General features: G+C 39.0%; 2 protein-coding genes across 4 annotated transcripts in view; both read right to left on the bottom strand.

Annotated features, from left to right (window-relative positions):
- Positions 1 to 5,684, bottom strand: part of phactr2 (phosphatase and actin regulator 2) — a 292,417-nt gene extending 286,733 nt beyond the window's left edge. For 2 of the 3 annotated variants that reach the window (XM_039748231.1, XM_039748235.1), the window contains exon 1: positions 5,470 to 5,683. In XM_039748231.1, coding sequence (XP_039604165.1) covers positions 5,470 to 5,650 — 181 coding nt within the window. In that variant the 5' untranslated portion in view covers positions 5,651 to 5,683. Of the gene's footprint in view, positions 1 to 5,469 lie in introns of all 3 variants that reach the window. The other variant, XM_039748237.1, reaches the window with a different exon arrangement.
- A 46,437-nt stretch (positions 5,685 to 52,121) lies between these two features.
- On the bottom strand, positions 52,122 to 137,633 carry capn9 (calpain 9). The gene is made up of 20 exons (XM_039748230.1): positions 137,316 to 137,633; positions 115,412 to 115,481; positions 109,764 to 109,882; positions 106,611 to 106,744; positions 102,612 to 102,780; positions 98,460 to 98,543; positions 98,029 to 98,114; positions 97,635 to 97,712; positions 96,338 to 96,498; positions 92,107 to 92,264; positions 89,983 to 90,191; positions 80,404 to 80,440; positions 78,428 to 78,508; positions 70,356 to 70,413; positions 68,547 to 68,611; positions 60,845 to 60,913; positions 60,648 to 60,726; positions 58,483 to 58,599; positions 55,984 to 56,042; positions 52,122 to 52,596 (listed from the first exon to the last, which is right to left on the bottom strand). The coding sequence occupies exons 1-20, from the start codon at positions 137,526 to 137,528 to the stop codon at positions 52,570 to 52,572; spliced, it is 2,073 nt and encodes a 690-aa protein (XP_039604164.1). The 5' UTR covers positions 137,529 to 137,633; the 3' UTR covers positions 52,122 to 52,569.
- Between the last annotated feature and the right edge of the window lie 6,546 nt (positions 137,634 to 144,179).

Here is a 144,179-nt window from a genome sequence, read left to right as displayed (position 1 = left end):
GAGATTCACACTGAGTGACAACACAGATAAAACCATACAAAATAGTATCATTATATTTTATACGAATAGCAATCAATTCCCAAGTTCATGGGCATAACAAGTGCAAATCTGGCACTGTAAAGAAGGAATGACAACTCTGCGCTACTTGTAGAGGCCTATCATAAAAGAAGCTCCATAAGCAGCACTGACAGCTACGAGTGCAACCTTGTTTGGAGGCTCTATTAGCTGTACCTTGCACAACAGATTACTAGTAGAGTTTGCATGTCTGGTAGAAAAACTGAAACCGAGCTCCTGATGTGCAGCTGCCCATGAGGAGCCGGGGGAAAGAATGACATATGGATTGCCTGTGGCACTATGTGAGTGTAAGGAGGCAGGAGTACATACAGTACCACCATATGGTGGAAGCTGCCACTGAATAATGAAATAAGCTTCCATGTAGTGAAAGAATAGAAGCAATCATAAGTGTGCCTTTTTCAGTTATTATTGCCTAGATGTCTACAGAACAGAGACATAAATTCACATCTGGGAATCAACATTTACTGTAGTTTCAATAACTGTGCTTGCTGAGGACATTCCAAGGTGAATCCACACCAGTGGCCCTGAAACTATTATAAAAGTAAAGTTGAATAAATCTGACTCTGCAGCTGCATGAATAAAAAGGTATAGTACCACTTTCGGTTAACAGAAATAGCCCAAATAATGATAGAAATCTACACTATGTACCTAATACTTGTATGCAAAATTTGGTTGACCCAAGTGAAAGCGTATTCAAGTTTTTGTGTTTACATACACACACACACACAAAGTTAAAATTACAAAAAAACTGTATTTTCTGACTCAGAGGTCTAAAACATCGAAATTCATCAAAATCTTGACATCAGATCTTTGGACGATTACAATACTTTCCCTATACTTCATATATGAGAACATAAGGTTAACAGCTTTTAATTCCGTCAAGTGTCTATTTACAAACCATATTCAAATTACCCTGTACATCTGGTTTAGAATTAAAATATTAGAGTAAAGCCTGTGGCCATTCAAACCCAATGTTGGCCAACCCTAAGCCATAAAAACAAAATCCTATAGTCTGAAAACAGAGTAGACTTTAGCTTAGGAATAATATTATACATCTATTAAATTTATTAAAAAAATAAGTTCACAAAACCGCAAAGGCCAATTAACAATTTGATTGGAGCAGCTGCCTCACAGCCTCAATTGCCTGTGTTGAATTGGAAATCCATGTTGGCATTTGCATGTTCTAAACATATCCACATAGTACTTCACTAAATCCTATGGTTTTCGCCCATAGCATAAAGACAGCAACTGAAATTAGGAGTTGGCCATTTTAAGAATTGGGAATGGATAATGCACATATTGCTCATCAAATTTGGAAATAAACAAAATTAGATTATTTTACCTGCAAGTTTGCAGTCTTTTCTTATACAAGATGCCACCAAACTTGTAGGAGATAAAAAAAATTACTTGACCCTTTAAATATACATATGATTCACAGAGAGGCTACAGAACTGTGCATAGCAGAATTAGTCTCAATAAATTACCTGATTTAAGAAAATGCATATTTGACAAAGTCTTTATCAACATGAACAGTGAAATAAGTCACCAGTTACAACAGAAATCAGAAGGGTATTTTATTATGAACTACATAGTAAGTAAATTGTGGTCACAACAAAAATGACTATGGAATCAGAATTAAATCACTCTAACTTTGTATACTAGATTAATCAAAAACAGTTATTTTGCAAATTGCAATCATGTACTGAAGATAAAAAGTAATATCCCCCAATATGGAACTGCAAAAAATCATATCTTAGAAATTTTGAATTGCTTTTGATAATGTCATGTTTGATGAGTAACGAACAACCATGGGTTTAGTAACACAAAAAATTTCCAGTCATTATAGGTTTCTGAATGCATATCTTTCTATTATAAAAAAAAAATCCTGGAAAGGAAAAGCAAAGCGACGAGACGTGATCTTCTTGGAAGACACTTAAAAGACCCGCAAGACGCAAACAATATCAAATAAGAGCATGGCCAGCAAAACACTCAGTTGTGTAAAGGCATGTAGCACACACAGATCCTGTGCTTTCAGCACATATAAAGCATACAAGGACAATACGTTCTAGATGAAACATCAACGACTAAGCAAAGAAGAAAGAGCAGCACAGAGAAAAGAGACCCAAAAGTGTTGGTGAGAAAAAAAGGCATATAAGAGATTATGAAAGCAGTGGAATTCAAAAGGCTCAAACAAACAATGGTGCGGATACACATTCAGAGAAAAGTACAGAATATGAAAGCAGTAAAATTCAAAAATATTGTAACGTCCCAGCCAGGTTGAAGGCTTTTTTTTTTTAAGTATTTGTTAGGTCCGATTGAGGGAGGGCGGGGGATAGCACGGAAGACTAACAGGGGCTAACGGGGACTAACGGGGTACTGATTGATGCGGTAAGGGGGGGGCGAGACCCGGGGAATGAGGGGTTGGAGAGGGTGCTAGAAAGTTGTGTTGGGGGTTACGAAACAATTCCAAAGAAAAGAAAAGCTTTTAAAATTATATATCTGATTACCCGCAAGAGATACTTGCTCCCAGCTCTTAAAACATTGACAAGCAAAACACGCAGCTTGCAGCAAATGATCCGACCACTTCTCCTTGCGTGTGTTCAGCCACATAAACCCCCCCTCTTGACAATGCGAGCAGCAGAGACACGAAGTGGCAAAATGGACAGCTGCTGTACAGGCCTTAAAATGATCGACAGGCAGCGCGACAGAAGCTGCCCCCCCTTCAAAACGCAAACAGTGTTATACATCCTGCGAGAACGAGATGTAACCACACCCAGGGCCAGAAATAAAGGACAAGTATTATTTTTACAAAAGTTTTTAAAGTAAAAGTGAAAATAATGCATATGTAACAATTCCCATGAAAATAAAAATCTCTTTAAATTGTATATCTGGTAAACCAAACATGGCGGTGGGTGAGCGAAGCGAGCAGGGAGCAGAGCCCCCTAGTTTAAAAATAAAAACAGAAACTCAAAATGCCCATACCAAACCTTAAAAATAATCTATATGCTGGCTGTTTGTTAAACAAGTATTACATTTCAGCCATGTATCACTATTTTTATTTTTAAACTCTTTGCAGGTTTGCTCATGAACTATGTAACTTAGTTAAGCTCAATTCAGTCCTGTGAAAGAAATTTACAAAAGACAAAATGTAATGCACTTCAGTGTTTTGTAAGAAAAATATTACATTTTAAATATTCCACAAAACTGAATCTAAGGATTGGAGTTGTCAACAAAATCAAACTTTTCATGAGTCAGTTTCACTTTAAGTAAATATTCAAAATACAATGAGCATTAGCATTCAGACAATTTCTTTAAATGTATCGTATCATGTTTTGTTAGTTTTCTTAATGATATAATGAATACTTTAAAAACAGTTATAAGGTTTGGGAAGGCATTGTATACACAACCATATGTAGAAGAATCAAATAACAGAAATAACGTGTTTACTTCATAACCAGTATGAAATAGAACCATTGGCAATTGATGTAATAACTCTCTGTGAACATAACAGGATTTTTTCCTTACCATAGATTACTTGGAAAATTGACATTCACTTTGTTCCATACTATAAGTTAAAAAAAAACAACTTTTCATTAACCATCTACAGTACTGTACCTCCAAAAAAGTGTTAACTATGCCTTACAATTACTTTAACATGTGTATTATATCAATGTCATCATATTTTCTAAAGCACAAACATAATGAAAAGCTGCATCTTGAAAAATTCAGAAACAATATGCTACTTTAGCAAAATTAAATGTGTTTAGCATACTACAGCAAATGTCTTATTCATTGGCTTATTTTTCTAAAGTAAATCTGAGCAATTTACTTGATCTAATGAGAGTTCTTGTTATTACAGTATAGACAGGCAACATATTAGAAGTAGTCCTAAATTAAAATTTGCAAACAGTCCTGGAAAGCCACAAGTTTAACCTGCATCCAGTTATAAAACAACTTGGATTAAAGCATTTTTACACTGTTCTGTTCTTAAGATGTGGTAAAAATGCAAACCAACATTAACAGAAAGAGTCATTAAAAACCAGCATATTTAAAACCAAAATATTAAAATACAGGGAAGAGTTCTCATTGAACACTTTCAATAGTGTTCACTCTATCCCATCTATCAACATATTTATTCCGCATAAACAAACATAATCCAGTTTTAATGATTTTGAGCATACAGATACATATTTAAAGCGCCGCATGTATATATTTAACCACCTTTTAAAAAGCTTTACAACACACTTGAATCGTTAAAGACTGCTTTTTAAGTGTTTTAATAGGGGCTTGCTCATACTTGAATGAGTTGCAATACTCCGGACATCATGAAACCCACTATACATTCAATTTAACGTAATCAGGGCCAGAACTTATCCTGGACAAGGCACAAATTCATTACAGTAACACAGACTCACATGGGGTCAGCCTGGAAATGCGATTTAACCTAGCTTCATGTAATTAGTAATTGGATTAATGATTTCTTCACAAATCCCAGTCATTATAAACTTTATTTCTGTTAAGAAAAATTACTTAGCACATGGTGAATTTCATGGCAACAGCAATGCTAATGTAGTTTACTAACATATAATAACATTTGTGTGCAGTTATGCATATCCAATTTTAGCGGGTTCCTCGGAGTTATACACTATAGTAAAAACCCGAGGCCTTACCGATTGAAGCATGAGCACTTTGCCACACTTCATTCGTACTCCAAACAGGTCATGCTCACTCTTACAGCGCTGGCTGATCTGTTGCGATACAACCCCGTAAAATCAAAAACAGTATAACAACTGTCAAAATGAGAAAACATCTACACCAGGTACTTTCTGCAAGAGCGGAGCACCTGCACAGACATCATGGGAAACTATATTGCAAAAAAAAAGTACGTTCAGCTGTCACTGCGCAAGTTGCTTAATTTAAGATCCAGCCTTTATTGTAATGGGCGTTAGGATAATTATACGATTTTTTTCTGTAGCCGTAAAAGAAAGACGCTTACAGCAAACTAGAAAAACTGTACTTTAGCAGGTGTACCGCGCAAAAGTCGTAAAGCAAAGTCATGAAGGGAAATGATATTTAATAAGCATTTGAATTATTGATGAAACAATATATGCATGGTTGAAGATCAAGAAACTTTCATTTTACAGCATCAGAATTAATTTTACTGTGGGCATTTCCGCGCGTATGTTCAAGGAAAGGATATTTAAATGATACCAAAATTGATCGATTATATATATATATATATATATATATATATATATATATATATATATATATAAGATATATATATATATATTATATAAGATAAACAAAAGTGCAAGTAAGGATGATACAGTCATAGTTGCTCTTTACACGACATATTTGCTCCACAGCTTGCAAGAGTTCCGTTGCACGTACCTGATGTTGCGGCACTGAGTGCAAACACCCTTGTTCTAATGAAGTCTGAAGTATCGCTTTTAGAGCGAACCCTTTGCAGCGGGCATAGAGCAAATCCTTCTGCTTTTTGATCGTGTTTTGAATCTGCAGCCGCCATACCTTTCGCGAAGTTACTCATACACTTAAAAGCACAAAGGCACATACAAAAAAAAAGTATGAAAGAATAAAGCGCTCACTAGACTCGCCGGTGTGCTTAATCAGCAAGTAGGAAAAAGTGGGCGACACCTGATGGGGGCGGGACCTGGGCGGATCCAATGCTGACAGAATATACAGTATTGCTGAAACGTTCTCGAGTTGATTAGCATGTGGAAAATGTCGCCCATAGCACATTGGCGCTTTCATTTGAAAACTCCTTATTTAAAATTGCATGCACAAGTGCAAGACTTGGGTTTAATTCGTGCTTGATTCCGGATTCAGAAAGTAGACAAAAGCTGTTAAGTTCTATGATTCTTCAGGTATGTTTGGTATAGAATATTAACTCAGAATATTATTTAGCGTTTTCTATTAAACTATCCGTTAAATGCATTAGTTCGGTAAATAGGCATACGCTACTGAAGCTGCAGAACAAATATAATTAATGAGGCAGGCTTCGTGGTAAACACTATTTTTTCCTTTAAATTACAACCTACTTATAAAATGGGTTAATGCTGAGGTATCGGATCTCCGGGATGTCTGTGACGAAAACGACAGGAACTTGTGTTTTTCTCTTATCATCTCTAAATTGCCCTGTTGTCTGTGTTCTGAATTGGCGTCCCGTCTGGAGATGGTCCAAACGCGATATAAGAAAATGGATGGAGCATACAGCATTGTACAGGTCAGGTGCCAAAAATCGCATTTCTTTTTATTTAATATGTAAGGGGGACATTTATTTTACAGGAAGTCATATTTACAAAATTCACGAAAATAGTTTTTTTTATATGTGTACAGTATTTTGAAATCTAGTTTTGGATATGTTCATTGTCACTGTAGTGAAGGAGTTCTGTATAATGCCATACAACACATTTCATCCAGAAGAATTTTAACATTTTATTGTTGTGAGAAACATTGCGCATTAATGTATTGCAAAAATTAAGTTTTGCTTACATGATTACCCCCAGTGTAGAAGCCAGAGCAACTAACACTTTTCATATGTCATCATCTTGTAGTTTTTTTTTTTTTAAGTTGGTTTCATTCCACTGAGAAATGGTTTTCATTTTATAAAATCACCTTAAAAATGTGAATTTTAACTTTTTCATTACAGTGAGTAATAATATTATCTGTTCCATATTATTGAGCAATTCTAGGTAAAACTGGAAATACTAGACAGGATTTTGAACTTGTTAATTATAAATACACTTGGAAAGAGCCCACTGTAAATAAACATGACTTTTGAAAACTCTAAACCAGAAGTAATTTCACCTTGTGAATACTTGATAGTTATTATGTTATTATTTTAAAGGTACCTTTAACTCGGATATACAGTATATCTGGAAAGTATTCACAGCGCATCACTTTTTCAACATTTTGTTATGTTACAGCCTTATTGCAAAACGGATTAAATTAATTTGTTTCCTCAGAATTCTACAAACAACACCCCATAATGACAACGTGAAAAAAGTTTACTTGAGGTTTTTGCAAATTTATTAAAAATAAAAAAACTGAGAAATCACATGTACATAAGTATTCACAGCATTTGCTTAATACTTTGTCGATGCACCTTTGGCAGCAATTACAGCCTCACGTCTTTTTGAATATGATGCCACAAGCTTGCCACACTTATCCTTGGCCAGTTTGCCCATTCCTCTTTGCAGCACCTCTCAAGCTCCATCAGGATGGATAGGAAGCGTCGGTGCACAGCCATTTTAAGATCTCTCCAGAGATGTTCAATTGGATTCAAGTCTGGGCTCTGGCTGGGCCACTCAAGGACATTCACAGAGTTGTCCTGAAGCCACTCCTTTGATATCTTGGCTGTGTGCTTAGGGTCATTGTCCTGCTGAAAGATGAACTGTCGCCCCAGTCTGAGGTCAAGAGCACTCTGGAGCAGGTTTTCATACAGGATGTTTCTGTACATTGCTGCAGTCATCTTTCCCTTTATCTTGATTAGTCTCCCAGTTCCTGCGGCTGAAAAACATCCCCACAGAATGATGCTGCCACCACCATGCTTTACTGTAGGGATGGTAATGGCCTGGTGATGAGCGGTGCCTGGTTTCCTCCAAACGTGATGCCTGGCATTCACACCAAAGAGTTCAATCTTTGTCTCATCAGACCCGAGAATTTTGTTTCTCATGGTCTGGGAGTCCTTCAGGCGCCTTTTGGCAAACTCCAGGCAGGCTGCCATATGCCTTTTACTAAGGAGTGGCTTCCATATGGCCACTCTACCATACAGGCCTGATTGGTGGATTGCTGCAGAGATGGTTGTCCTTCTGGAAGGTTCTCCTCTCTCCACAAAGGACCTCTGGAGCTCTGACAGAGTGACCATCGGGTTCTTGGTCACCTCCCAGACTAAGGCCCTTCTCACCCGATCACTCAGTTTAGATGGCTGGTCAGCTCTAGGAAGAGTCCTGGTGGTTTCGAACTTCTTCCACTTACGGTTGATGGAGGCCACTGTGCTCATTGGGACCTTCAAAGAAGCAGAAATTTTTCTGTAACCTTGCCCAGATTTCTGCCTCTAGACATTCCTGTCTCAGAGGTCTACAGACAATTCCTTTGACTCCATGCTTGGTTTGTGCTCTGACATGAACTGTCAACTGCGGGACCTTATATAGACAGGTGTGTGCCTTTCCAAATCATGTCCAATCAACTGAATTTACCACACATGGACTCCAATTAAGCTGCAGAAACATCTCAAGGATAATCGGGGGAAACAGGATACACCTGAGCTGAATTTTGAGCTTCATGGCAAAGGCTGTGAATACTTATGTTCATGTGCTTTCTCAGTTTTTTTATTTTTAATAAATTTGCAAAAACCTCAAGTAAACTTTTTTCATGTTGTCATTATGTGGTGCTGTGTGTAGAATTCTGAGGAAAAAAATGAATTTAATTCATTCTGGAATAAGGCAGTAACATAACAAAATGTGGAAAAAGTGATGTGCAATGAATACTTTCCGGATGCACTGTAGCTGTTTATCAATTACTTTATTTTCTGATTGATTTTAGAGTATGTCCAGATTGGCATTCTACCAGGCCATGTTCCAGTTCAATTGGGCCTTGATCATGAAAACTGACACACTGGAACAGTGTTTATCACTTTCAATACCATTTTGGATTTGTGCCCTGTAAAATAAATAGACATTGACACCAAAAGTAGCTTTGGGGCGGCCACCCATATACTTGAATAAGGCTGCAATATCGAATATTTGGCAACACAGAAGAGTACAGGCTGAGTCCAATCACAGAACTGAATACAGTTTGGCAGCAGTGACATCATCTGGGGGTCCAGAACCGGAAGTGGCCTTCTCATCAGAATCAGGCAGAATTTCCCATGCCTGGTCTGCAGAGATAAAAGAGAAAGTTTTACTGCACCCTGGCCTGGCATGAAATTATCTTCTTTTGGTCCTTCTAGCTGGCTCTCATGCACACGTGTGTGACAGCCACTCAAACTGAGATCGTAATGGTAAATGAATAACCAAGTTGACATCCCATAGGTTGGCCCTACTTTAGTGGCCATTCAGTGTATAGTATGTTTTTTATAGTGCTTACTAGTTGCATGTGGTCTTCGGGACAAAACCAACCCAAAGTCTCCCTAGCAGTTTTAATACATTGGTGATCTTGCAGAGGCGTCAGCTAAGTGGCCAGGACAGGTTGTATCTTGTCCAAGATGGACATGTAGTCGAGTGCAGCTGTGGCACAAGTTAAGCAGGACAGGCTAGAAACTGTTTCAGGCAAATGTATGGTAGCTCATTATGTGAACGTATAATGTGCATGTACCGCAAAGCTGAGTTGGTCTGCTTGGGTTGAAGGAGAATTGAGGTGCATGCAAGCACTGAATGATTAAAAAGTACATGCATGTGCTATATCACCAAGTGCAAGTCACAATTGTATAAGCATCTACATCTTGAATAGAATTCACACAAACTCCCGTGGCTATCGTTGAACATGAGCAGAGCAGACTGCTCCACACACACACACACACACAGGTCTTTCATTTATATATGTCTAATGCATATGTGATATTTCCAACACCTGCATGTAAGACATTGACGCATTTGGCAACCCTTCCAGTTTGAAGACTTACAGTACACATACTCAAGTAACCTTTGCATGATAAATTGTAAACTAATGGAGTAAGTAAAGGACTGTGCCAGCATGCATTTGCAAAAGATAAATATTTTAAATTAGGACTCCTGAGGCTAAGAAATAAATGGTGTTGCTCTGTCATTGTTGTTTACCAATAGTTTCAGTTATATGAAACCTTGCCAAAATATTTGAGAAAGGAAAAATCAGTTTTAAAGGTCTAGTCTAAAAATCCATCAATCGTGCCCATATGATCCAATTCAGGGTCATGGACAAAGCCCAATGTTGAGTGGAAAATAAAATTTTTATGTTTCATGAGAAATTTAGAAGCATGCGAACAGGATATTCAGCTCAATAAGTCTTCTTATTCTTCTAATTTCTCCAAAATAACATTAAGCTGAATTTTGAAAGTAACCTAAAGTGCTACTGTTTACCTACACTACTTGGTTAGTTTATTCCATGTGTTGTCTCTGTGAAGAAATACTCTAACATATGGAGAAATAATTGCCCTTAACAACTTTCCTCTGTGTTGACATGTTCCTGCTGAAAAAATCATTTTAAACAACTGGACCCACTGTACTAATTTCCTTCATAATTTTAAACAATTTAGTTTATCCCCTCTTAATTTCTGTTTCCTTAAAATTGTAAAGGTTCTCAGTACTGGAAGCAGCCTAGTCACACTTTTCTTTTTTTCTCTTTCTGACTTTTACTGCTGTTTTGTCTTTTTCTATAATATGGAGGGCAAAACTGTTCAAAATATTCCAGGTGAAACTTCACAAGTATGTAATCTTCCATGGCTTGTAGTCTACACCAATTAGCCTTCTTATACACTGGATGTACAACTACAGGTCTTTCACATAATCATTCTCATATGTCATTCCAAGTTTCAAACTTCCCAATATGTATACAAATCAAAGGTTTTTACTTCCTACTGCAATACTTTACATTTCCATTAAATTTAATCAGCCACAAATCTCCCTACTCCTGTCCTCTATTCTGTCCATATATCCCTTTGCAATGATTGACCCAATTCTATTTTAAATGCCATTCCAGCCACTTTAGTACCATCTGCAAGTTTAACCAGTGTAACAAAGGTGCTATATAGGCGCCTGACCCGACACAGATGAACACGAAGGCACGTATAAAAACACAAAGACTTTATTTTTCTTCACCCGTGGGCGCACGTCTTCCCCGTGACCCACAGGCAATACACAGTCCCACAAAACACCAGTCCAACACACAGCAACACCACCTTTCTTCTTTTACCACCACTCTATCCCAAGCTTCGTCTCCTTCCTCCTTCCACCCTCCTCGAGTGGTGGTGGCTGGCCCTTTTTATAACCCACCCGGAAGTGTTCCAAGTGCTTGACCACCTGGTCCTAATTGCACCTCTGGGTGGGGCTGAAGATTCGTCCAGCCAGGCTGCTGAGTCCATGCAGCTCCCCCTAGCGGTCATCCGAGCCCCCAACCAGGCTGTGGAGGACTTCATCTCCCATGGAGCCCTGCGGGTGGTTAGGGAATCACCGTCAGCCATGGATGCTGCCACCAAGCATCCCGGGGGGAGTTACTGGACTGCCCATGGTGGCTCCCCCGGAACATAAGCAGCAGGGGCGTCCCTGCCGGGCATGGGACCCGGCTGTCCTTCACACCAGGTTATTATTATTTATATTCTTATCCAGATCACACATGTATGTGTTAAAAAGAACAGAACACCCTGCACAGATCCATGAGGGGCACCATTTTTAATATCAGCTAACTCTGAGAAAGTTCCACTATTAATAAGCCTTTGTTCTAAGTGTTCAAGCCAAATTTATATCATCCTATCCACTGTGCCTTGAATTTTTTTCTAGTTTGATCTCTAGCCTCTCATGTGGGACCTTATCAAAAAGTTTCTGAAAATGAAAGTATTGTTTATATGGGCATGGTGAAGAATTTATGTATTCTATTTGCAAACTGAATTTCTGTCCTTTATATAGCAAGCACAAATGGTACATCTGGCACTTGGCCATTGTAGAAATTTTGACACACCTTTAGATGGAAACAAAGATAAATATATAAAATTGGTTTTGGCAATTTACTTTAAAGGATAAGTTCAGTATTTTTAAAGTCAAGCTATTTCTTCACAATCATGGAATATATTAATTTGGCACATGAAAGTGTGTTCTTAAATTAAATTAAAAAAATACCAGCATGTTCTTGCATTTTAAAATTGTAGTCATGGGACAAGAGTCCAGACAACATTAAACCATATTATTTTCTTATGCCTTGTTTAGTCAAATTATTTTTTTTCAAATGCCAGTTAAGCCAGGCACACATACTGAATCATATACAGACACAGTTAAGTAATGATAAATGTACATTCAAATCATGTGATTTTTTTTTCTCTAAACACCATCTGCTTTTCACTTGCTGTATTTTGTCTTATTTTAAATATTCTACAGAGCAAGATTTATGCCAAGTGGCTGTACAGTGCATGATCGTGAAGCATGCACAGAAGAGTATAATTGTACTTTGTACATATAACAAATCTGAACTGAACATTGTGATCAAAAAAGGCCAGACACAAGATCATGTACACAGTCAAGAGTTCAAATAAAGTGAATTTTATTGCACAAAAATATATTTTCCAGGTTCTTTCTTCAAAGCAAGATTCCAATAACAATTCACCTCTACCCTCCTCCAGGCAAGCTTTGTATCTAATTCCCAACTCCAACTGTCTGAAAGAGGTGAGATGCATCCTTTTATCTTAGATCCAGGAGTACTTCCAGTGCCACTACATTACCACACAGAAGCATTTCCAGGACATACAGAAGAACTTCTGGGACATTTCTGGGAAAGTCTGATGAAACACTGAAGTCCTCTTCTGGCAGCGCCCGCTGGCAGCACCCAAGGACCCCAACGGGTTGTTTTGAACTATAAATCTCATGTGACCTTGTGGTGTCCAAACTGTAGCTACTCTTGAGTAACACTGCCACCTTTCATGCTGGGGGATGAATTGTCCTTTAAATTCCGACTTTCCTAGACCATCAATTATTCCTGCTCCATGACTGGGATTAGGGCTGGAAACCAACCTAGCCTAGCTGAACCTCCATCCACATGATTCCTGCATAATGGCCTCCCAGCCGGGTAAGACCCCACACTGCATCCTTTGCAGAATTCCTGTCTATCTGTTACGGCACTTACAACATTCAGCATTATGTACTTTCTGTGGCGTGTTGTGTGTACAAAGTGCGAAAATGAAAAAGCAAAACCAATTACCAAATAACTATAGCACATGCATAGGATGTAGTGATTGTCTTCTAGTTGTCTATAGAGCAAAGACAGCAATTCACATATGGGCATTAATGTTCAATAACATCCATAACAGCACTTGAAGACAACATTTTCAAAGTTAAACAACGCTTTGGTCCATGAAGGGTGCCATGGAGGGACACGAGCAGTGAAGCCAAACACACAGCTGATCTCTTCTTAAATGGATTTTTTCCCTTCCTAAAATGACATGCATGTGTGAAATCTCTAGACACATATTCATATTTGATAACACTCTTGGTTTGAAAATGAACATATTTGGCATTGGCATATTTGTTCAAGGCTTTTGTTTTCATACTTGGGCCCCTGTCTCTTAACTTCCATTTTAATATGCAAGAACATGCTAGGTGTTTTAAATGTATAAAATAATTCATTTTAGAAACAAATTAATATATAACATGACTGTGAAAAAATAACTGACTTGAAAAATGCTAGACTTGTCCATTAATGATCCAACCATTCATTTTCTCAACCTGGTTTTTTTCTTTTGTCTTTTTTATTATTAAGGAAAGTCTATGATTGTCGAAATACCTGTTTAATGAAGGTATCATTCACATTGGGTAATTTTACATGTAATATTTGAGCTGTGGATGGACCTAGCGCCTAGCATACCCAGGAAATAAGTGCACACATACTATATATGGGGAAAATATGACTTCCACTCTAAAGTTTATAGGATAGGAATCAAATCTAACACTGAAATGCAGGATCTGTAAACACTAGGACACCCTCCCACACTTTCAGGTCCATTTTAAAATTCTTTTCCGTGCTTATGTCACAATTTAGTGAACATTTGAACCTTTTATACTGCAATATTTAAACAGTTTAGGAGACCCGGGTTCACTTCCTGGGTCCACCCTGCGTGAATTTCCTCTGGGCACTCCGATTTCCTCCCATAGTCCAAAGACATGCAGGTTAGGTGCATTGGTGATCCTAAATTGTCCCTAGTGTGTGCTTAATATGTGGGTGTGTGGGTGTGTGTGTGTGCACCCTGTGGTGGGCTGGCGCCCCACCAGGGGTTTGTTTCCTGCCTTGTGCCCTGTGTTGGCTGGGATTGGCTCCAGCAGACTCCCATGACCCTGTAGTTAGGCTATAGAAGGTTGAATAATGGATGGATGAATGAATTTGTTACAGTATACGGGGCCCAAAAACCCCAAACCTTTATGAGTTTGTTCTTGTCTTTATTACAATGCATTTTGGTAAAATAATATTAATGCTTATTTCTGTCCATTTGAACTGAAGATCTGCCTCTCTCCCCCAACTCATTGGTCAGAAATTTTGCTTTCATTCAAGGATTGTTTTGACCTGGAGACAAGTGCTTCAAAGTGCCATTTCATTAAGTGAAGTGAATCCCACGTGGGGAATAAATAAATGCTTTATGTTTTGTCTTGGGAAGAAGAGGATGACCACAGTTTCATAATAGAAATATGAATACTGCTTTTGTCCATCCTTGGTTGTTGCCTAGGCTCAAGATTTTTTTTTTTTGGTCCTTTTGTTTAATTTTTTTCTGCAAGTTTTCGTATTCTGCTATTAGTTCTGTTTTTAGTTTTATTTTGTTTTTTTGTTTATATGTAATGTTATGACGTTTATTAAGATGGAATTGTCTTAATTATTTTATTTCAATTTTATATTATACCAGTGTCGGTGCACTGCATGATAACGTGCAGTGAATACACTTGACTTGAGCATTCATAGTTTTCATACTCTTTCTCTATACGTTTAGCATTCATTTGCTCAGAGGTTGATTCGCTTGCTGCTTCCTGAGCAGCTCTTCTTTTCTGCACCCTAGTGGCCTGCTTCTTGTCTTCTTTCGTTGGTTTTACATGTTAAAACTGATTAAGTCAGTGTTTGTGTTATTACACAAGTAAACACAAAATACTTTGTGTGACGCCCCTTTTCTTTGGGCACCCTTAACTTCAATCAAGCATTTGCGAAGCTGGTCACTCTGGAAGTCTTCAATCTGCCTCAAGAATGATTTAAAATATGAAGAGGTAGGGTAAGTGACAGCAAAGTTGGTAGGGATAAGAGTCGAGAGTCAATTCTACAATAAAATAAAAAGAGGAATAACCTTGGAGGTCAATCATCACCCTGAAAGCGGATAGTAGTTATCACATAGTATATGTGTACCAAATTTCAGGTCAATAGGTCAAACGGTTTGCAAGCTACACATGATTTAAAATTCTGGACAGATAAACAAACAGCCACGGTAGTGTATTATATATAACGATTAACAATACAATATATATTAGTGTTATTTATCTTCTGTCTTGACCCCTGAACATTGAGTTTCATGGAGGTGGGCACCTGGTTAGGCAGCTGGAGGATTGCCATAGCTATAAAAAAAAGAAGTGGCAGTTGTAACTAGCTTTAGCATTTTTGGTTTTCACTATTGATTTTTAATTGATGATTCTTGTTTGGAATTCCTGGTTTTGACCCATAGAGAGCAAGTATCATCAAAAATCTATGGCTGTATAATAAAGGACAGATGAAGAATCTTTATAAAAATAAAAGGTCTCTCAAATTCCAAAATGCTGAGACAAGCCCAAAAGGCACAAATGGATATGCCCAGAGGTAATCCAATAGCAAACAAAGTCACAAAAAAAAAAATCAAATAATAAGTCAAAAACAGAGCAATGGTCACAAATCCAGCAAACCATATAAACAGTAATTTTCTAAAACACAACAGAATTCACCAACACTAGACAGCCAACCAACTAACAGATGAAATGAACTGCATTTGACTTATGATGGTTCTCAGCGTTTAAAGGACTGGATGTGCTTCCACACACAGACAGGGAGGTGGTCATTCCTCCTGGGGAACAAAGCACAAGGACAATGGAGAATTCATGACAAAACATATAAACTAAACTGTATACTAACAAAATAATATAAACAGGCATAAATAAACACAATTGTCATGTGAAACATTTTAAATTACACAAAGAAGACATAAAATGGAACTTAAACTGTGAAAAAAGGATGCAATCAAACAGAAACAGGATAATTCTATACTTAGCATCTTGCTTGTTAGATTTGTTTGCTTTTGATTCTTGCCTTTATGGGAAAACCTATTTTAGATTTTTGTTTCTGGATTTTCTTTTGTGTTCTGTTTTTTCAAAAATGTCAGCATTTTTATTTGTGGTGAATATAATAACAAATGTTTCTTTTTTTCTTTTCACAAATGTAATTCTGAATGATTTGGAAAAGCAAAGCTAAACATTACAATAGTCTGCACCTGCTTCATGAAAAACATTTACAAATAATTTCTCTGCTGGATATAAGTGCTATTAAATACAAACATGAATTAACTGAGTATAATTAAATTTCATTCCGATCACAGTTTATTTTCCATTTTTTACCAGCTCTCTACAATCCTATAACGGAGAACATTTTTATATTATAGATGGACTGAGCATGATTAAGTATAGGATATCATATTTTGAAACTGAGTACAATAAAATCTGTATCCTCTGTGCCTATCCTGGAAAAAGCATTTCACAATCTTGTCATAATGAAATTACATGCAAACCTTTGTGCTTTTATTAGAACGTCTTAAGGGTGTCCGAGAAGTCATCCCTTAAAGATGACTGTCTTGCATGAGGTCTTTTAAAGGATCAATTTACAAAGTGCATTATTCTGCATATTGGAAAAGTACATTTAGGCAGTAAAAAGCCTTATGAACAGGAATTTACTCCTATAAAACTATATTTCCATCCATTGATTTTTTCAGAACCTGTTCATCATGTCAATGTCAATTTATTTATATAGCACATTTAAAACAACATAGGAATGCTGTGGCCAAAGTGCTTTACAACAATAGAATAAAATAAAACAAACAAATAACATAAATAGAAATAAAATATATGAACATAAATAAAATAAATAATAAATAGAAGTAATGTTATATAATCACAATGAGGAAACCATCAGTATTACTGAAGGTCACGGAAGGCAAGTGAATAGAAATGAGTGTTTAATCTTGTTTTGAACAGTTCAATTGTAGACGATTCCTTTATGTGATGAGGTAAAGAGTTCCACAGGCAAGGAGCAGCAGCACTTAGTTTTACACTTGGTACGAGGGACAACAAGAAACAACTGACCAGAAGATCTAAGCACTCTAGATGGCTGGTGTAAAGCACACAATTCAGATAAATAGGCAGGAGCAAGCCCATGTAAAGATTTAAAAACCAGCAACAAGATTTTAAAATCAATTCAAAAACTGACATGCAGCCAGTGTAAAGAAGCTAAAATTGGAGAAACAGAGTCATACTTTCTTGCCCCAACCAGAAAGCGAGCGGCAGCGTTCTGGACCAACTGTAACCTGTGTACCAGGGATTTTCCAATCCCAGAATACAGTGAGTTGCAGTAATCAAGGGAGAGAAAAAATAAAAGCATGAGTAGCTTTCTAGAAGATAAAAAAGGCTTGATCTTACCTAATAGACGAAGCTGGAAAAAGCAACTCTTGACTTCAGAATTAACTTGTTTCTCAAAAGAGAGGTTACTGTTGTGACAGATAGGGGGCAGTATTGCTCCCTTGAACCCTTGTCTATGACTCCAAACACCAGATAAAAGCCCAAATGTTGACTTTATTAATTCGCCACAGTACACAAAACACTCTCTCCTCCACTATACTCATAAACACACCAATAATCAATAACAATAAACAATCCTCCACTCCCAGAAGCATTGCCACCCTTCCACCTAGCTCAGCTCGCCGTCTGGGAGCTCCCAGAGTCCTTTTATAGTCCTTGACCCGGAAGTGTTTCAATCCCCAGTCCATGTGATCCTTTATCACTTCCGAGTCAGATAAAAAGTCCTTTTCTTCACCCCAGAAGCACGTCATTCCCCTTGTCCATGTGACTGGACGCATTCCGGGCATAGGGTAAATAACCGTTGTTCCTCCCTGCAGCGTCACCTAGTGGCCCCCATGGCATCCAGCAGGGCTGTGTATAAAAACTGCAATGTCCATGATGCCCTGCTGGTCTTCAGGGAACCTTCATACTGCAGGGAGGGCTCCAACTGGCAGCTTGGGGGTATTGGCCAGGATAAACGGCCAGCCATACACCACAGTACTCCTTTCCCAGCGACGAATTATAATTCGGAGTGGCCTGCCCCGAGAGGGAAGTCTTTCTTCAAGAGGACGTTCCGGTCGAGCCTTGACTAATCCTCATATCTTGTTCCCTGGAGAATCTAGGAGGAATATTAGTCCAATTCGACAGCTAGTCCCCCTCTCTCCAAGGACAGTTTCAACCAAATGTGACCCAACCTTCGGCATCCATAGCACCTCCTCTGTCCTCCTGTTATCCTCCCCCTGCGGGACTGACAACAATTAGGAAACGTTAAGTCCGCCCCTTTTCTTGCCGGGAAATAAACCCCCGCTCCCTCTAACGGTTCTCTCTCGCTTTTTTCTTTCTGGTCAGGAGACCCCCGTTTTATTTTCGGAATCTCCAGTTTGCTTTGCCGGTTTTCCACAGTCTGAGTCTCTATTTAATAATACGAGACCCTTTCCTGTCTGCACCCCTCTAGACTTAATTTTTAACTGGTTCGGGGTCTTTAGGACCGACTCACACTGAAAGCCAGCACCATTCAGCTGCTCCGGATTGATCGGCCTCTCCCCTGACCACTCTGTTACCGTTTCGGCCTCTCTTGTAGGGCACGCTGTGTATTGGCACCCACTATTCATTAAAAGCGGACCCGGATCACACTGCGTCCCTATTTCATTATTTACGGTACCAGCTTGGCTCACCTGTACTGCCACCTCATGTAATACGGGAGGCTCCTGTCCAATTTTCTGTAAATACGTCATTACCATCCGGATGGGCGCCTCAGCCGTTTCTTCCAGATCCCGGACGATCTTCTCAATGGCCGCCAGCATCTGGAAAATACTGTACCTCGCACGGGCTCGATTAATTCTTCGAGTTCTCGTACGTCAACAGATTTAATTAATTTAGCCGGAGGTATACTTACTTCCTCGTTCGTCATACCTGCCGGCCGGGAGCCAATGAGCCCGTCTGCTGACGGCACGTGCTACGACGGGTCTTGCAGCAGCTTCTGGGTATTGTAGTTCTTTTTGGCCGAGGGCAGGGTCGCCTCCTTCGGGGAACTGCAGTCTGTCTTTAATAATTTTCTGACATCTCGATCAGCCATTTTCTGACCCTCTACCTTCTCACGGGGTGAGCGGTGCTTCGCTCGCCTCCCCCTTCCCCTTCGGAAAGTCCAAGTCCGTTTCTTCGGCTACGAAGCCGCAAACAGCGGGACTCAGACCTCCTCCTTCTTAGAAAGCACCGGGGTTGATGCCGCGTCCCTCGCTGGCCACCAACATGCGGAATTCTTCTTCCATGCCCTCTGGCTCGAACAGGAGCGTGCCAACGTCTTCAGGACAGTCTCCTTTTTCCCACAGAGCCTCCAGGTGATTATCTCCGAGGTACATGCACAGGACAAAGTGAGTTATTTTAAATGGATTGTCAATAACGTTCCTGGTACGTACCTCAGAGCGATCGTTGGTCCCTGGATGCTTCTCCGGACTTGTAAGGCCGCTCCGTGACTCCTCCTGAGCGTCGGCCATTGCGAGCATGGCTCTCCCGCTGGCGATGCTGTTCTGCTTGCCCTTCTTCCTTCCCATTCCGGACTTGGTGAAGGTAAGTTCTGGTGTTGTTGCTGTGTGTCCGAACGATGTCTTTTCAGGGTTCTCTGCCCACAGAAATTTTTTAAACAGGTCCTCTGCCAAAAGGACGGCCAGAGAATCCTGCCGGCTGCGCCAGTGTGACAGATAGGGGGCACTATCGCACCTTGGAACCCTTGTCCACGACTCCAGACACCAGATAAAAGTCCAAATGTTGACTTTATTCAATACAGTGTACAAAGCACCCTCTCCTCCACTATACTCATAAACACACCAATAATCAATAACAATTAACAATCCTCCACTCCCAGACGCGTTGCCACCCTTCTACCCAGCTCAGCTCGCCGTCTGGGAGCTCCCAGAGTCCTTTTATAGTCCCTGACCCGGAAGTGTTTCTATCTCCAGTCCATGTGATCCTTTATCACTTCCGGGTCAGATAAAAAGTCCTTTTCTTCACCTCAGAAGCACGTCATTCCCCTTGTCCATGTGACTCAGACGTACTTCCAGGGCATAGGGTAAAAAACTGTTGTTCCTCCCTGCAGCGTCACCTAGTGGCCCCCATGGCATCCAGCAGGGCTGTGTATAAAAACTGCAATGTCCATGATGCCCTGCTGGTCTTCAGGGAACCTCCATACTACAGGGAGGGCTCCACCTGGTGGCTTGGGGGTATTGGCCGGGATAAACGGCCGGCCATACACCACACTGTCAAAGATAACACCAAGATTGCAAACTTGAGGTTTGCATAAGAGAGAGAAAGAGCCGAGAAGCGTAAGACCAATTTGGGCTTTAGCTGATGGACCCACTATAAGCACCTCCGTTTTATTTTGATTCAGATCAAGAAAATTATCAAGATCATGCATTATTGCTTTCAAAAAAAACATCAATCTGACATTATGTATTTTTTTTTTCATCAAGATCCCTTTGAGATTAAGTTGTAATATGAATGAACAGATTGACAGGTACGTGCTATAATATAGACATACAAGAAGTCAATTACAAAACAAATTCAGAATGATGCTGTTAATATAATAAACAGATATAATGTTAAGGTTCCTTCTTGTTCACAGTATTTTTATGAAGGTTATCCATTAACTCACCATTGTGTACACCTTCCACACTGGTGTTTTGTCTCTGGCCAAACTTTTGTTTACAATGTGATGGATTGCCAGGGATCTTGCCTGCATAGGACGCCCTTTTGAAGAGAAGACTGGGAGAATGAACATATTACCAGCAGTACCTCCCCCAGGACAAGAGAGGACAGCCTCCTTGGTTTACATCGGGGCCACAGAATTGTAGCCTAGAAGCTTAACCTGGCGGGAGTCCGTGGCCACCACCAGGGGGCGTCTGGACAGCTCCGGAGTCTGAGCATGCAACACTTCCGCTACACCCGGAAATGCTGCCAGAAGAGGAGCTGAGCTGAGTTTGTTTTGTGTTTTTGTTTTTTTAGGTTTATTTATTTTTTATAGATGTGATGCTTATGACTCAACTTATGACTCAATCACTCAACTATTTTTCTCTTTGAAATATAGGTTCTTTAGCAATTAATCCTAGGGGAACAATCAAAAATTCAATTTAGAATTACAGTGTTTTAAGAACAAATCTGAATTAACAATGAGAGTTGATGTACTAATTGCTTTTAATTTGGAGAATGAGTAATTGAAAACCTTACATTAGCACAGAAAATAGATAAAATAAATGATGAGAATCTGCTGAACTGATTATGTAATATGTTTACTAATGGGGAAAAAACCCTTGTGGACACTAGGAGAGAATGTAGACCTGAAACTAACAGTGACTACATAGGGATTTGCACACAGGCCTCTGGACTGTCCCCTTACTGCAGAAATGTTACAATTAATTACAAATGTTGAAAATGGTTATTTTTTGAATTAATTAAAATGATTCATTGTACTTTCCATAATAACATAGAAATACTGTATGTAATGAACTATACTTGATCTAAAATCAAGTTTCTATATTTTCTATTAGTGGTGCAACGGATCACTGTTGATCCGTGATCCGATACGATTCCTGTCCACGTTTCGGTATGCACTTGATCCAAAGATCCGAGAAAAAAAAAGTTCCACTGTATTGTGCACGTGTCTCTCGCGCACTAACTCTGTTTCTCTCACGCACTCTCTCTCTCGCGCACTAACTCGGTAGCTCTCGTGCAGTAACTCTGTCTCTCTTGCGCACTAATTCAACCTCTCGCGAACTAACTCAACCTCTCTCGTTCATTTTCACTCAACTTTTGTCCGATTTGCCGCTACATACGCGTGGTCATGGCCAGCGGTAGAAGTTCAAGCAGAGGAGCTCGACAAACCTCCAGCATCATTTAAGTCTCATGTGTGGGAGCATTTTGGCTTCCCTGTTAAATATGTTGATGGGAAAAGGGTGGTGGATAAAACCACCACAGTTTGTCAACTGTGTGGCACGAGGAAGCCCTATGAGATTGGCAACACTTTCGGGCATGGCCCTTCATTTAAAACGACACCACCCTGATGTGACAGGACCCAAGACAATGACTGCGCAACAACCAAAGATATCCGCGGCATTTAAGCAGCCCTTTGCTTCCCAATCAGACTGGGCTAATGCTATTACAAAAGTTATTGGGGTGTTTATTGCTGCAGACATGAGGCCATATTCCGTTGTGCAAAACAAGGGGTTTAAACATATGATACACGTGCTTGAGCCACACTATGATATTCCGTCGCGCACTCACTTCAGTGACAATATCATCCCAAGTATGTATGAGCAGGAAAAGTCAAAAGTTATGGCTGAACTGTCCCAGGCATCTTCTGTGGCCCTAACTACAGACGGGTGGACCTCCAGGGCAACAGAAAGCTATGTGACCGTAACCACTCATTACATCTCAGCGGAGTTGGAGATACGAAGCCCTGTACTGCAGACATGCCCCCTTTATGAGAGTCACACTGGCACAAACCTGGCACATGTATTGATGGAAGCAGTGACAGACTGGAGGATTGAGAGGCCCAATACTAATATCCCAGTCACAACAGATAATGCCAAAAACCAAATAAATGCAGTGAATGAAGCAGGACTGGGCCCACAGATAGTGTGCTTTGCACATGCAGATAGTGTGTTTCCTTCAATTATTTTAAAATCAAGTAATGCACCCTTCATTAAAAAAATCTCTCACTTGTAATCTGTGAGCATATTTACTGTACAAAACTTGTCTGTGAACTATGAAGGCAAAAAAATGAATAAAATAATCGTTCATTAATCGTAATCGAGTTAAAATGTTCAATTAATCGAGATTTTGATTTTAGGCCAAATCGCCCAGCCCTAATACATACATACATACAGATAAATATACATATACATACACACATACACATACATACACATACTGTATACAGTGGTGTGAAAAACTATTTGCCCCCTTCCTGATTCCTTCTTCTTTTGCATGTTTGTCACACAAAATGTTTCTGATCATCAAACACATTTAACCATTAGTCAAATATAACACAAGTAAACACAAAATTCAGTTTTTAAATGATGGTTTTTATTATTTAGGGAGAAAAAAAATCCAAACCTATATGGCCCTGTGTGAAAAAGTAATTGCCCCCTTGTTAAAAATAACCTAACTGTGGTGTATCACACCTGAGTTCAATTTCCGTAGCCACCCCCAGGCCTGATTACTGCCACACCTGTTTCAATCAAGATATCACTTAAATAGGAGCTGCCTGACACAGAGAAGTAGACCAAAAGCACCTCAAAAGCTAGACATCATGCCAAGATCCAAAGAAATTCAGGAACAAATGAGAACAGAAGTAATTGAGATCTATCAGTCTGGTAAAGGTTATAAAGCCATTTCTAAAGCTTTGGGACTCCAGCGAACCACAGTGAGAGCCATTACCCACAAATGGCAAAAACATGGAACAGTGATGAACCTTCCCAGGAGTGGCCGGCCGACCAAAATTACCCCAAGAGCGCAGAGACGACTCATCCGAGAGGTCACAAAGACCCCAGGACAACGTCTAAAGAACTGCAGGCCTCACTTGCCTCAATTAAGGTCAGTGTTCACGACTCCACCATAAGAAAGAGACTGGACAAAAACGGCCTGCATGGCAGATTTCCAAGACGCAAACCACTGTTAAGCAAAAAGAACATTAGGGCTCGTCTCAATTTTGCTAAGAAACATCTCAATGATTGCCAAGACTTTTGGGAAAATACCTTGTGGACTGATGAGACAAAAGTTGAACTTTTTGAAAGGCAAATGTCCCGTTACATCTTGCGTAAAAGGAACACAGCATTTCAGAAAAAGAACATCATACCAACAGTATAATATGGTGGTGGTAGTGTGATGGTCTGGGGTTGTTTTGCTGCTTCAGGACCTGGAAGGCTTGCTGTGATAGATGGAACCATGAATTCTACTGTCTACCAAAAAATCCTGTAGGAGAATGTCTGGCCATCTGTTCGTCAACTCAAGCTGAAGCGATCTTGGGTGCTGCAACAGGACAATGACCCAAAACACACCAGCAAATCCACCTCTGAATGGCTGAAGAAAAACAAAATGAAGACTTTGGAGTGGCCTAGTCAAAGTCCTGACCTGAATCCAATTGAGATGCTATGGCATGACCTTAAAAAGGTGGTTCATGCTAGAAAACCCTCAAATAAAGCTGAATTAAAACAATTCTGCAAAGATGAGTGGGCCAAAATTCCTCCAGAGCGCTGTAAAGACTCATTGCAAGTTATCGCAAACGCTTGATTGCATGTAGGTTTGGATTTTTTTTTTTCTCCCTAAATAATAAAAACCATCATTTAAAAACTGCATTTTGTGTTTACTTGTGTTATATTTGAGTAATGGTTAAATGTGTTTGATGATCAGAAACATTTTGTGTGACAAACATGCAAAAGAATAAGAAATCAGGAAGGGGCAAATAGTTTTTCACACCACTGTATGTATATATATATATATATATATATATGGCCCCGGCGTGGGGAGCCGGCCGGGGCAGGAGGGCGTGAGGAGGGCTTGTGCCTCCTCCAGACCGCGAGGCGTCCGTCCTGGTTCTGTTGGGGCCACGGGTTGAGGGCATGGAAGCCCTTCCCTGTAGGGCCCGTGGTCACCGCCAGGCGCGCCGATGCCGGTTTATCCCGTCGCGTTGCGGTTGGGGCTGGAGCCCGGCGGGGCGCTTGGAGGACGGAGGAGGCGAGTGCCTCCTCCAGGCAGTGGGGCGTCCGTCCTGGTTAGGCAGGGGCCTCGGGTACAGGGCTTTGAAGCCCAGCCCTGTAGGGACCAGTGGCCACCGCCAGGCGGCGCCCGGTGCCTAATTATCCCGGGAATTATCCTGGTGTGGTGGAAGTGCGGGGAAGACTTTGTGTGGCGCCGGAGAGCTGCCAGGAAGGCAGCGGCACTTCCGCCACGCTATATATATATATATATATATATATATATATATATATATATATAGCAAAATACCCGCGCTTTGCAGCAGAGAAGTAGTGTGTTAAAGAAGTAATGAAAAAGAAAAGGAAACATTTTGAAAATAACGTAACATGATTGTCAATGTAATCAATGTAATTGTTTTGTCACTGTTATCTCTATATATATATATATCTATATCTTTATCTTGTGGCATCCGGCCGGGGCTGGAGCCTGGTCGGGACACCCAGGAGGACCGGAGGAGGGCTTGTACCTCCTCCAGACCGTGAGGGGGCGACCACCCTGGTTATGTTGGGGGCCACAGGTAGAGGGCTTGGAAGCCCAGCCCTGCAGGGGCCCATGGCCACCACCAGGCGGCGCCCCGGTGCCTGCAGAAGTCTGGAGGTCAGCACTTCTGCCACACCAGGAAGTGCTGGGGGGAAGAAGACAGGGCTTCCGGGTGCACAGCCGGCACTTCCGCCACACTGGGGCGTGTCTGCGGAGCAATGCCGGGAAGCAGCTGGAGCCCATCCGGGTTCCTATTTAAGGGGCCGCCTCCCTTCAGTCAAGAGCGGAAGTCGGGTGGAAGAGAGACGAAGCTGGAGAGAGGACTGGAGGCGGACAGAAAGGCTGAAAGACTGTGTGACCTGGACATTGGGGGAGCGGTGCTGGAGGCACTGGGAAGTGCACTAACTGTAAATATTATAAATAAACGTGTGTGTTGGGTGAAACAACGATGTCCGTCTGTCTGTGTCCGGGTTCAAGTTCACAATCTATATCTATATACATCTCCTTTGGGGTGCGAGCAGCTGTTGCTGGGGGTGCCAGAATCCATCGAGGAAGAAAAATGAAAAACATTATTTGTACAAAATCTTAATAATTAAATGGGCAGGCTATTTCGTATCAGTGCAATATGCTGCTTGTTAAAACGGATGACTCCTGCTCTTACGTGCACTTAGAGCTGCATGGTTATTATGAACTATCGTATCTGTTCAAGTTCTATTTAAATTTTAAATATAAGTAATTTTTATTTAGTCGACAGAAATATGTTTGGTAGGAATGTAAGTTAAATTTAGTCATCATTGCATAAATTTTTCTTAACATAGAAATTTAAAGACTAAATTCAACTTACATTCCTACCAAAGATTTTTCTGTCAACTAAATAGAACCTACTTATATCTAAATTCGAGCTATTGAGCTGTCGCCTGCCTGCCTGGATAAGTCACCCTGGCTTCGCTTTTACTTTTTTACCGTTTATTTAATCATGGCTAGTAGCAACAAAATTAGAACATGGAAGGAGTATTACAGTGAGTTTGGCTTTACCAAAACAATTATTGATGCCGAATAAAGTATCCATTATTCATAAAGCTTCAATTGATGATCTGTTTTTCTGCGTTAACCTCATATTTTTTCAGTTCTCAAACCAAGGGGGGGCGAGGGTAAAATGAATCGGGAAGTGCTGATATATATATATATATATATTGAATATATTGAAATAGTTTTACTGTCAAATAATGCAAACAGTACACGGCACGTGTTTTGCCCTAATTCTGGGCTCATCAGGCATACACACGCACAGCACCCCCTTTCGGGAATCGAACCTCAGATGTCAGTGCTAGAGGCAAAGCCTCTTGTGTTGCGCCACGGCGTGTGGTTCATTTATTTGACAGTATATAGATCGGGGAGTATATATATATACTCCTGTAGCCACAATAAATGCCTTTATTTTATAGACAAACCAGGGATGAACAAGTTCCTTTCTACTGCAGCCACAGCCGCGACACACATAAAAAACATCAATAATAACTCATAAACTTGCAATATTATTTAGAATAATCGCAACATTTTACTCACTAAAAATTCGGATTATTTGTAAACAAAATCCATCATCCTCTTTTTCCTCAAAAAAGGTTCAATTACTCTGTCATACAGATTATCCGTGCGCTTCAGTTCCATCAAAACCTCACTTTCTATCGCCATCAAAGCTAATGCTGAAAGGTGAACCTGCCCTATGGTATTTCTGGCATAAGTTTGATTTCGCTTTAGGGCTGAAAATGTCCGCTTGACAGAAGCAGTTTACACAGGAACGCTCACCGCCAAATATACCAATGTGAACAGCTGCGCCATGCTCTCATTCAGATTTTTCTGATGAAGGAAGTCAAGGAGATCAGTGGGAGATTCTCCTGCAAAATCATCCATGGCATACATTACAGTCAGTTCTGTTTTTAGCCGAGACAGATCAAAAAGCGCTCCGTGGCTGTTGTGTTAAAGTGGAGAAGGCTGCATGCGTGAAATTTTTCTTGTATTCCCAAAACTTCTGGGGCTCAAGGAACGTGACAAACATCAGGTTTTCATGGTCTTGAAATCTGGTCTGTGTCTGTCAAATAATATTGTCCAGAATCCTGCCATGGAGTTGGCCGTAGTGCACGCGACAATCTTTCACTCGGAGCGTTTGCGTTGTGTTTAATGGCCTCGTAGAGTTCCTCATATCGGCTTCTATCCAATCAATGGGTCTGAATACGGTGACGTTGCCGTACGCCTGCTAAAGGGCCCTACTGACACCAACTCAAAATCTGATTGGTTAAAGCAACAGGTTAATCGACATTTATTCTGTGTTGGAGTGCCTCCACAACAGATTGTGAAAGCCTCTCTGCCTGGCAACAAATGACGGCTGAAATGTGATTGGTTAAATATTTTAATATGAAACTCCGCCTCCCACGGCTATCGAGCTGCATTCTTTTACAGTATATATGACAGTTATGACTATTACGCGTAGAATTTCGAAATGAAACCTACCCAACTTTTGTAAGTAAGCTGTAAGGAATGAACCTGCCAAATTTCAGCCTTCTACCTACACAGGAAGTTGGAGAATTAGTGATGAGTGAGTCAGTCAGTGAGTGAGTCAGTGAGGGCTTTGCCTTTTATTAGTATAGATACCTATGTTGCTGTTTTTTTGTCAGTGCAGCTTTGACATCAAGGGCCTTAAGGCGATTACTAATTCAGCATAAAATTGAATAAAAAAAAATCAAGTGACAATGAGATACGAATACGGCATAAGATTCTCCAGCATTAGTGTGTCAGCTTTTATCCATCCAAATCAGAGAATTTCCAGTTCAATTTTTTCAAAACACCACTCATATCTACAGTTATTCCCAGTTTCAGATAAAAAGTAACAGCATCAGATCCCTGGGGGGGTGGTAGTATGTATAGTGATCGTGACTGAGAGAATGAAATTGAAAAAAAAATATGGTATCTTTTGCAAGTACTATACATTTATTACAGTGGCTGTTACAGACGCAAATCAAATGTATGTGTTTATTGTATAATATTAACAATAAGAGGAAATCACTACTCAAAACAGTAAATATACGAGGCAGTCAGGATTGAACCAGGGGACTCTTGATTATAAGTCAGCAATTCCTACCGCTGCACCACGAAGCTGTTGTATCATTCTTGAACCTTTTGTGAAAATGTTTATTTGATCTTTGTACTTCAGGCTTTACACATTATATAGTTTATGTCTACATTTTGTCATTTATTACTAAAATATGAAAAAGTTTCAGTTTTAATGATGTATTTTTTGGTTAAGATAGTCACAGTAATATTAAAACATCTGATTATTTTCAAATTCATATGTTTCACTGGTTATTTTAATTTGATTATTATTAATTTTAATAATGTTAATGCAGAGACATAGGGATGACATTCTCAGGTTGACAGACGTGAGCAGATGAGGTGAGACATGCACTGGAGCCCAGAACAGGATGTGCAACCACAGGTCGCAGGCAACAAAATAGTCAGGCATGAAATAATCGTGACTAATCGGCTAACTGAAAAATAAATTGAATGATTAGTCGACTACCAAAATAATCATTAGTTGCGTCCCTAGCAGTTAGGCAGCCTGGCTTTCCTATGGGTGTTGAAAGACTTTAGCAGAGAAACCTTGCCAAACTGGTTTAAGGCACATCCCCCAAATCCTGTCGTAAAATTCAAAGAAACCCATTCCTGGTTGGGGGGTAGATAATTGTAAAAATGAATGCTTCTCACTAATGTAACATTGCTTTGCCTACAGTAAATTACAAATAAAGACATACAAAGTATTTATCAACTTATATGCAAAATCTTACATCACAACACTCCACCCTGATAAATCGTTTGTATGATGTCTTTATAAACAGTCTTAATTGTTTAAAGAGTCTGTTGAATAACTTTGCGCTTTGATTTTCAGTATTTCCTCTCCCGGTGTTAAAAGTTGTGCATGACCATTTGTCCATTACATATCCTCTTTATTTCAAAGACAGTCAGAAGATCATGGATCTGTTCCTGATGACTTGTATCTGCTCCAGCTTGCTTCAACTGTTTGTTGAGCTTTCTGCAGTCTTCATATGTCATCAGATCTGGTGGTTCAAAATGAGACAAGTCCACACCTTCCCCTAAACTGGGCCACTGAAATTTAAGTCTATTATGTGAATTCCTATAACTGACCTTTGTTCGTTACTGGTTTTGTGTCTAACTGCTAATTAGACTCCTGTCCCAAACTATCTATTTAAGCATATACAGCTGTACAGTTAACATCATAATTTGAAAGGTAACATACCACCAGTACAACCACTTCTGCCCAAGTGGGAGCACATGTGCCATTGCATAAACTGTTCACAAACCAACATCTGTGGCCCCTCTTCACACATTTGGGGTTGATTTAGTTGCCTTTTGTGCTTTTCTACCCATGGTGTAACCTTTGACTGCCATCAGCCTTTACCAGTATAGGCTGGTATCACCACCATGAGACATCACAGCTATGCAGCCCTCATCATTCCCCATGTAGGCCACCAGTAGAGTTGCTTGCCCACATATGCATACTCGCTGTGCTAAACACCTCAGTTCAGAATTGGCCCACTGGTCCTGTGCCTGTACCACAGCTGACAACCACAGCAGGAGTTCCATATTTTCCCAATAAAACTATACTTAAACATCGGAGCCCATATGACTTGCAAATGTACCAGATGCACCTGCTCTTCCTGAAAAGTTCACCAGTTTGCTCTGTATACCTCTCTTTAATAATAGTATTAATTATATTAATTATCCCACTTAATTAATACCCAGAATGTATACTTTATGAACCCAAAATTAATCACCTTATTTTCTCATTCCTAACTGGTTTGTTCAGTTTCCACCCCTTGGAATATAAATTTGCTGCAGTAATGAACAAACCTTACCTTTTAAACTATTAACTATTGTGACTAGCCCTATTAATGCATGACTTGTGGACTTGTTAGTCGCTTAAACCCCAGTAAGTGTCTTTTCCTTGCTGTCTCTTCAGTTATTTGCCATGTCTTAGTCTTTGCCTTTGGTCTTTTCCACTTTCTTTGTTCGTTCTGCTATGTAGGCAGGTCTGCAAACGGAAGGTGACAAAGCAATTTCTGTCCATCTCAGCTTCTTGGTTGTCGACCTGGTGCCAACACTCAAACTTTGCTTCTAGGCATTCATTGGAACAGCTTAGCCATTAGTGCCACTCCACTCCAATGTGCTAGTTGTAACCCAGTCTCCTGCATGGATTTTACTCAGCTAATTCCCTTCACTGTTTATTACCTGCACCAACACAAAGTTCATAAACCCTCGCAATGGAAGTAGCATTGTTGCAAAAGATCAGGAAATTGAAACAAAAATAACTATTTTCCCTTTCCTGTCTTCCTGCGCTACCCTTCTATTTTTTTGTCATTGCCTGTGTGTCCTTTTTTTTATTTTATGGTAACTGCTACCTGAAAGTGTGGGCTAAAACCTCTCCAAAATCCAAGTGCTAAATCCATCATCTCTCCTAAAACTGACCTATGTTCTTTACTGAAGACCAGCTCACTTTTCTCCATTTTATTGCAATAACGGAAACCTGGCTAAATAACAAAGATGGGGATGAGTGTAACATATAGGGATACACATTTTTTAGGAAGGATAGACAGAACAGAAAAGGAGGTTGGGTTGCTGTTTATGCCAAACAGGGTTTAAATGTAAGTTATCTTCAGTTGGATGATGAGCCCCATCTTATTGAGGACATGTGGCTTCGCCTGTAAAATATTAGGGAAAGAGGTCTTATTTTAGGAGTGTGTTATAGACCACCCAATTCAGACAGTAATTTCAACACACATCTTTTTAGTAATATCAAAAAGGCAAGTTTACAGGGAGATATTATAGTCATGGGGGACTTTAATTATCCAAATATTAACTGGGATAACCTTACAGATGGAGGAGCACAAGAGCAGGAGTTTTTAGAAGTAATCAGCGACTGTTTTTTAACACAGCATGTTAAAGCACCAACAAGGGGTGAAGCCTGTCTGGATTTAGTATTCTGTAATAATCAGGATAGAATTGAGGGTGTAGAGGTGATTGAACCACTAGTGTCAAGTGACCATAATATAATACAATTCTCAGTATTTTGTAAGAGTACAGATGCAAAGACTAAAATTGTTAAGTTGAACATTGGTAGGGCTAATTTTGAGCAGATGCGACAAAGTCTAAGTAGGATAGACTGGGATAAGCTTTTAAATGTGGAGTCAGTCGAGGAGCAGTGGAACAGGTTTAAAAATGTTTTACATGTAATGCAGGACAGATACATACCTAAATTTGGAATTAATAGGAAACTAAAAAAAACTCCACGATGGATTAATAAAGATTTAAAAAAGAAGTTGCAAAGGAAAAAACTGCTTTATAAGGTATATAAGACTAATGACTGCAAAGAGAATTGTAGCACGTATGAGAACATGAGGGCAACCATTAAGAAGGATATAAGAGAGGCTAAAAGACAGTTGGAGAGTAATATAGCAGATAAGGCGAAAGAAGACCCCAAGAGATTCTTTCAGTATTTTAATAGTAAAAGAGCAGTTAAGGAGGAGCTCAAGTTCATCAGGAATAGTAAAGGGGAATTAAAAGATACAGACAGTGAAATAGCGGATGCCCTAAACTTACATTTTTCTGAGGTGTTTACAAGTGAGCAAGTGGATAACCTCCCAGAGGTAAACACGACTACTAAGGTGGTACTGAGGGATTTGAAAATTGTAGAGGGAGAAGCGCTACTCAGATTAAATAAGATGAAATCGAACAAATCACCAGGCCCAGATAATATTTATCCTCGTGTTCTTAAGGAGGCTAGTGAGTACATATATAAACCCTTGACACGTATTTTTAGGAAGTCACTGTGCACAGGAGAGATTCCAAAGGACTGGAAAATGGCAAATATCGTCCCATTATATAAAAAGGGTGACAGGGCTGATCCAAGCAACTATAGGCCAGTAAGCTTAACATGTATCACAGAAAAATTAATGGAAGGAATTATTAAGGATAAGATTGAGCAACACATGTCAAGGACAGGAGTTATTCTGAACAGTCAGCATGGGTTTAGAAGAGGGAGGTCGTGTTTTACTAACATGTTGGAATTCTATGAGGTTGCAACAAAAGCATACGATCAAAGTGGAGCTTATGATATTATTTATCTGGACTTTCAGAAAGCATTTGATAAAGTGCCACATGAGAGGTTGGGCATCAAGTTAAAAGAAGTGGGAGTTCAGGGTGATGTTTTTAGATGGGTGCTGTGGACTTGAACCCGGACACAGACAGACGGACATCTTAAGTTCACCACACACATGTTTATTTTACAATATTTACAGTGCACTGCCCAGTGCCTCTTGCACCGTTCCCCCAATGTCCAGGCCTAACAGTCCTTTGTGCCTTTCCTTCTCCTGGCCGACTCCAGTCCTCTCTCCAGCTCCGTCTCTCTTCCACCCGACTTTCGCTCTCGACTGAAGGGAGGCGGCCCCTTAAATTGGAACCCGGATGGGCTCCAGCTGCTTCCCTGCGCACCCGGAATCCCTCCAGGTGTCCCCTGTCTTCTTCCCCCCAGCACTTCCTGGTTTGGCGGAAGTGCTAGGCTCCAGGGTAGTTCAGGCACCGGGGCGCCGCCTGGCGGTGGCCACGGGTCCCTACAGGGCTGGGCTTCCAAGCCCTTTACCCGTGGCCCCCAACATAACCAGGGCGGTCGCCCCCTCGCGGTCTGGAGGAGGTACAAGCCCTCCTCCGGTCTTCCTGGGCATCCCGGCCGGGCTCCAGCCCCAGCCGGATGCCACAGTGCCCCACCGCCAGCGAAGACATGTCAGTCCGAGCGGCACTTCCCGAGAGGACAGCACGTCCTCAGAGAGGGTCCTACTATGTCCCCAGGGTCCAACACGGCACCCTGGGACATCTCATTTCGCACCCCCTCCGACACCAATGCGCCCCTCTGGTCTGCGCCGCTCTCGCCTCCACCATCCCCGCCAGCCAGGGCACCATCCGCTCTTCCGGTGGGGAGTCCTCCCGCGGAGCGGTCCGTTCCAGGAGGGCAGGTTCCTAACGGTGTCGGTCCCAGCGCTCGTCGGGGCTTCGGTCCGGTGGATAGACAAAAGGGAGGGCCAGAAGCACTGCCTGGACACTCGCACCGAGCGTCCCACCGGTTTCTGTACCGGCAGCGCTCTACCCCCCTACCGACAGCCCACGACTTGCCTGTCTAGCTCCTCCGCCGCAGGTTCCATGCCCGTCCGTTCATCACTGGCGGGACCGCTCTCGCAGGCGGCTCCTCCACCCACCCAGGGGTTTCCCTCTGCCTCCGCAGAGGACGGCCCTTCACCGGACACACGCACCCAGCGACACGTCCCATCCTATTGGAGGAACCGGCATTCACCCCTTGGTTCCTCCTTTTCCTCTTGGACGCCCTGACGGTCTGGGTCTGAGCATGGTGAAACCTCAAATCAGCCCCGTCTGCGTCCCTGCAGAGCAACAGGAGACTGCTGCGGGTTTGGTCTTGCCAGCCCGTGCGGACTCGCTCCCTCACTCTGCAGGCAGTCTGCACCGTCGCGTCCGCTGTTGGGGAATTGCCTACTTGTTGCCGGTCCTCCTTATTAAAGTCACGGCCATTTTCGGCGAATCCCCCCTTATGCTGTATGGGGACGGCAAGACCTACCTTCCCCGCAGTACTCTGTCCATCAGCCGCACTCGTTGTCCTTCTGGCCCAATCGGGTCTCTTCCCGGCATGAGACTGGCATTCCTTGGTCCCGCCTCTGTACCATCATTGGCGGGCGCACAAGACACACCGGCCAATCCCGTGCCTGTCAACAGGCGGGACATCCGGCCCGCGGCCATCTTGTCTCCCCTTCTCTGGGTGCGGTGGCGTGCCTCCTGGCAGCCTCTCGGCTCCGATTTCGCAGCCTCCTCCGCTGCCACCCTCGCTGTCGACAGCCCGTGGCCCGCCGTGCTCCTGCCACGGACGCGGATCCGGATCATCCCTCCCTGTGGGAAATAAGGTAAGTGCAACCCCGATGGGCCGATTACTGCAGGGCAGGGCACTCACCTCCCGGATCCCGTCTCTCCGAGGCCCCTGCCTCGGTGTGGCCTTCTTTGTCACCACGCTGGCTGGGCCGTCCTTCGCGACAGCGCGACTCTCGGAGCCCGCTGCACTCTGGCGACGCCTGTTCTCCTTCCTCTGCACCCGGGGATCACGGTCATACTGCGGTCCGATGGCGGCCCGTGGGGTAAACCGCTCCCATGGGGTTGTGCACGTGCCGCTCCAGCAGCGAGTGTGTGGGGTCCACTGCTGCGTCTGACCGTCCACAGAACAATTTGTTTTAAGAACAGGTCCCCACCTCCCCACGCAGGTTTGAATCCTGCCGACTACGCCACTGTGGACTTCAACCCAGACACAGACAGACGGACATCTTAAGTTCACCACACACATGTTTATTTTACAATATTTACAGTGCATTCCCCAGTGCCTCTTGCACCGTTCCCCCAATGTCCAGGCCTCACAGTCCTTTGTGCCTTTCCTTCTCCTGGCCGCCTCCTGTCCTCTCTCCAGCTCCATCTCTCTTCCACCCGACTTCTGCCCTCGACTGAAGGGAGGCGGCCCCTTAAATAGAAACCCGGATGGGCTCCAGCTGCTTCCCGGCACTCCTCCGCAGACACGCCCCACTCTTGCAGAAGTGCCGGCTGCGCACCCGGAAGCCCTCCAGGTGTCCCCTGTCTTCTTCCCCCCAGCACTTCCTGGTGTGGCGAAAGTGCTGGGCTCCAGGGTTGTTCAGGCACCAGGCGCCTCCTGGCGGTGGCCACGGGTCCCTACAGGGCCCCCAACATAACCAGGGCGGTCGCCCCCTCGCGGTCTAGAGGAGGTACAAGCCCTCCTCCGGTCCTCCTGGGTGTCCCAGCTGGTCTCCAGAACGGGCCGGATGCCACAGTGCAGAATTGGCTAAGACACAGGAAGCAGAGGGTGATGGTGCGAAGAACCTCATCAGAACTGGCCGATGTTAAGAGTGGTGTTCCACAGGGGTCAGTGCTAGGGCCGTTGCTATTTTTAATATATATAAATGATTTAGATAGGAATACAGTTATCCCTCGCTATATCGCGCTTTGACTTTCGCGGCTTCACTCTATCGCGGATTTTATATGAAAGCACAACTAAATATACTGCCTGTACATGCTTCCTCAGTTGGTTTGCCCAGTTGATTTCATACAAGGGACGCTATTGGCAGATGACTGAGAAGCTATCCAATCAGAGCACGCAGTTAAGTTCTCCTGACTGAGAAGCTAACCAATCAGAGCATGTAGTTAAGTTCCTGCATGCTGAATGCAGTGTTAACCAGGAAGTCTCGTCTCGCTCATTCAGCATCAACGTGTTTCGCTGTGTTAAGAGTTGTGCTCTTTTGTGTTCATCTTTGTGCATAGTCAAGCCCTTGATTATGGCTCCAAAACGATCTGCTACTGCTTCAGGGGCCGTGACCAAGCGCAAACTGAAGATGTTAATGATTGCCGAAAAGGTAAACGTTTTGGATTTGTTGAAGGCTACGATTCTTTTTATTTAAAAAGTAGGAAAGGAATATAAGATCTACGGCCGCAGTGTCCTTTTAGCCAGGGTGCAAAACGAGTTGTAATTGGATGTAATAAGGCAGTAGTCTGGATGGAATCTGCTTTAGGGATTTGGATTGAAGACTGCCAGAAGAAGAACAACGGCAGTGCTACACAATCGCCTGAAGTGGCTCCTTTGGAAGAGCTGTAACGCTCTCCTTTGTTGTGCAGTAAAATTAAACTCATTGTTATCGGACAAGTCATCGTGTCATTGTTGGTGAGTAACCATAATTAATTTTCTACTTACAGTACATGTACGTATGTTTAGTGTCACTGTACACAAATTTACTGTATACTATTTTTCTTGCATTGAACGTATTTATTGCTGGTGGCCTGTCTATCGTAATGGCTGTAACATATGTGATATCGGAGACACTCAATATCTTTAAAATAATATTTAAGTTTTACTGTATATAAACAGTGTGTTTATATACATAATTTCAATGAATCTTACCTAATATCTAAGAGAATACAAAGGATTATGCTGTATAACTTTTGCGGGGAATATTTATAAACAGTGTGGGAGTGTTTATAAGGGCTTAAAATGTATAAAAATAACCATACAAACATATGGTTTCTACTTTGCGGATTTTCACCTATCGCGGGGGAGTCTGAAACGCAACCCCCGCGATCGAGGAGGGATTACTGTATATGTAACAAGCTGGTTAAGTTTGCAGATGATACCAAGATAGGTGGATTAGCAGATAATTTGGAATCCGTTATATCATTACAGAAGGACTTGGATAGCATACAGGCTTGGACAGATTTGTGGCAGATGAAATTTAATGTCAGTAAATGTAAAGTATTACACATAGGAAGTAAAAATATTAGGTTTAAATACACAATGGGCGGTCGGAAAAATCGAGAGTACACCTTATGAGAAGGATTTAGGAGTCATAGTGGACTCTATGCTATCAACTTCCCAACAGTGTTCAGAAGCCATTAAGAAAGCTAACATAATGTTAGGTTATATAGCACAATCTGTGGAGTACAAGTCCAAGGAGGTTAAGCTCAACCTTTATAATGCACTGGTGAGGCCTCATCTTGAGTACTGTGTGCAGTTTTGGTCTCCAGGCTACAAAAAGGACATAGCAGCACTAGAAAAGGTCCAGAGAAGAGCGACTAGGCTGATTCCAGGTCTACAGGGGTTGAATTATGAGGAAAGATTAAAAGAGCTGAGCCTTTACAGTTTAAGCAAAAGAAGATTAAGAGGTGACATGATTGTAGTGTTTAAATTTATAAAGGGAATTAGTACAGTGGATCGAGACTTGTATTTTAAAATAAGTTGATCAAGAACACAGGGGCACAGTTGGAAACTTATTAAATTAAAGTAAATTTCGCACAAACATTAGGAAGTTTTTCTTTACACAAAGAACGATAGACACTTGGAATAAGCTACCAAGTAGTGTGGTAGACAGTAAGACGTTAGGGACTTTCAAAACTCAACTTGATGTTTTCTTGGAGGAAACAACCGGATAGGACTGGTGAGCTTTATTGGGCTGAATGGCCTGTTCTCATCTAGATTGTTCTAATATTGCATGGAGATTCATAGGCTGTCTTTGTAAACAACTGGTCAGTCAGGTTTCAAATTACTGAACCTAAGTGTGTGTGCTTTTTAATTACTGCTTGGCATAGCAGAGCTGTTAGGACTTTCACACCCCTGTGCATTCCTGACTTGCTGCCTGAGCTTGTAAACCTTCCTGGTGTACCATCCCCATCCTTTGTTCTTTGGCTTGTCCTGTTTCATTCAAACCAAATCCTAAACTGGTGCACTTTCTTCCCAACTGAGTCATTCTTGCACTAGCATTTTCAGACCTTTCACACACAAGCACTTGAATTCCCTTTATTTCCATTGTTCCTTCTTTTCATTCTACACTTTCTTCACTCAGTATCCTTATTCTTTTATCAAGTTCATGCCCTTCAGTCAACAATTGCCATTCAAACTTACCAGCTCCTCTGCCTTCTATCTGATTTCTTTTTCCTAAATGAAATTACAATGCAGCACTGGTTACCTTTCCTAACAGTGGTGAAATATCTATCGGTTTAGCATGTTCTTTAAATACTGGACAGACCTCAGAATTACCTGGAGATTGTGATGAAATAGAGAATAATGGAACGAAACACCCTTGCTGTTTTCCCTTCCTTTCATCCCTCTCCTCACACTCACATTCCCACTCTTTTTCTGAGCACTCGTCTGTGTCAGGTACGTCACCCACTCATGTTTTAGGGTTCCAGTCAGATCCCGTTACTATTGCCCTAACTTTCACCATAGGTGGTTTTCTCTTCTTGTTTCCCCTTGTAATCAGGACGCTTTATAGTGCCCAACCCAGCACAGACTGACGCAGAGGCACGTACAAGATTAACAAAGGCTTTATTATTCTTCAGCTGTGGGACACATCTTCCCTGTGCCACGCAGCCCAACACAGTCCGAAAGCACAATTACAACACCACCAAAACACTCTTCTCCTTTAGCACCACTCCTCCTCTAGCTTAGTCCTCCTCCTGCCGACTCTGGCTCTCGAGTGGTGGTGGCTGGCCCTTTTTATAGCCCACCCGGAAGCATTCCAGGTGCTTGACCACCTGGTCCTAATTGCACTTCCAGGTGGGGCTGAAGACTCATCCAGTTGGGCTGTTCACTCCATGCAGCTCCCCCTATCGGCCATCCGAGCTCCCAACCAGGCTATGGAAGACTCCATCTCCCATGGAGCCATGCAAAAGGTTGAGGGATTACCATCGGCCAGGGAGGCTGCCACCAAGCGTCCTGGGGGAGGTATTGAGCTGCCCATTGTTGCTCCCCCGAAACAGATGCTGCAGGGGTGTCCCTTCCACTTCAGCAGTGGGTGTTCTACATGCTAGCATGTCACAATTTTCACACCAACTGTTATGTCTTTCAAAACTTTCACACAACATTCCACAGCTTTCACTTTCATCTGCTTTGCTATTTTCTTTCTCATACTGATCTTCCTTATTACCAATATTACAAGATAGTAAACCTCTTATAACAGCAGCTGTCTTCTTTATACCAGATTGATTTTTTCCTGCGTTTAATCCATCCAGCTCCCTTCAATTTTGTGGCATGCTCAGCTGAGCTTCTGCTTTCTCTACCTGCAATACAGGTTTCGATTTCCTAGCTTTAGCCTGTTTGCTTCTGCCACTCCACTGGAAGATGGCTGACTTTAATATAAATTTAGGCATTTCTGAGTCTACAATACCACGCTAATACAATTTGCCAATTTCATTATGGGTTGGCTTACTTTTGCCCCTGGAAGCAAACATACACATACATACACAAAGATCCTAAACGAAGTGCCGTATGACTGACGCATGCATGTCCCACCACTCCCTAGCACTTTAACCACTTTAGTGCCGTATGAATGGCACATCCATGTCCCATCACTCCCTAGCCCTTTAACCACTTTAGTGCCGTATGAATGGCACATCCATGTCCCATCACTCTCTAGCACTTTAACAACTTAACACTTGTAAAAATACAAATTTTTTTCAAATACTGCACGGGAAAAAAAAACAAAAAACTATAGCATTTGTAAACAACTTCTGTCAAAGATAGCACAGAGATACACTAAAACCCAAACCTTTAACATTTTTAAACAAATTACTAACTTCACATTTGGTCCAATATTGCACAAAGATATCAGAAAAAATAAAACAATTATAAAATTTTACTGAGGAAACTTCACGTTGTGCAACAGAAACACCAGTTTGTCCACAGCATTATACAATACAATACAATACAGTTTATTTTTGTATAGCCCAAAATCACACAGGAAGTGCCGCAATGGGCTTTAACAGGCCCTGCCTTTTGACAGCCCCCCAGCCTTGACTCTCTGAGAAGACAAGGAAAACTCCCAATAAAACCTTGTAGGAAAATGGAAGAAACCTCGGAAAGGCAGTTCAAAGAAAGACCCCTTTCCATGTAGGTTGGGCGTGCAGTGGGTGTCAAAAGTAGGGGTCAATACAATACAATATACACAACAGAACAATTCCTTAAGACAGCATAATAATAAAAAATTTTAGAATTACGGTTAACAGTAGATGATATGACATAATTAGGTTTCGATATTTTTAGAGTCCTGGAGACCTCATCCATCTAGCTGCCTCCCCATTTGGCCATGCCACGGCTGAAACGTTGCTCGATGAAAGGACCCTCTTTCCCATGATTCCTGTGATCCTCCATCAGGGATGACTTTACCATAGGCAGGCAAACAGCTTGGCAGGTGGGCCGTGGCACCAATGGCCACATTTGGGTACCGAGAAAAGAAACAGAATAGGTGAGGGTTAGTATTCAAATATAATTATCATGTTACTTATGTTATAGTGCTAATGACTAACAACAGAGATGCAGTATGTACAGTTAATCAGCAGCTCTAGTCAGGATATGCTAAACTGAAGTAGTGAGTCTTCAGCCGGGATTTAAAGGCTGAGACCGAGGGGGCATCTCTTATGGAAGCAGGAAGACCATTCCACAGTTTAGGGGCCCTGTAACTAAAAGCTCGACCTCCCACTGTTATTTTATTAATCCTTGGAATCCTAAGCAGACCGGCATCTTGAGATCTTAATGTGCTCAGGTTTGTAAGTCATGATAAGTTCAGACAAGTAAGCGGACCTTGGCCATTTAATGCTTTATATGTTAAAAGGAGGATTTTGAAATCTGCCCTAAATTTAACTGGGAGCCAGTGTAAAGATTTAAGAACTGGGGTTATGTGTTCATATTTTCTTGTTCTTGTAATAATTCTTGCAGCGCATTTTGGATTAACTGGAGGCTGTATAGAGAACAGTTTGAACAGCCAGTGAACACCGCATTGCAGTAGTCAATCCTACTAGAGATAAATGCATGAATTAATTTCTCACAATCCTGTTTATTTAGAAAGCCTTTAATTTCCTAATATTTTTAAGATGGAAAAACATGTTTTGGACGACTTTGTAATATGCTTTAAATGACATGCTAGAGTCAAAGATAACTCCTAGATTGCGGGCTGATTCAGTAAAATTAATTGGGATTCCAACTGAGTTAAATGACGACAAAATATTGCTGTGATCAGCGTCATTCCCTCCAACAATTAACATCTCTGTTTTATCTGTATTTAAAGACAAGTAGTTCTCATTCATCCATTCCTTTAATTCACTAACACAACTAATTAAAGACAACATCGGAGAAACTTCATTTGATTTAAATGAAAGGTATAACTGGGTGTCATCTGCATACGAGTGAAAATTAACATTATGTTTCCTAATGAGAGATCCCAGTGGAAGCATGTAAAGTGAAAACAGTAAAGGTCCCAGTACTGAGCCCTGCGGACACCATATTGAACTTCTGTGTATAATGATGGAGTACTGTCAGCACATTTCTGTACATACTGGAATCGATTTGATAAATAAGAACTGAACCAAGCGAGCACGGGCCTGTAAGCCCAACATCATTTTCTAGCCTGTGCAGTAAAATAGAATGGTCAATGGTGTCAAATGCTGCACTTAAGTCCAACAACATAATTACAGTGGAATTTCCTTCATCAGAGGATATCAGAATGTCATTTACAACCCGTGTTAGTGCGTTTCTGTACTATGACCAGTGCGAAAGCCAGACTGGAATTTCTCAAATAAATTGTAATGCGTAAGGTGTGACTGAAGCTGACTGGCGACTACTTTCTCTAGTATTTTAGAGAGAAATGGTAAATTTGAAATAGGCCTATAGTTATTTAGTATGTGTGGGTCTAGGTCTGACTTTTTAAGTAAAGGTTTAATGACTGACACTTTTAGTGCATCAGGTACTGTGCCATGCAGTAATGAACTATTGATAATGGTTAGAATAGGCTGCAAGAACATCCATTGCACTTTTTATTAGTTTTGTTGGCACTGGATCTAGGGAACAAGTAGTGGGCTTCATTTTAGTAATTAAAGTTAAGACTTCCTGGTGAGTTACAGGATTAAAATTATTAAAGTGCTGAATGCAATGTGACAGGGTCTGCTAAGCTAGTATTTGGTTTGTACTGTGATGCTGAGATCTGGGATCTTATATTTTTAATTTTCTCATTGAAGAAGTTCATAAAGTCTGTACTGCTAATATCTGTTGGTATTTTGCACTGTTGATCTGAATTCCCATTTGTTAATTTAGCCACTGCTCTAAAAAGTACCCTAGGATTTTTATTATTGCTATCTATTAATGTAGAATAGTATTCTGAGCGAGCTTTAAAGAGGGCCTTTTTATATTTATTTACACTCTCTGTCCATGCATTTTGAAATACATGTAGCTTTGTTGTGAGTATTTTCATTAAACCAGGGAGAGTTTCTATGTGCTTTAATCACTTTTGTTTTAAGGGGAGCCACTGTGTCCAGAGCATCTCTCAAGGTCACATTATAATGTGATGTTAGCTGATCTAAATTGTTTTCCACGTTTACATTTGATGTTAACTGATCTAAATGGTTTTCCACAATTACACTCGACTTACTCAAGGTATCTATAAATTTTGAAGCAGAATTACAATCTAGATGTCGACTGTCTTTGTTTTAATCTGCGAGTGCTGGCATGGGCAGAACTAAATCAAACGTAATTAAGAAGTGATCGGAAATAACTACATTTAATGGAGTAATATTTAAATTTTGAATTTCAACTTTGTAAGTTATAATTAAATCTAATGTATGGTTATGATTATGAGTTGGACCTTTGACAATCTGACAAAATCCTACTGAATTTAACAAATAAGTAAAACATTTGCTAAAAGTGTCAGTTTCCACATCAATGTGTACATTAAAATCCCCATCAGAACTACGTGATCATAATTTATAGCCAAATCAGACAGAAGGTTGCTAAATTCAGTCATGAACAATGAATATGGCCCTGGTGGTCTGTAGACTAGCACTATAATTGTGTTGGAATCTGTTTTAATATTTAAAATGAATGCCTCAAAGGATGTAAAGTTGCCTAAATTTTTAGGAGTGATTTGCATTTTGTTACAATGAATTATTCCAAGGCCTCCTCCTCGACCAGAATCTCTAGACTTATGAAGGAACGAGTATCCATCTGGTGACGCCTCAGCTAGGGAAACAGTGTCATATTTACTAAGCCAGGTTTCAGTAAGAAGACACAGATCAGATTTTGTACTTAATATATATCATTTACCAAAACAGCTTTAGTGCCAAGAGAGCGAATGTTCAATAAACAGCATTTAAAACTGCATGGTTCTTTCTGAACTGCTGATATATTTTTGTTTTAATTTGAATTAAATTTCTATTACAGATGCCCCTGGTGGAGTGTCTGGTTTTATCCCTTGGTCTAATTATACACCTTATTTTTGGTTATTAATTAATTTATGGTTTGTTTCAAGACTAAATTTACTGGATGCCCCACAACAGGGATTATGGGTAACAGCTTCAGGAAAATAACAGGTGGGATAAACAACAGCCTGTGATTTAAGATCACATGACTGCGGCCTGGATGGTGCTCTAATCAGTCAACCAGGCAGTTTTGCTGCCATATTTTGGGATAATACATAAGATCCCTCCAGTTAGGATGAAGACCATCTCTTCTGAAAAATCCAGGCCTTTCCCAAAAATCATCCCAATTGTTCACAAATGCTATGCTTTTATTTGCACACCAGGTTTCTAGCCAGCAGTGAAAGGAATGCAATCTGCTATAAATCACATCCCTCTATATAATCTTGGTAAGGGACCAGATACAATTAAATTCGACATTTTGTTTTAGCTTTGGTGCATAGAGAGATGAAGTTCGCTTTAATACCTCAGATTGCTGTAAATAAATATCATTAGTGCCGACATGCAGCAATAAGGTAGATACTTCATCGTCGGCAACACGGTCCAATGCGGCCTTTATGCCAGAAATCTTGGCCCCTGCAAGGCACTTAACATTAACTGCTGGTTTAACATAGTTTGGAATTCTAACATTCCGCACTATGGAATCGCCAATTATGAGCACTTTATTATTCTCAGTTTCCACAGGCGCGCTGCGGAGAGCTGAGAACCTGTTCTGGGTCCGAATTGGTGACCTGGGTGCTGGGGGACTAAATTTTGGATTCTTAGACCCCCGTCTTACTGTTACCCACTCGCCCTGTGGCTGAATTGGTGCTGCTGATTTCGGCCTCGCACTGACTACAGTGGGACCTGGAGAGACTGAAGCCGAATCAGATGTAGCCGAATTGTCTAAACAAACCGAGTCGATCCAATTTTCGGTTTGCCTAATCGCTATCAGATTCCTAACGCGGTCCTCCAATTCGCGTATTTTCCCGACCAACTCTAAATTAACTAAACATTTTTGGCAGGTGAAGCTATCTGCACTGTCGGCCGGAAAACCTGAGCTGTACATACTGCAGGACACACAACATATAAACGTGCCCTCGATGGGCAGAGAGCAGATAGAACTTACATTAAATGTTGAAGTCATCTTTGCCGTTTTTATAGGTGCTTCTGCGCTTTCCGTGTTGAGCTGAATCACCGTCGCTTTAAGTTTCCACCACCCGCTAAGCGATCGACTTTATGGCTTCAGAGCAGCATGATTACCTGTTAAAACATTTCCTCCAGTGCTGAAAGCCCTCTCACAAAGGCTCCTTGAAGCAGGGGTGCATAGTTACTTTCTTCCATGTTTCACCACTCTGAGGAAATTTACTTCTTGTCTTTTCCACCACTCAAGTGGATTTACATCACTATCCACCTCAGGTATCATCAAGTAGCTCTTGATCTATTTTTCAGTGGTAGTGCACAGAGACCCACCTTCGCTGATCCTGTGATTTTTTTAGAAATAGCTGTCAAGACTTTCTTTTTTTTTTTTTGCTCCCTCCCTTGTGTCATCACCTGCTCCAACATCTGCAGCCATGGAGTGGTATGGAGTGTTGCGAGGAGGCAGGGATCTCTGCAGCTGTTTGAAGCAAAGAAAAAAAAAAAATTTGCTTTGCAATCAAGGACCCCCAACCAAGACAGTTTGCGACCAATAGGCATATGCTTCTTACAGAAATAAGCATAATCCTTTCAAAAGAATTATTCAATTTGTTTGAATGAATTAATGATTTGTCCAGATTTTTATTTTGTTTTTGGTCTGACACCTATAGGGCTTTGTAGTTTTCAGATTGCCGTCTTTTAAGCAACATCAGTCTTTTCAAAGCCACCTCCATTTCTTCTATTAACAGGAGAGAATACCAGAGTAGTGTATGGATACACTGTAATTGTATGGGTAATTGTACTGTAAATGTTGTTGCCAGAATCCGTGAGTGCAGATACTCTGTGCCCATTTACCACCACCACCTCAACAGAGGATTAGCAAAAATACAGTACTTCTCTCCTAACACCCAACTGCTGTCCATAGGCTTGCCAAAGTGGGGGCAGTTAGAGATGGTATGTCCCAGCTCCCCGCACTTGATGCAATGGGGAGGAGTCATCTACCTTTCCTTTGGCTATACCACCAATTCTGTAGCGGGGGATAAGATTACCGACATGTCCCTGATGTGACTTGTGGCAATCAGTAGACTGTTCCAAATGCTTGGTGGTGCTCAAGGGCTGCTATCAATGAATCAAGATTTTTATGTTCCTGTGCCCGGACTGGCCAGGCAAGGTTTTCAGAGATGGCATTCACCAGAAGGTCACAAGTGACCATTTCTGTGATAATCTTTGCTGAGTTAATTTCTGGCTTTAGCCATCACCCAGCTGTGCCCAAACAGTTCATATGCCTGTGAATGGGAAGGCACGCCCCTGTCAAATACGCATTCATTTTATGCTCTCGCCTACAAGTATACAGTTCATAACTGAAAAAGCTCCTTCAATTAATATGTTAAATCTTTACATACACATTCATAGATTTCCAAGTCCACTTAATCCTGTTCAGAGTTGTGGAAACCCACGCCTACCCTGACAGCATTCCTAACACGTCCATTTATCGCAGGCCCCACTCACCTGTACAGCAACCTTGTGCTAAAATCATTTCAATAATTTTCTTCCCTACATCAAGCAACGTTAATCATCAGAATGACAAAGAGAAAATAGGTTTTTAGAATTATTTTGCAAATTTATTTAAAAAAATATAACTATTCCATTGGCACAAGCATTCAGACCCCTTGCTATTATCACTGAGATGCTTCTACCACTTGTAGTCCACCTGTAGTCAATTCAGTTGAGTCACATAGTTAGGAAAGGCACACACCTGTCAGATGGCAATGTATATCAGAGCAAAAACCAAGCTATGAGGTCAAAGGAAACACAAGTGTGTTGAGGCACAGATCTGGGGAAGGCTGCAAAAATATCAGCACAACAGAAGGTTCCCAAGAGCAAAGTTGCCTTCATAATTCTTAAATAGAAGAAGGGTGGAACAACCATGACTCTTCCTAGAGTTGACCATCTTGCCAAATTGAGCAATCATGGGAGAAAGGCCATGGCAAGGGAACTGACTATGAAACCAGTGGTCACTGGAATGGAAACTGTCTGTAAAGGCCATGTACATGTATAGTCTGAGCATTTATGTCATGGCATGTCAATTAGACCAAAAGTGCTTTGAGAACATGACTAGTGACTCGATCATGCACTGTGAGTTGTTTGCTTGCCCACAAGTTCTGAATATTGCACAGTGTATGCCCAGAATAATTGCTGTGACACACTCTGCTTTTTATTTTACTCTTTCCTCTTCTCTGTCACAGCATTTTGCCATTGTCAAACAATAAAATTATATTATAATCAAATTTTATTTGTCACATGCAATTATATACACAGTGCAACATGTAGTGAAATGTCTAGTTACTAAAATCCAAGAATGATATAAAAGACAATAAACATTAAAAAAATCAATATGTACAATGACAGCATTCGTAGTAAATAACAAGAACAGTTTATTTTTTGTATAACCCAAAATCACACAAAGAATGCCTCAATGGGCTTTAACAGGCAATGTTTAATTGACAGCCCCTAGTACCTTGAATCTCTAAGAAACCATGGAAAGAACTCTTAAAAATCCTTGCAGGAAAAATGAAGAATGCAGTGGATGTCAAAAATACGGTAAATACAGTACACAAAACAGAACACAAGTGGTCTTCTTCTCAGAGCTAGATAGACAATCTACCATTGCCACCTCAGAAAGGTAATATAATAATACAATATAATTTCTTCTTGCACACAGCTCTTCACAAAGTGCAGGTGCAGAGTACCATGACAAGAATAGATTATACCAATCACTAAATGCAGAACTAGCACAGATATAGATACAGATTTGTTAAAATACACAGAGAACAAGGTAGACACTGATTAACGTAAATGGAAACCAACAATATCTGTTGTGAAGGAAGGCCTGTGTCCATACATGGCCAGGATGCCCTTGGAATGGGAGTACTGGGGAAGAGAACAAAAATGGGGCATAATCTCCCCAAGAGTGCAAGATGGCAGTGAGCTCAGGCTTGAATCTTTGCATGGGTGCCCATGAGGCATGCTGGGAATTGTAGTTTAGCTGGGTTCCCTGGGAGCTGCAAGATTTGGGAGTCCTTACTACGTCACCTGGAAGTGCTTTGGAGTGGCAGCGTCATGTCACCAGAAGCAATCCTGGGGATTAAAAGGAGGATAAAAGGAGCTGCCTGCCTCACAATGGCAAGCCAAAGGCAGGAAGAAGGTGGGTGAAGTTTGAGAGGAGGAGTGGATAAGGCAGTGGAAGGGTGACCAAGAGAACGAAGACACGAAGTGTGTATTATAATAGTGCTTTATTGTTATTGTAGCTGTGGTGGTGGGAAATGGTTGTTGTGAAGAGTTTTCCCACAATAAAAGGCTCTTTGTGCTTTTAACTTCTGTCCGTGCCTGCTTAAGTTGGGTGTTTGGGAAGCTGGAGCACCACCTTGTATTCACACTGTCCATTAGTTAAGTGTAGAACTTATGGTCAGTTCACAATGGAAAAGTTGAAATTGCAAGAAAGACAGTCAAAAACAAAGTCAGACACAGTCAGAATCCTGGAGTCCTAGGCCATTTAGATGCATGTCCCCTCCTGGGCATTCTATAGCAGAGCCAGGACTGGGCCATCCAATTTGATGAAAGAATTCTTCTACCTGATGATTCTAATACTCCTTTATCTGAGGTGACTTTACCACATGCAGAAAAATAACTTGGCCATAGAGCAGTGGTACCAACATAAGAGGAATAGCAATAGGGCATCACATAGCTCAAAGCAATGTCATCATTTAAGATGTAGATGGACCAAGGATAGAGGTTCCTCTTCAGTCTCTGTGAACTGGTCTTCAGGCAGCTGTAGCATTTCCTGACCATAGCACAGAGATGATGCCATTGTTGGGATTGTTTATTATTTATTACTAATAATTTTCTTTGCACTGGTCTGACAAGGCTTGGTATACTGTAGATATCCTGGAAATTGGAGAGTGCACATCCAGTGATGCAGAGCCTTGCAATTCTGCTGCATGCTGTTTCCAAACCAGGCAGTAATACTTTCTGTCAGGGTGCTTTCAATAATGGATATGTAGACATATTTTAGTATCAGGAAGGGTAGCCTAAAATCCCAATGGTATCTGAGGTGCTTTTTTTCTCCAAGGTGTCAGGTCCTCTGTGATGTACACACTTAGGTACTTGAAACTGTCTACCCTCTCCACTGAAGAACTGTTGATTCTGAGGGGTGATATGACCTCTGTTGTTTTCTCCCAAAGTCTACAATCAGCTCCTTTGTCTTGCTGACATTCAGGAGAAGACTGTAGTCCTGACACCTGTATGACAGATTCTCCATTTCATCCAGGTAAGCCTGCTCATTCCTGTTAGAGATCAGGCCCACAGCAAATGTGACCATGATGTTAGAGTCATGACCAGCCATGCAGTCATACATATAGAAGGAGTATAACAGAGGACTCAGAATATAGCCCTGTGGAGCGTCTTTGTTAAGAATGAGGTATGATAAAGTGAGGCCACCCACTCATACCACCTGGGGTCTACCTGTTAAGCAGTTAAACAGTTGTGCAGCCACGTGTTAAGACACAGCGGTTAAAGGCCGTATAATAGTCTATAAACAGCATTCACACATTATTCCTTCTCCTATTGCCCAGGTTTGGCCAGTACTGCATGTAGAATCAAGTTGCTGGTATCATCCATGGATCTATGGGAACGATATGCAAATTGTAATGGATCTAGTTCTTTGTGCAGTGAAGAGCATATGTAATAAGATCTGTTATTGGTAAGGATTAGTTTCTAATTAGGCACTAAGGTTGGAACAAAAACCTGCAGCCTCTACAAACCCTCCAGGAGCAACTTGCTGTAGTCAACCGTTTTGTGCCTAATCCTCTCAATACTTTATGGGGTGTTGACAGATCTTGCTGTTAATGCCAGCCCATGCCTTGAACATCCAGGCTTTGCCTCCTTACCATAATTATTTTGTTGCAGGGGTTGCCACAAAAATACTCCTTACTCCTAAGCCAAGGGAGCTTTGTGCTAAACTAAAAGGTTTTACTTAACCCATTAATAGAATTAACTGAACTTGAATGTCAGAAGATTTGTGGTAAAGCGGGTCCACAGCTAATGTCAAAGGGCCAGTTTTAAACAAATAATCACAGCACTCGCAGCTTGGGAATGGTGGTTGTGTGGCTGAAGCGGTTCCCGGGATGATTCATAATGTGGGCGTTTCTCACCTAAGTGCACAGGTGAAAAATCGTCCACATCCATGATTGTACTCGGGACTGCTGATTTGCCACAGCTGCCACATCCTCTTCATAAATAGAAGCACAAGGCGGCTAAGAGGAAGAGAAGAAGTGGAAGAGGAAGAAAAAAAAAAGAGAGAGAGAGAGAGAGAGAGAGACGAAGGTTGCAGGAAGCAGGAGGAAGAAGCCGGTGCAGGAGAACGAGTGAGCGAGCGCAGGCTCGTATGCTGCTGAGTAGGGAGCCTGGGTTTGTGGCCGACACCCGAGGTGCAGTTGTAGTGGTCGCTCCTGCTGAGTTTATTCTGAAGAGCGGGAGTGACCGGAAGGCGGATGAGCAAGGGTGGCTCCCCTGGTACATAGCCAGGAGGGAGAAACAGGGTAGTCACCAGCAGTAAGAATGCACCAGTCTTTGCTTTAAAAGGACAGCTTCCAGGCATTATTTTAACCTCGTTGTTTTAATGATTTTTTCTAATGGATTTTAACCTCCACTTTTCACCTCTTTTTAATGGATTATTTATTTATTGAAGATTTGAAACACTGCACTATTTATTTGGACACTTTGGTTTTGTTTGCTATTTTTAAATAAAAGCACTTTGCACTTTTGCACCATCCCATTGCTCCATTGTTGTATCTCACTGCCAAGCTCATCGGTAACATTCTGACGGTGACGGGTTCAGGGCTTCCTGAACGCAAGATGGGAGCATGGAGCAAACCTGCATCGTCACAAGCTTCTTCAGTAACTACGAGCAAAGTGTACTTTGTCTGCAGTGAATATTCTCTGCCAAAGGTTAATTTATAGTGTCTTTTAACAGTGAAACTTGCCTGACGCAATTCTAGTGAAAAAGCTATTTATCTGAAGAAATAATTGCATTAATTTCCTTTTTTCTCTTTTGATGCGTGGTATATATACAAGTTATTAATGTGTTGAGTATTCAGGTTTATATTTTAAGCAAATAATACTGTTGAATATTAAAAACACAATTATAAGAAACAATTGAAAGAACCTTTTTAAAATACTTTATTTTTTCTCTCCTGATTACATGAACTATTTTTTATCAAAACTCTATTGTCAAGTGAAGATTTCTAATTAAAAACCCATAGTTTCACATGTAAAATATTTAAGAAGATAATAGAAAAGTAGATGTGAGGTAAATCTTGAGAAAGAAAATTGCATATTGATGGCATTGTTATATAAATACTAAATTTGAAAAGCATATATAAAAAGATCTTGTGAGTGAAGAATTCGGCATGATCCAAATGGAAGAATGAAAGTTTATTTTATGGACAGTAATAAAACTGTGAGGTGGATATAATGAATGATTCTAGGTAATGATTACAAAACTACAACTTCTACTTTCTCCTTCCTATTAGCCTTGTTTTAAACCACATTGAATTTATTTCAAGAGGGTCCTTTGGCTGTTCTAATACTTCTTGGGTTTATGGCAGTAAGAAAAGAAAGGCACAGTCCCAAGTTCCTGAAACTGACACCGTCTTAATTCACAGTGATTCTAAACACAAATACATTAGACTTTACATTCACTGGGCACATTGGGATGACCACAGTATGTACTTTTCAAATAGACATGCTGAATTTGTCTTTGGTCATTGGAACTTCCATAATAAAAGGGAACTCTTTACCTCACAGTTTAGGAAGATCAACTTAAAGAGGGAGGATTAAAGGATTTAATTTTAAATCAAATCAGGCTTCAGATTAGGTCTATATAGTCCTTATTGGTATCTGCCTGACAACCATTATGTGCTTGTTTGTTTTGTTTTTTTAGCTCTGAATTTTTAACAGCTACATGAGGGATCTCAGACTCCAGTCCTGTAGGGCCACAGTGGCTGCAGTATTTCATTCTAACTCTTTTCTTAATTAGGGACCTGTTTTTGCTGCTAATTACCTTCTGTTGAATTAATTTTAATTGACTTGCTCTTGAAGACTCAGACCCAATAATTGTTTCTTTTTCCTTAATTAGCAGCCAAACAATAATAAGATACAAAATGAACCAAAACATGACCAGCAAACTGTGACCATCATACAATATCTTAAAAAAAAAAAGGGTGGACGTCTCAGGAATGTTGATTTGCTCAGGTCCCCAAAACATTGTAACAATGCTCTTAGAAAAGTAAAGAAAAAAATCAGCAATTTAGAAAATGTGTGCTTTTGCACAATGAGAGCAGCAACAGGCCATGGAATTAAAGAATGGGTTTAATTAACAACAAGACCTGGCACCTGATTAAGCAACTGGTTGGAGTAAAAATTGTTGGAGTTTGAGGACCTGATTTAGCTGGTCTTCTGCTGGCTCACTCACTTCACATTTTATTTCTGATTAAGGAAAGAAATGAAGCAATTCAGAGGGACGATGAAGAAATTTCAGGGAACAAATCTTAATAAACAAGTCAATTAAAATTAATTCAAAAGAAGTTAGTTAGCTGCAAAAACAGTGCACTAATTAAGAAAAGGGTTAGAATGAAAACCTGCAGCCACTGCAGCCCTCTAGGACTGGAGTTTGAGATCCCTGATCTACAAGAAAGATGAAACAAATGGAGGCAATGTAGTTTAATAACATCATAGTTTCAATAAGTATATTCTATTGATTACATTTTAAAAAATGATTATGTCCATTAACCTTATCCAAGCATCTTTTGGGCCATACCATATTTCCCTAGAAATATATTTTAGTAATAGTAGTTTTGTAAAGCTTTGAAAAGTTTGCAGTATCATGTTAAAACAATCGTTTTTGTTCTCAGACTTTTGAAACATTGTCTTTAGCATTATAAATGCAGAACATAAAAATATACTTGCACAAGGACAGTCAAGCACAATACACATGTTTTTGGTCAAGACTGCCTTAAGTAATTTAATGTTCTGTATTGGAAGTTTAATACAGTTTCTTTACCAAAACAAGAAAATAAAGCAATATTTGTGTCCTCTTTCCCAATATTTAGAAATCTTGCTGAATGCAGAAATTTCTTCATGTCATCATCTTTTATTAGGCATTCATGGTTAAAGCCAGGAACTGTTGAAGAAAGAAAATAAATTGAAAAAAAGATGTCTAAGACAAGCAATGTATTTATGGCAATTATAAAAGAATATGCCTATCTGCTTCTTCATTGTTGGACTAGAGTAGATCAAAGATTTAAGTTAATGTCCGACCTTGAATGGGGTCTATTTAATAGAGTTCACATATGCCCCTTCCACATTCTCCATTCAGGTCAGAATTTCTTCAACCATTTAGCATGGCCTGAATAATTTAAGTACCCTTCCTGAATCATTGACAACTTCACCGGAACCTTGTGAGGCCCCTCATAAACCACCCTTTGAGGTTTTACTAACTTTCTGCCATTTGTGGGCCCTCACATCAGCCATTACAATAGTTACTTCTTTCTATGCTCAGAGAAGCCACTCACTTATTTAAACTAATTTCCTTCACTTTTGCTTTTCACCATTGGGCCTAATGGTTTTGTCAATGATGAGCATATCAATCTCTAAAATTACTTGTGAATGGGCACCAGTTGTTTCTGGCAGCATCATGTATTCTCTGGGTTAGGGAGCTCATTATATAGTTTCTTCCAGCTCTTTCCAAGTCTGGCTGCCATTGTATCTTAGTTAGTACACATTGCATAAATTATATGAAAGTTCTGCTTTATTTTGACCAATCTCCTTTAGAGCCTTACAAGTCCTAAAAGGTGTCAGTCCAACAGAAAGCAATTGCCTTTTGGCCATTTCTAACTACAGCTGTCTTTGTTATTAAGGTTCTGAACAAAGTTCAATCAGACTCCATCTAGTTTTTAGTCTCAAGTGTTTTGACACTTATGTCTATTATGGATATCAGTGTTAGAATGTGTGATGTGAACGCCCTTTTCGCTAAATTTGAATGTGATGATCCGACAAGTAAACTTACTTCCCATTAGCCAGCAAGGAGATCATTTTCCACCTTTCTCTTTTTACTTCCATCTAGAGATTTTAGCCATGTAAGAAATATTGTTGAAAAGGACTTGAAAAAGCCTTGTCAACTTTCTTAAGCCAGTAGACTAACACTTTCAGCTAACCCCTTTTTATATTTAATGTTAGATGACTCAGTATTGAAAGATGTCAGTATGTTGTAATTTAATACATCAGATAATCTTATAAATTGACCATATTTGACCTTTAGGTTTTCTTAGTGACAATTTTTCTTTGTGCTGTTTCAAATGGTTTTTCATGCTTATTGTTTATGTAATTCATAAGGCATGTGTGAAAGACAGATACTATAAATCATTGACGAAGAACAAGGAGCCACATACACTTCAGATTAACCTTAAAGTATTGTGAAATGGGAAATGTTATGCTATTAAGGTTAACAATATTCTGACTGAATGTATACATCCATCCATCCATCCATTTTTTAACCCGCTGAATCCGAACACAGGGTCACGGGGTTCTGCTGGAGCCAATCCCATCCAACAACAGGGCACAAGGCAGGAACCAATCCTGGGCAGGGTGCCAACCCACCGCAGGAATGTATACATAGTCACTATAAATTCAAAAGGAGCTATTAAATTTCTGCTTTGAAACATATGAACATACAGAGTTAGTTGTGGTTTTAAGATTAATTTTCACATTGTTAGTCAAAAAATGTATTTAATTACATCACGGTTATGTTGTGTATTCTATACAGGAGCAGGTGCTTTCACATAGTCATGTTCCACTGACAAAGTGCTTGTTGTGCTGTTTTGCATGCAGACTGTCACACATTAACTATGTAATGAGAATCTAAACCTTTCAAAACCCGACTCGTGTCAATAGGACACCAATGTTGTTACAGCTAAAAAGACTTGACATAGCACAATTTTTAAGGTGTTGCACTGACTACCAACCTATGTGCTGCCATTGTGTATTACTAAATTTGTCCCTTTGTCGTTTTGATGGTTTGGATTCATTTTATTCTCTGTGTATCATCCGAGGCAAAGCTAAGGAGCTCAGGAAAATATATTTTTGTTTAGAATTTGAACACAGAGGGAAACAACAAAAGCCCTTATTTCACGGTTCAAACTTTTTTTTTTATGTCAGATAGACAAAAAAGTGTTTACGGTTTGACCATCAACTCCTGGCACAAAAAAGTGTTGTATTGTTAAAAAGACCTATTGAGAAAATAATCTTTACATTCATATCAGTGGTCAGATTCTCTACTGGTAAAGTAAGCCTTGTTTTCTAGAAGAAAGGGGTAGGACATCTGTTTCAGATAGAACTGATTTAGTTTATTAACTCAGGATTTTTTTTATTTTTTTCAGTTAGAGTAAACGAATTGTGACTGTGCCCAGTGGATTAGTGATAATTACGTCCTTAGATGACTGATATCACTCTACATCCAGATTCCTATCTATGGTCACCTGCTTTATGTACTGATGAGATGAAGAATAGAATTAGTTCAAATTATAATTCTCAACAAAGCTGTGTGCCTGGCCCTCTTTGACAGGGTTAGAACTATCTAGGAGGATGTCATGGTAGAGCTGCTGTCTAGATGGAAACAAACCAGTTAAAACAGATTACACACCAAGACTAGGCTGTACAGAAAACCATGTGAAAATAAAAAGTAGCAAAGAAGGGTATATTTCAGCTTAAGCAATTTCAAATAGCATATCTTTGTTCGGCAAAATTATTTAAGAAGTTAAAGTAGCAAGGGTAAGTCTGTAGCAAGCCAAGAAGATCCTATTATTCAGGAGTCTAAAAGCTGGCATGCTTGCACAATAATTTTAATCAGTGTTATTTTTTGGAAGAAATTTATTACATTTAGGGTGAAAGTAAGTTCAGGTTACACTAAGTAAGTAAGTCTGCAAGTCTTACTTTTTTTGTTGTTTCACTGATCATTTTTAATCATTTTTTGTAATGATTACATTTATTATTCTGATGGTTTACTGTATCTTTTTTTTTCTTTTTTCTGAGTTTTGCTTTACTTTTGACTATGGTACAGTATCTCCCATTTTGTGACTATACTTACATGGCTGGAGCCATGTTATTTATTGTTGCTAAATCGGTTGCCTGTCATTGCTGAAATGACTCCACACAACTACGTACATCCAAGCTTTTAGATTCAGTTCTGGACAGCAACTACTTGTAGTCAGAGGGATGGCTAAGGATTTTGAGCTTAACTTAAGAACTTTTAGCAACATATATTTAGACTGCAACTTTGGGAATACATTTCTCTCCAGTCTCTCTTATGTTAGTTGTTAACCAGCTTTCTAGCTCTTGACTGTCTTTTTTCCTGTTAATTTTATCATTTTTCATCTCTTGGGTTTTCCCACTTCTAATCTGTCTAGACATGCTTGTTTTCAAGGTGTACATACCTCTTTGTTTTGAATACTATATTATGTTTTCATTCATAGAACCTTTTTATTCACTTAGGATTTTATTTTCATATACCTACCTGGGCCATATTGAGTGATATCTCTCCAGTTTGTCTTTTGTCCAATGCTTGAAATACTCCTGTGGATGAGAAAATATGTTTACATATATCTTTATTCAATACTTTAAAATATTGCTTATGTGTATATTATATATTATGGGCTAATATAACTCATGTTTAAAATGGAGTGTTGTATTTTTAATTGTTGCTGTTCATGATTTCTGTTTAAATAGTTTATAATCCATTTGTTGATCAGTAAGCAATATGGATGATCATAAAGCATCATAGCAGCATACTTCAATTACCCGGTGGCCCATTCAGGGTTGCCACCTCCGAAAAAAAGGCTTTTGCTCTTTATGACTCTGACCAGGACATTGAAGACATTGAAAATAGATGTACAAATGAGTGTTTTTAATAAATGTTTTACTTATGCTAGTAGTGTTTTTTCATCATTCCAATGTTTTATTTATGGTTGGTTCCTGCCTTGCGCCAAATGTCTCTGATATAGGCTCCATCTTACTGTGACACTTAATTGGAATATTCAGGTTCATAAGAAGGAGGGATGGTCTATATTTTTTTTTTCAAAAAGCAATTATTCTAAATGAATATGGTGTTAGGAAGTTATTTACAGTGCACCATTTAACTGAGATTCACATCTGACTGTTTATGTTGAGATATTCATATCACAACTAGCAATACACAGAGATCACATGATAAATATTAGGATCATCTGCTCACTTGTCTTGATGACTACACCTCACCTTTAAACTATGTTTTAAGGTTGGCCTGCTTTTCTCCATAACAGTAAGCCATTGATATTCTCACCTCTCATCTTAAGCCCAAAACACATCCAACAGGTACAACCCATTATAGTCTTATCCAGGAACCATTTTAAAATGATCAAAAGCTACTGGGTTTAAGGCAATTGTCAGCATGTGACAGCCCTTTTATCGTTTTTCATCCTATAAATGTAGCGTGGTCAGTTTCTCAGGCCTACTCATTCATTTTAGAACTGACAAATTTAGTCTTTTGATGTTAGCTGTGTTATGTTTAAAAAACTTTATCCAACTGTGCCAATCATTTTTGTCTCTTTGTTCCCATTTAAAGTTACTTAGTGTAGGCAAGTGTGCAACACCCTGGACATACTGGAAGCTATTGTGGAAAAGAGGATGATGGCATAAATTAGATGCCATCATGGAAAATCCCTTCCGTCCACTCCAGGAGGTGCTCTCTTAGAGAACTTTTAGCCACAGGCTCATTCCACCACATTGTGCTAAGAAGCGCCTCTGGGGATCTTTTCTGCCCACTGCAATTAGCCAATTCAGTACTTCCACCAGAAGTTAGTTAGTTAATTTATCTATCTATCTATCTATCTATCTATCTATCTATCTATCTATCTATCTATCTATCTATTGGATGTATTATCTGACCCATGAGTGTGTATTCTTGTTTTTTATGTTCTGCTACTGTATGCATTTGAATTTCCCCATAGGATTAATAAAGTTTATCAAATCTATTCTAACATCCATCCATCCATTTTCCTACCCACTGAATCCGAACACAGGGTCACGGGGGTCTGCTGGAGCCAATCCCAGCCAACACAGGGCACAAGGCAGGAACCAATCCCAGGCAGGGTGCCAACCCACCGCAGATCTATTCTAACACTAGCTGCTTATTGCTTGATGGGTAAGGCAAACTCTTGTAAATTCAGTTAGGCCTTTAAGATTAACTAAGCTCTTCCTGTTTTTGATAGGGTATTGTGATGATTCTTAGTCTCATCATAATGGAGTATATTACTACTTAACCTTGTTATTGGATGTGGTAATGATTCATTAGTGCCTGCAACCCTGGCTTTTTAAAATAGACTTTGAAGGAGGAAAGGCAAGGGTTGAATAACTGCTGGTATCTGATGTTGGGGGGAAGTATTTCCATGTTGTTGGTACCCATGCTGTGGTACAGCTGTCAGGGCTTTTATTACCATCTTCTGTTTTCTTTGTCTTCCTGTAACTGGTAAAACCTTTGAAGGGATGTTTTATGTGTATTATTTATTTTTACATTTTTTCTAGGTCTAGCCACAGGTAATGCTGCCAAAGAGCTACAGATTACACTGTACCCCTCAATCTCTTTCTAGTCTCCATATCCTGTTTTAGTACTCTGTGTCTACTAAAGTTTAATCTAATGTAATCTAATCTAATATAAAACATTAAGTCTGTGATCTCTGTTGATAGGAGAGTGAACATTCTCTTGAGTTCTATATAACATTGCTAATCTAACATAATCTAAAAGGGAATGGAATCTCATGGTGCAGCCTGTTTCACCATATCCCTTTGAAGTTCAGTGAAGATAAGCACATTATCGTCATATAACAGTAATGCAAAATACATAGTACATATTAAATGAGAGATGCTTAGCTGTGAAAATCCAAGTCTAGAAATGATTTAGCTGTTCAATACAACAATTGGATTTAGCACTTTAAGAATATTGATAGATTAGTTGACAATCAAATGTATTATTACTTACTGAACATATTTTCAAGGCGAACAATGCAAGCCAGGTATTCATCGAAGGTAATTTGGTACGCTTCATCAGCAAACCTTAACCCAATAAGCTGAATGATCTTGTTGTTAAGTTGCATTCCTAAAAGACAATAAATAATTAAAGCATGTGCATTGAGTTTTAACTCAGTCTTTTTAGAATTCATCTACACCCTAACTGTCTAACTCCTCTTGCAAAGGCACTTAATAAATAAGACATCCAATTTTGCCACTAAGAGTAAGACAACAGTAATAAAATGGTAATCTGCAAACACTCCTGACATTCGTGACTTGAATTGATTGGACAGGATCCAGTGCCATGTGTCCAGCACATATCAGCCAATTTCTTTCAAATGCAAATTTCCTCTTTGAAGAAAAACAACTGTTTAGAACGACAGTTTATTATCTTTATTTGCTACACTTTATGATTCTATTCTAAAAATAAATAAATGCTTGGTAAGTCAACAAATGAAATCGAGTAACAGTAATAGTGCACAAAATTTATTTTTAATAATGAAAATGTGATTAAAAAGTGTCACCTGTTTGAGGACATTTGGGAGCTTCATACCTTTTATCTTTTGAGATTCTGCACACTGCTCTAGAGAGCACCACAGCTCAGGTAGAAAGCTACATACAGGTATTCTATGTATTTCATCAGATATCAGTGATGAGAAATTGTGGGGTAGAGATCATAATGATATAATGTCCTGTAGATTCTGACTAATTGATTCAGTATCTTCCCTTATGTGACTTGTTTGCAATTTGTGCTGTATAGGGAAAGGCATTCAGATCAATGGCACAGCCACACCAGAAAGTGGTGGACAACAACTTAAAAGTGTTTGCACACACAGTTGATAAATCATCAGGACTGATAGGCAACTGAATGGATAATGTAGAACACCAAAGAATTTGAGGCATCATGTTTGACACTTAACCTATAGACAAATGTGACTGGGGGAGATAGTTAGAAAAATCATAGAAGTAGACTAAGAGTAAGGACTTCAAAAACAGTACTAACAGATTAATATGGAAATGGGACCACAGAAAACTTGAGAAATAGAATAAAGAAAAAGATAGGCATGTGGCCCTTGTGGAAATTTTCATTGAAAAGAAAAACACTTTAGTGTTCATTTCAGCTGTCATATTACTAGAAAAAATATACATAAATAGAATGTCAAGATTTTCTTTTGGTTATCACAAACATGTTCTTCCATTTGCCCTGTTTAAGAGACCGCACCACCTTAACTTTCCATTCTGGCACCAGTGAGCTCTTGAGCATGTTGCAATGTGGAAGTGTGCTATCTCTTCAATATTTTTCGTATGGTATTACAAGCAGCAAGACTTCAAGTAGAAAAATACTAAAAAGGCATGAGAAAAGCCAATTAGAGAATAGTGGGAACAAGAGAATGAGATAATGAAAGTCACTAAAGAGGAAAAACCAGCATAAAGGGTTTTTTTTAATTAAATGGTCACAAGTAGTGTGGAAAAAAATAACATAGAAAAACATACCAAATAAACAAAAGGATTTAGGATGATTTAAAAAAGAAGCTCTGAAAGGAACTGAAATGTAGTGGAGATAACTGTAAGGAAGCGGAAACTGTGGTATATGAAGCTTGTGATTGTGAAACATGAAAGGAAGTTGTGGAGGCTGATAGAAAAGTTTTAGTCAGGGTTATCAGAAGGATCAAAATTAAACATGGAAATGGTGATGCATAAATGGAAAAGAATCAATAAATAATTTTACATATTGTGAAAGAGGTACTGCAGTGGACAGAAATAGTAAGTGAAAATATTCTACTACAAAAAGATATGGTGATGGGTGGTGATGACATAGCGAAGGGTAACTGTGTGAAACTGACAGTACACCCAAAGTGGTTTTGGAAACTGTACCAATGGTACAACTGTATTGAATCAGACAAATGAAGTCAAAATAGACCCAACAACAAATTGTTGTTTCTTTTATAATTAAATTTAGACAAAGAAGAAAAAAATAGACAAAAAATACACTAAGACTAGAGCAAATAATTTTGAAATTAGGATGTCTTGGTAAATAATTATAATCATTACATGCTGCTATCAAATGTATCTTAGTTAACAGTATCTTTTATCATTTGGTTCTTGTTTTCATCTTAGCTCTTTTTAAAACATTACCAGCTTCCTTTAAAGCTAATCGCATTTCATAGGATGACATTGTCCCAGATCTATCTGTATCAAACATAAGAAACAGGCCCTGAAAAAAAGAAATGGGAAGACAAATAATTTGTATGTAAACACAAATCTAAAGCAAAGTAATCTCAAAATAATATGTGTAAATGTTCCAAGAAAAAAAAGTAATAAGTTGAACTTACAATCCATCTCTTCACCTTTTCCCAAAAAACTATAAATTCAGGAAATTCAATTTGCCCAGTATTATTTGTCTGTAATCCCAAGTCAAAGAAACTTTAGAAGATATCATGGAATAACCAAGTTCAACTGATTTTGAAGCCTTGTATCTAAAAAATAAGCAATCTGCACAGGTTTATAAAACTTTCTATAAACGTAGACATTTTCTATAAAAAGTATCACACTTTTTTCCAGTGTCCTACTCCTAGTTTAGCCACAAACAAAAACATACAAGATAGTAAAATAGTGAAAATAACAGTATAGAAGCAGTGTGGTATACACCATGATGTTTCTTTTATGCCAGGTTTACATCATTTTGTTATTAACCCGAGTTTTCTTTGGGTGCCATTACTATCCAAGGACATTGCGATTAGTGTTTATAAAATTTCCTTGAGTTTGTGAGTATATACTGTATATGCCCTGTGACAGATGAGCCTTCTGGCTGTGACTTCTGCAGGCTCCTCTGCTCTTCTCCAACAAAAGTAGTGAGTTTGGAAACTGAATAGAAGTGTCATGTAATTCTAGGACCATAAAGTACACATTTGTATTGCACTGTATGGTGACTAATTTCACCGTGCACAAAATCTTAATATGCATGGAAAGTTACTCAAAGAAATCCAAATTTCAACTTAGTAATGTTACAGTTAATAATACAATCATTGTTAATCATTTCATGCCAAACACATTCATTGAATATATACACAGTATATTGATTTGTGTGAGCTGTCTTTTATAAAGGTGTCTGCTAAATCTAAAATTAAACTTATTACTTTATTAGCAATAATGAAATTAATACTGCAGACGCAATGATGCCAAGTTTTTTGGCAAAGAGAACATAAACTATGTTGTTTGCAGTTGAAGCATGCAGCTTGCTGGTTGAGATGTGGGCATGGGGCAGGCTGCCTAGTTGCTATTAGATTGAAGATCATCAAATATTTTTCTTTGTGAATCAGAACTACACTTTTTTATTATGTTGTCAATTAGCTCAAAATGCTGAAGATAAAATCAACACTGCAATGAATGCTAGACGGTCAAATTACCAAATGACTTTCATTTGTCAAGCCTCTTGTGTCCTTATGTACATAACTTGTGTTGCCATCCTTTCAAAATTAGACTTCAAATTTGCATTCTTAATTTATAAAGCATAATGGAACTGGCATCTATATTTGTGACTGAGCAAAATAATCCTCATTTATAAAATGGACCATTCACAGTGCTGTGCTACATACTAGGTGCAAAAGCAATCCTATTCTAGATTTTTATATTGTATAGTGCTAATAACTTCCTGCTTATCTGTGTGTCACTTTCTATATTCACAAGTTGTCAATTCAGTGGGAAGATATAAAAGATTTTCATAAGTGGAGAAATATCCATCCATCCATTATCCAACCCGCTATATCCTAACTACAGGGTCACAGGGGTCTGCTGGAGCCAATCCCAGCCATCACAGGGTGCAAGGCAGGAAACAAACCCCGGGCAGGGCGCCAGCCTACCGCAGATGCAGAAATATGCTGCCAACAAGTACAAAGAAGGGTACATCTTAAAACTTCAGCATATCCTATTTTGTGTTATTTTTCTTGAGACTTCTGTCTCCATTTTCAACTTCAGTTTATCCTATGATTTACGAGTTATAAGTGCAAATGATTTTATAAAGTGCTGATTCCTGTTCCTGTTTATGCTACACAGTAGGGTATTTTCTGACACTTCCTTTGTTAAATATACTATAGATAAATAAATAAAAGTGAAAAACAGGATATGAAAGACAGTATAAAACTGTCTGCCCACTACCTCCCACATACCTGTACGAGAGATTTCATATTTTCCACATGTGCTTTTTATACGCTGCACCAACCTATCAGCTGGCTTCACAAAGTTTCAGCAGTAGTTTTAATTTGTATATGTTTCAAGTAAAACAAACTTTTCTTTCATATAGTACATTTCAGTACATTTCTGTTGTTTACTACATCTATAGTAGTTACAGTATATTGGTGAAGGCTACATGAAAGTGTGGAAAAAAAACCATAAAAGACAAAATTTATTTTTTGTTGCATGATCCATAGAGGTTCCTATGTTGTGATTACACCCTGCACATGCAGTACAAATTACATTTAATTGATTGAAAGGTTTACCAATGTGACTTGTATTTCTCAAAAAAAATGCTGTTGTGAAATTATTCTTATGCAATTAGAGCACCAACAGACTATAATACATTTTGAGGGAGGAAGTTTAACTGTAATCACTAAGTCATTTACACTTCATCCAGATTGGATCTGGCTACACCCCTGACAATGTCCACCCTTTGGTTTCACACTGAATGTAATACAGTAGTTTTTAGTTCCTTGTCTTTCCATTCTCTACTGTTGTTCTTGATCATTGAGGAACTTCATGTACTATGAATAACATTATTATTATTAAAAAGCAGACTCTAATCTGCCTTAATTATTGGTTTTTGCCCAAATGACAGCAGTGAATTATAAATGAACACTTTGGGACTCTTATTTACAAAGTTGTTTTAAATCCGTACATTCTTTTTTTCTTGTTTTCAAAGAGTACACTCTTAGTTTAAAGCTACCAGAAAATGTATATCCTTATTTAAATGATCTAGAGACAAAAAACATTTCATGAGGTCCAGAAGCCTATGTGGGTTTTTGACATAAAGTATGGCTTTTCCAAATGATCAGAGATCATTGTCAGAGACAGAGAGAGATACATCTGAGAAAGAATTATCATTCCATCTGGACATTAGAAACTGATGAATCTAAAAGCCCCCCAGGACAAAATTCTCTTTTGACAATTTTGCTAATCTTCAATAAACTTTCTGACTTTGAAGCAAGGATGCATTTTTGTTTAGAACTATATATAATACACTTACATAGTGTAAATCCTGACGGCTACCAATTTATATTATATTTTCCTGTATGGCAGTTATGTCTTCTTAATAGACACTACTTTGCTTTTAATACTCTATACTTTGTCTTTATTGCTAGAGTGATTAAGTAATAAAGTAAACACAGGGCACCTGGTGTTGGGAATTTACCACTTACTTTCTTATAGGGTGGGCAGGCCGAAGGAGACCTCTCAAAAGAGAACAGTGCAGTAGAAGTAAGACATCGTTGATTGGTAAGTGGCATTAACCAAGGGGTATCAGCCTTTATGTGGCTAGGAAACTCTTGAGGATCAAAGAAGTATTTGGGTCAGGTTTATATCCAGAGCCACCCGTATGTTGTTCACACCAAAGCTAGTGACTCTATATGTGGAGTACTGAGGTGTGACAAGCAGTACAGGCTTCACTCACAATTGGTGCTTAAGTCGACGGGCTGTGTGTGCATGTGTATTTCTTAGTGTTTGTTAATCCTAGTGTGCAAGTGTAGACCAATCCTATAGCGAACTTGGTAATTTCCACTCATCTCACAATAATACAACTGCTCCACTAAATTCAGGTTTGAAATTTGGCTCAATTATTTCACAGACGTTAGTGACTTGCCACGGGCTGGCAAGCTTTTTGAGCCATTTTTGACAAGATTACATGCATATGTTTGCATATGTTCTTGGACTGCCCACAAGTTCATGCTTTCTTGTCTGGTATTTTCAACTTTCTGCCCTCAATTCTTTCTACTGATATTCCTCTATTGTCACAAATATTCTTTCTAAAAGACCTTGCTTCCTCTTACTGTTATCTCTCACAGTTTGTTCTTATTAGGTGCAATTGCTGCAGAAACAGTGTTAGTCTATAACTGGGAATCTTTCAACTTTCCCTGTTTAAGCTTAAGAAAACCTTTCTTCTAAAATTCATTTTAGATTGAATTGTACAGCACAGATCAATATGTCATCTGACCCCAGTATTGAAAGGTGGTGGGTACCCAATACACAGACCTTGTTCTTGGTTTCTGCTTTTACTTTTTCAATTTCTTTCCAATGGAAACTGCTTTGGCCATGCAGGCTTATGCCCAATCAATTTGATTATTGGTATATCCTGTTTAGTAGCTTGGTCTGTACTCCATATGTGAATCTGTATATAATGAAAAGCTGACTCACTCACACACTCACTCATATCTCAAAAACAGCACAATTTCTAGTTTTGTTAAGAAGCTGAAATTTGGCAGAATGGCACATCTATGTCCATAGGTATCCGCAAAGGAATGGCATTTTGATATATCAAAATTTAGAGGTAAAACAATAGAAAAGCTAAACTTTAATTAAATTGGCCACCACATTTTATTATTTAATTATATTTATTACTATTATGCTAAAGGTGTGCTTTATGCAAATGAAGGATGCAGCAGAAGTGAGTGACTGGCCACATGAATAGCACCCGTATCCAACCGGATGGAAAGATGACCAAAGATAGGGCAGTTTCCTGGAAAGGAAAAAAAATGATCACTAAGTGAAATTAAAGGAGAAAGTTTGGCAAAGCTTAATGGTGAGGAAGTGCTGTTATTAGCTGTTGACTACCAGCACTCTTAGATGCGCACCGGCTATCATCTTGGTTATCATTTCAGCACCATTGGCTCCCCCAAGCCCCAGTCACAGCACTGAAAACCAAAAAGGGCTTTGATCTTGGTGCTAAAAAAATTATGGGAAAACCAGGCAGATAAAAAAGAAGTAAATACTCAAATTTCACATTACTCCTACTGCTTACCCATATCAATTCAAAAGAATACACTTTCCTGTAAAATTGTGTTTTGCAATCACCATCAACAAAAACCAAGGCACTAGGAAAGCAAAAATTGGTCTAATGCAGGAATGCGTTCTTCATGAAATTACTTTCTCATGGTCGCACAGTATCATTAGCAGGATTTGAACCCACAAACTCAGGGTTTGAAGTTCAAATCCTTAACACTACAACACATTGTCTGCCTTTGGCAAAGAAAACAAACTACACCAAAAAGCACTTAGTTAGGTACATAGTACTTCTGATACACCTGATTTACCAACGGCCATTTTCTTAAAGAATTTCCCTGAGGGTGCTAGGTAACATAGCTAGTTCTAATATACATCTCCCTTTATTAAAATAATTCATTATAAACCTACACAGCAAAATCACCAGTGTTATTGTATCACTGTAAGAGTTTGTTTAACTCCTTAAAAGTATTGGGAAAGCATGTTTATATAAGTATATACAGAGAGAGATGGCATTTTACTGTGTACATCTACATAACAAGGTTTAGAAAATAAGATTGACTTCAACTTTTACCAGTCACAACTACTTATAGTTAGGTGGTCCATAGGTATTTGGACAGTGACACAATTTTCATTATTTTGGCTTTGTATGCCACCACAATGGATCTGAAATAAAGCAGTCATTATGTGGTTGAAGTGTAGACTTTCAGCTTTAATTTAAGGGGATTACCAAAAATACAAGCCGTTTAAGAATGACAGCCATTTTTCTGCATAGCCCCCTATGATGGGTGGATGGGAGCCAATGAGTGGAGTGTTCGTATTTTGCATGTTTTAATTTGTTTCTTATAGTGTTACTTGATCTATTTTTGTATTTGATTTTTAAGTGATAATTCACATTTTAATTTCAAAAAATAACCAGGCTGTCTAACCAAGCAATTTAGTCTGTGCTTACCTATTAAAATGGTAAAATACATTTGTTTCTTTGTTTGTTCTTTGTCCAGCCTATTGTTAAACACTTTATTTCTGTAGTTTTCCAATAGATGCCTCTATACACATCCCTAAACTGGTGCAAGTATACTTAAAGTGCATGCATAACAAAATTGAGGAAAGGGAGATATTTTGCCAGAAGCGAGTGAAAGGAATCTCTACAAGTATGGTTGTTACAGTATGTGGACAAATGTTAAATGATCTTTGATATTTTATCTTGTAGCTGTGAAATATCCATTTGCTTTTTTTATTTAAAGATTTCATGGGACAAAAAGAAAACTCTTGCATTTTAACTTTATGTAGAGATATAGTGCATCCGGAAAGTATTCACAGTGCATCACTTTTTCCACATTTTGTTATGTTACAGCCTTATTCCAAAATGGATTACATTTTTTTTTTCCTCAGAATTCTACACACAGCACCCCATAATGACAATGTAAAAAAAGTTTACTTGAGGTTTTTGCAAATTTATTAAAAATTCAAAAATTGAGAAAGCACATGTACATAAGTATTCACAGCCTTTGCCATGAAGCTCAAAATTGAGCTCAGGTGCATCCTGTTTCCGCTGATCATCCTTGAGATGTTTCTGCAGCTTAATTGGAGTCCACTTGTGGTAAATTCAGTTGATTGGACATGATTTGGAAAGGCACACACCTGTCTATATAAGGTCCCACAGTTGACAGTTCAAAGGAATTGTCTGTAGACCTCCAAGACAGGATTGTCTTGAGGCACAAATCTGGGGAAGGTTACAGAAAAATTTCTGCTGCTTTGAAGGTCCCAATGAGCACAGTGGCCTCCATCATCCGTAAGTGGAAGAAGTTTGAAACCACCAGGACTCTTCCTAGAGCTGACAGGCAATCTAAACTGAGCGATCAGAGGAGAAGGGCCTTAGTCAGGGAGGTGACCAAGAACCCGATGGTCACTCTCTCAGAGCCCCAGAGGTCCCCTGTGGAGAGTGGAGAACCTTCCAGAAGGACAACCATCTCTGCTGCAATCCACCAATCAGGCCTGTATGGTAGAGTGGCCAGACGGAAGCCAGTCCTTAGTAAAAGGCACATGGCAGCCCGCCTGGAGTTTGCAAAAAGGCACCTGAAGGACTCTCAGACCATGAGAAACAAAATTCTCTGGTCTGATGAGACAAAGATTAAACTCTTTGGTGTGAATGCCACATTTGGAGGAAACCAGGCACCGCTCATCACCAGACCAATACCATCCCTACAGTGAAGCATGGTGGTGGCAGCATCATGCTGTGGGGATGTTTTTCAGCGGCAGGAACTGGGAGACTAGTCAGGATAAAGGGAAAGATGACTGCAGCAATGTACAGAGACATCCTGGATGAAAACCTGCTCCAGAGCGCTCTTGACCACAGACTGGAACGACGGTTCATCTTTCAGCAGGACAACGACCCTAAGCACACAGCCAAGATACCAAAGGAGTGGCTTCAGGACAACTCTGTGAATGTCCTTGAGTGGCCCAGCCAGAGCCCAGACTTGAATCCGATTGAACATCTCTGGAGAGATCTTAAAATGGCTGTGCACCGACGCTTCCCATCAAACCTGATGGAGCTTGAGAGGTGCTGCAAAGAGGAATGGGCGAAACTGGCCAAGGATAGGTGTGCCAAGCTTGTGGCATCATATTCAAAAAGACTTGAGGCTGTAATTGCTGCCAAAGGTGCATCGACAAAGTGTTGAGGAAAGGCTTTGAATACTTATATGCATGTGATTTCTCAGTTTTTTAATGTTTTAATAAATTTGCAAAAAACCTCAAGTAAACTTTTTCATGTTGTCATTATGGGGTGTTGTGTGTAGAATTCTGGGGGAAAAAATAAATTTAATCCATTTTGGAAGAAGGATGTAACATAACAAAATATGGAAAACGTGATGCGCTGTGAATACTTTCCGGATGTACTGTAAAACATTGCCAAAGAATACAAGCTAAACCAGGTTAAAACATATTACAAAACAATTTCTGAACCAGTACATTTAAGTAGCTGTTGATTTGAGGTTTATATCCTTATATCATTTGAAAATATGAAGAATCTTCAAGGAGAATAAAGGATACATCCATTAGATCGATAATGCTGTGGCACGTATGCAGTGGTAATCCTTTATATTTGATCTCTTTTCCTGCAAAACAAAAAAAAACATACTGTTCGAGAATTTCCTCTCACAGCCATAATTGCATGCATGATAAGCATTTGCAGAACAGACTAAAAGAGTATTGCAAAACCAGTCATGTTTAAATAATCATTATGTGAGTTGTCACTAATAAGGAAGTTATAGTCACTTTTCATCTTTTGTTTTGTTGCAATTCAACAATCACAATTATCAAGGAAACCTTTGTGACACTATACAGTATAACTTATAATGTTATCTATCTATCTATCTATCTATCTATCTATCTATCTATCTATCTATCTATCTATCTATCTATCTATCTATCTATCTAAGCCATAAGAAACCTTGCCAGTATGTCTGGCCCTGATGTAAATTTATTGTTCCTCTGGTCTTTTTTTAATGTCAATAAGGTTTACACTTTGTTTATCTACATAGTCCTGTCTTTACATTTTCACAATGTGATGAATGGTGGCTGGTGTCATTACCCAACTGGGACACCTCCGTAATGGAAGGACAGGGGAAGATAACTTATGAAGGCTGTTATCTCCCCCATACTGCTGTTTGGCAGTCCCTCTGGGGTATAATGGCCCCTCGGAGTTTCAAAGGGCTGCATGGGACTTGGTATTGGTCAGCTCAGCCCTGTTAGGTTCCAGAGATACTGCCAGGGTGAGTTGCAGAGACCTACTTTGGGCTTCCAACCACACCTGGGAATAATTCCATGTCTCCTAACGCACCACCTGGAGTTCTCCCAGGTGCGGTTTAAAAGGAGCCAGCAGAAGAGAGCCTGAATTGGGAGGAGGTGGAAGAAGCTCGACCTATGAGGTGTGGAGAAGGAAGGGGCCTGCAAAGCTCTGAAATGAACTGGTGTCTCTGCCTGTTTGTGCCAGGTCAGGGTGTTAGGTGTGCCCCTGGTTTCCAAAACAGCAATAAATAAAAGCCTGAATGGTTACCTTCAACATTGGGAAGCCATTTAAAATAATGCTTATTTAACCTCTTCCTGCATCTACATGTTTATAATTGAAATATATATTATTGCACAATACATTTATTCATTTTCTGAAAATGTCAGTGTCACAGTGACTAACCCTACACGATAAAGCACAAGGCAGGGAGATATCATATGTAATAGTGGTCTATCATGGATTACACTTATAATCACTCTAACAATCTTTCACACAATGACAATGTAAAATGATCAATAAATAAAAAGAAAAATCCATGCAGTAAAGAAAGTGAAAATTATGTGCAAGGTAAAATAATACAACTAAAACTGTTACAGGTATTAAGAAGAAAAAAATAGAAACATTTTCTTAATTTTGGCAAAATGGTGGCACAGTAGTTAGAATAGTTACTCCACAGTGTCATCACCTCAGCTTAATTCTCAACTTGGTCACCTGAATGTTCTCTCTATGCTTACATGGATTACTTTGGGTTCACCAGTTCTTTCTTACATCCCATCCAATTTTGACTTTTAATTCTCAATTTGCTTAGTGTGTGTGTGTGTGTGTGTGTGTGTGTATGTACTCTGAGATGAACTGGCATTCTCTTTGGGGATGACTCCTACCTTTTCTCAATGCTTCATTTCTCTGTAGCTTTGAAATTGGATTAAGTGGATTCAATAAATGGATGCATGGGTCTGCTATTTTTGCTTGATTATTATTAAGATTTCACAGCTTAAAAGAATCCTTTACAAATAACAGCCATAATTCTAAAGTAAAGCTATACTGGACTTCTTTATTAGAAGTTTACTTACGTCTGCTCAGTACACCATCAAGCACATTCTGAAGGTCCCTGGCACTGATTGCCATTTTCTAGGAAAGGAAAACAAACGATTATTGAAAGAAAATTATTATTGAATGCTCTTCTTCAAATATAGAGAATTGTACTAGATGAATACTGTAAGCATTAACTGCTATAAAATGGATGTAAGGTAAATTCCTGTAAGGTAGGGGTAATCTCAACATTCAGAGGCTTTTCTTTGAAACCACCAGACTGTTGACCATTCTAATCTGAGCCAGAGTCACACAGAGATGTGCCTTATTACTACAAATGATGTATCTTTTAGTCTGTAGCAAGATTAGAAAATTGACTATACTAATTATTTTTGTGCGGTCATTTACTATTTTAAATAACCCCAATTCTAAAAAAGTTGGGACGCTGTATAAAATATAAATAAAAACTGAATACAATGAATTTCAAATCTCATAAATCCATATTTTATTGACAATAGAACACAGAAAACATATGAAATGTTGAAAGTGAAACATTTTATTATTTTATGAAAAATATTAGCTCTTTTTAAATTTGATGGCACCAACACATCTCAAAATTGTTGGGAAAGGGTAAAAAAAAGGCTGGAAAGTAAGTGGTACTAAAAAAACTGACATTTTGTAACTAATTGGGTTCATTGGTCAAAAAAGAGCATCTTAGAGAAGCAGAGTCTCTCAGAAGTAAAGATGGGCAGATGTTCACCAATCTGCAAAACACTGTGTCTACAAATTGTAGAACAATGTCAGAATAATGTCCTTCATCATCTGCGGTATGTAATGTCATCAAAAGATTCAGAGAATCTGGAGAGATCTCGGTGCGGAAGTGACAAAGCCAAACATCAATATTGGATGCACCTGATATTCAGATAGCAGTGCAATACAAACAGGCATGATTCTATCATGGAAGTCACTGCATGGGCTCAGGAAATCACTGTCTGTGAACACTGTTCGCCATGCCATTCACAAATGCAGGTTAAAGCTCTATCATGCAAAGAAGAAGCCATATGTGAACATGATTCAGAAATGCCACCATCCTCTCTTGGCCAAAGTTCATTTCAAATGGGCTGAGGCAAAGTGGAAACCCAAGGTTAGACAAATTAAAATTTGAAATTCTTTTTGAAAAACATAGTCCTTCAGACTAAAGAAGAGGGGGGCCATTCAGCTTGTTATCAGCACTCAGTTCAAAATCTTGCATCTCTGATGGTATGTGGGTGCATTAGTACCTATGGAATTTGGAGCTTATACATCTAGAAAGGCACCATCAATGCTGAAAGGTATATATATATATATATATATATATATATATATATATATATAGGTTTTAGAGCATAATATGCTCCTATCCAGACATCGTCTTTTTCAGGGAAGGCCTTGCATATTTCAGAAAGACAAACTACATACTGCATCTGTTTCAACAGCTTGCCTTCATAGTGGAAGAGATACTGAATTGGCCTGTTTGCAGTTCAGACCTTTCACCAATTAAAAACATTTGGTGCAACATGAAACGAAAAATACGACAATGAAGACCCAGGACTGTTAAGTAGCTAGAATCCTATATCAGACAGGAATGGGACAACATTCCACTCCCAAAACTCAATGGGGCTGCTCACTTCCCAGACGTTTACAGACTGTTGTTAAAAGAAGTGAGGATGCTACACAGTGCTAAACATGGCCCTGTCCCAACTCTTTAGAGACTTGCTGTCTTCAAATTCAAAATGACCTTATTCTTTTCTTAAAATGATACATTTTATGACTTTAAACATTTCATATGTTTTCTATGTTCAATGACATCAGAATGGATGAATAGTAATTTTTTCAAGTTAAATAAAGAGAAAACTGAAATCTTAATGATTGGCAATAATGGATACAATGAGGCTATTAGAAATAAACTGGATACATTAGGATTAAAAGTCAAGACGGAGGTAAAAAGCTTAGGGGTGATTGTTGACTGTAATCTGAATTTTAAATCGCATATTCATCAGACCACTAGGACAGCATTTTTTCACTTAAGAAACATAAGTAAAGTTAGACCTCTTATATCACTGAAAGATGCTGAGAAATTAGTTCACGCGTTTGTTTTTAGTCGACTAGATTACTGTAACGCACTCCTCTCAGGACTACTCAAAAAAGACATAAATCACTTGCAACGAGTGCAGAATGCAGCTGCTAGAATCCTAACTAGGAAAAGAAAATCCGAACACATTTCTCCAGTTTTAATGTCACTACACTGGTTACCTGTGTCATTCAGGATTGACTTTAAAATTCTGCTTATGGTTTATAAAGCCTTAAATAATCTCGCCCCATCTTATATATCGGAATGTCTGACACCTTATATTCCAAATCGTAACCTTAGATCCTCAAATGAGTGTCTCCTTATAATTCCAAGAACAAAACTTAAAAGAAGTGGTGAGACGGCCTTCTGCTGTTATGCACCTAAAATCTGGAATATCCTGCCAATAGGAATTCGCCAGGCAAATACAGTAGAGCACTTTAAAACACTGCTGAAAACACATTACTTTAACATGGCCTTTTTATAACTTCACTTTAACTTAATACTGATACTCTGTATGTTCAATTCATCATAATAACTATTCATGGTGGCTCTAAAATCTGTACTGACCCCTACTCTCTCTTCTGTTTCTTTTTTCTGGTTTGTGGTGGTGGCCTGCGAGTCAAGGGGGGGTTTGACCTCGGGGAACATGCTTTTTTATTTTTCTTTTAAATTTTTTTTGAATTTAGAATGCACTTTAAATCTTTTCTGTTACATTTAATAAAGCTATTCTTTGTTGTAAATTGGTCCATATTTCTTTCTTTTTTTATTCTCTTATACGTTAATAAGAATACAGTGTTATGCAGAGGTGTACTTATAACAATTTTATAGACAAATGATACTATATATAGTCGCGCGGGGGGCGCGAGATGTTTTCTTCTTCCTAGGGGGGGCATGACAGAAAATAATTGAGAAGCACTGACCTACTCAAAGCTTCATGATGCTCCAGCAGTGATGGATGGATTAAAAGGCAGAAGTCTAAGTGACCATCATCATCAAGTCCTTCCGTGAGAATCCTAAATCCAAAGAGGACTGTTTCATTTATATTAGGTAGAATGCCCAGAGGGGACTGGGCGGTCTCATGGTCTGGAATCCCTACAGATTTTATTTTTTTCTTCAGTTGTCTGGAGTTTTTTTTTTTTGTTTTTTGTTTTTTCTGTCCCCCCTGGCCATTGGACCTTACTCTTATTCAATTTTAATTAATGTTGATTTATTTTGTTTTCTTATTGTGTCTTTTATTTTTCTATTCTTTATTATGTAAAGCACTTTGAGCTACTGTTTGTATGAAAATGTGCTATATAAATAAATGTTGTTGTAATTGTGAATAAAGTATGGGTTTATGAGATTTGCAAATCATTGTATTCTGCTGTTATTTACATTTTAAACAGCATTACAACTTTTGGAATTGGGGTTATATCAGTTTAATTAATACATCAATGTAGTTACATTTTAGTGTTTTCTTTAGAGAAAATCAGATGTTTGACAACACTTGCATGGGTTTTAGTCCAAAAGATATGAAGCCAAGGACTATTCAAGTACTCAATACCTCAAAAAAGATAAGAAAAGAGACAGCCTTCATATGTCACCTAAACTGTCATGAGTAGTTGATTAAAACATGTCAGGCTGCATCATCCTGGAGAATTTATTTCCTTTCCCCCTATTGCTTGCTGGCATTATGGCATTATACCGTCATGTGTATTTGAAGTGTGTGGGTTAATAGGATTAGTCAGAGACGTAATTTTTCAAAACAAACCTTTCTACGCATTGCTAACAATGTTAAAAAAGCAGAACACAGCAGGAGAAAAAGATTATGGCCTTTAAACAACATGAGTAACCATTAATGCCTGAGCCCTATAATTCAGTGTTCAAACTTGTTTCCAAAGTATTTCATGAAAGCCTCCTATCCACTTCACTTTACACAAAGTAAAAACTTTAAAACTAGCCATTGTACAAGCAGAAATGACCAAGTACTTATAAATAAAATATGCTGCAAAATCCCAACACAGTGATAAGGAAACATAATAGTAAGCAAGAAGCCATCTTCCTAATGTGCTGCCTTTGGTCTTGTGCTTCAAATGGTGTTAGGAGTCTCAAATTAAATTCCTAGCTGTATGCTGCTAAAGTATCCATCAATCCATTATCCAACCCGCTATATCCTAACTACAGGCAGGAAACAAACCCCGGGCAGGGAGCCAGACCACCTCAGCTGCTAAAATATGTTATTGTTTATTTTCTGTGATTGATTACTACTTCTGTACTGATGTGTTAGGTTTTGGAATATCTTTTATAACATTTACTGTATATATCTTTGAGATAACCTGTTGTAAAGAGCAATATACACTGAAATATAGCTTTTTTAGCTACAACTACATAACTAAAGTAGCATGTTAAATGCTTTGTTTTGTATTTGATCTTCTATGTGCTCTGTGTGTGAATCACTACGTGATTCTTAAACGGGCTTTCTCTTCCTCCGACAGGACACAGAATCCATTACATTCATGATATTACAGTATTTAAATAGTGAGATGTATACTTGATATCATTTTCATTATGATATGAGTTAAAGTATGTTTTTAAACATGGGAACACGGTGGCGCAGTGATTGCTCATGTCTCACACAAGATGCTTGCTGCACCTTGTGTGACCTTCTATGAAATAATTTCTTGCAGCAGTACTGTCTCTTTCAAACGTACTAACCCCCAATTCCTGTCCTTCCTTTTATTTCTCTAAATACCCAATCACTACACAATCAGCACTGTAATAGACGTTAAGCCATCAGTAAGCTTAGAACGCCGATTCTTCAAAACTTTTAAGGAACATTGAAATATCTTCTTAGTACATGTTAAATTATTCTATCCATCCAGTGTGGCGCCAGTCCCAGCAAGAATACAGAGCAAGGCAGGAACAATCTGTGAACGGAGCGCCAGCTCCTTGCTAGCGCTGCAACACCATGTCCTCACATGTTTATTTATTAACAATATAGGTTATTTAAATTAAATTAAAGTTTTATCTGTATAATATAATAAACATATTTTGCTGCATTTCATCTTAAAAATGACATTGGCATCATATGTAAATATGCGCTTTATAAAGTGGCTCAGGTTGTGCAATATTTTAACTGTATTGCAAGTTTACAGTGAGGTAATTGTACTTATAAGTACAAACAGTTCTACATAGAGCACTTGATGGACTGATTGATTGCATTTATAGTTCTTGGGATGAAACTGTTTCTGAACTGCTAGGTCCGCACAGGAAAGGCTCTGAAGCGTTTGCCATAGGAGAGCAGTTCAATAGATGGTATGGCTGAGGCAGCATGTGCTTGATACTGTATACCGATAATTCTCTTTCCGATCAGCTGCTGTACAGCTGTGATTCCCCACCCAGATACAGTGATATAAATACTCTGAGTGGTGCAGTAAGACTAATATGGAAAAAGATGATCCGCTGTGGCAACCCCTAACAGGAGCAGCTGAAAGAAGAAGAAGGTGCAGTGAAAGTAACAACGCTAAAACAGCTTTTGTATTTAGAATAGTTTGACCATTCTGTGGACCATTATATTGTTACAGGTTAATTACAATCAGATGCATTAAACTAATAAACAATATGCAGTTAATTTCAGTGTATTTATAAAGCCGCATCAGGGATGTGGACCTAAAAAAGAAAGGGAAACCACACTGGAACAGTAGCACTGCTTTGACGCTGGGTGACGCCAGTCTGCAAAACCGAGCTCAGAACTTGCGTACGCCAGAGTATGAGCTACCGTGGAAATGTGCGTGGTTTTACGCCAAGTTTAGGTTTTATACATCGCGATTTGAATGTTGAAACGTTCGTACACAACATTTTTGCATACGCAACATTTTTGCGCGTACGCACCGTTTATACATGAGGCCCCTAGTGACTTAGAAGACCACTGCATTAAGGTGAATTCAGTATCACATTCCTGAAGACATTCCAGTATTTTTCTAATCTTGTAACCTGGACCCATTTTTCTGCTGAAACACCTAGTTGCAAATCGGTATACTGCTGCCATGAATGCATGTACTTGATCATCAATGCGCATAGAAAGTCACTACCCTTTTCATAATGTTCAACATCTGTTGCCGTTTAAAACCAAAGACATAAATTTAAATTTGTATTGGATAATAGGATACCTCACACAGTTTGCTTGAATTACAGCCTTGAGTCTGTTTGCATACATCACTATTAGTATCAGTACTATTTGCCCTTCACTCCTTACAGAATTGTGAAGGCTTGGGCAAAGTGTGCAATAACTGTTGACAGTTTGCCTTCTCTTTCTTCAATGAATTCAAAAGATTTTCACTGGGATTTAGGTCAACAGCCTGACTATTCCATTAAAGGACATTTACCTTCCAATCCTTTGGGTTGCTTTTGGTTGCTTTGGGTTATTGCCATGTTGAAAGGCAAACATCTTCTCATTATCAATTTCCTGACTAGAAGCTGCCAGTTTCTTCAAGATGTTGCCTATATTTTACACCATTCATTTTCCATTCTATACTGACAAGAAATGGCTTCATAACTGGATGCTGCCAATGTAGAAATTGAGCATTTTGGTTGTTGCCTAATATACTGTTTTGCATTTTGGCGATAACAATTTGATTTTGATCTAATCTGAGCACAACATCCTTTGATGTGACTTTTTTATTACTAACTTTTCTTCCTGGCATCTCATACTTGCCACATTTGTGGAGCACTTTTGATACTGTTGTCACATTCACACATTAATCAGTCTTTACAATACAATACAAGCTTCTCTTCTTCAAAGTTGTCTTCTGGTATCCTCTCTAATCAGTCTCCTTCTTGCTTGGTTATCCAATTTATTGTGATGACTTCCTCTAGGCAAGTCTTAGGTGATGCCATACACTTTCCACATGTAAGAATGGTCTTGCCTATGTGCCATGGAATAATTAAAGCCTTTGTAATATTTTGCCCTTATTCTTTGACTTATGTCTTTTCCCAACTTTATCACAAACTTCTTTTGAAAAAACCTTTCTGCCCATAATGAATTGTTTCTGTCTGGAAAGGGAAGGGTGATTGCCTGGATTGCGGCAGCTACAGGGGGATAACACTGCTCTCAGTGCAGGGTAAGGTCCTTGATATCTGTTGTCAACTACTGCACCATATACCATAATGTTTGCTCCTTGTGCACTCACAATCTTTTGCCACATATGAGACTCTCAAAATTCAACATATGGTTAGAGCTATAACCTCATTTCCTTTGATATGACTCACAAATTCTACTTCTCTTAAAAATCTCACATGCCTTGGGTTTGATGTATATAGATTCTTACAAGATAGCCATGAGAGATGAAAGACATAACTGTAAATTGCATACACAATGATTACAGTATATGAATATTTAATATCTGTTTAATCAAACAAGTATAGGCTATTGACCACAGAGCCAAACACCATTCTGTGTGCATAGAATAAAATCATATACTTAAGGCAAAATATATAATTACACATTTATAAATTACTCGTGTTATTCAGATTTATTTACCATCAAAACAGCCAACTTAAAAATCCACCTTAATAAACAGGACAAGTGTCTGTGCCTTTATATCTGTGCATCCATCTGCTTAAAGTCTCTGTCATTCTAATAGATAACTCATCACAAACATTAATAATGCTTTTAATGGAAACATATGTATTACAAATGACTATGATGTGCCATCTGTTGGAATGACAAATGCAATGCATTTTATTAGTTCATGCATTACAAATTAGATTTCAATAGATGGTGTGCTGCAAACTTTACCACCGAGGTCTACATTGATTACTTAGATTTAAAGAAAGTGTGGTCAAAATGGGATCCAGGCTAACAGATACACACTTTTTATAAAAGGAACTACTCTAAAAACAAATAAATATGGCAACTAGTCTTCTCCTGTTGTACAGTCTGTTTTTTAACTTAATTTAACAAAGCAATCAGGTATTACATAATTAAAAGGACAAGGAAGGATAGGAAACATCATATTTTTATACCTGTCCAGATATTTGCTGAAATAGTCTTTTCAAGCCTTTTTCTTCTTCAGTTTCCTGTTTCATTGATGGTGGAGGAGGTGGCTATAAAGCAATAAAAAACAGCTTAGCTAATCTGCAGTTGTAGGTGTATAGTAGCATTTGACATTTCAAAGCTGATTTGTTTTTGTTAATATTCAGTTTAAAATCATGTCAACAGTACAATTTATTTATTATTCACTCATCAGACCAAAACGTAGCTAAATTAGTACTTTTAGCACAAAGCTTTGGTTGTTGAAAACTTAAAAACCTAATTTAAGATATGTGATTCATTGTCTCCTTCTATGGATTACTAGATACAAATATGCAAACCGTATCACAGACCTTTGCTTACATATATGGATCTATAAATATATCTATAGCTGTCTATGTATGTATATATATATATATATATATATATATATATATATATATATATATATATATATATATATATATATATATATATATATGTGTGTGTGTGTATATATACAGTAATCCCTCCTCGATCGCGGGGGTTGCATTCCAGAACCCCCCGCAATAGATGAAAATCCGCGAAGTAGAAACCATATGTTTGTATGGTTATTTTTATATATTTTAAGCCCTTATAAACTCTCCCACACTGTTAACATTATTAGAGCCCTCTAGACATGAAATAACACCCTTTAGTCAAAAGTTTAAACTGTGCTCCATGACAAGACAGAGATGACAGTTCTTTCTCACAATTAAAAGAATGCAAACATATTTTCCTCTTCAAAGAATGCGTGTCAGGAGCAGAGGATGTCAGAGAGAGAGAGAGCGAGAGAAAAGCAAACAATCAAAAAATCAATACGTGCTTTTGGGCTTTTAAGTATGCCGAACCACCGCGATAAAGCGGTATTTTGTAGAGGAGCGTCTGTATCCTCTAGGCAAACAGCCTGTGCGCAAACAGCCCCTCTGCTCACACCCCCTCCGTCAGGCATAGAGAGTGAGAGAGACAGAGAAAAGCAAACAATCAAGCACCGCGCAGGAAGCATACCGTATATCATTGAGGAGTTTCATTTAATATGTAATACATGCTCTGATTGGGTAGCTTCTAAGCCATTCACCAATAGCGTCCCTTGTATGAAATCAACTGGGCAAACAAACTGAGGAAGCATGTACCATAAATTAAAAGACACATTGTCCGCAGAAATCCGTGAACCAGCGAAAAATCCATGATATATATTTAGATATGCTTACATTTAAAATCCGCGATGGAGTGAAGCTGCGAAAGTCGAAGCGCGATATAGCGAGGGATCACTGTATATATATATATATATAGGTGGACAACAGTTTAGCACCCATCACACTCATTTAATATATACAATATTTACAGTATTGTCGTGCTCAACCCAGTGCCTCCAGCACCGATCCCCCAAAGTCCAGGCCTCACAGTCCTTCGTGCCTTCCTTCTGGCCACCTCCACTCCTCTCCTCGAGCTCTGTCCTCTTCCACCCGACTCTTGCTCATGACGGAAGGGAGGTGGCACCTTAAATAGCAACCCAGATGGGCTCCAGCTGCTTCCCCGGCAATCCCCCGTGGACATGCCCCTGTGTGGCGGAAGTGCCGGCTGCGCCGGCTGTTCCCTGTCCTCTTCCCCCCAGCACTTCCGGGTGTGGTGGAAGTGCTGAGGTCCAGGGTTCTTCAGGCACCGGGGCGCCGCCTGGCGGTGGCCACGGGCCCCTACAGGGTTGGGCTTCCATGCCCTCTACCCATGGCTGCCAACACAACCAGGACGGTCGCCCCCTCATGGTCTGGAGGAGGCACAAGCCCTGCTCCAGTCCTCCTGGGCGTCCCGGCTGGGCTCCCCCCTCAGCCGCATGCCACTATATATATATATATATATATATATATATATATATATATATATATATATATATATATATATATATATATATATAATAAAATAATTTTCATGTGTAATTAAACATAAAACTTACTTCAGGAAGATCTGCACTGATTGTATTTCCCATTTCCCTGTTGAAGCAAACACAGAAAACACAAATTAGTCATCAGTTTCATTGTACCTTCTGAACAAATGCATAATCCAGAGCAGAGCGTGGCTGGAACAAGTTGTGGCATTTCTATCACAGAACCAGATAAAAGGTTTGAAAAGGGATGGTTTGAGCATTATTCATAAAGAAATCAAATGTAAGAAAATATCAAAAACTGTTCCTAATCCATTTTAAATTTCTGTTTGTCCTTCCATTTTAATAATATGATTATCCCAGTTTGATATCATGGGAGTCCCTTTGACAGGTGAGCAAAGGTGAAAATTACATGTCTTGAAAACTAGAAAGGACAAAAAGGAAAGGAAAGTGAGGAGTGGTATTCTTTCATGGGTAAGTAGATTTCTCTTTGTTCTGTTATGAGAAGTCAAACAAACTAAAAAGATTACAATAAACACTCACTCAAGGCAATTTAGGTCCCTTCTTCAGGCAAGATGTATTCAGCCAATTGCATTAATCATATTAACCTCAGCTGTTTCTTAGTGGAAACAGAACCATAAACAATATTAACTTAGAGCACAAAAACAGCTGTATGATTGTGGGGTGAGAAGGGCTCACTAGATTTGTTATAGATTGGCTTACTTTTGTGTACTCTAAGTTTAAAACACTTGTACACACGTAGGACCCATGCATAAAAACACTTAAACACCAATTATCAGTGATGTCAGCAGAACCTATCATTCCTCAGTACTCCAGATGACTCACTAGCTCTGGTTTGAGTAGACCTGACAACCAGATTTCATTCACCTCATGCAATAATGAATAAGCTGATCAGGTTTAATGTACATTCACAGCACTATTTACAAGCCATCACGAGTCAAGCACTGAACAGCAGATCAACCAACTCAAAGGAATAGGTAAGTGCATGAAGATTATCTGTATATCCAATAAAAGAGGATCAAGACAACATCAGCAGCTACCAAGGAAAGGGTGATGGTATAAATGAATATCACTGAAAGAGTAAATGCATAAAGCAGTTAATCATTGAAATCTGTGTAAACTTCACGTGGTAAATTATTAAATTGATGATATTACCTAATGTGAAACTTTATGTGCCCTAAAATAAGCACTGTATTCTGTTTTTGCAATGTTAATGATATTCAACAGGTGTAAGACCCTTGGCATTAAGTGTTCAGCATATGCAGAGATGTTCTAGTCATTACTGTAATAGATGAACACTATCCTGCCTACAGTGAACACTGACCTGCAATTATACCAAAAGAGACCAAAGATTATTTACATTCATGTACAAATTTGTAAAATAAGACTTGGAACATCACTCACTCTTTGAACGGTAGCTTACCCTGCTCAAACTTGACACCCTGGATATTTGGCTTTAGCATTTGTAAATATATGTGTTGCACCTCATATTATCTTAAAAATGGAAAAGAGCATACTTTGATATTTGTATAGAGTATGTTCACTTTGCTGTATAAAGATTTTCTGTTCATATTAATGTAATGATACTAGGGGGCTCCGTCCCCCTGCTCGCTTCGCTAGCCATCCCCTCGGTTTGGTCCTGTGGAAATACAATTTAAAGTGTTTTTTTTTCATGGGAATTGTTACATATGTATTATGTTCACTTTTGATAATGCAAGAAATTAAACTTGTCGTACCTATAATTGTTGAGGGAACAGAGATTCTCATAGCGTATGGCCCATTATTGTGTAAATCAACATTTTGTGCATTGAATGATGCTAACGCGAAATGATTATTGTAGACGCGTATATTTTGCCTGCAGTGTTTGTTGATTTCATTTTCACCAAACAAATCTTTTAATTCTTGTGGAAACGCCTCTTCATTGGGAAGCAGCAGTACTTTTCCTTGATTGCAACACTAAGTAGACGATCTACAAGTCTCTGACTTAAAATTTAATGCCTTACAATATCTACATGCTTCCGACATATCACCTATGTTCATATATTCAATCTCTTTTTGCTGTTCCGTTATTTCGCCTAGTAATAATTTCCATTTGCGCAAATGTGATCTGTACTGTCTGGTTGTTGAAACTTGAATTTTAGTACTGTCATATTTTTGAACCTGCCTTGCGTGTGTATTGCGCTAAGGTTTTTTGTGAGTCTTTCGAATTCCACTGCTGTTGTAATCTGTAACTTGCTCTGCATGTGTATAGTACCAATGTTTTTGAACGTCTTTATGAAGTTCCACTGTGTCTTTTACCCTTTGTCTTTTATTTCTGACCCCGTTTGGACTTGCAAGGTTTTCAATTCCACTTGTTCTGGGATGATTATTACTTTCCTTGCCTAGGTCACCGTCTCAAGGGAACATGCTTCCAATGGATGTCAGTATGACGTGACTTGACCGTGTTGCGGGAAGTGAAAGTGTCTCTGCCTCTCTGAAGTGTCTCTCTGTCACTCTTCAGAACATCATGTCTCGTCTCAAGATTTTTTTTTATAACAGAGAAATATGAATATTAGGACTACAAATTGCTGTTATTGGCTACGCGGCAAAGCATACACAGTAACCAAGTTTGTTAATGTGTGTTGGGAGTATGTTGCATTATTGATTACTATACAGAGCTCATTTATTAAAAATATGTGATAATTGTACCCTTTATAACAGTGGTTCTCAACTGGTCTGGCTTTGAGATCCACCATCACCCCTTAATGACAAGCCACAACCCAAAATTATCAACTTCTCAAATTTGTTAAATGAAAAGATGGTGCAGTCTGAACCTGAGATAGTAGAATAGAATATCACAGTATGCCAACACAAAAAACCTGATAAACCTAATAATAAACCAAAATGACCAGCAAGTGGTGATGCCAGAGAGGGAAATATTCCCTTTTACACTCAATTAGCTGCATTTTAATTAAAACCAAAACTTTTCAGTACTACTGTTAAAACCTCTTCAGTAACTATTTTAATAGACTCAACAATGCTTTCATGCACAAATATGAAATAAAAAAGTGCAACTACTGAGAAGTATTTACAAAAAAACTCAAATTATGTAGTTTTACCAGAGAATCCTCACTCATTGAATCTATGACAATCAACACTGCATTATGGAAAAAAATCAGTTTCTTCATTAGCAGTGTTTTCTTTAACAAAAAGAAATAAATTAAACAAAGAGTGAAGTTTAAAAGGATTCAAGTATACTAAATAAAATTTTCTTTTGATTACCTTATCAGTATGTAAATGGTGAAAACATTGTGCCTTGAAGAAAATTAAGCAACACTCACTTCAAACTTAGGTGTAACACTGACATTATAGACCTGAGTTTGGAGGAATTAATGGGAGAACTGGGCCTGTTTTTTGCTCCTGACAAGAGTCTCAAAGTCTGGAGTTACAGTAGACAAAGCAACTCTGAGGTCATGCTCAATGTCCAGTCTGTTTCTGTGTTTTGTCTTCATCTGAACCAGAGCTGAGTATCCACACTCACAGAGATAGGTAGTGCTGAATGGTAGCAGAAATTTTACTGCTAGAGTGGCAAGACAAGGATACTCGCTCATCACAGTGCTGCACCAGAACTGGGAGAGGTTCTACCTCCATGAATCTCTTTTTTAGCGTGCAGTCACATGATAGCTCCACCAGCTGACTCTCTTCATTGCTTGGCAATGTGATGCTTTCCATGTTGATTCCAAATGGGTTGCGTATCCAGTCATCATCCCCCTGTTTCTCTGGAAAGTAGTCATGAAACCGCTCAAGAGGTTTATTCAGATGTGTCGTAATCGTTTTCCTCATTACATTTTTTCCTGCCGCTTCCAGTTGCTGTCCCTCATGACAGACATTGGGGAACATGTCGAGTCGGTTTTTAGAAACATGACATGCCCACAAGAAGATCTTTTTTTTGAAAGCATTGAATTTGTCAAACTGTTCAAAAATGTTGTGCCCCCTCCCCTGCACAGACACATTTAATGTGTTTAATTGTTCAAACACATCAGCGAGGTAAGCAACGTGTGTGAGCAACACACTGTTGCCTAAATAGGCCTGCAATAGGCAAATTGTTCTGGGCAAGAAAAGCTGTGATTTCAGCTCATAGTTCATAAAAACAGGACAGTACCTTTCCCCTCAAAAGCCAACGTACCTCGGCATGATACAACACCTGTACGTGATCGCTACAAAGATCTTGGCATGGTTTCTGAAAACACTGGGTGTTCTTTGCACTCCGTTTAATGTAGTTTACCACTTTGTTGACATCTTTTAATGTTTCATGAAGCACTGGTATCATATCCTTTGCTGCCATGGCCTCCCAATGTAAAAAACAATGGTTCCAAGTTGCATTCGGAGCTTTCCCAAGTATTCTCTTCACAACCCCCGAGCTTTTTCCTGTCATGGAGGCAGCACCATCAGTTGTGATACTAAGGCACGTGTCCCAGCTTAGGCTCACTGAACACAAATACAAGTCCACAGAGCTGAAAATGTCCTCTGCAGTCGTAGTAGTAGGTAGCTCTCTTGTGCAGAGAAATTCATCCTGTAAGACCCCGTCCCACACATCTCACGTAAACAAGTAAAACTGTTTGTTATGTCTGTGGATTCGTTCATTTGTAAGGCAAAATGACCACTTGCCTTAATGCAAGCTGTGGTCTGTTGTTTGATGTCATCCGACATGTCTTCAATTTGCTTACTAATAGTGTCATTTGACAGAGGTATAGTTTTTAGTTTAGCCACAGCGGATTGATCCAGCACCTCTCTGACCATGTCCATGGCTGCAGGTAAGATGAGGTCCTTTGCAATGGTGTGGGGCTTCTTTAACTTTGCAATACGATGTGCCACCAGGTAAGATGCACAGAGTGCCTGTTCTTGCTTCGAGCATGAAGAAGTAAGACACTTTTGTGATGTCTTCAGGTTTTGAAGTCATCTTCTGAAGTACTCAACAGGTTTATCTTTGAGATAATGGTGTTTTGTTTCCAAATGCCGCTTCAGTTTTGACAGCTTCATGCCAACACCTTGCTACACAAAACACACTGAGGTTTTTGTCCTCTTTTGTCGTCAATATAAGAAAATCGTACCTGCATTTCGCCATACTCAATTAGCATATATAAACTTTAACTATAAAGTTTGCGGGTGTTTTTCTAAGGTGTGAAACGGCAGTTGTCAACTTGCATTACCGGGAATTACCCCACCTACTCCATTTATTTTTTTCTTAACATTTTTTTGCCCAGGCAAAGGCCTACAACCCACTGAAAATGGGTTTGTGACCCACTTTTGGGTCACGACCCACCAGTTGAGAATCATTGCTTTATAACATAAAGGGAATATATTGGTTCAGACAAGGGAGGTTTTTATTAACATGCTATAATTATATGGGGAAGCAACAAAAGGATACGATGAAAGGGGTTCATACAATATTAGCATTTGATAAGGTACCCCATGAGAGGCTGGGCATCAAACTAAAAGAACTGTGAGTTTACGGCATAGGGCGTAAATAGGTGCAGAATTGACTTAAACACAGGAAGTAGAGGGTTATGGTGCCTTACGGTTGAGGAACCTTATCTGAAATGATGTTAAGAGTGGTGTCCCTCAGGACTCAGTGTTAAGGTCACTGCTGTTTTTGATATATAAATATAAATATGAAGCTGGTTAGATTTGCAGATATTACAAAGCTAAGTGGATTGGCAGATAATCTAGAATCCATTGAATCATTACAAAGGAACTTGACAACATACAGGCTTAGGCAGATTTGCGACAGATGAAATTTAATCTAAGTAAATGTAAAGTATTATACATAGGAAGGAAAAAGTTATGTTTTCATACACAATGGGAAGTCTGAAAATCAAACGCACTCCTTATGAGAAGAATTTAGGAATCGCAGTAGACTCAACACTATCAGCTTCCATGCCGTGTTCAGAACCCATTGAGAAGGCTAACATAGTGTTAGGTTATATAGCACAATGTGTGGAGTACAAGTCAAAGGAGCAGGACTTTAGGGACCTTCAAAGCTTTACTTAATGTTATTTTGGAAGAATTAAGTGGATAGGACTAGAGAGCTTTGCTGGCCTGAAGGGCCTGTTCTCGTCTTGTTCTAATGTTCTCTCTGAGAATACACTCATTCTGGAACAGTTAACAACATGAATCAAAATACTGCCATCAGAAAGGACAGAATTGTGGTGATACTATGGTCCAAATGAAAATTTAAAAGCACAGTCAGAAGTAATCATAAAAATAAATTAACTCAATGGATTCCTTGAGGTAAAACAAAACCAAATGAGGCAAAAGTTCATAAAAAGAACCCTCAGAAGAAATGCAATTAATATTCAGAAGAGTTAACACTTTATTCAAAAATGTATGTGCAAGCACTTTATCAAGATTGTTTATCTGCACAATGACCTAAATCTCAAAATGCAAAACTTGCACAAAATACTAACATTTATAAATCAAAATTCACAGCAAAATACCACAATTGTTGCTGTATACATGAAACATCTGTGAGTAAAAGTTTATCTTCCTTGAAAAAAGATTCACAATTCAGTTATTATACAGTACTGTGAATTTGAATTTGTTCTTTAACTTTGAACATTAGCTACTAATTACACATCTAGTGAGCCAAGAGAACATCTAGCCAACAAAATTCACTGATTCTATGCATATAGCCAATGTCAGTAAACAAATGTTTTTGTGCAGAACCTTTTGTAGATAATACAGTCTCATATAGACAATTTAATAGAATTTGAAGTGTTTAAGCAGACAGTGAACAGAGCAGTCACAAATTTACATGAGCTATATATATTCAATCAGAAATGTATAGTAATGCCATATAATTGCCTGATTTAAACAATATGAAAGATTCAGCAAAGTGAAAAGTTCACCTTTGTTTGTTTTGTCTTGGTAAATAGTATGAAAGGTAGCTTCCAACCCCTAATTTGCTCAAGTTTTGAAGCAGGATATTTACATTCTTATGCCAAGTTGTGGCTAGACAACCTCCCTCTATGCTGACTGTGGCCGCTAACTAAATGTAGCTCAACTAACCACATTTCACAGCACTGGTCCTGATCAAAGCAAAAGCTGCCAACGCATGCCTGAGAAAAACATCATTTTTGCAAGAAGTTCTAGTGCAAGTAAATAGGCTGACACACATCTTCTGTGCTGTAAAATATATAGGGGAGAACTTTATAAAGTAAAACAATAAATCCAACGTAAGAAATTCTGCCAAGGCTTCTTTTGTGATATCAAAAAAGAACTGATCCAGACTTAAAGAAATCTAAGTGTCTCATCAAATAAATGATTTGTTTAGCCAAGCCCATTTTTACATGAAATTAAAGAAAGAAAATAGTTTATTTAGTCACATTTATTTAAAGAATTTACTAAATATCATTAAAATACAAATCACATAGACTAAGTGTCAATCAAGATCTTCATTCATTCATTTCCCACACTTTTCATGCATAGCTGTGACATGCTTATTGCTGCTGCCTTATTACTGTAGAGTCCTGGATTGCTTCTTGTTCATTGTGTGTGTGTGTGTGTTGTATTTATAGGTTCTCCTTATTTACTTAAGCTTTCCTCTCATATTTTAAAATATTGTGTGCTAAGAAAACTGTAAGCTGAAAAATTCATCAGAATGACTAAATGTCTACGTCTGTGTGTGCGTGATTGGGCACTCTGATGGACTATTGACGCATCTAGGAAAGGTTCTTTCCTCACACCCAATGCTGGCACAATAGACTTCAGCCCTTGCACACCTGAAATGTATTAGATGCCTTCAAAAATGGAGGTATTTAAACTCTGAGATGCTTTCTGCATTACTAAATTGTAAGGTGTTAAAGACATTACTAAATTTTAAAGTTGGAGTTTTATCAGTGAAGGTGTGAAATATCCAACTATGAAGTCTTACAGAATGTGCAAACAAAATAAAATGTTACATGCTTAAGTAAATTGATTTCTGACACCCAAGTTTTCACCACGGTGGCGCAGTGGTAGCGCTGCTGCCTCGCAGTTAGGAGACCCGGGTTCACTTCCCGGGTCCTCCCTGCGTGGAGTTTGCATGTTTTCCCCGTGTCATGCGTGGGTTTCCTCCCACAGTCCAAAGACATGCAGGTTAGGTGCATTGGTGATCCTAAATTGTCCCTAGGGTGTGTGTGTGTGTCCTGCGGTGGGTTGGCACCCTGCCCAGGATTGGTTCCTGCCTTGTGCCCTGTGTTGGCTGGGATTGGCTCCAGCAGACCCCCGTGACCCTGTATTCAGATTCAGCAGGCTAGAAAATGGATGGATGGATGGAAGTTTTCACCTCAGATTTTAAAAAGCAACTTCTGTTGCATTTTATTTTAGAATAGTGCCACCTCATGATACTATCCTGATTCCAAAGACATAGGAGCTAGGTAACACAATACACAAATAAGGGATTTATTATGCATTCTTCCTTCCACCACGTGACAGTTGCACTTCAAAACCTGTTTGTCTCTGATTTCTATGCATAAGGGTTTAAACCCATCTGGACATGACCACATTGCAATAAATTTTACAGTTTTCACTTCATTTTTGTCCAGTTCATACATTTCCTTGGTATTTGATTTGGTAAATTTACTGTTATGTAATATTTTCTTGTGATTTTGTTAGTTTCTTTGTAAATTGTCTTCATACTGAATGTTAGGTTCCTTATATTAAAAAAAGAAATCATGAAATGGCAAAAAACATAAATTATAAAAGGCTAATGTGGTTAGATCTCTGCCTTCCAGCTCTTTAGGTCTTTATTCCATTCCTGGTTTAGGCACTGGCATAGTGTTTACACATTCTCCCTATGTCTACATGGCATACTCTGGGTACTCTGGTTCACTCTTTCATCCCAAATACAATCGGGTTAGGCCAGGGGTCCTCAATCCCAGTCCTGGAGAGCCACAGTGGCTGCAGGTTTTTGTTCTGACCTGGTTGCTTAATTAGAAAGCAATTCTTGCCAATAAAGCACTAACAAGCTATGAAATTAAATTAACTCTGCTATGTCAGGTCATTCTCATATCCTAGATTTTCTTTCCCTTTCTATCATGCAAATGATTTGAAGGCTAAAATGGACGAGTAATTCTCAGTCCTTCACTTTTTTCTCTTCATTTTTCTTCCAAGCATTTAATTAAACCCAATAGTGCAGATAAATACACACAGGTGTAAATGTAAATAAGCTAAATGGAGAAATGCTGCTCTCTCTTATCATTTGCATGTTATTTATAATAAGGAGCAATTAAAATAGCTGTTTAAGTCAAAATTAAGCAATAAGGGCTCAAAATCACTAAAGTGAAGCAGAAGTGTTACTTTAGCAATAAGTGCTTTTTATTAAGCAACTGGGTTGGAGCAAAAACCTGCAGCCACTGCGGCTCTCCAGGACCGTGATTGAGGACCCCTGGGTTAGGCCAATGGATAATTCTAAATTGGTCCTTCATGACTGGATGTGGGTAAATATTATGGTGTGCCTTGTGAAGGATTAGAATCTACTCTAGGACTGGTTTTTGCTTTGCGCTGAGTGCTACCATTATAAATGTAAATGATATGATACCTTATAGAACTAAACAACCTCATGAACATCGGCAAAGCTATAATTACATGGAGAAAAATGACTATACTCACAAAGATTCTGTTTTCTTTTCTGAAAAGATTCTCAGGAGGAAATCTGCTTCTTTGTGTGGCTCAAAGGTGGTGGGAACCACAATGTAGTCTCCAGGAGGCAATCGAAAACGTTGGGAAAGTTCTCTTAAATTAATGTATGTATTGCTTCGAGCTTTGGAAGGATTGTACCGGAAAAAATCTTTTGTAAGATGGTCTTCATGTTTACTGGCCTATTAGAAAAATCACAAAAGAATCCACAATTGTTAGTTTGCAAATTTTTAGTCCACAGCATTCCTTCGCAACATCAGGCCAGTTATATTGTGCTATGTTGCCATTTGTCTTACTAGTGGTGCGAATGTGCGATTTAGGTTACTCAAACTGAAAAAAGCATCCATACAAAGTATGATACAGGCCAGAACATTTTTATGTTGGCCCCATGTTCATTAGTGACCCTTTGATGGATTAGTGCTCTGCTCAGGGATGCTTTTTCCCGGAGGCTGCTAGTACAGCCTCCAGTACTCCACAATCCCAAAATTGGATTGGCCGAGTTTTAGAATGTAATACAGTATAATGAACATTCTTGCACTGAAGGTAACACAGTAGATAATGTTTCCATCATACACCACCAATATTGGAATATTCAATGTGGAGTTTGCATGTTTTCCTCATGACATTGTGGATTACTCAGGGTATTGTGGTTTTTTGCCACATTGCAAAGACAGGCATGTTATATTAACTGATTACACTAAACAGGCATGAGTGAATGCACATATGCCATGCAATATTTTTCATGATTTTCTCTATAATTTTATGATTTTGTTTCAGGGTCATTGCTCTTCTGCCACAGTTTAAAAGACTTGGAGGTCAGTTTGGTGTGTTGATATGTCCTGTGGCAGACTGATATTTTTAAACAGCAATCACAATGGGGATTTACATTATTTTATTGTTTTTAGGGCCCACTCAGGCACACGCATCACAAATGACCAAGCTACACTTGCATTAAGCTTAATATACTGTACGTGCTACTTCAGGAAATTTTAGGAAATCCATGTGGACACATGGAGAGCATGCAATCTCCATATACATAGAAAATAACGCAGGGATCCAAACCTAGTAGCTTAACCCTCTGTGGTACATAAACATATGTTGATGTTATGCAATAATGTAGGGTCAGTAATTTTTGTATGATTTGCCATTACTTTAAATCATGTCTACCTTTACCCTTTCTATTTAATGTAGTTTGTATCTTTATTGACAAAGCTGAACCAAAAAATATTTTATTATTTTTTTAAATATTTTTATGCTAAACAAATACTAAAACACTGATTAAACAAATCAGTTAACTACAACATTTGTTTTTTAAATTATGGTGACATTGAAAAAAAAGTTTGTTATTTAATCTGCTTTATTGACTAGTATTAGGTGCTAGTGGTAGTAATGAATCTGTAGTGCCACCTAGTGATATGACTGCAAATGAGATATATCTGTACTTGAGAAATGGAAGGAACAGGGAGTTGTTCTGAAAGTGAAAAGGACACTGTATTATAATATGCAGTTTAGGAAAATGGATGGATACCACAAAATGTTAGTCACTGGGGTACCCTGTCATTATATGGTGTTCTAATTCCAATAATACAATGGATAATTAATTTATATGTAATTCTTAAAGTGCCAGCAGTACTCAGTGAAATTGTTGACTGTGTTTTTCACCAGGCAGAAATGACATATGAACATCACGAGTTACAGCTTATTTAGGAAGGCTGTGGAGATTTCTACTCAAGCTTTAAAATTTCTTCAGAATTATGTGGTATATATATATATTTTTAATTTTTTAATTCTTTACTTATAGGGCAAGGCAACATTTGATATATGAACATTTTAATGTGCCTTACATTTTTGCCCTGAAGTTCTCACCTAATTGCCCTCCCGTGTTCTCTTGTTCTTTCCTTTCTCAAAAACGTAGTCCAGCTTCAGATGATAATACTTTTGAACATTTAACATTTCGTATGATGGACAATTTATGGACAGATTTAGTAAAAAAATGTTGTTGTGTCTTGATTGATTTTTTAACACAGGCAACTGGTGATGATTCTGGCATCACCAGTTAGAAAATAATGATACCTGAAGATCGAGCTCTGACCATACCTCATAAATTGCAAAGCCAACTGTTTGTAGATCTTGTCCTAGCTTTCGGAGCTTGCGCCTGTTCTTTTGCAGTAGGGCTATGATGAATGTACTCTGGTCATGATCATCATCCTTCTCCAGCAATGACACCTTAAATTGGGGATTTGTCCAGAATGTGTCTAAGAAAGATGAAAAATAAGCAAAACTGACCATTGCATGCTTGAGATTGTGCAAATATACAGTATACAAGTCTATTTGTGTTTTATATTGTGCCATTCATGATGACCTCATCTCAAGTGCAGCAAATATGGACTTTTTCCTCATTATGCAGTTAGATCAGCATTACATTTAAAATTATAATTCAGACTTTTGGAAGTCTAATACGTATCTTCACCTTCAAGCACTCTTAGTAAAACAGGTTTTATATTTTATTGATACATCGGTGCATCAGGTTTGTGCAATTATTTACCAAATGGCCTTGTCTTAAATTCTGAATTTCTCCCAATCTTTTAGGGTTTAACCATAAATAGCTAGTATAAAGTAAGCTTAACTGGCAGCAACTGTTTGCTTAGACCTTGACCTCTGAATCTTTACCTCAGTTTATAGTATTATACAGTAAGATCTACCACAAAACTTGAGTGTCTGGAACACGTAATAGTTTTGCTTATTGCTTTCTGTTTTTGTTTTTTGTGTTCTATTAACTTTTGTTTCCATTTGGTAGTATTTGTATTGTTATTTTGGTGATGTCATTGCAATGCAATTTTACATATATTTTATTTGCATTATGTTTGCCGTTATTTTATGGCTGTGGTTAATTGGATGCTGCATGGTTTCTAGGTGCAGGATGGTACATTCCATGTGACATGTGACACCATGGCAGTATGTTATAAAAGATGGCTGCTCACATAAAAACACTGATTGAACTTTATTCATTTTAAATTAGAGGCTCTTCAATGTATGTTTCAAACAAATTAGGGAAAAAGTGAAAAAAACATTATTGTCAAACTAGCCATGTGCTCCCAACTACGTTGCGCATGTTAAAGTTGTCTGTGAAGGGCTCCCTGTTTAAATGCGGCTGCCAGTCGTGAACTGGGCCCTTCGTCGCACAGCATTATGATTTTTTATAAGGGAAACAAAATTACAGAAGAAAACCATTGGATATTGATTCGATAGGAACGGCGCACTTGGAATCACTATCCGAATCGCAATTATGTGGTGGTGTAGGAGCATTTCTGTTTCTGTCCGTTCACAGTCCATCTCGTTTTCACGATGCTATCGTTTCCTCTCACGATGTCTTCTCAACCTTTCTCTAATCTCGCAGGTTGATTTGTGGCAATCCAAAGAGTAAGGCAATATACACTGAGCAATGGTTATAAAAGGGGGACACATAGGTATCCAGGCTCTTTAAAGCATAAATAGGGATCACTTCACTGACATGTGATCAAGCCACGGTACAACGGTGAGACACGCAGCACTTGCCGGCTACAATGTAACAATAATAATTTCCGGAATGTGCAGTTACGTTGTCATTCATTTTACCCACTGTCATTCTTTCATTCATATGTTACGTAGGCACGTACCTTTTATCTTCAGCAATCTCATTCTCTAACCAGGCCTCAGGAGCTAACCAGCGTAACACTGTCCACTACCCCTTTCGTTATTCTGGCACATTGTTGACATCTGTGAGTAACAACAACGTACTAAACTGGAAGGTGGTCTACACATGCATGGAATTCGTGGACAAACAAAGATCAAGATCTAAACAAATATCCATCCATCCATTTTCTAACCCGCTGAATCCGAATACAGGGTCACGGGGGTCTGCTGGAGCCAATCCCAGCCAACACAGGGCACAAGGCAGGAACCAATCCTGGGCAGGGTGCCAACCCACCGCAGGACACACACAAACACACCCACACACCAAGCACACACTAGGGCCAATTTAGAATCGCCAATCCACCTAACCTGCATGTCTTTGGATTGTGGGAGGAAACCGGAGTGCTCGGAGGAAACCCACGCAGACACGGGGAGAACATGCAAACTCCACGCAGGGAGGACCCGGGAAGCGAACTCGGGTCTCCTAACTGCGAGGCAGCAGCGCTACCACTGCGCCACCGTGCCGCCCTCTAAACGAATATCTCTTTAGTTAATTTAAAGCACAACAATTTGTTTAGTTTGAATGTCTGTGTTTTGAGGTGTGACTGGAGTACTACAGTCTTCAGTAGTATAAGCCTGGAGGAGATTCTTAATGCAATGCTTATGTTTTAGCTGTCTCTCTACTGCCATCTAATGCTTCTTCTTCTAATTCATTCATGGACAAACAAAGATCAAGATCCAAATAAGGATTATATATAAAGATGAATACATTTACTGATTATAAAAAATAATAATTTAAACTATAGTACACATAAAAAGCCACATACCCATACATAAGCAAAAAAAAAATCTGAAATTTTTATGCAGTTTTTCTCATTACTTGAAAGCCATTTCTAACTCCCAATTTTTGTATTTCAATACAAAAGCTCATAATGGCATAACATTTCCACTCTAAAAAAATGTTAAGTATGGAAACCTGTTGAAATGTAGAGGGCTGGCTGGTGATGTCAGGGTTCTTTCAGTCCAAGAGATATAAATGCCAGACGATAAATAATAGTAGGAGGAGAAAAAAATAAAAATATGTAAAGGGGGATTGAGGTTGTTAATGTAATAATGGAACAGTGTCAATAAAAACAAAATAAAGTGCTGCTGTTATTTGTGTGGGGGAATTTGGTGAAGGAGTCTCTGGTTATGAGACCCTATGGAGAGGACTGGGATGCCGCTACAAACTGTTATACAAGTTGTTGGTAAAGGGTGGTAAGTGATGCAGATCAAAGACCAAAAATAACACAGTTTGTAGTCTGAATATGGCTTCCTTCCTCAGTCATCCAGATATTCAGACACTTAGGTTTTACAAGAACACTTACAGCATTCCCACTCGTCATATAATTTCATTTGAAATGCCATGTACTACAGTCTGATCCAACAACAGAGAAAGATATCAGGTCTTATGTATAAGGTCAACAAATAAAGAGCAAATTTTTTTTCTGACAGCAAAATTTGCAATCTACATCTCTGTGTCTGGTTTAGACTTTTGCATTTTGCAGGGGGAAAAAATCAGTTGAACATAGTTTACATTCATTGTTTTAAATAATGAATTCAAATATGATTCAAACAAAAGGATGTAAAGATTCATCTCCTTTAACCATTCCTTATGTAATAACTAATCCTCCTTTACTCCTCACGTGTACTTTAATGTATACAGTATATTATGTATCAAGAGGTCATCTAAACTGGACAAAGTCATAGGCAGCTGAAAGGCTTATTCATTCTTGTGTATTGGGAAGGTCATGTGTCAGTACTCATTGGCTAGTATTCATTGGTTAATTTGGAGTCTACAGAAGAGTGTAGGATAAGAACATGCATCCTGGCCAGGGAGCAGCACGGTTTATTACCTGGACAGAGGCCCAAGAGGAATGTTGGCCGAATTGGCCGACTGGGTGGAAAGATAACTCTGTGCCCAGCCAGTATAAAATAATGGATGGACCAGCGGAAGCCAGAAGTTGGGAGTGGTTCCATCTCACATGCACTAGGTGGCAGTGGTCCTTGTATGAGAACCCAGTCGGGACACCAATAGGGGTGCTAGGGAAATGGCGTCTGGAAGTGTAGCCATGTAGGGGTCCCTTATTATCGGTAGAGGGCATTGTCGGGGAGAACCACCCTATTTTGTCCATTGGTCAGAAGTGTTTTCTAGAGAAGACAGAACAGCATGGGAAGCATTCCTGTGTCGGGCATAAAAGGAAGCTTCCTGCCAAACATGGATCAGTCAGAGTCAGGAGGCAGCAGGCAAAACTCAGTGGAGGTAGTGAAGGAGGAAGAATTGTGTGCTTATTGTGTCAAAGAGGAGATTTGTAAAGGTGCTTGTGAGAAGAATAAAAACCCTTTACTTTATTCTAAAAATGTGTAGAACTTTACTGTGTCTGTGGTTTGGGGCTCTCTGGAGCCCCCTTATGATTAAAGGAGAATTATGGAGGCAGAGTGCCATCCTAGTGTGCAGCCCTTCAGCTCTCCTGTCTGTTGATTAATAAACTGCCTAAACTGTTACAAATTCATAACATTATCTCAGATACTTAAAAATGAGTAATCTACATTAGATAAGTAAACTAGCACTGTCCCTGAGATGCTGACACAACATTGACTGCCATATCTGACATACCAATGTAGTTTCGGCAGCCACCTGCTGTAGAGCCTCTGATCCAGCTTCCGTTAAAGACAGTTACTTCCCATTTATGAGGTGTGTCATCATCCAGGGAGTCTGCAGTAAGGTTACAAATCTCAATCTTGTCGTAATTTGCTTTAAAATCTTCAAACTCCATCCTGAAAACATACAAAGAAGACTGATAGGTTTGTCTTGGCGATATACTCACACATATTTCTGAAAGAATTCTAGCAGCACCTGTATTACTGGGTAATTTCTGTTATTATCATTTCATAAACTAAATGAATAAACTAATGTTAAAAATATTTTAAAAACAGATATGATATTGGGGCGGCATGGTGGTGCTTCCACCTTGCAGTTAGGAGACCCGGGTTCACTCCCCGGGTCCTCCCTACATGGAGTTTGCATGTTCTCCCTGTGTCTGCGTGGGGTACTCCGGTTTCCTAACACAGTCCAAAGACATGCAAGTTAGGTGCATTGATGATTCTAAATTGTGCTTGGTGTGTGTGTGTGCCCTGCGGTGGGCTGGTGCCCTACCCAGGGTTTGTTTCCTGCCTTGTGCCCTGTGTTGGCTGGGATTGGCTCCAGCAGACCCATGTGACCCAGTAGTTTGGATATAATGGGATGGATATAATATTGGAGATACTGTATTTTTAATGAAAAACATCACAAATGTAACCAGTAAATGTTTCTGATTCTTCATTTCAGTTTTATTTTCAAATATGTACAATGAGTCTTTGCAACCTCGTCGTAAAGAAAGGTATGGAAGGCTGTCTAGACTTGATTAGTAGGTGAGAAACTTAAAGAGAAGCTGAATCAATCTGCTAGTCTTTGTTTTATCAACCATCTTTCAAAGTGCACATTATCAAAATAGGCTTTAAAACAAACAATAATACAGCTCAAAATAAGAAGATAAAAAAACAGTTTAAGATTATTGTATAAATGATAAACTACATTTAATATGCTATATGTAGCAAATGTCATCTCCTTGCTGTCAGCTGACTCATTCTGTGGATTTCATTGGTTATTTTCAGCCATAGGTCATTTTTTCCTTTTAGTACTAATAGTGAAGCCTCATCTCTTTCTGATGACTTATTAGACACCTTGATCAAACTGTAAAGACTCTCCATTTTTCTGGTACAGTTATGAATATATATATATATATATATATATATATATATATATATAATATATATATATCATAATAGATAGATAGATAGATAGAGTACATTTTCAGATTAAGTCACAGTCACTACAATGGAAATTCCCAGATATTTGCTTAGATTTCCATTACCAAAATTCTCCATCATCCAGAGATACTTGAGTTAAACGTTTCCTTTCCTGAGCATCAATCATTTTCCATTCTGAAGAGCTGGAAAAATAAATAAATATTTAATATTTATTGATCAATCAATAACTTCTATCTTATTTAAAGTCCCTTTTTTCTATATCTATATTGTTTTTATTTTTGTAAAGGCAACTTAAACCCATTATTTAGATTTCCATGCATTAGCTGTGCTTCATTTCAAAAATAGATAAATCTAATAATGTGAAATAAGAGAAATATATAATTTATTTATTATGCTATGAACAAAGCAATGGTAACAAAAGAGGTTATGCTAATACAGTGCATGCTACATTGTAGAAAGAAAAATAAGTTATTTTATGAAAAATGAACATCAACTAACTTGTCACTCCATGGGCCATTCCATTCAACTTGACCCCAGGGATTTCTAACTCTGATCAGCTTTACCTTCCTTCCTCTGTAGTTCACCTGGAATAAATTAAATCAAGATACTGAGTTTAGCAATTGTATTGAATTCTTACACAATATTTACTGTATAATAAAATTTCTAAAAAAAATTAGATTTTTAGCACAAAAATAATTATTTTTCTTGCAACACAATAAATTTACTATATCATTATTAAAGTTAATAGTCCTAGTCTCAGTCCTAAAAATGAAAGTTAAAACGCCTGTTTTTCAATCTCAGGCATAATATTTAAAGCCAATCCATATTGAATTTATATTTCATTTTTTCCTCAGGAACTCTCTACAAGTTCATCCAGACTGCATTGAAAGGAACAGTTCAAGATTCAGAAAACCATCAAGGTTACCAACCTCTTCAAGGCCAGTAATTGAGTAAGCATGTCCTTTCACAAGGCCTGAGGCTGTCTGAGCTTCTGATTCAGCAGAACTAGTTATCTGTAGGGAAAAAAATAAAACTTGATCATATTTTCATAGTCAGACTATTAAATAAAACATCACTCAGATTTATTTGAAGGCTTCCAACTACTAAAATCAAAATAGTGCTGAAGGCAGATCTGGTAATAGGCAGAGCAGCTACAGTCAGTTGGCACACATAATTCTTCCTGTATGTCTTATTTCTGCCTCTGTGTCTCCTCCCAGCAAACTCTAAGGATTAGATTCTCAGAATGTGTTAAAAGACTCCTCTCAGCCATAGCAATAGTATTTCTACTTTGAGACATTTCTAGATTGGCTGGAAAAGAACATTATTTTGGCTAGTTGCAGTCATCATTACTTAAAAGGCTTACTGTAATTCACATGTAATGAAAAAATAAGTGCAATTAAACAAGATTGAAAAAATTGTAAAGAAAGAAAAACACAAAGTTTGAGCACTTTATGAAGAATGTACTCTGTTTTTATTCCCCACCTCTCCTATCAGATATACAGTACTTTAGGGTGGCCAAGCAACACAACAGCATGGGCAGGTATAAGCAGTATGTGATTGAATAGCAGGAGCACAGCCTGAGGATACCTGAACAAAATGACCTTAGATTTAAAGTTACTGATTTTCATCCCAGTTGCTTCACACTTGACTGAATATTGTGTGCACTGTAGATCACAATAACAAAAAGACCACAATATTCTACTTAGAAATTAAAATATTATGATCCTCAGAAATTCATCTTTATGGTTTATTTTGTTTACTATATTTGCATAATGTGAATATCATTTTTTCCCATTTTGTTTCTAATTTCTCAACTTGATTTCTAGATTTAGGTATTAGTTTTGACTTTTTGTTTACTTTATGATTACAAGTTTGTTTTGTCTTTTTATTTTGATCTTGGATCACTAGCCTATTTAATCTTTAGAACCCTGACAATTTTCTCCACCACATGATGCCCAAATTTTAAATAGATGATCTTTCTCGTAAGAGAAGATCATACAGTCATGAAAATCCAGTGGTCAACAGTCAGTCAGTCAGTCAGTCATTGTCCAACCCGCTATACTGTATCCTAACACAGGGTTACGGGAGTCTGCTGGAGCCAATCCTAGCCAGCACAGGGCGCAAGACAGGAACAAACCCTGGGCAAGGCACCAACCCACCGCAGGGCACACACACACCCACACACCAAACACACACTAGGGACAAATCAGGATTGCCAATGCACCTAACCTGCATGTCTTTGGACTGTGGGAGGGAACCCACACAGACATGGGGAGAACATGCAAACTCCACACGGGGAGGACCCGGGAAGTGAATCCAGGTCTCCTTACTGCAAGGCAGCAGCGCTACCACTGCTGCCCATTAGTGGTCAACAGAATTCCCAAAAGAAAAGATGAAACCTTAGGTTTTTAAATTTGATTATTTCTAGGCCTGGATAGTATTATATTGCAACTATCCATCCATCCATTTTCTAACCCGTTGAATCCGAACACAGGGTTACGAGGGTCTGCTGGAGCCAATATCAGCCAACACAGGGCACAAGGCAGGAACCAGTTCTGGGCAGGGTGCCAACCCACCACAGGACACACACAACCAAGCACACACTAGGGCCAATTTAGAATCGCCAATCCACCTAACCTGCATGTCTTTGGACTGTGGGAGGAAACCCACACAGACACGGGGAGAACATGAAAACTCCACGCAGGGAGGACCCGGGAAACGAACCCAGGTCTCCTAACTGTGAGGCACCAATGCTACCACTGCGCCACCGTGTTGCCCCATATTGCAACTACCTAGAGAATAAACCTAGAGAACCTAGAGAATAAACCTAGATTTATTACCATCTTAATAAAATCATGTCAAGACTGTGAACTCTCTTTTTGCAAATATAGAAACTGCACACAATATTAGCCTCAGAATGCTATAATCTAGCAAAGTTATCTACAAGATACACTGAGAACTGCGGTCAAAGGCCTCTTTAATTTCTATCAAATATACTTAGAAAGAATGGTCAAACTCCCATGATGTCTCAAGAATTTGCAAAATGTTAATTGACTGTGGCACAACCAGGACTATGTTTAAATGCTGATGTGATTTTTTTTCCTCTTTTTTTGCTGGTGGTGTGAACAAATCATTTAGTTCCATCACCCTAATCTGCTAGTGCAGGGGTCCTGTTTTAATCTTTGCAACATTCAAGAGCAGATCATTCTACAATATCAACATCCTCTAAGTACTGTAGATCTCATCAATCACCTTATCTACCATTGTAGTATGGCTGAGGAGGCCATATTCACAGAGGTCAAGAATTAATAAAAATATTACTTTTGTGAATCAATGACATTTCCAGTTAGATTTTGCTTTAGTCTGTGCTGCACAATTCTTGGCCTACCTGTTCCCATCAGTCAGATCTGAGACACCCTGGCTAACTTTTCCAGTCAGACATCCCTGTTTAGCTGTATGGCTTCCTTTAACCATGGTGTCCTGTTTCTGTCTTCCTTTTAGCATTTCCTCTGCTGCAGTCTCAAACAGACTCCTTTCAGACTCTGTGTAACTGACATTACCCAAGTTGTAGTGTGAACTCTTCTACAGTAAGAGATGTGTTCAGCCTCAGGGCATGCTTACTGACCTGTTCACTTCATGTCCTACAACCAGAGCCAATTAAGCACCAAGAGGCAATCAACTGACTGCTCACAAATTCTCTTTACTTAAATGTCCAAAACACATAACCTCAGATAAGAATAAAGACTAAAATGCCAAAATTGTTGTCCCAAAGGACATTGGTACTAAGTATAATAACTGAATTTGAATATTGTGTACTTTATGGCTGTCTACGAATAGTCCAGCAATAGTATGTCACCATTCAGATTCTGATCATCTGGGCTTTCCTCCCAATTACACATCTTTTACTACTTTAGGATTGAAGTCTTCTCGCTAGAATCTTGAATGTTCTTAAATCAAATGACAATACTCTCTCAAGAACCCAACATAGTGTGTTTTAAAAATCCACTATTACATATAGCTGTAAGGTGCATGCTGTTAAACAACAGGTAGGTTCCTATACCACAAGGTCAAATTGTGTTAAACCAGAAGTACGAATCCCAAAAGTAGAAAAAGATAACTGAAATTGTGCATATATTTCTATGCTCACTTGCCTGTCTCATGGGACATCTTCTGAGTAGACCAAAGAGGCACAAATATAGCTCACCGGGTTGATTACTTGTGTGTCCATTTCATAGCATAGGTGTGGGTGAAAAGGCTGATAAGCTCTGACTCCAGTTACTGCACAATACTTTCTTTTACATCCAATGCAAGGATTTGTCTTTGACTGGTGTACTTATTTGGCTTTAATTATATGAAGGATGATAGTCCTTGTTAAGGCATGACTTTTTGTTAATGGATTTTTAAGGAGGAAAGTACTTATGATAATCAAAATATGCTTAATGTATGTTTATGATCATGCATAATTTGGTAGAAAGCTCCTAATGTTTTGTAACAGACATGCTCATTTCTTTCTTTCTTGTACCTCTTTTTGTAATACATTTTAACCCACTTATCCACTATAGTTTATAGATGGCAGAAACCTATAATTATGTCCAAAGCAGAAACAAATTCTGGATAGGATTCTAGTACATAATGAATATATTAGAATAAATGCTGTTTCAAAAGTCAGACAACTGGAGTCAGGAATTAGAGCAGGAACAGAAGTTCCACCCCTTAAATAATAGAAGATAGGCGAATACAGATTATATTTATGTGTATGTGGTCTTGACATTCATTTACCCCAGTATCACTGTTAACAAAGCCTACAATTGACTGATGTTGGATTTAATGAATCTACTACTGGCAGGAGCACATTTTAAAATATGTGTTTTTTTTTAATTGTTTGGATTATTGGAGTCTAGATTATAAGAAGAAATACATTCGAGCATTGGGAAGGCACTCCACCATTCACACCCAGAGCAAATTTTTCATAATGATGTCAATATGACAAGATTGAGAAGTAAACTACAATTAAAAAAAGAAGACTGTCAGTAAAGCATTGTGCATCTATTTTTTAACTTTGCAAAATACATAACACTTACATCAATTGAGCATCCCAACATTGAACCTCTTTTAAGTGCTTTATCAATAATCTGGAAAAGATTTGCAGGAGCATTTTTTGTTTCATACATCTCTCCCACACCTCCAGTAAAATCTTCCATAGCTTCTAGAGTACTTCCTCCTTTCAGAGCTTCATAACTTCCATTTAACCTGTTATTCATTGTGGTACAAAGATGTTATTGTTTATTTAATATTCAAAATTTTAACAAAAAAAAAAAGTAACAAAAATAAACTATCATACACACTTGCACGGAATTCTCCAAAATATACATATATTTGGAAAAACATTGGGGATGTTTAACAATTGAAATATTCAATGACAAGTCAAGTGAAAATGACACCTTTTATTGGCTTGCATTCATAATGGCTAACACGGTACAACACTCTACTACTACAGACAATTAAATATCAAAATCATATTTACATTTTCGAAAAATATTGATGGGTAGTGTGTAATGCAACCAATAGTATTTTCACCACCCAGGTGTAGTTGCCCTTAAGCTTGAAATGTGTATATTCTACCTATCATTACATGGATTCCTCCTTTTGTCTAAAGATATGCTGTGAGGTTCTTAGGCTGTTAAAATGATGTTATGGAAGTGTGGATATGTGTGCTATGTGCTGTACCTTCATTATAGTCATGGTTAGTCCCTTCTCATGGGTCAGGTTTCAGCTGACAATGACCCTTTAATATTTGTTAGTATTTGTTTAGAAAACTGGTGGAGGGACAGGAAGTCTAGATATTAAATTCATGTGAAAGGGAAGAATATAATTAATAAAAAATCTTGTATATTTATATTTCATTATCTGTTAATTATGAAATAATTTCCTTGTTGATGTAGTGGAATTTCCAGTCATTCATACATTGTTAAATAGCAGTGAATTTACATTCTTTAATGCAATATGTATTTTGACAACTACAACTATGAAAAAAACATTTTTAAATTATACCTGCTTAAGTCCTCTATTACCTTATGCGACATGGCTCTCATATTTGTTCCTATCTCTTCCTAAGTTATGTTCCATTTCTTAGCCCTTTTTTGGCAGATGTGTAGATTAATTCCTAATAGAAAAGCTAATACAACAACTAGAATTTGTAAATGAAATAGACACCATTATAATGGAAACATCCTGTTCAAGGACTTTTATGCTGGCATAATGTGTGCAATTATTCAGATGTCTTTACTGCATGCATAATGGCAGCTTAAAAAATCCAACATTCAGAATTGAATGGCTTGTCTGTATCGATGCACAGATAAGTCCATTTTCTGAATATATTTCAGCAATACTGTAATTTTAGGAAAGTGTTTGGTATCTTGGTATCAAAAGGTGAAGGGAATTCTTTAAAATCTTTTGTACTTCTTGGTCTCCACACTAATTGTTAACAGATGGTTATGGATATGCAGTCCACTTCAGTTGTAGTTAAAGCACAGCTAGAGATGTGATTAGGCTTGAGCTTCACTTTCATTTCCAGATCTGTTGTTTTGGTTGTACACACAGAGGGGAAGCAGAGAATGTGTTCAAATGCATTGTATTTGCTTATGGAAAGAGACACTTGCATTTAAAGATTAGATGTTATTTTAATTTTAGCAATATATCATTTAATCAGATAGATAGATAGATAGATAGATAGATAGATAGATAGATAGATAGATAGATAGATAGATAGATACTTTATTAATCCCAAGGGGAAATTCACATAATCCAGCAGCAGTATACTGATACAAAGAAACAATTTTAAATTAAATAGTAATAAAAATGAAAAAAATTAAAATAAAATTAATGTTAGCATTTACTCCCCCGGGTGGAATTGAAGAGTCGCATAGTGTGGGGGAGGAACGATCTCTTTAGTCTGTCAGTGGAACAGGACAGTGACAAAAGTCTGTCACTGAAGCTACTCCTCTGTCTGGAGATGACACTGTTCAGTGGATGCAGTGGATTCTTCATGATTGACAGGAGTTTGCTTAGTGCCCGTCGCTCTGCCACAGATGTTAAACTGTCCAACTTTACTCTTACAATAGAGCCTGCCTTCTTAACAAGTTTGTCCAGGCGTGAGGCGTCTTTCATCTTTAGGCTGCCACCCCAGCACACCACCGCATAGAAGAGGGCACTTGCCACAACTGTCTGGTAGATTACATATTTAATATACTGTATTGTATTTAGAGATGTATATATTTAAATGATAAATAACAAAGGTTTCATTTGGGTAGGAGTTTACTTTACTATTTTACAAGAAGACTAAGCATTATGCTTGAATTTCCAAGGCCAAGTTACTTTGAGTAGGAGTGTCGGTCATTCAAAGCAAATGTGTTCATATATGCAGCCACACACACAATAGCTGCTAAACTAGATACTAAAGTGACTGTTTTTTTCTCTTTTTCTTTAATGTGAAATTTAAAATCAATAACTCTAATTGACAGGTCTTCTACATTCTTAAAAATAATGGTTCTACAATGGCACTTTACTTGGTTGTGTGGTTCCTTGTAGAACAATTGCTTGATAAAGAACCATTTAATTCTGGAAAGGTTCTTTGCATATGAAATTGGATCTTTGGGTGTGGTAAAGGTTTCTAATATGTGTATGAAACATAAATCTTTAATGTATGGTAGGCTATCTAGCAGGATACTGTCATAACAAGAAATCTGAACTTAGCCCTTGAACTTATTGTATGCAGCAATAGTTCTTTTAAAATCATGAACCAATAGATATCACACACATCTGTTATCATTGTTAATTGTAATTTATGGAGCCTGTTACAAATGTCAATAAATAAAGGTTCTTTCTGGAACCTTCATCTAGATGGATCCTCTGGGAGCCAAAAATGGTTCACTTAGGGTTGGCCTATTCAAAAGGCAGTCTGTTCAGACCACATGCAGCCCAGAAGCAACCTCTGATTGGCCCACTGGCCAAGCCCATGGTCCCTCCAAAAATGCAGAGAAAAACCGAGAAAAACATATTTCGCAAGTTTTTAGAAATTCCTACAAAAATTCTTACAGTAGTACAGACCATGAATGGAGCACTCTGTGTAGCCTAGCAACATTGAACCTACAATACAGTGCATTGTTGTGTGTCTGGAAGTGGCGGTAGTAGTCTATGATACAGTTTTTTGTTTTTGTGACTGGATGTTGTCTAGCACTACGACCGTGACAGCTTGTCATGGCATCAACTACATATTAAATGATTCTATGATCAGTTGTGTGCCGAGTCTTAGTTGTATTCTAGTTTCATCAAGCAAGTGCGAAAATGAATCTAATTGTTACTCCAAGCACTGTCTCCTCACTTCTCATGATTTGTTGGACTTCTGCTTACACACTTCAATCCATCAGATTCATGGATGTTATGATGATGACAATCAGCCTTTGACACTCAAAGCAAAGAACAAATTAGAAAGACTACATTTGATGAAAACATGAAAAAAGTTTAAATAATAGCTTTTTTGTAGAATGTACAGCTCATTATTAACCTGCGGTTAATATTCTTCTATTTAAGAAATTCTGTGTTTTAAATTTTAAGCACAATATTATGCAATGCAGTACACCTATGCAGGTGGTGTTATGGTAGTGCCGCTGCCTTGTAATAAGGAGATTGTGGGTTTGCATCTTCAGTTCTTCCTGCATGGAGTGTGCAAAGCGCATTGAACAGTGACTGAAGCACTATATAAATGTAAGGAATCATTATTATACTTGACAATTTGTCAGCCCACCACAGGACACACACACACACACATACACACACACACCCACACTAAGGACAATTTTTAGAATCGCCAATGCACCTAACCTGCACGTCTTTGGACTGTGGGAGGAATCCGGAGTGCCCGGAGGAAACCCACGCAGACACAGGGAAAACATGTAACCTCCACGCAGGGAGGACCCGGGTCTCCTAACTGTGAGGCAGCAGCGCTACCCACTGCGCCACCATGCCGCCTAGAAGCAATCAGTTTAGTTAAAATCATTCAATACGTATAAGGTAATACTTACTTTGCATAGGCCTTCTCAAGGAGGGCACTCCAGAACTCATTCATTTCAGCAGAATGTACAAAAACTAGTCGATTCCTGAAGGTAGGCAGTCGGTCATCTATGATGACATCCACCCACTCATTATGTTGCCAGAACTAGAAAGAAAGAGATCTTTAATAGGAACTGTATCTGTTAGGTGGATCCATTTAAAATATGTGACAAGTATACCTTTTTGTGTGTGCATTAGTTATTTCTGTGTTTTTTTGAAAGTTAACTTGGAAATTAACAATAGCATAAACCAAGTAGATCACCCATTCTGAAAGAAAAAACATGTTCTTTGCTACTGGCATGGTGGCATGCTGGTAACACGACAAAGAAAATTTTGGTTTTCTCAGTGTAATGCTCCCATCTTACTACCCATTGTTTCCAGTGATTGCCATTCATAGCCTTCATTTTCATAATCGTATCAAGTCGTCCACAGTCATACCACCTCGTGACCAAGGGACCGACTCCTTTGTGTGAGACTTGACAACCAATGACCACTCAACTGGAAGCATAATACACACAACGCCCTCAAACACAGAAGAACCCAATGAATTGTACAACAAAAATAAGAACACAGAAGACAAATGATGGTCTCAAGAAGAAAGCAAAATGGGTGTTCTGGATCATGCAAGCGGTGCTGGGGGTTGCGGATTCAGCAGTAATGTTATGTCAACTTCTCTTTTCATAGAACAACATAAAGGACTAAGAATAAAGATGCTCCATGTTGTCTAGATGACAAAATATGTTAACCTTGCAATACTTTTGCAGTTTCATTGGAAATTTTAAACTGCTGAGCAGTTGTGAAAAAATTATATATTCATCATACCTTGCAATTGCTAGTCATGTAATCAGAAACCATAGTGATTATGTGTGAACATACTCTCTGACATAAACTCGTGTAACCATGTGTCTTGAGGTAGAATTAGGGGCATAAGAAATATCCCCTTAAAGCCTAATACTAAGATAATATTTCTTTTTTTCTAGGCTCACTGGATTTTTTTCCATGGTACAAACATGTAGGGTTTAAATACCGGTGATTTTTTAATCTGGTGTGAGAGATTATAGATGTGGGTGTGATTGTGTCTACTAATACATAATCAAGGGTAAACACAATAATATCAAAACAATAATTAACAAAGCAAAACCTATTTTACCTTGTTTAATGCTACTTTTAGCTGAGTACACTAACATAACTACAATCAACTACTATTTATTTATCTTGCCCCCAACAACTGCAGCATCCCATCTACAGTTTAGGTCCATAAATATTTGGACAGAGACAACTTTTTTTTAATTTTGGTTCTGTACATTACCACAATGAATTTTAAATAAAACAATTCAGATGCAGTTGAAGTGTAGACTTTCAGTTTTAATTCAGTGGGTTGAACAAAAAAATTGCATAAAAATGTGAGGCAACTAAAGCATTTTTTTAACACAATCCCTTCATTTCAGGGGCTCAAAAGTAATTGGACAAATTAAATAACTGGAAATAAAATGTTCATTTCTAATACTTGGTTGAAAACCCTTTGCTGGCAATGCCAGCCTGAAGTCTTGAACTCTAGGAACATCACCGGATGCTGGGTTTCCTCCGTTTTAATGCTCTGCCAGGCCTTTACTGCAGTGGCTTTCAGTTGCTGTTTGTTTGTGGGCCTTTCTGTCCGAAGTTTAGTCTTCAACAAGTGAAATGCATGTTCAATTGGGTTAAGATCAGGTGACTGACTTGGCCATTCAAGAATTTTCCACTTCTATGCTTAAATAAACTCCTGGGTTGCTTTGGCTGTATGTTTTGGGTCATTGTCCATCTGTATCATAAAACGCTGCCCAATTAATTTGACAGCATTTAGCTGGATTTGAGCAGACAGTATGTCTCTGAACACCTCAGAATTCATTCGGCTGATTCTGTCCTATGTCAAATCATCAATAAACACTAGTGTCCCAGTGCCACTGGCAGCCATGCACGCCCAAGCCATCACACTGCCTCCACCGTGTTTTACAGATGATGTAGTTTGCTTTGGATAATGAGCTGTTCCACGCCTTCTCCACGCTTTTTTCTTGCCATCATTCTGGTAGAGGTTGATCTTGGTTTCATCTGTCCAAAAATTTTTTTTCCAGAACTGTGCTGGCTTTTTTAGATGTTCTTTAGCAAAGTCCAATCCAGCCTTTCTATTCTTGAGGCTTATGAGTGGCCTGCACCCTGCAGTGACCCTCTGTATTTACTTTCATGCAGTCTTCTCTTTATGGTAGACTTGGATATCGATACGCCTACCCCCTGGAGAGTGTTGTTCACTTGGTTGGCTGTTGTGAAGGGGTTTCTCTTCACCATGGAAATGATTCTGTGATCATCCACCACTGTTGTCTTCCGTGGACGTCCAGGTCTTTTTGTGTTGCTGAGTTCATCAGTGCTTGCCTTCTTTCTCAGGATGTACCAAACTGTAGATTTTCCCACTCGTAATATTGTAGCAATTTTCGGATGGGTTTTTCTGTTTTTGCAGCTTAAGGATGGCTTCTTTCACCTGCATGGAGAGCTCCTTTGACCGCATGTTGTCTGTTCACAGCAAAATCTTCCACATGCAAGCACCACACCTCAAATCAACTCCAGGCCTTTTATCTGCTTAATTGATAATGACATAACGACGGACTTGCCCACACCTGCCCATGAAATAGCCTTTGAGTCAATTGTCCAATTACTTTTGAGCCCCTGAAATGAAGGGATTGTGTTAAAAAATACTTTAGTTGCCTCACATTTTTATGCAATCTTTTTGTTCAACCCACTGAATTAAAGCTGAAAGTCTGCAGTTCAACTGCATCTGAGTTGTTTCATTTAAAATTCATTGTGGTAATGTACAGAACCAAAACTCTCCCTCTAGAGGTATTATTGGTCCCCCATCCAGGGTTAGTTCCTGCTTTGTCCCCAGTGTTGGCAGGAAAGGCTCTGGTCGCCATGGCTCTGAATTAGATTACTCTTCAGATTATACATTCATTGGTCAACAAGAACAGAACCTACCAAAAAGGTCCCCATGCTAGCAGTTGTAGAATTTGTGGAACTTCCAACCAGAGAAAGCATTTAATGGCACCCAGGACATTGCCCATCATAAACTGTCAGCACTTGATTTGAAGACTACAGTTTACCTGAAAATGGAATATCCCAGCATAGTCAACATCAAAACTCTGATCTGGAGGAACCACCCTTGTCAATGTCTTTTCATTAAGTGTTAGAGAAGCAATGGCAGCCAAGAGCCAACAATCACCTAGAAAGAAATAACAAAAAGTTAGGTTTAGAATGTCCTCTCTTTCATCAAGCCAGACTGTTTTATATAAAAGCTTTCACTCATTGCAGAAAGCAGATCAGAAAAGCACTGCCACATAAATAGATGTGATGTGTTTTTGTGCTGTCTGTTGGGTTTGCTTGTGTGGATAGCCCATAAAGACTGTGATTAACAGCAGCACCCTGGAAGGTGGGACATCCGGTTTCCTTTATTTTTCTGGGGGAGATTTGCATAAACCGCTGCACTTAAAATGAGGAGAACAGCAAAGGAGAAGACAGAAGAAAATCTGACTAAACAGATCAGCATCTGCTCCTTGGCCATGAGAAGATCGGTCTGTTAGGTGGAAGTCAGCGATTCACTCTTGAATTGTGAATTTTGCGTTATTTCTAGCGGACTCAGGTGAGCTCACGAAAACCTTATTTTTTTCAATGTCCTCTAGCTATGTTTTTTCTCTCATACTGTATATGGCCAGTCATCGGCTTGAACTGAACATTTTAAAAAGGTGTATATGGTGGTGTGCTGCAGGGTGCGATATTGGCCTACTCTTTTCATCAGCTGCCTAGGTAGGACAGGTAAAACAGATTAGCGTTAACGATCGACCCGTTTCGGCTTGGCGGGCCAGATTTGTTCCAGTTGATGCCCTCTCTGAGGATCGGGGCATATGGCGTTATTTCAGTGCCACTATTCTGAGCGCACGTAAAAAAATATTGCAAGTGCAAGTGTTGCATTTTGAGGAGAAATTTATTTTGAGCGTACAAAAGCTGAATTTGAGTGAACAAAATTCATTGCTGCGTGCAAAAAATGTATTTCAGTGTTTGCACTTATCCATATACACACACACAATAGCACCCCTCTCGCTCAGTTTTTTCATTTGCGCTTGCTCGCAATGTGTTGCTTGCGCTCACAACATTCTCTGCTGCAAGCGCTCAACTCTCTGTACACCGTTATAAGTGTGCCACAAAACCAACCAATCACAGACTTGGTTTCAAAAATTCTGATTGGCTCTTACGGTCTCCAATCAGCTCGCTAGCTGCTGCATTCCGGAAACAGTCCGAAATGTAGCTAAATCCAGCTAAACTCAATTAAACCCCAATTTGCGGATAATATCTTTAATTATTTTATTTTTAAATATATTATTTGTTAAGACTATCCCTCTATCTGCAAGAAGTGAGGCTGAGTGGACAGTGTTTCCGGTGTCCGGAATGCAGCAGCTAGCGAGCTGATTGGAGACCGTAAGAGCCAATCAGAATTTTTGAAACCAAGTCTGTGATTGGTTGGTTTTGTGGCACACTTATAACGGTGTACAGAGAGTTGAGCGCTCGCAGCAGAGAATGTTGTGAGCTAGCAACACATTGCGAGCAAGCGCAAATGAAAAACTGAGCGAGAGGGGTGCTATTGTGTGTGTGTATATGGATAAGCGCAAACACTGAAATACATTTTTTGCACGCAGCAATGAATTTTGTTCACTCAAATTCAGCTTTTGTACGCTCAAAATAAATTTCTCTTCAAAATGCAACACTTGCACTTGCAATCTTTTTACGTGCGCTCAATATTTTTTACGTGTGCTCAGAATAGTGGCACTGAAATAACGCCATAGGGGCAGTAGCCTATATATCTTGCTACCTCCCCCAATACTTTGAATAATTATTCCTTGGGTTTATAATGAGTGTGTCTTCGGTGCCGTTAGAACAGGAGGATGACAGTCCAAACGCATCGCTGTGTGAGGACCCGGTAGCCCGAGGCCGCCATATCACCGTCAGGACTCCTGCTGGAGTCCATGAGCTATCAAATCTGTTGCAGTCCATGTATCTGGAGGATCCGCATGTCACGGACGAGGAGGACGTAGATGGCAATCCGCTTTTACTTGCTGCTGTTACCGAACTGCTCAATGCCCTCAATGAAAGAATGACATCTGTGGCAGAGAGTACAATATCCCGTGAAGAAGGGGTTCCGTGTGTATGTAGATACCGCGATCACGGTGCTCAAAGAGAACTTCTCTGCCCTGCCGGCGGCTATGGAGTGGGAGATCGTACAGTGTCTGCAGCAGAAAGATCGCCAGTGTAAGGAAGAGATACGGAAAAGTATGTCCGCAATTAAAATGCCGGCAGCACAATCAACGCTGGGGGTGGGGGTCGTGCTTTTATCAATGTAGTGCGCTTTCTCCTGTGCCAGCGCTTCGCTTTGATTTTCCAAAGTTTAAAACAGGCCACACTTAAGAGTACGTGATTGATTTTTTTGGAGTGCGACAAAGCTTTTGTGTCTGCTACACCACTGGGCAATGAGAACTCATGGGGGTCATAAACGCTTCTCTGCAAGGACCAGGGAGAAGCTGGTGGCAGGCTGTCCAACGCAAGATCACTGACTGAATATCTTTTAAATGTGAATTTCTTAAAGCTTTCTTTCCTTCTGGGTATAAGATGGACCTTGAAGAACGTCTCTGGTCAATGGTTCAAGCACCCACACAGTCAGTATGGGATTTTGCACACGGATTATTGGGGTCTGTGTCTGAAGTGGCAACCGGACATGGCAGGGGAAGAACTTGTATGTCCTGTACTGAACACATGCAATGAATGCTTGGCTTGAGGGACGTGGTGACCTCCGTGGAAAATCTGGTGAAGGTGGGTTCTCCTGTGAAGCGAGACTGGGCTGCTTCCAAAAAAACTGGACTATAGTCTCTGTTGTCCAAGTACAGACCTCTCTTCTGGTGGTCTCTGCCCAGGTGAGGGGACTGCAGGTAGATACAGTTGTGAATACTGGAAGCTATTTCACTCTAACGAAGAAGAGCTTATGGAATGTGATGGCACTACCAGGTGAAAACTTTGCGATGGCAACCGCAGTCAAATTTATTTTAGAGGATGCCAGTGGGAAAGGTCCGTTTAACCTTCCAAATAGATGCAACACCCTGGAAGACAGAAACCTATGTTCTGGAGGACAAGCACCTGACCATTCCATTGCTCCTCGGACTGGATTTTACTACCTCCATCAAGATGTCTATACATCTGCATTTGAGAGCTACTCTGTAGATAGGAGTGAAATGAAGCCTTTCTTGTCAAAAGCTCGAAGATCTGGGCTGGTCCAACCTCAAGTTTTATGTTGCTGAGGTGATGACCTCCAAGACCACCTCTCTAGCCAGCATTCTGGAACAACCAGATAAGGTAAAGCCTCTATTATGCCGATTGACAGAGGTTTGGACAGAAAAATTGGGGTTGACCAGTAGTATCTCTCATATCATAAGCACTAAAGATGAGGTCCCAGTTCACCATTGGGCATACAGGGTGTCTTCCCAGAAGAGGGACATCATAAGGGAGCATCTGGACAAGATGTTTCAGGATGGCATCATAGAGTCTTCAACTTCACCATGGGCCTCTCCAGTAGTCTTAATCAAAAAAATGGGATGGGTCAAATCGTTTCTGTGTGGACTACAGGGAATTAAATGAGAAAACCCATCATGATGCTTATCCTATGTCCCTAGTCCATGAGATCATGGATAGTCGGCGTGGGGCAAACATTTTTAGCACCCTGGGTATTGGCAGGTGCAAATGGATGAACACAATAAACCAAAGACAGCAGTAATTACTCCAGTAACCTCCAGAGGAGGTTATTCCAATTCAAAGCCATGACACTTGGGCTGAAGAACACAGGGGCTAGTTTTCAGCATCTGATGGAGCAAATCCTCAAGGGGTTAATTGGCAAAATCTGCTATGTGCACATTGATGACATTGTCGTGTTCTCTCCAACACTGCAACAACATCTGCAACATTTAGAAGTGGTCTTCCAGAGGCTGCAAGAGACACATCTGACACTGAATGTGGGAAAGTGTTGTTTCCTTCAACCCCAGATTAAGTTCTTGGGCCATGTGGTGTCATTTACTAATCTGACAGAGATAGTGAATAGGACCCTGAAGCCTATGGTAGCATGTAGGTGAATGACACCAAGACTGGGATAAGTGGCTACCGGAGCTCCAATTTGCCATCAACACAGCAGTGCATGAGGCCACTGGTGAGACACCTGCTTGGGTTGCAATCAGCAGACAACTCAAAGGTCACCTTGACCGTCTCTTTACCCCAACTCCTCTTCCTGACTCAAAGACATACACTACTATTCAGATCCAAGAAAAATTAAAGCAGCAAGTTCAAAGGAGGTTGGTGAGTTTGACATCAAGGCATACCAAGTTTTATAATGCATGATGACAAGAGATACCCTTTGCTGTTGGGGACCTGGTCTAGACTAGGACTCACCAGCTCTCCAGTGCTGTCAACAGGTTTGCTGCTAAGCTAGTGCCCAAATATGTGGGCCCAGCAAAAATTTAAAACGTTTATGATCGTGTAACTTCCGCATTCAAAGGGGTAGTGGATTAGATGCCAAAACGGAAACAATTCATGTGGCTAATATCAGGCCCTACTTTGGACCTGCCATACCATCGACTGGGGGTGGGGATCTATGTAGCACTGCCACATAGATGTGATGTGTTTTTCTGCAGTCTTTTGGGTTTGTTTGTGTGGAAAGCCCATACAGACTGTGATTGATAGCGACACCCCAGAAGGTGGGACTTCTTGTTTCCCAATTCTACACTTCATTTCACCTGCTACCAACACGCTGGAACTTTCGACTTGCATGTGAACTTCGGAAGGGAGGCTGGAGGAGTGATATTTCCACTATGCATATATATCATTTTTTTTATTTGTATGTATAAGGGTTATTTTGGGGTTGGGGGGCAGATGAAAAAGATTGTTGTTGTTCTTTTCTCCTCCTGTCTTTTCTTTTGTATAATACATTTCTCAGAGATTATGGATATTGTCCTCTAGCTATTATTTTTCTCTCATACTGTATATGGTCAGTCGTCAGCTTGAACTGAACATTTAAAAAAGGTGTGTACGGTGGTGCGCTGCAGAGTGCAATATTGCCCTATCCTTTTCATCACCTGCCTTAAAGTAGGACAGGATAGTGGTAATGATCAACCCATTTTGTCTTGGCAAGGCAGATTTGTTACAATGAGTAAAAGAGAAATTACTTAAAGGCAAAAAGTAACAATGTTTCTGCCTTTGGTGCACTGAGGCCAATAGAAGTCTACAATTAACTATCTGGAAAAGGCTCTGTGTGTGTGTGTGTGTGTGTGTGTGTGTAATTAACATGTTTTTCATGGTTCTTTAAAAGGACAGGCCAAGTACAAAATTTTTTTAAATGACAGGCTAAATGAGAATATATAAAATAATGAACAATTGTCATGAATTCATGCTACTATTGAGAATTCTCTAAAGAAGACCTCTGCTTCTAAAACAAGCTCAAATAGACATTAGGCCATTTAAAAAAATGTCAATATTCACTCTTTCTCTCGCATACATAAAATCAAGTTCTACAAGGTCTTTGTTTTTGTTTGGAAAAGAGATGTTTAAAAAGTGCAAAACTGTACATTTAAACATTTGCCGAAGGTTGCAGTAAAATACTTTCCTTATTGAATATTTGCACAGGTTTTACGGTATATACATGACACAATACTTTAATTGGACTCACCCAAGTCCCCTTGGCAAATATCTGTCCTTGTAGCCCCACCTACAATGAACTTTGGCTCTTTCTGAAATTCCTGGAACAGAGACAAAAATGGTGATTATGAAATACCCTTTTGTTTTTAAAAAATGCATATTGCTATTTTAGGTTAACATTATTTTTTATCATACATCGTCCATCTGAATGTCTTATTTAGATTACAAGTACTTTAAGGAAAATATTACAGGTAGAATAGCATTGAGTTGACAATGTTGAGGCCAGAATATGCAGCAGAACACTGAATGATGCCTAAAGTATAACAGTGGAATGGACGTGAAAGTAATAACTAATTAGAAGCAACAAAACAATAATAGTATTTCTGATTTTCTGTGTTCTTCCTAGAACTGCAAAGGCTTTTCCCAGTACTCCCCTATTACTGTTTAACCTGGCACAGTACAGGTGCATGTGTGTAAATGTTTATATCTTGTAAAAATTGAGACAACAGAACAATGCTGAGCATACCTTATGCTTGATGCTGATGGTCTGACTCCTCTTTTTTGATGAGGACAAACCGGCATGTACAAATGTGCCTTTCCATTTATATTGCTTTTGGTTCTGATCATGGTTGAAAGAAGAGCAAGTAATATTTCCATGTGCCTACCAAATATTGTCTGAATTTCAAATAATAATCTGAACCATTCTTTTTCTGTTTTTTTGTAAAGGCATTTTTAGATTAAACAATCCTTGATTACACTGAATGCCTTTTACATGCTTAATACAGTCACATCAAAGGACATACTGTATATCTAAAAGTCCATGTGTACATTGCAAATAAAACTGTTCACTTAGTGTCGGTTATGATATGCTAAGTTATATTTATTGCCCTGCTGTTATATTAAAAAAAAAAAAAGGTTTTGCGGGATGGACCCAGATTCAGAGTCGTGTACTTCAATTTAAGCCCTGTTATTCACATGTTCATATATTTTGCTTTTTCCATCTGTATCCACAACTTTATTCTGCTAGAATTCTAGTTTCCATATCCCAAACTGTACTATCTGAGTTATTAACTTAGTATTAATGACTGTGGCTGTATGTGTGAAAATTCCCTACACTAAAACTGATATCTTGTCCAGGGTTGGTCCCTGCATTAAATCTGATTCTCTCAAAGAAGGCTAAGATTCCTACTAACCTCAAATGGAAAGAGGATTTGGGAGACTGATAGACTTTATACATTTTAAAGATCAAAAGCAAATAATTATTATTTTTTTTTTATTCTTAATCTCTTCTTTATGTTTTTGGCACCTTTCATATTTGATGTGACAACAGTCTCTGGATTTGTCTAAAACATGCAAAGAGCATACTATATATAGTAGTAAAATAAAGGTTTTTAATTGTAATTCAGTTTAAGGCTGAGCATTTGCAATTAACAGAAATATAACATAAACAAAATACTCCCTTTTTACCTTAAAGAAAATGCTTAGTCGATACAGAATTGGTGGAAATTTAAAATAAAAAACAAAATTGTCCTCTTTTACTATAATGATAATGCTAACTCTATACAGAAATGATGGAGATGGAGAATATATTTATACTTGTTAGATAACAACAAGCAAGAAACTGGACAGATGTAATGTGGTGGAAGTTGTAGTAGAAATGTGCATGCAGGTGTGTCTACCTCTCCTTCATCCACCCATCCATCTATTTACTAAGTCCTCTTTGTAATATTTTAGGGTCATAGTAACCCAAAGTCAATAAAAGTGGTGTTGAGCAGAAGGCAGAAACCAACCCTGGACAAAATGCCAGTCCACGATTGGGTACACTCATACCAGGCCAAGTTTAGAGGTGCCAATTAAGTCAACATATAATCTTTGGGATGTGGAGAGAAAACAGATCTTTGACACACATATTGACTGTAGGGATGCAGACCCATTTGAAGCAGTTGACGGCTAATCTGGTAAAACTGAAAAGTTATACATAATATAGGATTAAATGTTAATTTCCTAATAGTAAACTGTTTCACTAGTATCTCCTTTTCTGATTTTTTTTTCTTTATGCTGACAGTAACAATATCCAATCAGCATTGTAATGGGTATAAATTGCTGCGATTCCTGTAATGGAACAACTGGATTTAGTAAATGGATTGACATTAAAGGCACGCATTCCTTATTCCACTGTGTTAAAATGCAAAAAGATATACAAGAATTTGATTGTATTTGGTATCTCATGAAGGAGGTATAGGAGGCGTCACTTATTACACTGTCTAGACATCTGTGTCTGTACTCCAAAGAATTACGCTAAAAGTCTGACCAGGATAAGAATTTGTCTTAGCCCAGAGTAGGACATGAGAAGTGGCTATGAAGCATCCAACACCTACAGCTAGGAGTAGATAGGAGTTCCCATGTTTAGAATGAATGTTGTCACAATTTTATGGCACCCTAAGCTGCAAAATGGTGTTTTGTAGTTCTTTGAAACTAATGCTAAGCCTTCACTATAAAGACAACAATAATATTCATAAAGACATGACTGCATTCAAATAAAAGCTTTATGCCACTCTCATGAGGTACTTTAGAGTCATACATTGAACCTGATCACTCTGCAACAGAATCAAGAATAATACTTTAATGAGCACCAAGTTGGAAAAACCAAGACATACACACTAAATGAGAGTTAATCCCGATAACAGGGATATTTATTTAACACTAAATGATTCACAGCATACTTCCAGAAAAATTACCTTCCCACTGTTATGACCATGGGAAACACCTTGTAAAATTACAGTTACTAGAACTGGCCACGGCCATTCTTAAGTTGTTTTTGAAGTTATATTCATTCTTACAGTGTTCCTGATCGACTTCCAAAGTCATGTGCCATGTCTTTCTAGCTCTATTTATCCAACATCTCATGTTTCATCAAGGGCAAGAGTAAACAACTAGCCTAACGTACACCTAGATCAGCCATTGCACAAACCTATGAACCTGTTCTCCATTTGTGATTAATAGTAACAGGCGTTCTTGTTCTCTTAATGTTCTACATATTTAGTGACTTAAATATTATTTACAATGAAAGCTAAATTATAAGAAATTACCGATTCATTTAAAATAATTTGTTTCCATGCCACATTCACACATAATATTTTGTTGGGTATACAATCCCTAAAATGGAGGACTTTTTATAAAATGATTCAATAAAAGTCCAAAGGCAATTGCAAATCACCCCAATTTATAGTTCATGTGGAATAAATAAAGATTACATTATTTGCTTAACTGATGTTTTAATCATTCATGACAGTGCCAGAAATTCAATGTCAACCTGCTGGAGACTCAAGATGTGATCAGATTTGAATTTGGTTTAATCAGACACTGGCTGGCATCCCAACCGGAATGGTGCACGATTCATTACCTGGCTGGGAGGCCACTGCACTGAATGGCCAAGAAGAAAGGCAAGTTGTTCCTTGCATTTTCCAGGAGGTGGAAACTTCTGAGTGAAGATTCTGGCATCCCGGCAGGGATGTACTGAAGTTCCTTATCTGGTAAGGAGGCCAGTGTAATGGAAGGACAGGGGGAGATGATCTATTTGAACCAATGTCACCCCCAAATATGCTGGGATTCCCCCCGAGCTAGGAATTCCACATGGACACCCACAGGTCACGCTGGGACATGTAGTCCTCTGGGGCCGCCCTGTTAAATTCCTTGGGGGCCGCTAGGGGGAAGCTATTTGAATTAGTTATCCCTACTTTGTGTGGCTTCTGTTTGACCCAGAAGTGCTTCCAATGGACTATGCCCTAGCACTGCAAGCATCCCCAGATCCAAGATAAAAGAAGCTGCTCGACTTCATCCAGGTGAGTTGGAGTTGGGTGTGGAGAATGGACAAAGAAAGAAAGAAATAGAAATTGTGCTTGTGCTGCTATTAGAAGGAATCCTTTGTAAGGTATTTGTTTAATAAACCTTGCATTTGCACCTGGGGTTTAGGGGTGCTGCAACACCCCTTACTAGTCAAAATCTTTACACACAGATGCAATGATTTACATTAGCAACAGTCCTCACTACATGAAAAATTAAGGACTACATGAAACTTGAAAACAAAATGTTTGTATGCTGAGAAGTTCTCCTGAATGAGGTTCCAGGTTTGAGATCTTTTTCCATGTAAGGAAAAAAAATATTGGACAGAACAACAATCTACTGCAGGGCACACACGTGCATAATCAGTCATATTGGGCTGAAGTAGAGTTGTTAATTGAGCTAAAATGCAAAAAAGAACCTTGAAAAATTCATCTTTCCGTAAGGCAAACATGCAAACTTCAGATGGATAGTGATTGGCATTAATTCTGATCCCTTTACAAACAGCTTATTCAGAGATAACTTTTGTTGCTTCACTCACATAGAATTTTGAATTAAAATATTCTATTGGCTGAAGTATAATCTGTGTAGTACACAGCAAATACAACTAATGATATGTATGTCACTGCAATTTATGCTTTAAATCAGGCATTTTTATGTTTAGTACAGGAAAGGCACAGAGACTGAAACATTTTATTCAATCACAGTCTCTTAATTAGAAATCGATTATTGCTTTTGAAGCAATTATTGATTAAGAAGTATTTTTATCCTTCGTTTTAGCTGTCTTGCTCATTAAGATTCCCAACCCTAAATTGCTAATTTTAGACTAAAACAAATTAATTCCCTGTAGTCAATTGCTACTTGATGCAAAGAAAGAAACCAGCACTTTACATTCCTACTGAAATTGACTTCTATCAGCACAGTAGACATCAGCCTGGCAGTGGATGTCTGTGTCCATTTGCTTTGATTGGTCTACTAGACCCTCATTTCATTGACATTTAAAGTCAGCTCAGATTTTATTTTTTCCTAACCCTAACCCCTTTGAAAAACAATTTTTTAATCTCATCTGATAAGATCGGTCAATCACACATGAACAACATCCAGAGATGTCTTGATGCACCATTTAAACACTTGGTCAGTGAACAAAAAGCCATAACTCAATAACTGGCAACCTTGATGGACAGAACTTTGCACCAGTTGTAAACCAAAAGGTTGGGCTTAAGTGCACCCTAGAAACCAATGGCAACATTTTCATTCCTTGAAAACCCATTGCAAGAGCTGAGCTCTGTATATGCTCAGTGCTCATGGCCTATCCATAACTCCCCACCTTTTCATATCTTAAATCATTCTTGAGGCAGACTGAAGACTTAAGTGCCAGCTTAAGTGAAAAATTAAAGAAAACAAACTAAGCAATTGCAACAGAAACACTCACTTAATCAGTTTTAATGTGAAAAGATGCCGACGAAAGAAGTGAAGAAGCAGGACGCTAGGGTGGAGAAAAGAAGAGCTGCTCTGGATGCAGCAAGTACATCAATCTTTGAGCAAACGAATGCTAAATGTACAGAGAAAGAGGATGAAAACTAGGAATGCTCAAGTCAGGTGTATTCACTGCACGTTAATAAATTGTATTATTTGGCTTACTTGGGTTGTTGTTGAAAAATAATCAATCACCACGTCTAAATCACATGTAGAGGAAATGAAAGTTACTTCATGTAGACTTTTGCCAATTTAAATTGTATTGATCTCTTCATAGTTAGACTGTACTAGTAATATTAAATACCAGTAGCTACGCACTGCACAATAACGTGCAGTGAATACACTTGACTTGAACATTCCTAGTTTTCATCCTCTTTCTCTGTACGTTTAGCATTCTTTTGCTCAGAGGTTTATGCGCTCGCAGCTTCCTGGGCAGCTCTTTGTTTCTCCATCTTAATGGCCCACTTTTCCTCTTCTTTCATCGGCATCTTTTCAAGTTAATATTGATTAAGTCAGTGTTTGTGTTGCAATTACTTAGTACGTTATCTTTAATTTTCCACTTAAGCTGACAGTTAAGTCTTCAATCTGCCTCAAGAATGATTTAAGATATGAAAAGCTGGGGAAGTGATGGCGAAGGTGGTAGGAATGAGAACGGCACCCAAACACATGCTCCGCATTGACGCCCTACTGCCCTCTGCCGAGATTTGATTCTACAATAAAATAAAATAAAAAGTAATAAAAATCATCACCCTGAAAGCGGATAGTAGACATCACGTAGTATATGTCTACCAAATTTCAAGTCAATAGGTGAAACGGTTTGCGAGCTACAGGTGATTTAAAATCCTGGACAGACAAACGAACAGCCACGGTAGCGTATTATATAAGAAGATAAAGGTCTTTTCAAATGTAGATTGCCAGCAACAAACCACAAAAGAAGACACCATGAATGGTCAGAAATAAGATTCTTTTATATGCCAGAATGTGTTTTTCTCTTAATGTCTCACTGTTTTGTCTTTCCACTGTCTATTTTGAGTTGCTTGGAATGATTTGGATAATTAACAATGACTGCAAGATCAAAGAAGTATATTTTGAGGGTACATGTTCCCCTAAAAATGCATTATGCTAAAATACTTTATGAGTATTCAGATTTGTATACCAGTTTCCTGCTCCTAGTCCATAGTACCATCTTGACCTGCTAGAGTTTATTGCAAGAAATTTAGTCCAGCTTAATGAAAACAGGAAGTTTAAATGTAAGGCTGCTTCAATGAAGTAGTAAATGAATATCTCGCCACCTTCTCATTAGTGAGCAAGTAAACTAGAGAAATTGTCAGTATATTTGAAAACCTATCCCTCTGTTGCTCCTGCTAAAATATTTGACACATTTTTTAAACATTAAGACAAAATAGGATGGCTTGGATGGTGTGTGTACTAAAATGTGGCAGACTTGCACCCCTTTTTAAATGAGAGAGAAAAGAAATGGCACAATAACTAATTTACTTAAGCCATGATGCAATATCCATTAGAGTCAGTCTATGAAGTGATGAAAAATTGCTAAGTGGATTTTAGAAAAAAAATTTGAGACATCAACCAGGAATTCAGTGTAATATGGGTTCTGTTCGAAGAGCAAGAGAAGGAATTATTAATGGACAACATTATTGTCTGCCTTCTTTTGTTCTCTCTGCAATGTCCCCCTAATTAAGGCCAAGACTCCCTTTCATCCAATGCATCAATGTATTCCAGTCAGAGAGCTGAGGCCTGTGCTCTGACTTTATGTGGAGAACTAACTGCTGGACATTAGATCACACTGCTGATTCTGACCTCCATTAGGACAAATAGAACACTAACACTAATAAACTTTTATTAAATGGCACTTGAGTCTGCTCCGTTCTAGAAATCAAAGTTATATTAGTCACTGCTCTTAATACATCTCCAGTATTTTTTGTTGTTGTGTTATCCAGCATTCATTTATGGCAAAGTAAATGCACAAAGTTTCAAAGATGGATGATTGGATTATTTATACACAGTTCGCTTCAGTTATTCACATCTTTAGTCCCCATACTGAAGCGCTGGCTGCAGAAAGAGTCGATTTTTAATAAATAACTAGAAGCCCAAATAACATGGTACTACTAAACGTATTTTCTAAAATTATATCATCTATATCTTTACTACATTTCTTTTTAACTGCTTACTTTAAGGTATTGTCAGCATTTCCACCCATCTATTGTGTGATGATGCTGAGTCAAGTTTGAGATAACTCAGAGCTATCAGTTACCTTCAGACTCTAGGCAGGAACCCACCAAGGACAGATAGCTTTTTAACTGAAGTTATTTTGCTTATACATACAGCCATAATCACTCACACAGCGTTCAGTGGTAATAAAAGAACAATATTAAGACAGAGAACATTCAAAGAAAAATGAATGCATCTACACTAATAAAAGGCAAAGCCCTCACTCACTCACTCATCACTAATTCTCCAACTTCCCGTGTAGGTAGAAGGCTGAAATTTGGCAGGCTCATTCCTTACAGCTTACTTACAAAAGTTGGGCAGGTTTCATTTCGAAATTCTATGCGTAATGGTCATAACTGGAACCTATTTTTCTCCATATATTGTAATGGACGTTAGCTTGATGGCCGTGGGGGGGCGGAGCTGCATGTGACATCATCATGCCTCCCACGTAATTACGTGAACTGACTGTGACCGCAGTACGTAGAAAAGAAGGAAGAGCTCCCAAAGAGTGCTGAAGAAAAACGCTGAATACTTTATTCGCGAGATACAACTTTAATGAGAAGACACAAGGTATAAACAAAACTTTGGATCACTTTGTAACGGAGTTAAAATTGGTGTAGCGAGAAACTTCTAAGTACCGGGTCTTAGCTATCATTAAATAAAGCCATGGACATCGCAACATCACACAAGAGAGCAGCTCACATGAACTGACTGAACGCAGTACGAGTGATCACTTCCATGCATCAAACCTGTTCAAAAAACGCATTACACAATTGACAAGGTAGGAAAAGAATATGCGCCGAGTTGAGCTATACAGCTAATGCGGTCTTGCGGAAGCAACTTCGTCACGCTGCCACCAAATACTCACAGAAAAATCCACAAGTTAATGCACACGCTGTCTCTAGAGTTTCTCCACACTCAATGTATTCCTCGCATCCCCTTTATACCCTCTGACCTCCCATTTCAATTCAGATGCCTCCAATTTCCAGTAAGGCTCTGCTGTGCGATGACAAGTAATAAGTCTAAGGTACAGACCCTACAAAACGATTCCATTGATTTCAGGCAAGATTGCTTTTCTCCTGGACAACTATATGTTGCATTCTCAAGAGTGAGCTCGCGCAGCTTCATCATATTACAACCGGAGTGCAGCCAGAAACTTTTAAGTGCCGCGTCTTACCTAACATTAAATAAAGCCGTGGACATCGCAACATCACACAAGAGAGCAGCTCACATGATCTGACTGAACGCAGTACGAGTGATCACTTCCATGCATCAAACCTGTTTAAAAAACGCAATACACAATTGACAAGGTGATGGCTTTATATGGCGTTCGTTTATAAAACAGCAGAGAAGCTGTGTAAAGGCTGTTTCACAAAAAACCAGCGGAGCATCTTATATGAGCAGGCAGTCAGCTAAAGAAGAGAATCAATAAATATCTATAATCGTAATAAACGAACAAAAAATAACGTACAAGCCGTGGATTAAATAAAGGAAATGGGTACCTGAACAGTAAAGTAAGTCTCGAATAGCTACACAATAACTATAAGAATCGTAATAAACGAGCAATAAAACAGTTCAGAACCGCGAAGCAAGGAAAAACGATGGCCTTATATGGCGTTCGGTTATAAAGCAGCGGAGAAGCTGTGTGAAGGCAGCTACACAAAAAAACAGCAGAGCGCCACACTCTGAATGTATTCCTGGCATCACCGTTATACCCCCTGATCTCCCATTTCAATTGAAATGCCTCAAATTTCCAGTAAGGCTCTGCTTCGCTATGACAATTAATAAGTCTCAGGGACACACCCTACAAAAGGTTGCCATTGATTTGAGGCAACATTCCTCCTGGACAAAACTATACGTTGCATTCTCAAAAGTAATCTCAGTGCACAGCTTGGTCATATTACAACCGGACTGCTGAACTGACAACGTGGTATACAAAGAGATCCTTAACAGATAGTTATTGGTATATTTTTCCTCATTTAAAAGCAGTTCTTTGTCGCTGCGAAGCGCAGGGATTTTTCTATATACAGTATATATATATATATATGTAGATATATATGTATGTATGTATGTATGTTTATATATATATATGTAGATATGTATATATATGTGTATATATATATATGTGTATATATGTAGATATGTATATATATGTAGATCTGTATATATATGTATATATGTGTCTGTGTATATAAACTGCTCAAAAAAATTAAAGGAACACTTTGAAAACACATCAGATCTCAATGGGAAAAAGAAATCCTCCTGGATATCTATACTGATATAGACTGGGTAATGTGTTAGGAACTAAAGGATGCCACATCGTTTGATGGAAATGAAAATGATCAACCTACAGAGCACTGAATTCAAAGACGCCCCAAAAATCAGAGTGAAAAATTATGTGGCAGGCTAGTCCATTTTGCCAAAATTTAATTGCAGCAACTCAAAATTGTACGCAGCACTTTGTATGGCCCCTGTGTTCTTGTATACATGCCTGACAACATCGGTGCATGCTTCTAATGAGATGACAGATGGTGTTGTGGGGGATCTCCTCCCAGATCTGGACCAGGGCATCACTGAGCTCCTGGACAGTCTGAGGTGCAACCTGGTGGCATTGGATGGACCAAAACATAATGTCCCAGAGGTGTTCTATTGGATTTAGGTCAGGAAAGTGTGGTGGCCAGTCAATGGTATCAATTCCTTCATCCTCCAGGAACTGCCTGCATACTCTCACCACATGAGGCCAGGAATTGTCGTGCACCAGGAGCCACTGTACCAGCATAGGGTCTGACAATGGGTCCAAGGATTTCATCCTGATACCTAATGGCAGCCAAGGTGCCTTTGTCAAGCCTGTAGTGGTCTGTGTGACCCTCCATGAATATGCCTCCCCAGACAATCATTAACCCACCACCAAACTGCTCATGCTGAATGATGTTACAGGCAGCATAATGTTCTCCATGGCTTCTCCAGACCCTTTCACTTCTGTCACGTGCTCAGGGTGAACCTGCTCTCATCTGTAAAAAGCACAGGGCACCAGTGGTGCATCTGCCAATTCTGGTATTCTATGGCGAATGCCAATTGAGCTGCATGCTGCTGGGCAGTGAGCTCAGGGCCCATTAGAGGACATGGGGCCCTTGGGTCACCCTCATGAAGTCTTTCTGGTTGTTTGGTCAGAGACATTCACACCAGTGTCCTGCTGGAGGTCATTTTGTAGGGCTCTGGCAGTGCTCATCCTGTTCCTCTTGCCCAAAGGAACAGATACTGGTCCTGCAGATGGGTTATGGACCTTCTATGGCCCTCTCCGGCTCTCCTAGAGTAACTGCTTGTCTCCTAGAATCTCCTCCATGCCCTTGAAACTGTGCAGGGAGACACAGCAAACCTTCTGGCAATGACACGTATTGATGTGCCATCCTGGAGAAGTTGGACTACCTGTGCAACCTGGTAGGGTCCAGGTATCGCCTCATGCTACCAGTAGTGACACTGACTGTAGCCAAATGCAAAACTAGTGAAGAAACAGTCAGAAAAGATGAGGAGGGAAAAATGTCAGTGGCCTCCACTTGTTAAACCATTCCTGTTTTGGGGGTCATCTCATTGTTGCCCCTCTAGTGCATCTGTTGTTAATTTCTTTAACACCACAGCAGCTGAAACTGATTAACAACCCCCTCTGCTACTTAACTGACCAGATTAATATCCCATAAGTTTCATTGACTTTATGCTATACTCTGATTAAAAAGTGTTCCTTTAATTATTTTGAGCAGTATATATATATATGTATATATATGTAGATGTGTATATGTATATATATATAGATATGTGTATGTGTAGATATGTGTATATGTAGATATGTTTATATGTGTGTGTGTCTGTGTGTGTGTGTGTATATATATATATATATATATGACAGCAACACTCATAACAGTCACAAAACAATTACATTGAAAATCATGTTACGTTATTTTTAATGTTTCCTTTTCTTTTTCATAACTTCTTTAACACAGTACTTCTCTGCTGCGTAGTGCGGGTATTTTGCTAGTCTTCTAATAAAGTAGCATGTCAAGAAATCTTTTTTCATTTCTCTGCAATATTCTGAAAGTCCACTAGGGGTCAATATTCACATCCTTCTTATCCTAGTATCTGTTAAGTGATTTGCTTGAAACATATCATAGATTCAAAAAGTGGGGCAAAATAGAAGGAATCCAATGAGTATTAAAAAGAAAATTGGCAGAGTAAATACTTGTATACAGAGGTGAATAGAAATGTGAGATACTGCAAAGAGTGCAATTAGCATGTGAGGCACAAAACAGGAAAGCTAATGAACTAAAAGAAGCACTACTAGATATCCTGTATTTCTTAGAACACTGATTCAGTTTCGGTGACCCCACTCATTCATAGTAAATGTTTATTTGTCCCATGTTTTATATCCTGACTAATTTTTCAGTACAGTAAATTATGCATATGTTGCACTGTGCAGCGTTGTATCAACATTGTCATTAGTTGTAGACCTTACCAAAAAGTCTGTGCTGTGTTGCTTTAGCAAGACTGTTTCAAGTGTGAAGTACCAAAACTAAGACAAACAATGCAGCCCAAAATGGTTTTTGTTTTTTATTCTTTTTTTTCTATAACATTGTTGACTGGTTTTAATGCGCAATTTTAGAAATTGTAGGTGCATGTTTGCATATTATAATGTGGTCCTATTGCTTTTTGCTGCTTTGTTGATAGTTGGAAGTGCGTAAGGAGTTGTCCACAGTGCACAGATAAGGTAATCTGCTTGATTTGAGTGGCTGTGTAGGCTCTTCTTAGAATTTGGTGGAATTTTTGTTTGTGCAAGCAATGGTAACTGGGAGGAAAATACAAGGCATGGTCTAAATAAAACACTGAAATGGAAAATTAAAAATGTGATTACATGTTGAGTATTTATATTTTTTTCATAAGATACTCGGCTGCAGTACTCCAATTTCCACCCCACCTTACATTGATTCTGAAAGAATCAGGTCACTAAATAAAAGATATGCTATTGAAACAACAGTCCACCTCCACTACACTAAAACTGCATCCTGTGCTGCCAGGTATAATAAACTGTCACAGGACACAGGATGGTGCACTGATGTCATCACTAGTGACTACTGAAGCGACCAATGGCTACCACTTATATCATCATCCACAACATGGCAGTTCCTATTGCAAATAATGATTTCATTTATAACAACAGGAAATATATTTAATAACAGTAATAATTCCAAAAATTTAATTAATCAATTTATTATGCCCTAATGATATGTCAATAGCAAATAAAAATTGCAACAGTAAGCATCCCCAAAATTAAATACAATGAATTAAGGGAATCACTCCAACCAAAAATATTTTTTTTATATATTTACATGAAATTTGTAGTTGTGGGCAAGAACAATTTTTAATCTTTTTAAAGATTTGTTTTAGTGATCAAAGTACATGACAAAGATTCTGATTGAGCCACATGTCTGTTATTCATTCATATTACCAAAACATGCACAATATATATATATATATATTTTTTTTTTACAAAATATTACTAATATATACTTCCAGAAAACTCCGCACGCAAGATAAAGGGGAAAGGTGCTTTTCCGTAACACTGTTTTTGAGGTCCACCACTCCCTCTAATTCATTGGTCAAGAATCCTGTCTTCTCTTTTATGCACACAGCTCACCAGTATTTACAGGAAATGGGCTCTTCCTTTCCTACACTGTAACCCTGATTCTGTCACTGCCTCCATGTTCTCTGCAGACCACCTATAAAATATTATGCCCCTCTTTAACTTAATCGTATCGTAGCAGTGTCCCCAGTAGGGAAACTGTGTGCAAGAAGTGAAAAGAAGAAAAGGACAGGAAGTGGAATTTACAAGGCACTAGTAAGGTATTGGCTTGCACTGAAGTCATGTGACTTCCAAGATGAATAGACTTTCTTAGTTTTGGCCACTTGGACAAAATACTTATAAATGTTACTGAGTGGTTGATCGGGCCTCAGGTGTAAGCATCTTCCCCATTGACATTCAGATTACAGATATCCACTTAGTGTTTCCATTTACATAGTATATCTTAACAAATGTGAAATGCCTTTCATTCTTTATGTGTCATCTCTTTTGGGCTGTATGAACACCTCAAATAAAATTAAGTAATGTTTTTGTTTAAGTGTTTCACATATGTTATTGGTTATTTTAAAACTTCTACAGAAATTTGACTAATGTGTGCTTTACCCAAATCCAGACAACAAGGAATGCACTGTGATCAAAAACAGTGATAATAGTAGCATATTTTATTCTGCATCTCTAATCATATTTGAAATTCTGTAGAATGCCATTGTTAGAGATGGCTATAAATTATCTGTAATCTGTAAGCGAAAAATCTAGAAACAATTGATGTTGTCCACTTTAATTTCTAAATACGGAATTGTTTGCTGATTGGTCAACTAAACATTATCTGCCATACAGGAAGAACTAATTCCAGGGATGGCAACAATGAATTAATTACTGCAAACTTGTGTGGAATTCATCCTTACTCTATTGCACTCTATGGATGATCCTTCTCTGCTTGAGCCAATGGTAAATTACACCTTCTTGTTTTTGTTGCATACCACATTACCTGGAAGCCACTTCACAGTACAACAGTAAAAGTTCTCTTAATGTTTAAAAAAAATGAAATAGGTTTGTAGGATGGATGCCAGTTGTCATTTTAAACTTCTTCAACAAGAAAATGGGGGTACAGAAGTTGCCTACAGGTAAATACCGCACAATCATTATAAAGTATATCTTCACACAATGAATAGCAGATACATTGAATTAGATATTAAGTTGTGTAGCTTTAAATTAACACAAGTTTTTAAAAAAAGTTTTACTTGTGAACCCTTTTTACCAATGTCAGAATGATAAACCTATTTTCTTGCCACCTTACACTTTCACTGGAGATTGCCAAGGCATGTTGCTGCAGATTTATAGCAAGGGTTGAATATGGTCTACTGCTTCATATGTCCATATTGCAGTATTTTATCATATTATTTTTAATTGTTGCTTTTCTCTTTTCTATTATATAATAAGCCTTTGCCTACAGTTTTATGGTTTTTCATTTGCTGGAATGCTTAAAGATTAAAGCCATGTAACAATTTGAAATGTGCTGTATATACAGTAGTGCTGCGAGTATACTGTAGTATACACTGTGTGCACAATTATTAGGCAAGTTGTATTTTCGAGGATTAATTTTAATATGGAACAAACACAGTGCTATCAGTCAATCCAAAATGTTAATAAACCTGAAACCTGAATGTTTCACAACGGAAATGTGAGTGTGAACATCATCAGGGGTATACATATGTGCACAATTATTAGGCAACTATTAGTGTGCAGATTTATTATGCAACTAAAGGAAAAATGAAAATTTTCCCATCTCACTTGTTTATTTTCATCTGTTATAGTGAGAATAATAAACAAACACCTCAAAATTTACAAATAAACATCTCTGACATTTCAAAAAAAATAAATCATTCAATCAATGACCAATATAGCCACCCTTCTTTCCAATAACAGTCATAAGCCTTTCCATTCATGGAGTCTGTCAGTTTCTTGATCTGTTGACGATCAGCTTTTGTGGAGCAGTGACTACAGCCTCCCAGACACTCTTCAGAGAGGTGTATTGTTTTTCTCCCCCGTAAATCTAGCGTTTAAGAAGTGCCCACAAGTTCTCGATAGGGTTTAGGTCAGATGAGGAAGGGGGGCCATGTCATTATTCCTTCATCTTTAAGGCCTTTACTGGCTGGCCACGCAGTGGAGAACTTCGATGCAAGTGATGGAGCATTGGCCTGCATAAAAATCATGGTCTTCTTCCTGTATCACTGTTTGAAGAAAGTGTCTTCAAAAACTGGCAGTAGGTTTGGGAGTTGATTTTGAGTTCATCTTCAATGCAAAAGGTCCAACTAGCTCATCTTTAAAAATACCAGCTCATACCAGTACCCCACCTCCACGTTGGTGTGGAGCTCTGTGCCCATTACTGATCCACAGGTCCATCCATCTGGTCCATCAAGAGTCACTCTCATCTCATCGTTTCATAAAACCTTTGAAAAAAATCTGTCTTCAGATATTTCTTGGCCCAGTTTTGACGTTTCAACTTATGTTTCTTGTTCAGTGGTGGTTGGGTTTCAGCCCTCCTTACCTTGGCCATGTCTTTGAGCACTGAACACCTTGTACTTCTGGGCACTCCAGGTAGGTTGCAGCTCTGGAATATGAAAGTACTGGAGGATAATGGGTTCCTGGTAGCTTCACGTTTGATTCTTCTCAAATCTTTGGCAGCTAATTTGCGTCTTTTGTTCTCAACATGTTTCTTGCGACCCTGTTGACTATTTGCAACAAAATGTTTGATGGTTCTGTGATCACACACCAATATCTTAGCAGTTCCAAAAGTGCTGCATCCCTCTGAAAGACTTTTTACAATTTTTGACTTTTCAGAGTCAGTTAAATCTCTTTTTTGGCCCGTTTTGCCTGAGGAAAACTAGCTGCCTAATAATTCTGCACACCTTGATATAGGGTGTTGATCTCCTTAGGCCACACCCTCCCTCATTACACAAATACACATCACCTGACGTGCTTAAATCCAATAAGCATTCAAGTTAATACAGCTTGGAGTTGGAATATACGCATTAAAAATGATGATATGGTCAAAATACTCACTTGCCTAATAATTGTGCACACAGTGTACAATCTGTGGACAGGTGTCTTTTATACTCTGAAAATTCTTCTGTGTCATAAACCTGCTGCAGATCATGTCACCATCTTCTGCTGTACAAATAACTTAAATATAAGAGTCCATCTTTAATGTTGATGGCTTAAGAAGGATCAGGAAACATGGAGCAGGGCAAAATTGGTACAAATTACCCTATGCTATGTGGGTTTTTCTTTAGCCAGCCTGGAATATGAAAGAATTAAATTGATTGGCCCTAATGTCAGGGGTTACTTCAGAACAGTATCAGAAAAAATAATTTGCTAAGACTCTTTCGTAAATTAAGTTGCCATGTCCTTGCTGTAGGGCATTTCATCCCACCCTCTGCCGTAGGCATTGCCACTACATTCTTTTCAGAAGGAAAGTACACAAATTGTAAAGTACTGTATGTGTTATAAGTTCTTCTGCTCGCTGTTCTGAATACACTCACTTTATAGTTTTGCATACTGTTGCTAGTCATACATCATCCGATCATCCATCCATTTTTCAAAGCCTCTTATTCTGAACAGGGATGTAGGGAATCTGGAGCCTATCCCAACAAGGACTGGATGCAAGTCAGGAACAGTCCAATAACAAGGCACCGGTCTGTTGCAAACACACACACACACACACATACACACACCTTAGGGCCAATTTAGTATTGCCAATTCCCCTAACCTGCATTTCTTTGGACTGTGGGAAGAAACCAGAGCACCCAGAGGAAACCCACATGGATGCTGGGAGAACTCGGGACATATACCCCAGTGTTCTTGATGTGAGGCAGCAGCACTATCACTGTGCCATCATGCTACCCACCATGCATCATATACTGCAAAATAAAAAAAAACTTGTCTGCTGACACGCATAAACTTAATGTTCTGGTAAAAACAGGTTAAAATAAAAAAAAAAATACAATTACTTCCATCACATTTATGTGATTTTTTTCAACTTATCTTCAGTTGATAACTCTACTGGCATAATCCTTGTGAGTAAGGAGCAGTCACGGCACATTCCTGTGACCTACATTCATGTAGTTTGACATCCCCAGTTACTTAGTCAGACGTACTGTATCTGTAACTCATCCTGACAAATTTAAACAGGTTTGATTTTGTCTTAAGTTGTGCGAGCGAGTTTCAGTTAGCTAGAGCTGACAACCAATGAGCGCTCACCCAGAGCTACAATTCACAGAACAAGGTCCAAAAGAAAGCAGGAACGTGGGTGTTTTGGATCACACAAACAAAGCAAAGACCCATCCATGTGATGTCTCATGTTTGTTCCAAAAAGACAGAACTGGAAAAGAAAATTAGAAGGGCCAATACTGTGGCCAAACTTAATACACACACACACACACACACACATATATATATATATATATATATATATATACAGTATATATATATATATATATATATATATATAAGTCTTCATGCAGAAACTGGCTCTGTCAAGCAGCTAATTACTGGCTGTCAAAATGTAACAAGCTTAAAATACTTTAAAAGTGTGAAACTATGCAAAAGGATTTTCACTGAGTAGTGTAATTTGTCATCCCCTTTGATTCCTGGTCATGTAATCTAATGTCTTCAAGGATACGAAATCGGCAACCTCAGATTATAAATTTGACATTCCCTCTGACTAGAAGTCATGTCATTTGCTGCCATCTTTTTCAACCAGATTATAACTCCATTCAGACTGAAAGTACCTATCCACATAGAAGAGAGTTAGCCCAAGTTACAGTCACTTCATGTTACAATGTTGGTAAACCAAGGTGTGCAACGTGACACAGTAATAGCCACTCTTAATGTTTCATGTCCTCATACAGTCTTGAAGGTTTGTTTAAAATCAGTGACTTGAACAATAGTTACTGATAGGACATGGAGTGAAAACATCTTAAAATGTACTTAAAGCAATCCACATTGTATTTATAAATTATGTTATATATCTTCTACATTTAGGCATGTAGTGCAGTAAGTTTTTATTAACATTTTATTAATACAGCCAATTTGTTGTCGTAAAATGTCAGTTGAAAATAAATACCCCTCAAGTACAAATATTTAATTTATTTATTGATTTATTAATTATTTTTTTCTGAATCCACTCTTTATAACTTGATCAGACTGACTGGAATTTGGAGAAATGCTATTGCTAAGTGGATACCACAACATTTAGGTGAAGATAAATAAAGGATTAGGATAAAGAACATTAGAAGGTGTTTCTTCACATAGAGATCCATAGGTACATGCAGTTAGTGTGTGTAATAATGTTACTTTTCAAATCTTATAAAGTCCACTTATTGATACTTCTGATATTGCTAACTTATACATCTTTGTACAATTATATTGAGTTGAATGTCTTCTCCTCATCCATACATACTGTATGTACTTATGATATTTTTTATTATATCCTACTTTTGTAAAAAAATTGTCTAATTTGATTCAAATATGCTGTATATAAGATATAAGGTCTATTAGTCTGTCAAGTAATTACTCGCAAATTACTGGGACTGGAACCTTGATCTTGGTCTTCATCAAAAGTTTATGACCAGATACAATGTGGAAATTCAAAAGATGCTTGTGGATTTATTAAAGGACAAACAAAGTAAAAAGGCTAAAAGGAAAAAACAGTGACATCTGTGGTGCATTAAGCAAATCACAGAAGCACTAAAATAGTTCTTTGCATTTACTGTATATAGCACTTTTCTCACTACTCAAAGCACTCAGCAATTGCAGGTTCGGAGCCTTGCTCAAGGGTCCAACAGAGCAGAGTCCCTTTTGGTATTTATGGGATTCGAACCGGCAACCTTCCGATTGCCAGGAAGAAGAAGAAGAACAGTGCTTGATACAGAATCCAAGAATGACAAAGAAAGAGAAATGTAAGTGATAATTAAATCCATGTTCAGAATTATTAGTGAAGTGTGAGTTCTTATGTGTGTAAATATCTGGCAGGGAGTTACTTTTTTATATCTAGCCTATTGTTTTGTCACACATCCTGCTCTGTGACATCAAAGGATCCTTGCTTTACCATCTTCAAAACAAGGTGCTTAGAAAAACAACATCCAGTCTTGGAATGTATTATATTAATTGATCTTCAAACATTATTAAACATGTACAGCAAAGTGTTTATGAACGTGAACTATAAATATTTAACTTTAATAGTCATGGTGTGACCAGAAAAACATGAGAGAATATCCTGAAAATGCTGTAAAGAATTGTTTCAATTGGATAATGGGTAACATAAATTTACAAAGGAGGGATACCTCTGTGTTCATTCCACACATCTAAATCCTTCAATATGTTGAAGAAGAAGAAAATCCTTTACATTTAATTAAAGCCATTTTTGGGACATCTGTTAACCCTGAATTAAAAAATGAAAACAAAGGCAATGTCATCCTTTGCCCGAAAAGTGTGAACTATAGTACTTTGACATTAAACACGTGTGTCATATGCAAACTGATGGAAGGCAAGAAAAGATGCACTTTTACTTCTGAAGATGAAAATGATCAATTTAACTTCCCCACTGAATGTAGCTCTTTGAATTTAACTCTTTGATGCCTTCAGGACTAACACCTCTCTTAAAAAAGGTACAATCATCATGTTTCTTAGAAACCTTATAGGAACAGTCAGTGGCACCAGATGAGTCTGATGACATCACAGGATCATTCATTGGTGTAATGCATGCATGGCAGTGACTACTGTCTACTAAGGACCAAACTGTGCCTTTTAAAATCAAAAAAGCACTATTACCCATTTACCATTGAGACTGTTGCTTTAGGCAGCCCTTTATTGTAATAGTGCTTTTTTGATCAATAATTTTTCAGAAAAGAAAAAAAATAAATAAAGTCATGTGGACTTCTTACAAGGAATTTGGTTTCCCACATAGACTAAAGGTTTGAAGTCAGGTTCATTGGCTTCTTGCAATTATTCTAGTAGGAGTGAATATCGATTTGTGCATGAGAGTTCTTTGCGATGGAAGGGACACCGGACTGATTACCAATGCTGTTGCGCGAACTCCACTTCCCTGTAACCCTGTTGTGTCCCATGGTTCATGGAAAATGGCATTTGCATAGAGACATGCAATTCATTTTAGCATAACTAACCTAAATATTTTATATTCTTGAACAGAATACAGAGATATATTAGCATGTTAGTTGAGTGGTTTTCACAATACTGATTGTTTGACTTCTCCCTTTTTACTGTTAATAATCAGACTAGTAGATCTCATTTCATATATTTAAACAAACAAAAAAAAAGTAAGACAAGTAAATGCTGATGAGATGACCTTTGAAATTACATTTCTGACAGGTTAGCTGATAGTGTCTAAAAAAATCAATCAATAATTTACCTCTTAAGATCACAGCATAATTCTGAAACCTGTTTAATCTAAGTTAGGAGTGCACAGGGGGTGAACCTATCTGAGAAGCACTGGGTGCATGACAGAAAACGGTCCATCACAGAGCCCACTCAAACACACTAGGTCCAGTTTGGAATTACAGGTTCACCTAACCTGCATGCCTTTGGATATGTGGAGAGAAAATCAGAGCACCCCGAAGAAAACAGACATGGTGAGAATTTGTAAACTTAGAATCTGTGCATGGCAACTACTGTGATTCCTTCTTCAGAGAATATATTGCATCAAAGTATCTATCTATCTATCTATCTATCTATCTATCTATCTATCTATCTATCTATCTATCTATCTATCTACATATTATTAAACTCTCTAATACTGAAAACTGCTTTAACGTTAAAATGAAATTACTTTTTCTTTTTCAAAACAATATCATTTTTTCATTTTCCAAAATGCTTGCTCATTGCAGATATACAGGGAGACACAGTTTATACTAGCTGCATTGGGAACAGGAGGCAACCCGTGATGGCCAGCCAGTCTATCTCAAACAACACATGTACACACCCTGGGCCAGTTTAAAGACACCATGTCTTTAAGATATATGAGGTAACTTGCTTACTTTTAGAAAGCCCACGCATGGATAAGTGTAAACTTCACAGAGAGAATGCCAGGGCATGGAGTTGAACTCTTTGAGCTGTGAGGCGTCAATAGGCATGTTTGTAAAACTGACATGATACATTAATTCCCAAACTGACAGTAAGCAACTATCAGAGAGAGAACTTACAGTGTGCATTGTAGTTATGTATTCTCTGCACATTTAGTTTTACATGTGCCACCTTAAATCCTCCTTATAAATATTCTCAGCATTCCAATTTTGAAAACGTTAAAGTAATGGATGTAGTGTATGGAAAGACAACCATATTGATCAGTCGGTCTGAATGACGGTTTAACTTTAAGTTGCATCAATTTATGTCATGCTGTAAGAAGAAGGCATCACAGTGCCGATTTCTCACCTTCACTTTCCTAAACCTAACACACTTTTTATATTACAGGAAGGTCAAGTCCTCCTTCTCTTCTGATTCTGCATATTACACTTAAAAACTTAAAACATTTAAAGAGGTAAGGCTTTTGTTATGCTTAGAGTCGCTAGGCTGACCTCCTCTCTTTCTCTTTCCTATGTTGCTCATGAGCCCCTTATAAAAATTTTCTCTTTTCGACCACCAATAACATCCATCATCCCAACCCTGACAATACAAGTCTCTTAATTTTAATTTTAAATCAAACTAAACTAATATTTCTGATTAACAGATGATTGAAAAGTACACTTACCCCAGGCCTTTTCCATTCAAAAGGAATAGGGGGTTTCTGGCTGTAAAAAAGAGACGACTCAGTTGCAGGGAAGTCTGGATCACAGAAGAGTTTTTTATTTTGCAGGCACTCCCTCTTCAGCTGTTCGTAGGTCCTGCCATCTGACTGCGTGCTTTGTGCCTCTTGCTCCTGGTTGCCTCCATTCTGCATGGTGGGCTGGTAAATGGTTGGCATCCTCTTGCAGAAACACTGACCCAAAGCAAGGCTCTAAACTAACTAGAAGAAGCCACAGGTAAAGATTCCAGCTGGTTTATGTGCAGAGAATGAAAACGGACCCCACCCTTTACACCTGCTGATAACAACACAAGGGTCACGCCTTCGAGAACAGGCTTGACATCCCTGGCAGGCAACAAGCCAGTCTTGTTTGCCTGATTCAAAGAATTTGCCTGCCAGGGGAACTGCAGGAGCAGCAGCTTCAAACAAAGCTAAGCAGGGTTTAGATTTTTTCGGTGTTTTAAATTCTTCTGTTTTAATTAATTGTATAATATATTGTAATAATAACTAAATGACAAAATACAAGACTTTAACGAAGATACCATCCTTTGAAACACTTTGTGTGTGATGTTTGTGGTATCTGGGCTTTGCTTCGTAGTGCAACGTGTTGGGTGTGTGCTGCAGGCTTGATTGCCTTTGATTTGGTGTGAGATGAGTTCTTGAAGTTATCCGTGTGTAAGAATGCGGATATCCCATCAAACAATTCAGCAAGCACTGTATACTGTAAACTAGCCAAGATCTACACAAATGATGCATTTATCCATTTTCTGAACACACTTGGGCATCAGGTGTAAGGCTACCATCAGCCCTGGATGGGGCAGCAGTCTGCTGCAGGACATTTTTGCACACAGTACATCACAGATTTACCAGTCACTTAACTTAAGTATATTTGGGATATGAAAGGAAACAGAAGCATATGGATGCAGGGAGAACATGCACACTTACCACAAAAGCGAACAAGACTTGGGATCAAACTAGATCCCCAGAACCATAAGGCCATCATGAAGTGGTGAACAAATGATTATTAGTTTAGCTTGTTAATGCATTTAACAATTGTAACACATTTTTCTTTTGTTTACTGTATTTATTTTCTTACTTTGACAGACTATACTGCCCTTGTGTTCCCAGACATTCACCACGGTCCATTCCAGCACATTCATGCTTTTTTAATGGAAAGCATATAGAAGTGATAACATTTTAGTGTAATAAATGTGGCTTACTTACTTGTTAGTTCATTCATTTGGTATTTGCCATTGTTTAACTAAGACTGTCAATCCAAAGTTTACTGTCATTGTGATTTAATAGCATGTAGCTAATTCAAGGCTGAAGAAGAATATTTGGCTTACAGTAGCCCATTACAATTTACTTATGTCATGCTATGTTTAAATACAGCATTGGAAAAAAATGGCTGCAATTTGGTTACATTTTTAATCACACTGATTATGGTGTTTGATTTTTAACTTTAGTGCAGCCAGTTCAGTAAGCCTCATGTTTACTAGATGGGTGTGATAGAAGCAAAAAGTCGACATAGAACTGTAAAAACAGTACAACCAGGAGGTTCCTGCCAGTTCATGTATATTCATTTTCAAAAGAGCTCCTCAGAATTCTAAAAGTAACTTGCTTTATTTTCATACAGAAATGTTGATTGTTACTGTATAGTTTTTGCAGTTATTCACTTAACCTTTTCACAAAGGTTAACCATATATAAATGAAATGAAACCAGAAGCACCTTATTTGGTGTGACTGCTGGGAAGGCTATTCAGCAGTATGGTCCCTGTTGAGATCTTTTCCTCATCTGCCTTCTGCATGTCTAGCTGAGTGTTGACATATGCAATAATTGTAACTGAGAATTATTCACAGCACACTGCACCTGCACTCAGTGAAGAGCGTTATACAAAAAATAAGTTGTATTGTATTGTACTGTACTTATGAAGCTGCAACATCAGGCTGGCATTGGCTGGAGAAGGAGATAACAACTATGTGCACAATCTCAGTTATTCTCTTTGTACTTGTCATGAACATGATTGTTAAGGCCAAGTGTGGAGGCCCGCTGACCAAGTCTGGTGACCAGCAGACTTGATCAGAGCTTTTATGGATGATCTCACTTTCAACCACAACATCAGTTCCTGGCAGCAGGTATATCCTGGAACAGCTTATCACTTTTGCAAGAATAAGCTTTAAACCAGCCAAATCCAAGTCCCTGGTTTTTAGGAAGGGCAAAGTGGTGGACAGGGTTCATTTTACTTTTGATGGGACTGCAATCCCATCCATCACAGAGAAGCCAGTGAAGAGCTTGGGGAATGTCTTTGACTGCAGCCTCAGGGATGTGTCCAAGCAATTTCCAAGGACCATGACAGCTGCCTCACCACATTGGACAAGTCACGTTTATCTGGCAGGTTCAAAACCTGGATCTATCAACACAGTAGCCAACTTGAAATCCTATTGTCTCTATTACTATATGAGGTGCTCTTGATGTCGGTGGAGTTGCTGGAGAGAAATGTCAGTAGCTACCTTTAAAGGTGATCAGGCCTACCTTGCAGTCTGAGTAGCACAGCACTGTATGGAGCAACAAGCTACAGCTTCCCTTTACCAGCAAGGATGAGGAGTTCCCAGCTATCGCTCCCTTGAACCCTTGTCCAAGACGCCAGACACCAGATAAAAGTCCAAAAGTAGACTTTATTAATTAACAGTAGTGCACAAAACACCCTCCTCTCCACAATACTATTATTAAATAATCACAATTCTCCAATACAATAAACAATCCACCACTCCCAGACGCATCGCCACCCTTCCACCCAGCTCAGCTCATCATCTGGGAGCTCCCATAATCCTTTTATAATCACTGACCCGGAAGTGTTCCAATCCCCAGTCCATGTGATCTCCTATCACTTCCAGGTCAGATTAAAAGTCCTTTTCTTCACCCTGGAGGCACGTCATTCCCCTTGTCCATGTGACTCAGATGTACTTCCGAGGCGTACAGCAAATAAACATTGTTCCTTCCTGCAGCATCTCCTAGTGGCCCCCATGGTATCCAGCAGGGCTGTGTATAAAGACTCCAATGTCCATGATGCCCTGCTAGTCTGCAGGGCACCTCCATACTGCAGGGAGGGTTCCACCTGGCGGCTTGGGGGTATTGACCGGGATGAACGGCCAGCCATACACCACAGTACTCCTCCCCAAGCGACGAATTATAATTTCTCTAAGAGGAGTTTTCGGTCAAGCCTTGGCTGATCCATGTTTCTCATTCCCTGGAGAAACTAGGGGGGATATTAGTCTGATTCAACATCTGGTCTCCCGTTCTTCAAGGACAGTTTCGTCAAATGTGGCCCAACCTTCGGCATCCGTAGCACTGCCTCCGTCCTCCTGTTATTCTCCCCCTGCAGGACTGAAAACAATTGGGAAAAGTTAGGTCTGCCCCCTTTTCTTGCTGAGGAGATGACCCCCGCCGCCTCTAACGGTTCTCTCTCGCCTTTCTCTAATTTGTCAGGAGACCCCCGTTTTATTTTTGGGATCTCCTGTTTGCTTTGGGGGTTTTCTACAGTCTGAGTCTCTCTATTTAATAAAAAGAGACCCTTTCCTGTCTGCACCCCTCTAGACTTATTTTTTAAACGGTTCGGGGTCTTCAGGACCGAATCACTCCGAAAGCCAGCACCATCCAGCTGCTTTGGATTGATCGGCCCTTCCCCTGACCATTCGGTCAATGTTCCGGCCTCTCTTGTAGGGCACACAGAGAATTGGCACTTGCTACTTATTAATCGTGGGCCCGGTTCACTCTGCGTCCCTCTATTATGTACGGTACGGGTCTTGCTTACCTGTACCGTTGCATTAATTAATATGGGAGCTTCCTGGCCTAATCGCTGCAGGTATTCTTCGATCTTCTTTATTAGCGCTTTGGCCATCTCTCCCAGGGCCCCAACGATCTTCTTAATCACTGTTATCATCTGAAAAATACCTCGTACGGGCTCGATTAACTTCTCGAGTTCTCGCACGCCTAAAGTGTTAATTAATTCGACCGGCGGTAGGCTTACTTCCTCTTTCTGCCTACTTACCGGTCGGGAGCCAATGAGTACGTCCGCTGTCGGCACGTGCTGTGACGGGTCTCGTGGAGGCTACTGGGACTTGGAGTTTATTTCAGAGGACCGGGCCGCCATCTTTAGCTGACTGCAATCCGCTTGTGTCAATTTGTCAGTGGATCGATCAGCCATTTCCTGGCCCTCCTTACCTTTTCGTGGGTTGAGCGATGCTTCGTTCGCCTCCCCCTTCCCCTTCGGAATGTCCGAGTCTGTCTTTTCCAGGGTATGGCTGTAAGCAGTAGGACGCGGACCTCCTTCTTCCCGCAATGCTTCAGGTTGAGTCAGGTGTCCCTCGCAGGCAGACAATAAGTGGAAGTTCTTCTTGCTCGTCGGCTGGACTGAGAACAAAACCCCTTTGTCGGGTTTTTTGTCCGCATTCTGTAGAACCTCCAGAGGATCTTCCTTGAGGTATGTGCACAGAACAAAGTGGGTTATTTTAAAGATGTTAGTCACAGAATCCCCAGCACGTACCTCGTGGTAGTCGTTCTTCTCCGAAGGCCTTTCCTGACTTGTGCAGCCGCTCTTCAGCTCATCCCGAGCGTCCTCTATGACGAGCATGGTACCTTCGCTGACGCTGTCACTCTGCTTACCCTTTTTCTTCCCCATTACGGACTTGGAAATTGTGGGTTCTGGCGATGATGCTCTGTGACCTGATGCTGTTGTCTTCGGGTTCTCTGTCTCCAGAAAATGTATAAACAGGTCCTCTGCCAACTGGACGGGCAGAGAATCCTGCCGACTACGCCACTGTGACAGATGGGAGACGCTATCGCTCCCTTGAACCCTTGTCCAAGACGCCAGACACCAGATAAAAGTCCAAAAGTAGACTTTATTAATTAACAGTAGTGCACAAAACACCCTCCTCTCCACAATACTCATTAAATAATAACAATTCTCCAATACAATAAACAATCCACCACTCCCAGACGCGTTGCCACCCTTCCACCCAGCTCAGCTCATCGTCTGGGAGCTCCCATAATCCTTTTATAATCCCTGACCCGGAAGTGTTCCAATCCCCAGTCCATGTGATCTTCTATCACTTCCGGGTCAGATTAAAAGTCCTTGTCTTCACCCCGGAAGCACGTCATTCCCCTTGTCCATGTGACTCGGATGTACTTCCGAGGCGTACAGCAAATAAACATTGTTCCTTCCTGCAGCATCTCCTAGTGGCCCCCATGGTATCCAGCAGGGCTGTGTATAAAGACTCCAATGTCCATGATGCCCTGCTGGTCTTCGGGGCAACTCCATACTGCAGGGAGGGCTCCACCTAGTGGCTTGGGGGTATTGGCCAGGATGAACGGCCGGTCATACACCACACCCATATATTTGACTCCAGTACCATTGTTACTGCTATTAGTGATGGTGATGCAGTGGTTAGTGTTGCTGTCAGACATTGTCAGAAGATTGGTATGAAATTCCAGCCCAGTCACTCTCTGTGTGAAGTTTGAATTTCTACCCATTTCTGAGTGGGTTTCACCAGGTTTTCCTCTAATATGTCAAGGACATGTTGTCTGCATAAATTCATTTCCTGGTTCATATTGCCAGTTTAACTATCAGCAATAAGTATGTTTTGGTCAACTGCACCATTAATTCAATTACTGGAGAGAGTAACACATTTTCATATTGCTACATTAGTCGTAAGACGTGTCCTTGTGTGAAATACAGTATAAAATATGATGATGAATTGAACATTCCTAAAGTAGAAAATAAGAAATTGCAGTCTGTTCTCAACTATGATGCCATGTGATTATTCTGTTTTGTTTTTTAATTTTGATATTCCCAAATAGATTAGTTATCGTACTGTATATTATTTAATTAAAGCCTGTTTAGTATGAATTGGGTGTGCTGTGGCAGAATCTATCTAAAATGCTGACTCTTTGCTGATAACATTAAAATCTTTGTTCTTGATAAAAATAAGGGTGGCAGCTGAACTAGGATATCTGATGTTTGTGAGACTTTAGAGTTTGAGTCATACGTTGTTAAGTAAATGAAAATTGATAATCTTACTGCCATTTTAATAAAGAATGAATTTAATTAGTTTGAGAATTTTATCATAATATTATTTGCCAAAAATTTAGATCACAGTGACTTGTTACTTGCCAATGTTTAGTTTGATTTTTCATGTTTGCTGGCTTCAATACATCAATATATATTCATCAATATACTGTGAAATTAATAAAACAAGAGATAAGAAAGTGTTGGTGTCCCTAAGGATGCCTTGTTTTAATGTGTAAAAGAAAAGAGAACACTTTTTTTTTATTAAACTAGTTTTAGTTCACATGAGTAAATATTTCTTGAAAGTGAGTGGGAACAATTGGACAATTCACTAAACACCACATTTCTAAGCCATTCCAACTGGTCATGAAGGCAGCTCTCAAAATAGGGCTGCTGATTTTGAACTGCAAAGAGCAGTACTGGTCTTGATAATCTGGTTAAACAGAGAGCAAGTTTCTGAATATAATGAACTGTCTATCGCTGAAAAATGTCCTAAAAGACCCCTATTAAACATATAAATGTGTGGCACATGTGGGAAGCACATTACAAGTGTTAAAAATAAACATAGCCTGTCGCAAGTGAAAGATCCTTTCTGTAACACTGACACTCAAATACAGTACATCAATGTACTAGTAGTAAAAGTGAACAATATGTTGTCACAGGTGCTGCCCTTTGTTGTTCACAGACATGATGATAGTGTCAGTGTCAATGCAAGGTTGAAAGAACTGGCAGCGATGTAAATGAAATATGAATTGCAAAATATGCT

The sequence above is a fragment of the Polypterus senegalus genome, chromosome 3, assembly GCF_016835505.1.
Source record: "Polypterus senegalus isolate Bchr_013 chromosome 3, ASM1683550v1, whole genome shotgun sequence".
Taxonomy (NCBI): Eukaryota; Metazoa; Chordata; class Cladistia; order Polypteriformes; family Polypteridae; genus Polypterus; species Polypterus senegalus.
The sequence above is the reverse complement of the archived record's forward strand: the minus strand, read 5'-3'. Positions and strand labels throughout refer to the sequence as shown.

Excerpts from the sequence above, each read along its gene's own strand:
- capn9 (XM_039748230.1), bottom strand. The coding sequence starts at position 137,528 with ATGCCAACCATTTACCAGCCCACCATGCAGAATGGAGGCAACCAGGAG. Across the intron at positions 98,544-102,611 it reads TGTTGGGATGCTCAATTGAT|ATAACTAGTTCTGCTGAATC; the intron begins GTAAGTGTTATG and ends TTTTCCCTACAG. Across the intron at positions 56,043-58,482 it reads TCGCCTTGAAAATATGTTCA|GAGTATTTCAAGCATTGGAC; the intron begins GTAAGTAATAAT and ends TCTCATCCACAG.